This window comes from Sarcophilus harrisii, chromosome 6 (assembly GCF_902635505.1).
Source record: "Sarcophilus harrisii chromosome 6, mSarHar1.11, whole genome shotgun sequence".
NCBI classification, from domain to species: Eukaryota; Metazoa; Chordata; class Mammalia; order Dasyuromorphia; family Dasyuridae; genus Sarcophilus; species Sarcophilus harrisii.
Genome location: NC_045431.1, coordinates 15,744,823 through 15,889,001, shown reverse-complemented (window position 1 = coordinate 15,889,001; position 144,179 = coordinate 15,744,823). Strand labels below are relative to the sequence as shown.

Genomic DNA, 144,179 nt, shown 5'->3' with positions numbered 1-144,179 from the left:
TCATAAGCTTTGGTATTTTTGACACTTTTGATAGCACCATGCTATAATTATATATTTTCCCTTGTTCCCTGTCCTTGATTCTGTCTTTTGTATACAACTTTTGAATTCCAAAGTAGTCTAGGGGTTCCTTTTGCATTTACATTAGTAGATTTAAAGAACTCCCAATTTTCCTCCTTTTTTGGAATTGTTTTTCTTTCAGTCTTCGAAATATTCTTAATAGCTTCCCATCCCTCTTGGGTGGGCTGCCCTTTTTAGTTTCCCCACTAGTTATTGACAATTAATTATACATTGCTTTCTTTGACCATGCTATTTATCCCTTATATCTAAATGTTTAATTTGCTTTATACTTTCAGTAAGTCCTTCTGTTAAGAGAACATTAAATAGCCTGTAGGTAGGTAAAAAGTGATATATTGTATATATCCCCAAATTGAATTTTAATGGTGTTGATTAAATATCTTTTTAGTGCTATGTACAGAATACATATCCAACTCCGTCCTGTCTTCTATAAATATAAACTACACACATTTTGATGCACATCATCCACATAACGATGCAATCATAAAAACCTATTGTACCACAACCTATGAGGTATTGATGTCCTTCTTTCTGTCAGCAGCATCCCCAGACACCCACGTTCCCATTCATGACACCTTTGACAACAAAATCATCTGTTAAAGCCTGTCCATTCTAGCACTGGAATATATCTTGAAACTGTTCCCTCCTATCGATCCCTACTGTCACTGCTCAAGCCTTCATTAACATTCACCTGTGGCTGCTTTAATCACCTCATGCTTGCTCCTGCCCCCGGTTTCATGCCCCTTCTAACTCATTCTTTCTATCACTTCCAGCACAGTTTCTCCTGTACATGCATCCATTTGCACATGTCACTCCTAGACACAAAACCCTTCAGTGGCTCCCAGTTGCCTTAGTAGAGTTCAAACTCACTCTCACACTGAAGAGCTTGCCGTGGGGAAGAGTGACTAAGTGCCATCAAGAATTGCCTTGAAAGACACTCACTGATTCAAGACCCCAGATTCTCTCTCCTGATAGGTATGAAATGATAAGCACTCTTAGGAATCATTTATATTACTTAGAAGTACCATTATCTTATGGATCTGTTATCATTTGAAATATTTAATAGAATGAACCCTGGATTTGGAGTCAGAAATTCCAACTCTAATATGCAACTCTGCCCAAATGGGCGATAAAATTCTGATCTAACAGGGTCTCCACTGGGTCTGTGTCCCAAAGAGATCCTTAAAAAGGGAAAAGGACCCACATGTGCAAAAATGCCTGTGGCAGCCCTTTTTGTAGTGGCCAGAAAATGGAAATGAGCGGATGCCCATCAGAGAATGGCTGAATGAGTTATGGTATCTGAAGGTTATGGAATATTATTATTGGGTAAGAAGTAGAATGATTTCTGGGAGGCCTGGAAAGACTCACATGAACTGATCCTGAGAGAAATGAACAGAATCAGGAGATTATTGTACAAGGCAACAGCAAGATTATGTGATGATCATTTATGATGGACAGGGCTCTTTTCAACAATGAGGTGATTCAGGCCAGTTCCAATGGTTTTGGGATGGAGAGAGCCATCTACACCCAGAGAGAGAACTGTGGGAACTGAATGTGGATCAAAACATAGTATTTTCACCTTTTTGTTGTTGTTTGCTTGTATATTGTTTTCCTTCCTCATTTTTCCCCATTTTGATCTGATTTCTCTTGTGCATCCTGATAATTGTGGAGATGTGTATAGAAGAATTGTACATGTTTAACATATATTGGATTACTTATCAAGTAGGAGAGGGAGTGAGGGGAAGGGAAGGAAAAAAATTGGGACATAAGGTTTTGCAAGGGTGAATGTTGAAAACTATGCATCCGTTTGGAAAATAAAAGGCTTCATATTAAAACAAAGAAAAAAGAAAGAAATTCCAGCTCTTACTGTCCTTATGACAGAATAAGTCACTTAATTAACCTGTGGAGACTTTGCTCTCCTTATTTGCAAAACGAGGGGAGTGCACGAAATGATGCTGTAGAACCCAATAAGTCTGGGGGCCAAGCAGGGGCAAGATGAAATCGGAGCCCAATTCTAAATGTTTAGGCTCTCTTACCTTTCTCCTGTAAAAGACCTTTCCAGCTTGCCAGTCATTGTAAATCAGCAGGGAGCAAGACTGCAGGCAAAAATGGCCTGATCATTTTCTAAGCACAGTCAAGGATAACCCAGCCTGTATCAGAAAGCTGGAAAGCAAGCAGAAGGAGGCTCTGCTCCCCTCTCTCTAAAGCAGTCTGTTGTAATTCTCTCGGAGACAAAGGGGAAATTTAAATCTCCTCGCTGCAACTGTGTTAGATTTTCTGGAGAGGGGTGTTAAATAAGGCCACAATACCACAGGACATTACTAGTTGTTTGATTAAGACTAAGAAGTCTAAGAGAAGCAGAAATCCACCAACTGTAAAAAACCAAACAAAAACAGTACAACTCAGCCATCTGAATTAATCAAAGAAAAGAGAATATGATTGAAGTGATACTGATGTCTCTGACAGTCGAGGTGAAAATGTGAGCATACTCCTATTTGAAAAATAAATGAGGCTCCACAATTTCCATCGACAGACCTCCAGGTGATTTGGGAACATTTGTAGCTAAATTTTCATTTTGCTGAACTGCACCAAAAAAAAAAAAAAAAATCCTCCTGACTTCACAAAGAACTCCAAGAGGCACAGAGCAAGGTGAGAACGTGGTTCTAAGTAATTAAGCCTTATGGCCCCCTTGTTAGCTAAGAAATCCCAGTGCACATCTTTGAAATGCAACTGTGTCTGCTTCATAGCCCAGAATCGCACCCAAGACATTTTCCTGGAATGCCAAGACAAATAAGGTCCACATTTCCTGAGAGAAACTAACTCAAATGATCTTTAATTTTGTGATCTTTTTCTCTGGCAATTTTAATGTTAGATTACTGTGATAGGAGGGATAATCAGAGTAATTACACTTAGTCAGTGTCCATGTCACTAGAATCTATTATCCATGCTCACCTCCTAGGACCCATTAGGGGAAGAGACCTATTTCTTCTTTTTTTCTTTCTAGTCTGCATTGGTGATTTCAATGGTGTAGGGGATTCCTGGTGTGGAAACTCCTTTTAGTGATGCAAATCAGCTGCTAATCTGGACCTTACAGTATTAGAGCTGGGGCTTCTGAGAGTTGAAGTCATTGGCTCAGGGTCATATAACTTATTTGTCTTTCCTTCTCAAAGAGGACCATGACATCAGAGAGGGGATGCCATGACTTGCAAATGAATTGAGTTCCGTGAGGGAGGTTTGGTGCAAAGTCACCTGTTCTGGATCTCTCCTCCCCAGCTGAGTCCAGTGGAAAGATATAGATCAGTATCCAAGGGTAAGATATAGATCAGTATCCAGTGGTAAGGTTAGGTCAGCATCCAGTAGTAAAATATAGATCAGCATCCAGTGGTAAAATATGGATCAGCGTCCACTGGTAAGATTAGGTCAGCGTCCAGTGGTAAGATAAAGATCAGGGTGACTGGAGATGGCCCAGAATGCTCTGGGAGACCTTGACCTTTTTAAATGAAGTTCTTTCCCAAGTTTCAGCTTAACTGAGATAATACTCATTCAGTGATTAAGGGTGAGTTAGAAAAGAGGTAAAGAAAGACCTCTTTTATCTAGTAAAAAAAAATCTGTAAGGGAAGACCCTCAAGGTTTCTGGCCAAAACAGAAGCAATTGCTAGTTCCAGGCTCTCTGAGTCATCAGGGTCCAAATGATGACCAAGTGAGTCTTGGATTGGAGTTTTGGTCAATCTGTGAGGACCAGAGGCCTTAGGAAAGAAATCTAGCCCTAAAGACAAAGATATTTTGTACAGTTTCAAAATGTATGTTCCTTTGGGCAGAGCACCCACAGGTAAGGGGAGGATACCCTAGATGAACAGAGGGAGGAAGAGAGGAAGGAGAAAGAAAGGAGAGACAAGAGAAAGGAAGGAGCTATGGGTTGCCCCCTTGGAACTGGCCACTTGGGCTCCCAGTGGGGTAGCTACTATTACTTAGAGGTTGTAGTTTGTCCTTTGTTCTCCAAGAGGACCATGACATCAGGAAGACGTTGCTCTGACTCACAAGGGGTTGGATGTAAGTGAGGGAGGGTTGTGCAAGGTCACCTGCTTCCCCCACTATATGTTAGAGGTAATACTTGAATCCAGGTCTTCCTGAATATGTACTATTATGTCCCCTTTTCTCCTTTGGTTATTCTTTGTTGTTGTTTAGTCGTTTTCAATCTTGCCTGATTCTTTGTGATCCCATTGGGGGTTTTCTGGGCAAAGACACTGGAGTGGTTTGTCATTGCCTCCTCCGGTTAATTTTACAGATGAGGAAACTAAGGCAAACTGGGCTAAGTGATTTTCTCAAGGTCACAAAGCTAGGAAGTGTCTGAGGACAGATTTATTTTGTTGTTATTTTTGTGAAGCAGTTGGGGTTAAGTGACTTATTTAGGGTCACCCAGCTAATATGTTAAATTTCTGAGGCTAGATTTGAATTCAGGCCCTCCTGACTTCAGGACTGACTTTCTATCCACTGCACCATCTACTCCCCTCTCCCCCCACCAAGTCTATCTTTGAACTCAAATTGAACCATCTAGCCAGTTATTCTTACAATGGCTTAAATTCTCTTCTAATCTTGAGTTGTTTAAAACCTCTCTCAAGAGTTTCTTCTGCTTTTCCTGTTTCAGTCTGTGTTTCGTTCTTTTTTCTTCTTTTTCTCCTTCAAAGCCCAAAGTGGCATATGTTCCACGTGCCCTTACAATTCCTTTTTGCCCCTCTCTCCTTGCCTGAGTAGTAGGATTTGGAGCTTTCTAGAATCTTTTTTTTTTTAATTAAAGCTTTTTAGTTTTCAAAACATATGTGTAGACAATTCTTCAACATTAGCCCTGGCAAAATCCTGTGATCTAATTTCCCCCTTTCCCCACACCCTTCCCTAGATGGCAAGTAGTCCAATACATGTTAAACATGGTAGAAAGATATGTTAAATCCAACACACACACACACACACACACACACACACACACATACACATATATAATTATCTTTCTACACAAGAAAAATCAAATCAAACCCTCCAAAAAAGAGAAGCAAAATAAAATGCAAGCAAACAACAATAAAAAGAGTGAGAATGCTAGGTTATGATCCACACTCAGTCCCCACAGTCGCTCTCTTTGGGTGTCGATGGTTCTCTTCATCACTGAACAATTGGAACTGGTTTGAAACATCTCATTGTTGAAGAGCCACGTCCATCAGGATTGATTGTTGTACAGTCTTATTGTTGCCGTGTACAATGATCTCCTGGTTCTGCTCATTTCACTTCACATCAGTTCATGTCAGTCTCTCCAAGCCTCTCTGAAATCATCCTGTTTCTTATAGAACTTCTGACTCTAATGTTATTCCATAACATTCATATGCCACAATTTATTCAGCCATTCTCCTTCCTGGAATCTTAATGTCCATCCAATTCATAAGAAATCAATTAACAATTTTGTTTTGCACCCCTACTTTGTGCAAGGCACTATGGGGAATACATAAAAATTCAAGACATAGTCCCTACTCCCAAGGAGCTTAAATATAGTCAAGAAAAAAAGATTTTCTATACATATATATATATATATTCATACATATGTATATATGCATGTATGTATTTCTATGTGTATAGACATTTCCTCCTCCCTTCTCTCCCCCTCTCTTTCCTCCTCCATCCTCCCTCTTTCCCTCCCTCTCTGGCTCTCTGGCTCTCTCTCTTCCCCCCTCTCCCAGTGTATCAATGCCAGAGAAGTACCCCAGACAATAACTGCCCTAAAAGTTGCAAGAAGTGAGAGAGAGAGATCACTTTGGGTGGGGGAGCTAGACATGGTTTCAGCTGCTTCTTCCATCTGTGAGTAGGTGATCTAACTGCCAACATCCCCGGGTAGCTCCACTTGCAGAGGTAACATCCATCTACCCCACAGTAAGAAGGAGTTGAGTTTCTTCTCTTTTGCTGCTCAGGAAGGTACGTTAGAATTTCCTTATAAGCAGCAGGGGAAGAATCAGTCTGACTATTTTGGTAAAGGCGGAAGGTACGTTACATAATAGCAACTCCCTCTGAAAACAATAGAGAGAGAGAGATATAGGTATATCTAAACCTTTTCCCATAAATTTTCACTGTAGGATGCTAAAGGTTCTTAAGAATACAATAAACCAATTCAAATATATGTGTAGGAACTTCTGGCTTGGGAAGTTAATCATTTTTAAGAGCATAAAACGTTTCCAAATAAGAGCAAAAGAAGGAATAGTGGATGTCGTTAAAACTAGAAGCAAATATTCAAAACCATAGGATAGAGAGCAGCCTGTGATCACAGGCTGTGATCTCTATCTGGACCAATTAAAAACTCAGACTAAAGTACCTACTATATACCCAGCATCCTTAGCAAACCTCGAAGCAAACTTGTTTGCCCACTTTTCCCTTCTCTTTCCTTTTTGTTTAATTTCTCTAAGCATCTTCCTTTGGGGAGGAACTCCGGCTCCATATATTTCAGATAGATGCTTGGGCTAATGATATGGGATCAGGAGATGGGGGATCAAGAAGGCACAGATGCAGGAAGGGCAGGATCAATTCAGATTCTGCTACCTAAAAAGAATTTTTGTGGGCCTAATGAGTTCTGAAATAGGGTTCTTTGGAGGGCAAGGAAATGAAATAGAATCATGAGTGACTCAGAAGTTTGAGGAGGAAACATAGTGTTATTACCATACGTAGCCAGTCTCTGGAGTTTCGCTTGGGCTGCTTTATGCACTGAATTGCGCGGAAAGACAATAGCCCCAAAAGTAAGATGCTACAGGAAAGCAATCTAACGAATTTGAATTTGAACAAGGCAGGACCATGGATATCTCTGACTGAGTGCAGCTATTTGGGTACCAATTTGACTTTCTCCTTGGATAAGCAGTATGGGACTAGGTCAGGGAAAGCTGGCTACTTAATGAGCCATATTTTCTCTGTGTTTTAGCCACTTCATGAGAAGGGTTGCTGCTTTTGATACTAAAGAAACTCCTTTAGGTTCCTAGATTTCCATGTAACAAATTGTCCTATTTATTTTTAACATTCCATATGGAGGCTAGACCAAATGAACTCTATTAAAAAATAGTGCAACTTATTAACATGCTTGATATTGAAATAAAAAGTATATATAAAGGGCAGCTAGGTGATGCAGTGGATAGAACATCATTCCTGAAGTTCAAATCTGACCTCAGATATTTAACATTTCCTAGTTGTATGACCCTGGGTAAGTCACTTAATCCCAATTGCCTCAGTTAAAAAAAAGTATATATATACTTTCTAAGAGAAGTACTGAAAAAGAAAAGAAAATACATTTGTACAAATGTAAAACAGATGCATATCCCAAGGAAATTAGCTTTCCTGATGTGGACAGCATATGTTATATATAGAAAAGAAATGTGTATATTGATCTCTAAGCTAAATTTGATTTTAATATGATTGTGTCCTTTTAAATACAGTTCCCAAGTGACTTGTCAGAGTCACATATTTAAACCATTAATAAAATCACATAAAATCAGAGATGTGATTTAAACTACAGACCCCTAAAGGGGACACATAGAACCAATACTCAATAAATATCATCATTTTGGTAACTAACTCTGTAATGGCCTGAAGCTCGAGTTGATACACTGAGGTCCCAAGCATGTGAGGCTAAATAGTAATTGGACCATACTCTATTAATCTATATTAAATCCAAATCTAATTTGGAGAAAGAATGGCCCCCGCCCACTCTCTGTGCAAGTCCTGATGTGTTGTATAGGAAATGACGATTTTGGTGGGTGGAGGCAGAGGGGCAGGAAGAGAGGCGAGGAGAGACTACTGGCTGGCTTCCTGTTGCAGCTGCACACATTGTGATCGTGATCCCCCTTCACGTTCCGATCCTTCTTCACCTCTACTGAGAATAAAGATTGAAGATTTTCCCTTAACCTGAATTCCTGACTCCTGCTGATTTTAAAATACGCGGTCATCACATAACTCAATCATAAGCTTTTATTGAATGCTTCCCACAGCAATGTGCTGGGGATTCAAAGACAAAAGGAAGACAGTCCCTGTTCTTAAGGAGCTGATATTTTACCCAGAGAGAAAACATGAATATTTGTAGTCATTTACAAAGTAGACACAAGGTTACTTGCAAAAGGAGAGAAAGCATTAGCAGAGAAGGAACCAGGAAAAGACTCATGTAGCACTTGAACTGAGTCTTGAAAGAGGTTCTTAAGGGCTCCAAGAGCTGGAGGTGAGGAACGAGTCCATTCTGGATGTGAGACACAGAACAGGGATTGTGGGAGGCTGCAGAACGGGTCCAGTTAAAATGCAATATCATAAACCTGAGGTGGATATATTCAGCCAGTAGTTCAGACAGCATCATTCATCCCCATTTGGTAGCTATCGAATAGTAAAGGAGGTAGATGGTCAGAGTAAACTAACTGAATGAGGTCCATGTGGATTATTTACAAAACCAAAACCAAATAGTACTTTGCTGAGTCCAAGAGTTGTTTATATACAGGAAAACTTCTAAATCTTTACCATTATAATAAGTAGTGATAATAATAATCTCACAGAGCAGTTAATAACTCACTTATTCAACAAACATTTATTAAGCATTTACTGCCTATGTCCATTGTGGTAAATGCTGAGAAAAACACAAGTTTTAGATAGCTTAAAAGAAGGAGTTTTTAACCTGGGGTCTTATAAACTTTAAAAAAAATTTGAGGGGGGGGAATTCCCATCAATTGAGGAATGGCTCAATAAAATGTGGGATGTGATGGAATATTATTGTTCTATGGGAAATGATGAGCAGGATGTTCTCAGGGGGAAAAAAGCCTGGAAAATCCTCCATGAACAAAGTGAAATGTACCATCTGCAAAATAATAGCAATGTTCTGGGATGGCCAGCTGTAAATGACTCTGCTATTCTCATTAGTACAATCATCCATGACTACTCTGAAGGACTTACGATGAAAAATCCAATCCATACCCAGAGAAGGAACTGATTCTATTGAAGTACAGATTAGAGAATTCTCCCTTTCTCTCTCTATTTTTTAAACTTAATTTTTCTTGAGGGTTTTTATTTTCATTAGAGTGGGAAGTCTATGTTTTCTTTTACAATTTAACTTTTATGGAAATGTTTTGCCTAACTTCACATGTGGTTTCTTAATTGTAGGTGGGGATAAAGGAAATAAGAGAGAACCTAGAACTCAAAAATTTTAAAAACAAACCTTAATTTTTGTTGTTGTTTTGAAAGTAACTGGGGTGGTGCAGTGGATTGAGCACCAACCCTGAAGTCAGGAGGATCTGAGTTCAAATCTGACCTCAGATATTTAACACTTCCTAGCTGTGTGATCCTGGACAAGTCACTTAACCCCAATTGCCTCAGCAGGAAGGAAAGAAGGAAGAAAGGAAGAAAGAAACTGGGGGGAAATATTTTATTTTATAAAATTCATTTATAAACTAAATTTAAAAATTAATAACTATTTCAATATATTTGGGTTTTTTTATAATCCTATTTATTTTATGCATTTTCCCTTCACATTAACCTGCTCTTTTTGCCACTCAATCATTTTCTTCTAGTGGTGGCTGACCTAGCTATTCACCATGCTAACAGCCAGGGTCACTCCAGGCAATGCTACCTTGTCAGTGGGAGAAGTTTCAATGCCTTCCCCAGGTTTACAGGCCTTTCAAGTTCCCACGAGGCCTTATATGAAAGAAAAGAAACCACGTAAGGAAGGCAGTCCCATCCCATGCACTGACTCACCTCTGCAGAGCCATTACAGCTTCCAATGTCATTGTAATTTTGATTTGAAGCATGAACGCCCTCTACAACCTTCTCCACAGTTATCATTGAGATGCTACTTGAAAATCTCCAATGGGGAAGTCACTATCTTCCCAAGTGACCTGTCCTATTCTAGTGACTGGCAGTTCTCTTAGAAAGTCTTTCTTTATATTGCAAAATCTCCTGCCAATCAGTCATGGTTGTACCTGCCCTCAGGGGGCAAGCAGACAAAATCCAAATCCTTTTCCATGTATTTCAAGACAAAAATCCTATCTTCCTCCTCCACTTCCCCTCCACTACAATCATCCTAGACAGAATATTTCTATATTCTTCAATTGAGCCTGTATCACATGATTTCAAGTCCTTTTATCATATTATTCACCGTTCTCTGGCTACACACCAGTCTATCGATACCCAAATTAAATATATTCAGAACAGAGCTGGAAATGGTCTTTCGGATACGGGGTAAGTGAAGCAGACATTGTCAGCACGATTACCTCTTTCATTATGGACCTTATGTGTCTTTTACCACAATCTAAGAGCGTGTTAGCTTTTTTGAATACTATGTCACATAGATAACTCATACTAACTTTGTATATCACTATAATCCTTAGACCTTCACTATAACAACAACAGCATCAAAAATGAAATAAAATGACAATATTAATAGCATTTCCATAGGACTTTAAGACCAGTGAAGTTGTTTACAAATATAATGTTATTTTATCTTCATAACAACCTTGAAAGGTAGGTGATATTATTATGTCACTTTCACAATTGAGGGAAAATTGAGATACAGAACTTAAGTGACTTATCTAGGGTCACATTTAAAAAGAATTTGAATTCTCATCCAATACTCTACCCACTCTATTATCTGGCTGCCCTATTAAGGGCTGGCTAGTCATGCCTTCTCCATCTTATACCTGTACAATTATAGTATTTAAACTTAAAATCACGATTTTGCATTTATCTACATTAAATTTTTCTTGTTAGTTTCAGCCCACCATTTTCATCAATCGAGATATTTGGGAGATTTTATATTAGCTCTTTTACATATATTTCAGTCATCTAATATGATATTATGAACCTCATGGAGAGTGATAAATATTTGCTAAATGACTGACTGAATCAATGTAGTTTAAATTGCATCTTTATTTTTACGTGATAATTTAAATGATTTAATGAGTGGCTGTCAGTGATGAGGCACTTGGGGGCTATACATAAAATGACACAGTAATATAAAAATCAAGCCTGGTTCAGAGATTAATTTAAAAAATCTTCTCTCCATTTATATATCATCCATCAGATCAGAGAAAACTTCTTCCTTTAGTGAGACTTATTTTAAATTTACAAAAAATGAATTTCTGCATGCCTATAGATTGCCTTCTTTAAATCATTTTTGATGCAAATTGTGTACAACACTTATTTCAGCAAAAGATATTCAAGAAATATTATATTTTTTATATAGGAGATGCTAAACTTTGATGTCAGTTTCATCTGTAGATAAGCAGACTTTTCTATTGAAGGGAGGCTCATCTCCCAAAGTCACATTTAAATATTCAAAATGCTAGGATTGGTCTCTTGTGCATTGCATAGCATACTACTATAAAAACAAGGTTAACTTCCAAAAGAGGGGCAAAAACATTTAAAGATATGCGGCAAAATGCAGACATTGCCCATTTGGGAAAGAGTGAACAGAGGAAGAAGGTTAGAACAACCTTAGAGAACAAAGTTTGCTGTGAGATTTTTTTTTTTTGGTGCTGACTAATTTTAGTGAAACAGAAAATGATGGATTTTTTTTTTCTCTTGGCTAATGAGTTAGAAAGACAATTGGAATCAGGAGAAACTTGAATATTTGAATTTGGCAGTTCTTGGTTCTGGGTATGACCCTATCCAAGTAACTACTTCTTAAAGTCTTAATTTCCCAATGAAAAATGTATAAAATGATTCTTATCCTGCTATTTCACAAGATTGTTGTGAGAGAAATTGTTTGTAAATATATCAATATTATATGAAAGCGCATTTTCCTCCAATCATTCTGGAGAACAATTTGGAACGATGCCCAAAGGGCTATCCAATTGTGTATACCCTGTGATCTAATAGTGTCTCTACTAGGCCTGTATCTCAAAGAGACCATAAAGGAGCCAAAAGGACTCACATGTGCAAAAATGTTTGTAGCAGCTCTTTTTGTAGTGTCAAAGAATTGAAAAATAGCCTACCAACTAGAGAATGGTTGATATGCGAAAGTAACGGAATATTAGTGTTCTGTAAAAAATGATGAACAAGCTGATTTTAGAAAGATCTGAGAAGATTTACATGAACTGATGCGGAGAAAAAACAAGCAGAACCAGGAATACATTGTATACAATAACAGCAAGAATGTGCAATGCTCAAATATGAAAGATTTGGTTCTTCTCAGCAGTTCAGTGATCCAAGACAATCCCAATAAACTTTGGGTGGAAAATACCATCTGTATCCAGAGAGACTGAATGTAAATCAGCACATGCTATGTTCACTTTTTTCTTTTTCTTTTTTTTTTTTTTACCCTTATTGTTCTGATTTTCTTCTCTCAACATGATTCATAAGGAAATGATTTTTTTAAAAAAGATAATGTACATGTGTAACCAAAAAAAGTTGTTTTTACATGCAACTGGGGAAAACAAACAAATAAACAAGCAAAAAAATAAAAGTGTGATTTCCTATTTAACTGATTTCAAAAAAATAAAAAAACATTTCTTCACCCATTTTATTATTTGACCAAAGTTTCTAATCTATTATTTTTTCAGCTATGTGCACTGCCTGTAATATGTAGAGATTCACTCAGAATTTTTTAGCCATAATATAACATCCAAATAGGTCCACAGTGTAGTAAACGTTCTGGGCTTATTTTCTCTACTCCAACTTGTTTTGGCAGGTTGGATCTCAATAGACCAGCTACTACTTTTCTCCTCAGGGTGCTGCAAAGTGTTTTTCTGGTATTATTGCTAATAAGCCCCCACTGGAATGCTTCTCTCCATGTTACTTAGTCAGATTTCATTAGCTTTAGAAAGAGCAAGTTACAAAGATTCATAGTAAGAACAGTTGGTACAAAGTATCCTCCCCAAAGCACTCCCCCATCAATATATACAGAGTTCAGGAAGAAATGGGCTTAACCTAGATGACAAGTGACCAAAGTAGTAACCAAAGAGTTCCCTGAATTTCCTTTCCAAATCTTTAAGATGATCCCTTTAAAGACGATGTAGCTTTCTGCTGAAGACTCCTAAAGGTTTTCTTCAGTGTGATTAGCTTGATACAGGCATTTGTACCAGTCACAGATGGGGAGAGAAGAGAGAAAAGCTCTACTCTTTCCCAAAAAGCAATTCCTATTTTGGGGTTTGGCTGGAATCATTCTTTTTGCTAAGTTGCCAGACACTCAAATGCTGTGATCTGAACTTCCTTGCTATTTTATAATAGACCCACAGAGTATGACTGAATCTTCCCAGGCAATATCAACACACTCCCTGTGGCAGCTCATTGAAGTTCCTTTGATTGATTCATTGATCGTTATAGATATCTCAGCCTTATTCACACCTAATTCAGAACTCTGAGTGATTTAACGCCTGACCCTGTAATACATTCATAGCCACCAATCTTGTCCAGATGACGTGACCTTAGCTCTTGAAAAAAATTTCCTTTTGAGTATTTGTCTTATCTCTCTAGCTTAGGTTAGAAACTTTTTGAAGGAAGGTATTGGTCACATTAATCTTTACAACTTGTTCATTCTTTGTATAGTGTGTTACACACAGTAGATGTTTAATATGGAAGGAAGGAAAGGATATAAGGGAAGAAGGAAGGAAGAAAGGATTTAAGAGAAGAAGGAAGGGAAAAGGAAGGAAGGAAGGAGGGAGGGAAGGAAGAAAGGAAAGAAGGACACAAAGGAAGAAGAAAAGGAGGAAGGAAGGAAGGGAAGGAGGGAGGGAAGGAGGAAGGAAGAAAGAAGAGAAGGAAGGAAGGAAGGAAGGAAGGAAGGAAGGAAGGAAGGAAGGAAGGAAGGAAGGAAGAAAGGAAGGAAGGAAAGAGGAGATCCAAGAAAAGTTTTATTCAATAAGTACTCCTGTAGAATTCTTTGATGTCTGAGTTTTTAAACCTCATGCTAAGTCGTTCATGTCTCTAAGCTGTCTTTGGTCTGTAGCTTTACTCAACTACATGTGTCCCATTGATAGCTGGCAGCTGTCGGATAAGCATATCTCACAAACCTGGCTGGATAATGAGGAAGCCTGTATATAGGTAGGAACAAGACACGCTCTAGCAACCGATTTCTGTGGTCTCTATTACATACCAATGAACCATTTTGGCCAGAATCCTCTGCTCACTATAGCCTGTTCAGATAGTGCATTTAACTGTAACGGTTTGACAGGGTTTCTGATTTCAGAATTAATAGAAAACTACACCCCTTCCTGAATAAAACGGCCTATTCATCCAAAAAAAGGAGTGTTAGCCTTGTGTAGTTTTGGCTCAGTTCACATTTTGAATTAGTTATGGACAAGCTTACACAGAGTAGCCCTTGAACGGATACGTAGTATACGCAACAAAATGTTATGGAAAAGTTTTAAAATATTATTAACAAAAGAAACTTTGATGAAGACTTGATCTCAGTCGGTTTTACTAATCAATTGAGATCACTGTGGAGTAGCATATAGAGAACCCATCTCAGAGATTTAGGTTCTTAGCCTACTACCGGTTGTATGACACTGGCCAGTCCCAGTTCCCTAATCTCTCAGTAGGCCCAGACAACTCAGACCACAAGTGGCAAAGCAGCTGCCAATCTGGATTGTCTCCTCATCGAGAGTTCCCTAGAATAATGAAATCATAGTTCTGGTTCCCCACTGGAAACCTCCCCTTCCCTAATGCCAAAAGACACCAGTTGAAGAGGTCAGTGATACAATGAAAAATGATGGAGCACCAGGAAATTCTAGTTCTTACCCAAGCTTTGCCATAACTTAAGTATAAATGAATAAGTAACGGAAGCTGTCAGGCCCTCTATTTCTTCCTCTAAAAAATAAGGGGGTTTGATAAAATGATCTCCAAAGTCCTTTTCAACTCTAAAATCCTATTTTGTGACTGAATCGACTATTTTCTTTGGATTGCTTGATTTCTGATCCATTAGAGGATATGACTTGTTCTGTTTGTATCGACTCAACCCTGGCTGGCAACAAAACTAGCTTCCTTTATTGAAATGGTTTTTCAGCGAGCACATTGTCATACTGATGAAAAACTCCAGGTAGCTCCTATTCTGTGTTTCTGAGGTGCTCTTTTCCTGGGGTGCTCCTATGCCCCCACATTTCTCGCAAATGAGGAACACACAGTTGGCAGTCCTGCTGTTACCTATGTGAATGTAATGAAGTCACAAGCCCAGAGAAGAAGGAAAAATGATTCCTCGGTGTTCATCTTCAGATCTTTACTCATTAGGTCCGCAAAACTGAAACATCACAGAATGATAGAAATACAGAAAAAGGAGATGAGACGGCTTTGAGAAAAGAGAACTGAATTCCATGGATTGAGTCTCTATCAGGAGCACCTGTGAACTAATCAGAGAGCCTGGGACGGAAAATCCAGGTGAGCCAGAGCCATGGTTTTAACGGGTCAGCAGTCAGGTCATCCTCACGTTGGCCAACTGCCACTTGCACAAGGGAAGGCCGACACTAAAAAGTCAGTTGGTGTGGTCATTAAGACAATTCCCTGCGTATCAACAATTCTTTCTCTTGCCTTTCTTCCAAAAACTTACTTGAAACATTAGTTAGAGCTGAAATCACAATGAGCATGTTTACCTGTGTATAGGTAGGGGTGTGAAATATTAAGAGCAAGAAATGATTTGAGTTTTTAAAAATCTTAAATATTTTATAATATTCAAACTATCTCGGCGCATCACACGTATGTAAATGATTTTATAGCTTTGCTATTTATACCACTACACTGCTGATTACAGGGCAGATAGCTCTTCCCCAGAGTTTTGTATTCAACGAGTAGAATTGAAGCTCAGGTTTCAGAGAATTTCCTTATCTAAATTTGAAATGCAAAACTGATTTTGCCATTTAAAATTTAGAAATGATAAGGAAGAAAGGAAATAGTCTTTTTCTGACTTGTGGGTAGAGGACTTAAAATATTTATTCCCATCATAGATAATTTTTATATGTAACTCAACTTAGGGGCTATGGTTTTTAAACGAGAAAATTGTTATTTTGATGTTTGGCAATGTTCAAAAGGAAATGAAAAAAAGTCATAAAATTTTATATGAAATTGAAGCAGCTCTTCAAAATCGTCTATTATCTTCTTCAGAGTACAGGAAGAGCTGGCTAGCTGGAGTATTAGATCTCAAATGCCTGAATTGAAGAGATGCTAAGGTTCCGGTTACTTTAGCAGGCTGCACATATACGACCTCAACAAAGTCACCACGTACTTCCCGATACTTTTTCTAAAATAAGACTGATGGCCAGTTGCCTTACCACAGTGTTAGAAGATTTAATGAGACAGCAAGAGCTGAATTGAGTGCTCTTCCTTTGAGGGAAATGATTTCTTCGCTTTGATGTTGCCAATTCTTTTATACTATTCACCTGATTAATTTTTGAAATTTGTGTACAGATAGGTAGCCAGATGTTCCTCCTATATAACTGGAAGCAAAAATGTGGGCCAGAATTTGGAAATGCTATTGAAGTACAAATTAACCAGTCTGTTTTTCTATCCCTTCGTTTGAAGGTTAGATTGTCATAAGATCCCTGGAGAGAAAATCATCGGGGGAAAATGTACAGATTGATCCTGGAGTGGATTTTTCTACATCCACTAGAAAAGAGTAGAAAGAGGGTTGCCCCCTCTGTTCTGCTCTGCATTATCTGGAAAGGGAGACCATAGTATATGCATATCCTAACGTTGAGAAGCAAATCTTTACCAGTCATGGACTTAATTTGAGAAGTAAAACTAAGGCAAGCTTCTAAATGAAGAATTACTTTTTACAAATTGTATTTTAAACTGAAATACAAGATAGGAAAAGGAATGGTCATGTGCACAGCCTCAGCAGAACAGGAGAGATGATTCTAAATATAAAGCAATAAATTTCCATTTCCAGAAAGCTTAAATAATCAATACTCAGAACATTGTGTTCTGAGCTGTCCAGCTTTCATTTGCTTCCTTGTAGATTTTCTTTTGTTCTCTGATGTGCCCTTTTTATTTTATTATTTATTTCTCCCTTTCTCTCTCTCTCTGCTCCAGGAAGAAGGCTACAATTAAGTGCAGATCACACACACACACACACACACACACACACACACACATGAGTAGATATCTATAATCATACAAATATTTAAATATATATTCATACGCTTATATATAAAACATTACTAAGCAGAGGTCTTCTGTTCTCCAAAGGTGGACAGCCTCTTCCTTCAAAGTCCAAGTCTTTCTATATTTTTCTAAATACACAAGAATTATTTTTTGAAAACCTGACGACTTGAATGTAACTTTGAGGTATCCATGTCACCTAAGCATCAGCTGAAGGGCATAATTGAACTTTTCAGATCCTTGTCTCACTAACTGTAGAACAAATGAGTAAATGTGTCCTCTGGACTACCCAGTCCTAAGCCCAGGCTAAGAAAGAATTTAGGGAAGAAATTTTCTTTCCTGTTCCTTTTTCTTTTTTTAAAAGCAAAACCAAATAGATCAGAGGCTTCTGGGTTTTCAGCTTGAACAGGGAACCAAAGAGCTTTTTTGCCTTTTAAAACGACAACAACAAAACCCCCAGAATTTTTTCCCTTTCTAACTCTTCCCCCTTCTCTAGTCTCATTATAGTGTATTCTTAGGAAAATACTATAATTTTTAATTTTCAAAAGGGAAAACTTTTTTGCGTGTGTTCCCTTCCTTAATTAGCCCCAAAGCCCCTCTGTCATCTAGCTAATCTCCACAGCAGATCAAGATGTTCCCTTATTGCCTGGAACATGTAAATATGCTACTTATTTACATGTATGTATACACACACACACACAAGTGTTATAGATAGATTTTTATTAATGTGATCCAATTACCAAGTGTATCTTCTTTAAAAAGTTCACTGGGTTCCGACTTACCAGGGGAAAAACAATTTGAAACACAAAAGTTTTGTAAATGTCTAAATAGCTGTTTTTAACATGTAATTGGGAAAAATAAAATATTTTAAAAAGAAGTAAAAGGGGACAGCTAGGTGGCGCAGTGGATAGAGCACCAGAAACAAAAGTCAGGAGGACCTGGATTCAAATCTAGTCTCAGACACTTAACATTTCCTGACTGTGTGACCCTGGGCAAGTCACTTAACCCTAATTGCCTCAGTCAAAAAAAGATTAAGGAGGAAAAAAAAAGTAATAAATAACTGTGTCTGTCATTGACAAAATGCTTCCTCCATTATTCAAGCAGTGGTCCTTCTGAGTTCAAATCCAGCCTCAGATACTTACTAGCAAGTCACTTAAACTATCTGCTCCATTTTTCTCAGCTGCAAATAAGATCATAATAATATTTACTCCCAGAATTATTTCAAGGATCAAATGAAAGAATATTTGTAAAGAGATTAGCACCATACCTGGCACATCACAGACATATAAATGCTTATTCCCTCCCTTTCCTTCCTCCTTCCTTCTGAATCAGACTATTTGACCAATTCCTAATACTCCCCTAATTTTCTCAGTAATCACAGTTACCTTATATTAAGCAGCTGTCACTTTCAGTTCTATTTTTCCACTTGAAAATTTTCTTTGTTTTCTGGCCTTTTACTGACCTGGAAAGTCTCTTTTCTATGTCTTTTCTGGAGCAGCCTTTAAAACTATTTGATTCAAGGTTATTTTTTTTTTAAAGAATGTTGGGTCCTTGAGGAATTGAGAGCATATAATTTTAAAGCCAAAAATGTGTTCAGATCAAAACTCTTAAGTTGACATTTCCTATTAATAAACATTTAGTCTTTATAAATCAAAAGCTTAGTTCATTTGCTACCATAATCAACGTCCTTGAATTGGGAGTCTGCTTAAACTTCTTTCTCTCTCTCTTTTTGAAAATTCTTTCTACTATGATTTTATTTCCATTGTCCTTTAAACCAATCCCATTTTTTTGTCTCACTCCTCTTTTCTTCTATAGTCATTCTTTTATATTTTATATGTGTATTTTAATTGGGAGAAAGAGATTTTTACCTTAAAAAAAAAAAAGAAATTAAGTTGACAAATTTGACCTATTTGGTAAAAGAGAGAGTAAATTATTTTCTGTGAGGTCTTCATACAAGTTCCTAAAATTCAGTCCCTTCTCCCCCTCATCCCACTCCAACACTTTGCAAAAGGTCATCTACTAATGGGTTCCAGTGATCTAGAAAGGCTCCTGCATCTCATTGCAATGATGCATTGGCTAATGTGTCGCCGTGGGTTGTAGAGTAGACAGAATACAGTCATTTTTCTTCTTTGTGACATACAGATTTGAGAAAGTTAATTATTTAATATGTTTACGAAGCACATTGGTTCCTTAGAGGAAGAATGTCATCTGAATGTATATACGTGAATAATTAATTAAAGTTTAAGCAGATTACTTGGTGAGGCCTTCCCTTAACTGCCCCATTTTACTAATGAGGTGTTTTGAGTCTTATTTTCTTTCTTTCTTTTTTTTTTTCCTTTAGGGACCCTTCTCTTTCTTCTTTTTTAATTTCCTCCTGCTTGATTCTTTTCCCTTTCTGCCAATTCAATCAGTCCCTAGCACATGGTGGATGCTCAATAAATATTCAATCAAGATGATTTAGGGCCCACATCCATATGTAAAATTTTCCTTCCAATATTAGTGGAAGCTTTAAACTCATAAAGCCATAGAATGAGATTAATAATTAGAGTGTTCTAAGAAGCTGAGGAAATGAAAGGCTGACCACATAAAACACTAAGCAGAGGATTGTTTTCAAGAGTCAATGGGATTTTTGTTTACTTAGCTCTCCCTCTCTGCCACTTCTGCTTCCCTTTCTTGACAAGAAAAAGAATATATGAAAATGTATAAAAATTAAATTACGCTGTTCGTTGAGACTACAGCCTCTTTTCTTCTCATATCAAGTAAAGCAGATTGACAAGGGGACCCTTCAAGTTGAGAAAGCCATTACAGAAATTCGGTTGATTTTGTCTGTGGGAACAATGGACTAATTTAGACTGGATATTAAGAAGTGACATATTCTCTTTGGTTGTTGAGCAATGATGTCAAAATCTTAGGGCTTTTTTTTTTTAACCAGAGATTAAGGAGAATTATAGAATATTTTTACATCTATCTTGCTAAACCATGACCTAATTTATTTATATTATAATCTGGTGTTATAGCCTGAGAAGTAAAATGAGCTGTTCTTATCAATTAATAACTGAATAGAAATTCAGATTCTTATTATACTTGAAGAGCTATTTATTCAGAGTACACTACAAAAATGGAGAGGTGCTCCCTGGTATGACAAAAAAAAATGCTGATAAGCATTTTTCTTTTTCTCTCAGAGGTTTGAGTAACTGTGCTGTCTCACATTTTCTGGTGACCTGTGCTAAAACCCTGGGGCTAAACTAGACCTATAATGGATCTATTTCTGAATTGTTCAGCAGTATTGAAGTTTAAAACAGCAGTCATAGTGCATGCATATAATGAAACCAGTTCTTCCCTTCACATCCAGTGGAGCACAAGAAACTGGTAGAAACCCTTCCAGCCCTGTCCCCATTTCCCATTTTCTGAGGCAGCAAAGCACTAGTTGGGGAGAAGTCACCTGACATGATCTGAAGTTCCCTAGGAAGCCCCTGCTCCCCAATATGGCTCTAGCAAGTAGACCAAAAATGCTTTTCATTCAACCATTAGTGATGGATTTCTTTGGGTTTAGATATTATTTCATATTGAAAAACAAACATCCCTGAGAGGACTAATATGTTTTCTTTATCACTTCTTAATACTTTAGCATGAATTAATTAATGAAATTCTTTCTAATGTGAGAACTTGGACAATTGGACATAAAATTGATGACCGTCCAGACAACTATTTAAATTAGAGATCCCTAATTAGTTGATTGGGATCTATTGGTAGACCTTGGCACTTTGACTAGAATAGAAGAACTTTAGAGACAGAAAATCTCTCTCTCTCTTTCTCCCTTCCTCCCCACCTTAGTCCTTCCCTCCTTCCTTCCCTCCCTCCTCTTCTTTGTCTCTCTCTCTCTCTCTCTCTCTCTCTGTGTATCTGTCTCTCTGTCTCTCTCTGTCTCTCTCTGTCTCTGAAACTGAGACATTACATGGTCTTGGCTAAGATCACAAAATAAGTTGTGACAGAGCCCAGACTAGCACCCAAATCCAAGCAAATTTGTTCATTCCTTCCCTTTGCTCATATACACACATTATATGCATGTAATATCCATTCTACCTTTTTTTTTTTCGCTATTTTTATTTTCACACCACATTTTTACTGAATATGGCCTTCTTTCATCCCCTATCCATCAAACCAACTATCTTGATAAAGAAGAAAAGCAAGTCAAAAAAACTAACCAATATGCCAACCAGGTTTGACTATAACCACAATATTCCACACCCATGGTTTCCCCACTTCTGTAATGAAAAGAACAAGTTGCATTTTCTAGGACTAAGCTTGGCCATTGTAATTATACAGTGTGCAGCTGCTTTTCTTTTTCTATTCACATTGCTTCAGTAATTGCCTCTCTTACTTTCCCGTTTTAATGAATTCACTGCATCTGTTCATATATCTTCCCATGCTTCTCTGTGTTCATCAGTTCTTGCACAGTCGTATTCTCCCACATTCATGAAGCACAATCTGTTCTGCTGTTCTCCCATCAGACACTTTGTCTCTAGTTCTTTGCTTCCAAGGGTTGGTTTGCTGTTATTGTTTTCTTGTTTACAACAAGCAATCTCTTTGATAGGACTGAATAGTCCGGTGGTAGGGAACACTATCAGGGAAGAGGAAGATGTAGAAAATGCTTTGAGAGGGACTGACTGACGGATGGAACAGTGGATAGACCTAAGTTCAAATCTAGTCTAAGACATTTGACATTTGCTAGCTGTGTGATCCTGGGCAAGTCAACCCCAATTGCCTTGCCCAAAACAAACAAACAAAAATAAAATGGATAGAGAGATGGGGAGATAAAAACATATTGCACCATTTAGCAGTTCCCAGGTACAAAATGGACAAACACAAAGCTTGTCTTTCTCTCAGCCCAGAGAGGAAGATGAAGGGAGGGTAGGAACAAGAATTTGCTTGTGCTTACTATATGCCCAGCATTATGCTGAGCACTTTACAAATATCTTCTATTTGATCCTCACAGCAGCTCTGTGGCTTAGGTACTGTTGTTACCTCTATTTACAGTTGAGGAAATTAAGGGGAAAAAGAAATTAGATGACTTACTAGTCCCTCTCTGGTTAGATTTGAATCCAGGTCTTTTCCTTCACTGCTCTGTTGAAGTACCTTGCTGCCTCTAGGCAATGATCATGATAATAACATTTATAATAACTTATATTAACACAGCACTTTGCAGCATATATAAGTTAATGTATACAAATGAGGGAAACGTTTCTCTAGTTAGCCAAGCTCTAGCCATGCTCCCCGGGATGCAGCAGGACAACAGGCCCGTTCACCAGGGGCTCGTGGGCGAGAACTGGCTTCACTCAGTTGCATTAATTTTTATGCCTTTTATTATCATGGAATCAAAGATCTGGAAGGGACCTCTAGAGGTCAGCTAATGGGAAAATACTTAATAAGCATCAATAATGTGCTAAGCAGTGCACTGTTCAGAATCTGCAGAAGACACTTAGACACGGTTTGTGACCTTCTGGAGCTAACATTCTAAGAGACAAGGACAAATGTGCATAATGTTCTCCTCCCCTCTTTCCCTTTCGGGGATAGGACAAGAGAAAAGGTAGATCTGGTTGATTGGGAGCTTCTGCACTCAAATTCAATTTTGTCCTGAATAATAATTTTCCTTGAGAATTTGAATTAATTACCTGATATGCTTTGATTTCAACTCAATGTTTACAGGAAGAAAGGCCCTTAATCCCCTTAACAAATGAGAGCGAAAGACCATCGAAGTGAAGGGGTATCCAGTCAATCAACTCACCATGAGCAGATTGATATGTTCTTTCCATGTACTAAGTGATGGGATAAGTACCAGGGAACACAAAGAAAGGCAAAAGTAATGGGTCCGCCTTGAAGGAGCTTCCATTCTAATGAGGAAGAAACAGGGACATAACCATGTTCTCGCAGGATACATAGAGGTTCCCTCAGAGGGAAGGCACCAGCAACAGGAGCACCTTCTGAAGAAGATAGGATTTGAACCTAGTCGGGAAAAAAGCCAGGGAATCTAAAAGGTGGAGGTGAGAAGAGAGGCCATTCAGGTTTAGGGGGCAGCCACTAGAAGGGCAAAGAGTTCAGAGAGGGAATGATACGGGCAAGATTTAGCTTGAGTTCACAGAAGGAAGTGGTAGATCTTCTAGATAATAGATATAGATAAGCCCCTCACTCCATGAGGGGCTTTCAAAGATAAATGGAGCATTTTTATATTAAATCTTGGGAGTTATTAGTAGGGAACCAAGGAAGCTTAATGAGGAAGGAATGCTATGGCAGACTGCTGCTTCGGAAGCCTGCCTGGGGCAGGTGAATGGAAGATGAACTGCAGTGGGGGGAGACTTGAAGCAGGGATACCCTCTGAAAGGCTACTTCAGTAGAACAGTTGGGAGGTGGACCACTAGCGGGCCCAGTTAGTCTCATGCAATATGGATGAAGATCAAGCAAAAGAGAGAGAGAGAGAAAGAGTGGTCAGGAGGAGAAGCAGGGGAGAACAGAGTCAGCAAACAGGAGAGATAATCCAGCTGGAGAGACTGGTCAGAGGTATCCAAGATATAAACCCTAAAGGACTGAGAATGACCAAAGACCATACTGTTTGGTGATTTGGAGGTAATTTTTAACTCTGGAGAGGGCATATCCATGTGAGTGATGAGGTCAGAAAGCAGATGGCAAAGATTTGGTAGCAAGTGAGATGATGAGAAGGCTGAAGGTTGGTCTGTGGAGACGAGAATAAGAGCAGCCTCCCGGAGAAGCTGAGAGGGAATGAGATCAGAGATGTATGGAGAGGAGTTGGCCCTGGCTCGAAGAACCACCTCCTCATCTGAGCCTGGAGTAAAAGAGGAGACAGTGAGGGAAGGTGTGTGGGTGTGTGGGAGCAGGAAGGAGGAGAGAGAAAGCACTCGGGCAATGGCTTCATTTTTTTTTGGTGAAACACGAGTGAGTTCTCAGCAAAGGGATGAGGGAGGAAATGAGGTGGGATGTTTGAGGAGACGAAAAGGTCTGAAATAGCTTCAGGTGATGAGCCAGAGAGCAAATTGATTAGGGAGATGTAAAGGATTCCTTTGCTGCAGTGAGCATCTATTTGAGATTTCATAATTTCCCTTCGCTTTGTTCAGAAGCACAGAAGGAGCACAGGAGTAATTCCAGCATTGGGGTTGGGAGGAATGGAGCAAAACTGGTAAGAGACTCAAGTAGAATATAGGGTGAACTTAAGTTGGTTCTCCAAGATGGGGAATAAAGAAAATGATGACCTGGAAGATGGTGGTCATAGTGAGATGAAAGGTCATATGAAGGGCAGAATGAGGATGTAAAACAAGGTGGTGGACATAAGACTGGAGGAAATATGGAATAAGAAAAGATTATGATCAGACCAGGGCGTTGTAGAGTTTGTGATCATAGAAAGTTGTGGGGAATGGCAAGGTCTCCATGTGCAGAGATAGAGTGGAGAAACACGTCCTTCACCGTCTCTCCGGTTTGTGGAAACTTTAAAGTACTACGTAAATATTATCGTCATCATTATAATTTTTAGTGACTATGGCATAATTAAGAAGCCGATCTCCTGGTTTCCGATTCCATTTATTTTCAGCATTTCTGCCGTGACCGTTAATCCTGGATGTTTGGGAGACCAAGCTTGCCCCCCCAATCTTTTGCTGATGCCAGAAATCTTCGTGACTATCTGCTTTGTGACTGCGCCCCAAGAACCCGGGACCCCTGAGTCTGACTCGGAGCCAAAACCTGCCAATAAGGCTATCTCCTCATTGGACCGGAAGCTCCTTGAGAACAGGCCCCTTTACAAACTCTGCTCGCATCCTTCGGGCTTAGCCCACTGCCTCAAACATAGTGAGAGACTAAGATATATTTGTGTCATTCATCCATTTAATCAATCAATTAACAAGCAATTCAGACATGCGAAGAGAAAACTGGCCCAGTCCCTTCCCTTAAGGGACTTACGTTCTACTGGGGGAGATAACCTGCACATAAATAATAAATATGAAGTGTTTCCCGAGTCAGTGAAGGCCAGTGGTAGCTGGGGAAATCAGCAAAAGCCTTCTGAAATTAAAGGATTGTAAAAAACAGAAGTGATTTGGGAATGCCTTCTAGACACAAGGAATCCTGGAGACAGAGACACAGACAGAAGATGGATTGTTCTGTTTAAGAGACCTCAAGAAGGCCAGGTGGGCTGAACCATGGTGGGTGGAAAAGGAAACCCATTTACCAAGGCCTTTGGGGGCCTTCATCTGATGTCAGAATGAGACAGAAGGAGGCAGAGGGCTATGCTGAAGACAAAGCAAAAGGAAATGGACGTGACATGCATTGTGATAATAGGTACATGTTAGATAAATGCAGAAGAACTTTTTGAATATGATCGTTGATTGGGTTTTGATTGGGCAGGAAACTAAAGGAAACTAAAATTTCTATAGAGCTTTTAAATTAAAAAACTCTTTTATGTGGTAAATGACAGGAGATAAACAAGGGGCCCTATTCAATGAGATGTTCCTCTCTGCTCATCTTTGAGTTGTGTGTGTGTGTGTGTGTGTGTGTGTGTGTTTTGCTGAGACAATTGGAGTTAAGATATTCCTCTCTGTGCTTACCTTGAGGTTTTGTTTTGTTTTTATGTTTTGTTGTTGTTGTTGTGGAGGCAATTGGGGTTAAGTGACTTGTCAGGGTCACACAGCTAGGAAGTTTTAAGTGGTCTGAGGCTGGATTTGAACTGAGGTCCTCCTGACTTGAGGGCCAGCACTCTATCTGCTGCACCATCTAGCTGCTCCTTGCTTTGATTTTTTAGCAGCAAATATTTCTGTGCTCATTTCCCATGCTCCTCCCTGTTCTTGGACTCACTGAGGGGCTTCTGATACCACGGATATTTTACATTGATTAGCATCACATAGCTCCAGTTCACTTTCCCTATTTTTAATTTTAAATCCACTTTTGCATTCACAATTTCAGACAAAGTTACATTGAAAATGTTGTCAGGATTGGGGAGGTAGAATTCATGAATCCCTTTCTCCCTTGGCTCACACACAAGTTCTTTCTTTTCAATTATTTACACTTTTTTCTCTCCCTTAACGCCCAATTGCTCTCTCCTCTCACTCTATCCCAGAGTAAATCCACACATCTCCACTTTTTTCCAACCCTTATGTTACATTTAACACTTTTCTATTATCCACATATGCTTTTCTCAAAATGCCTATACATATACTTGCTTACACATATGGACGTACACTCCTATCCTTCTGGCTCAAAACACATTTTTTCTCATTTCCTCAATATACGGATAATTCTATAGTTCCTGAACCCGGCTTCATTTTGCCTGAAAGAAAGAAACAGGTGCAATCATGGCCTGGCAGAAACAATCCCTCTTTGAGAGTGAGCAGAAGGGTGTGGGCACTCCCCCGGGTACACATTCTGCAACCTGACATGGCACAGGTTGGCTGCTGTTGGGGTCCAGAGTCTACAGGGAATCAGGAAATGGGGTTCCCTAATATCCTCCGGGTCTTGGCCCTACCTGTGCAAAGGACCCAGCTGGGCACACCCTTCTCCTTCTCTCTTACTAGACAAACAAAATGTGTGTGCAGTTAGTGCTTCTAGTTGGCGGCTGCCCAAAGGCGGCCCAACTCTAGGAGGCAAACGGCTGCTAAGCCCTGGGGAAGCATAGGGGAAGGAAAGCTGCCTAGTTTCTCTCAGCGTGGAGGGGAGAATTGAGCTGAATGTGCACCTATTCGGGAAGGGCAAAGATCCAAAAATAACCCAAAGCAGGAGCATTTCTTTTGACATGCCCAGAAATCGAGTTCATTTCAAAACAGGCGGGGGCTTCTTCCTATCAAATGAATCAAAGTTCTTCCTAGTTCCCATAAAAATATGAGGAGACCCCTTTTAAAAGGCTCCTCCACTGCCAAATCTATCCACTCTTTTACGAAAATGTTTCCCAAAGCCAGACCCATCTGGCGCTCATGGGAGTCTTTTAGGACTCCCTAGACAGACTTAGGGGAGAGACTGAGGTCTGGAAAAGTAGGAACTGGAGTCTAGAATTTGATGGAATATGCTAAGGGAGGGAAAGAAGGTTGATTTCTGGTGATTGAGCCAAGTGAAAAGTAAAGGAAGCAGGTCTGCGGAAAGATATCTGGGAGGTAAAGATCATATGAGAAATGGAAATTAGAAAAATGGAAACAGGTCTGCGAGATTTAGTCAGAGGCCAAAGGTGATCTTTGGCAGAAACCAGAGCAATGGTTTTCCTGTCTGGATGTGGTTTGCTGCTTAATAGTAATCTTCTCTTCTATTTTGATATCGAAGGCAAGTGTCAGGGTTCATACATCTTCATTGTGAATACCTGAGAATATAGGATGGAGGAGGGGAGAGAAGTCCATAGAATTCTGCATAGGGGGAATACTGGGTTCTAAAGAAAGGGAGAGAAATGGGGAAATGGCTCTGGGCGAGACAAAATAAAGAGGAAAGAGGGAAAAGGTCTCCCTCATTCTTAGAAAATTTTTCTCATTATGGACCAATCCTATCTCATATAATCTCAGGATGCGCTGACTTTATATTGCAGGAATATTCTATTTTCTCAGGAATTGATTCTCACCTTTAAAAGATTCTTAGACCCACAAGTAGTGCCAGCCAAGGTATATACACGCACTCACCCCAGAATTGTGACTAGCCGGCCATTTGTCCTTATGAAGGAATTGGAACTATTGCTGGAGAGCATCTTGATCTCTAATGTAACCTTAGAGGTCATCCTATTGGATCTTCTCCCATCTTCCCTTTTTAGCACTCATCTCTCTTGATACTGTCTCACAGTCACATGCTGCCATGCTGGTCCCTGAGTGCCCAAGGGCTCTCTTCCTTGAAAACTGAGCCTGTCTTTCCTGTGATCCAGACCTCTGGGTTCAACTTTGCCTCCCAGATTCTGCTGCCATTGGAAGGCGTCTCTGTTCTGTTTTCATCTAGCTGCCCTGGTAAAAAGGACCTGATAAACAAATTCATGCCAAAGTATTTGTGACAGTTCTCTCTCCTGTCCTAGAAATGTTAACATTAAGCCTTGTTTTTTTTTTTTTTTCTTACTTATTTATTCAGCCATTCTCCAACTAATGGGCAGCCACTCAGTTTCCAGTTTCTTGCCACTACAAAAAGGGCCACCACAAACACATGTGGGTCCCTTTCCTTCTTTTTAGGATCTCTTTGGGATATAAGCCCAAAATATTTTTTTTTAAATGACATAGCCTAAGGAAACTTCTTCGTAATGATGAATTGTGGACATCTTTAGGGGCTAGTCAGGTGGGTATTTATGGGCAGACCATTTCCCCTCCAATAAAATGTGCAAGAGGTTTTATAAAATTTATTGGAATGGAAGTTCCTTGAGGGCTGGGTCTATTTCATTTTTGTCTTTGTATTCCTAGAGCTTAACACAGTTCCCAGCATTCAGTGAGTCAATCATAAATGCTTGTTGAACTGAATTGAATTTTGGGTCAAACTGGGGGAAACAACTTAAAAGGATAAAGGCTACGGGGTTGAGTTGAAAGCAAAGAAAAGTTATGAGATTTTGGAAACTTCATCTTCCAATAGTGGTCAGCCTTTCCTTTCCAAACTCATTTAGCCCAAGGAGACTTAAAATCACCAAATCATTGGTACCCTAGAAGATAGAAGGAAATGATTTCTGAGGACAACATATGGATTCACAAAGACAAAGCCAAAGACCAGACATATTCATCTTCTTAGAAAACTTGCATCAGCTATAGGAGAAGGGAACAAAAGCAGTAATGTCACACAAAGAACTTCCAAACACGTTTTAATGGTATGGAAGCATGGTGTAGACTATGTTATTGCATGGATTCGCTTTCTCCTGACAGGGTCTACAGTCCGAAGGGACCATAAACATCATCTTTACTTTATAGGGGAGGGAACTGAGGGCCAGGAGGGGAATCCGGTTAGCCAAAGAGTGAATGGCAGGGCCTGGAATTTAGAGCAGACATCTTCCTGTTCTAACTCCGACGCTCATTTCTGAAGACCACATGGAATAATGGACTCTCAGCAGTCGGCTTTTGTAATGAAATCGATCAAGAGCAGCGTTGCCCTTGTCCCGAGTCCCCCATTTGGACCACAAGTGCCCTCGAATTACCGAGTGGTCACTCCCCTCACCTGAGTGATGGAGAATATGAGGGGCCTTCCTAGGTGCGGGCAGTGCCTGGCGGGGAGGGGGTATATGTTTAAGAGTAATGCTGGGAATCGCCTTTTTCCCTTTCGCAGGGGTCGGGGCTTGACCCGCAGTGTTTTTGAACCCCCGGGGCTAAAGAGCTGTTTTATATCAGAGGGGCCGGATTAACTTTGTGAGTTGCAGTGGCAGCAGCGAAGCAGCTCGCTGGCTTGAGCCCCAGGTCGAGTGCCGAACGCCCGGATCCGGAGCTGCAGCGTCCGCCCGGGGAGCGGACGGGGCTTCGCCGGGCACTCCCAGCATCGCCGCCCGATCCCGAGCCGCCTTCCTGCCGCTCTCTTAACTCCAGAAACGCGATCACATTCGCTTTCAAACGGTGGGAGTGTTTCCGGGGGCAAGACGCCCTTAATTGGGGGGGGGGGGGAGTAAAATCGAGGCGGACTGATGAACTTCTTTTATTTTATGTCCAAAGCGGGACGGAGGGGCTCGGGAACTTCCCCCGCGACGCAAACCAAGCCCCGAGCAGCCTCCCGAGCCCCCGGCCGGGCGCTTCCGAGCCGGCCCCACGGGCTCCAACCTTGCAAGCGGAGAGTCCCGCGGCCCTGCTCTCGTCCGCAGGGAGGGTGGGACCCGATCCCAGAGACAAAAGATGACTTACAATGGCTGGGAGGGCGTGAAAGTCGCCGGGGATCCCCGTCCCTGCAGGTGGACGAGGTGGGAGGGGGAGATGGGCAGGAAGGAGATGCCCAGCCCCCCGCCCCCTCCCCCGCAGGTGTTTCGCTAACGGGAGACGGAAGCAAAGAGGCGGGGGCGGCTCGTGCGGGCGCCCTCGGGAGCAGCCCCTGGCCCATCGCCCCCGGGCTGGCGGAGGGCGGGAGGGAGGAGCCGCCGCCGCTGCCGCCCGGGCTGCTGCTGCTGCGGGGGCGGAGGTGGCGGCGGCGGCCGCGGCGCCGCGGCGGCAGGTGGCCCAGCGCGGGGCAGGAGGCGGGGAGGGCGGGGAGCGAGAAGGTGGCGCCTCCGGCGGGGGCCGGTCCCGGGGCCGGGCTCTGCACCAGGTGACCCTGTTCCGGGCTCGGATCCGGCCGGCCCTCGAGGTCCCCTCCCCCGACTCCCCCCGGAGCCCGGCTGCGCGGGGCAGGAGCAGCAGCCGCCGCCGCCGCCGCCGCCCGCCACGGAGCAGGACCGCCCCGGCCCCGGAGCGAGAGCCATGGCCCCCCGGCCCGCGGCGGACAACGGGGAGGAAGAGGAGGAGGAGGAGGAGGAGAGCCCCCGGGGCCCGACGAGCGGGGGCCCCCCGGGCCTGGGCGGCCGCCCCTGCGCGATTCTGCTGCTCTGCTGCCTGGTGAGCCGCCCCGGACCCTGCCCTGCCCTGCCCCCCCCCATCCCTCCGGCGCCCATCTCCCCCGGGTGTGGCGTGGGCAGCCCGGCTCCCGCGGGGGGCACCTGGCCGGGGCAGCGGGGACAGGAGCCGGACTTTTCTTTCTCTCCTCGCCTGCTGCGCACCAGGTGCTCCCGGCCCCGGGAAGGCAGCCCAGGTACCGGAGTGTGCCGGGCTGGACGCGGACTTTGTTTCTCTCTCTTCTGCCTTCCTTCCTGCCGCCGAACTCCCTCACGTCCTCCCGCGGCATGTCTCCCCCGCGCCCCTGCCCACCTCCCGCAATGCCCCTTCACCCGCTACTGCGTTTCCCGCCCGCTCCGGACCGCCCAGCCCGCTCCCGGCTCCCTTCGGCTGCCCTGTCTCCTCCGGCCCGGACCAGAAACCCCGGACGCCTTTTCCTCCCCTGCCCGACTCCTTTACATTCTGAGCTCACACGCTCCTTCCAGATCCCCGAAGTGTCTCCCCACACATCCCTCTGCCAGCCTGGAATGATCCCCGCTCTCGAACTCCTTCCCACTTTCTCCAAAGTTTCCGATGTCAGCCAGAGGCACGATTCTCCAGAGCACATTTAACTGGATTTTCTTTTCACTCAGCTCTGCCCTTTGCCTTGTAATTGCAATTTGTCTCCATACATTTGCATGTGTTTGTTATCTCCAATCAGAGTCAATAACCTGGGCTTTAGAGCCATTTATTTAAAATAGGAGTGGGATTCAGCTCTCCCAACCCGGAGGAGAAAACGATGCCTAAATTCCCCTCCTTTTTCCTGAGTGAAACGGGAAGGGATCTGCAGGTTGGCACCCTTTGTGCACAACACACCTTAGCCTTTCCGGATCCCTCTCAAACCTGGTGCCGTCTCCCCTTATGTTACTGTAAATCATCAAAATGGCAAGTGCTGAATCATGAACCTGATGTAATGGGAAAGTTACAGGACCACTATGTGTCCAGATCTCTTAGAATTTGTCAGGTATTGTCATGATCGAGGCGAGGGGGAAGAAATTAATTTCCAAGATTGCTTAGAAAGCTTAGAAAGAGTGAGATCTGGTACCTGAAGGAGAAACCTTTCCTTACCTCTATGCGCCTTGCTACCGTGGATGATTCAGACACAAGATGTTTCCCTTGTGTAAATGAGAAACTACTGTGATATTTTAATTCTACCTTGAAATCTACCTGTTGAGTGTACACTGCTTTTCATCCTACTTTGGAATTACCATGTGCTGTGCCAGAGAAATAGGTATGAATTTGCAGCCTAAGTTGTCATTTTAAATGAAGAAAAAAAAATTTATTAGTCCAAGAACTGTCATTATTTAATAGTTGTGCCACAGGGCTGTATAGCACAGTGTAATTAATAAAACTGTGCTCTAGCAAATGACAGAGTTCTTCCCTAAATAAATGGTTCCTTTCACGAGGTACTTGTACATCAAGAGAAATGAAATAATGGGAGAAGATTAGAAGTAGCGAAGACCCTCTTCCCTCCCTCCTCACTCCCAGACTGGAAAGAACAGAAGCCCAGGTTTTTATAGCTTCTGATATAGAGGGTAGGTATAAAAAAGATTTGGAGGCCAAAGGTAATATCTGGAGAAATGGAAATGATCCGGGAAGAGTATGAAGTTTTCTGTGAGCAAAAGGGAAAAATCAAGAACAAAGCAGGACACAAAAAGACAAATGATGCTTAGGGATAGACTAGAGGCTCTGAGGTGCTGAGAAAGAGCTCCAAAACAGAAAGAGATTCCAGAAGACACTGGAACGTGGAAAATAACTAGAGCATGGATGAAGGGCTTGGCAAACAGAGAAGGAAGGGAACTTTTTTTTTTTTTAATAGAAAGAGGGAAATGTCGATGATCCTTGTCCATTTGTGTGTCTATCAGATATACCTCTGGATAGCCATCCTATGATAGAATTGAGAACTCCATTTCCCAATATAATGCAAAGAATTTACCAATAAAGCAGGAGAAAGACTAAAAATCTTTTAAAGATTGAGACTTTGCTTTGAAAGCTAGTTCGTTAGCTAGCTGGGCTTTTGGGAAAAGAGGATTTTTGTCATAGGTCAAGTTTCCTTGCAGACTGGTTATCATGGGTTTAAGTGATATTGAGGGAAAACTGGTGACTTGGGAGGGGAACTTCCAAAGGGGTCTGTAAAGTAATAGGGTATGGGCTAATCAGTCATCTCTTAAGAGGGTGCTGTGCGGAAAGCCTTGTCCTAGGTGCTGCCGTTGAATATAAAATAGGCCCGGTGTCTGTCCGGGAAGTTTACAAACTGCTTGGGAAAATCTAACATAATCAAATGATCAAAGGACACTGAGAATGGAGATATCATATCAAGTACATCTCACAAAATGAGTTCATAAACTTGTTACAGAGCCAACAGGACATAGTGGAAAGAGCATTGATTGGATTTAGAAATGGGCAGGGTTCTAGTTCCGTCTCTGCCATAATCTTTAACAAATCAATTCTCTCTTTGCCTTGGTTTCCTCAGCTGTAAAATAAACTTGGTGATGTCTAGGGTACCTCTACTCATCCATGACTGTAAACACTGAGTGGACTTAAGTAATGGAATCATTAGCTGGGCTCAGAGAAAACATTTTATTTTTCAAGCAGGATTTGGGAGACACAGGGTTCTTGAATTAGTACAAAATGGAGACCATTATAGCTAATAAAGACTCTCACTTGATTGAAGTTCAGATATATCTACTTATCCATTCATTCATTCATTCATGCGTTCAACAAATTTTTTTGACTTGGGAGATAGAAAGATAAATAAGACTGGACCTTTGGTCTCAAGGAACTTATAGTCTAATTGGGGGAAAATAAGGTCTATACAGAGAAAAGTCCACATTAGAATATAAATATTATGTGATAGGAGTGGGAGGGATCAGGAATGGAGATGTGGAGGAAGTGACATTTGAGCTGAGCCTTGAAGAGTAGATGGGATTTCAGTAGAGGTTCTAGGGATAGGGAATGGTAATATGAATCAAGTATAGCGGAAGGGTGTCATGGATTCAGGGAGTAGAGCAATGGGTTTCCTGGAATTGTAATATGTGACAAAAATGAGCTTGAGAAAAAGTTAGCGAGGCAGGTCAGAACCAGACAATGGCGGGTCTTGAGTTTTAGGTCAAGAGTTGGTCCGTTTCCTAACTTTTTTTGGTAGTCTGGTAAAACCTATGGATCCCATCTCAGAAAACGGTTTTAAAATAATTGAAGGAAATACCAAATTTGGGAGGTTTGCCATTCAAGTTCAGACCCTCTGAAACCTACCCAAAGACCTCCAAGGGACCTTTGGACCCCAAATTAAGAACTCCTGATTTATATCCTAGATAAAAGGAACATTCAATACGTTTGAAATCTTTTCTCTCCATACTTAAAAGCATAGTACTTAAGCTTTCATCAGCTGCTCTGAAGCTTCTCGGGAAGAGATACTGTAACATCTAAAGTAACCTAAAATCAATTAATAGGGAGGGAACCAGTTGCGGAAGCTACAGAGGAGCAACCCCATGGTAATAAAAGCAAACGTCCGAGGAGTCTTTGGAGTTTCCCCTTTTTTCCTCCTATTGCCAAGGGCCTGACGGCACGACTTGCTGAGCTCCCATGTGCTTTTTGAGCACATCTCTGAATAGATCAAGCCAGGTCAAAGGCATTTTTGTGGCGTGCCGGGCCCTGTGCTGAGCTTTGGGGAGATGAAGAAAAGGCAAAAACTATAATCGGTGTTGATGGTTTCTTTGGACACCTGTCCAGATTTAAGTTCAGGTGATTGGGTGACTTTTATATGTTTGCTTTTATCTTGCCAGCCCTCTTCTTTATCACCTTTGTGAGCTGGCTAGACGGTAAGCTTCCATTAACCACGCGTCCTTCCACATGAGCATCCGTGGCCAGGGCCCAGAGAAGGATGAGATGTTTTGTTCTATATTAGCTGGACTTCCCAACCATCAGTGTTAGCCCAAGAAGGGAACTGTGACTGTAGCTAGGATACTGCCAAAGCATGAATAATTGTGACGAGGCCCGAACGATAAGTCACAGAAACCGTGCCAAACAATTTTTTAAGAAGAGACAAACCACGGTCACGGCGGCTTTCTGAGAAGCCCAGACCAGTGAGTGTCAGGGAGCAGGGAAGGCTTCTGGGTGGTGACCTCTGCAGAGAGGGGAGGACGCCGTCCACTGAACCACAGTGGTTCAGTGGTCTTCGCGTGGTCCTTTCAACACATGAACCCTGGTCTTATCTGATTAAACATTCACCCGTTAAATCTTACTGCTGTCTCCCTTGGCTGGGACTGAGAGTCCACCACAGTACCATCTGTGAGAGATGGCTTTGCTAGAATGCAGCTCTGCCCATTCCCATCAGTGGCCTTGAATGTCTAAAGATTTTTTTTTTTAATTGAAAAATAAGTGTCATGATCACCAGTATCAAAGGCAGCTGTAGAGCTGAAATAATCAGTGTGGATATTTGTACTTGTTAGACAGCAAGAGGACAAAGAAATAAAAGGGTTTTAATAGAGCAGATGGATGTGGGGGACAGCACATCAGAGCTATGATGGATGTTGGGGAGTTTTCAGTCAGTGGCAATAGACTGCGTTCTTTTTTCTTTTCTTTTTTTTTTTTTTTAAGATTTTTATCGATATCATTTATTTTTTACACCATCTGTGTTTTGATCCCTTTGTATTCTCCCTCATATCCCTCCCCAAAAAGCCATCCCTTGTTGACAAAAAAAAAAAAAAAATTAATGAGAAAAGAAGGAATAAAGAAAAAATCCAGCAAGACAGATCAATACATTGAAAAAAATCTGACATGTCCAATATTCACACCAGTATCACCCGACCTCTGCTAGGGAATGGGAGGAGAAATCTTCTCATAGATCTTCTTTGGGACACAGGCTGAATCTAGCTATCATGAATTTATGGATCACTTACTAAGCATCAAGCACCGTATCGAATAAAGGAAAGGAAAACATAAGCAATTATATGTAATCCCTGGGGACCATGGATCATTGAAGTCCAAAGATAATAAATCTGACTTTTACATAGCACTTTTTTGGCAAAGTGCAATATGATATTATTTGATCCTCACAACAACCCTGTGAATTACTACAAGTACTATCACCATTTTACAGATTAGGTAAATTGAGGTTCAGAGAAATTAAATGACTTGCCCTCCAGTATATTAAATATTAGATATCAGAGGCAGGATCCAACCTTGATGTCCCTTGACCTCCAAATCCAGCAATCTTTCCACCATACCAAACTGCTTACAAACACGTAAACGGCAACAACCAAAAACCCTTTTATTTTTGCTAAAAGTTTCAGCCTCCCCATCCTATACCAACAGTTTTGCTGCCTTTCCTTCATATTTATCCTATTCATGGAGTACTTCAATGGTATTCCCAGAGAATAGCAAGAAGAAGAAAGGGGGAAAAGGAAGTTGGATATTAACCAGCCACAGTATAATTTATAAATCACCTTGCTGGCCCTTACTCTGTAGAGGGATTTCTTTCTCTGTAGAAGGAGTCAAGGGGATATTGGGGCCAGGTAGAAATGCTGAAATGCCGCAGTTTCCATAGATTTGCTTTCTTCCTTCCTTCACTGACAAAGGACTTAGTGTCATTCTAGTGATAAAAATGATGGTGATGGTGTGGCAGCAGGAGTGGGAAGGAGATGCTGGTTCTGGGAAGGAGCAAGTCCTTCTAGACCAAAGTGGAACTGCTAGGGAGGGTGGAGTTAGTTGAAACTTCCCAAAGAAGGAAGAAGTGGTTCTTAAAGAGTTATTCAGCCACCTGAACTTTGGACTCGAGTGACGGAGGTGAACGGAGAAGTTCAGGCCATAGGGAGAGCTACGTGTTCACTTTGTGTTGCAGGGTTTCTTGGGATATGGCCAGACAGTGTGGCTGCTTCCGCGTAAGCTACAGTCCTCATGCAGCGGTTCTCAAAGTTTTTGATCTCAGAACCCATACTGAGGACTCTAAAAAGCTTTTGTTTATATGGATTATATCTATTGATATTTAACATTAGAAATTAAAGCATGTAGTTTAAAATATTTTTGTTGTGGTAAGACCTAATTTGGGGTTTTCTTGACAAAGATAATGGAGTGGTTTGCCATTTCCTTCTCCAGTTTGTTTTACAGGTGAGGAAACTGAGGCAAATAGGGTTAAGTGACTTACCCAGAGTCACAGTTAATAAGTATCTGAAGACAGATTTAAATTCACAAAGATGAGTTTTCCCAACTTTAGGCCTGGCACTCTACCCTCTTTTGCTGTGCCACCTAGCTGCCTCTAAATAGAATTCATTTTTTAAAATGATAAATTCATTACAAATGAACATAAATAACATTTTTATGCAAAAATAACCTTATTTTCCAAAACAAAACAAAAATAGTGAGAAGAATGGTGTTGCTTTACACATTTTTGTAAATCTTTTAAAAGTCTGGCTTGATAGAAAATAGTTGTATTCTCATCTCTGCTTCTGCATTAAATCTCTTGGAATCCGTTGTTTTGATTGAGATACATGAAGAAAATCTGGTCATATACATATGTAGTTGGGCTACTACAGTTTATTAATAGGCAATTAATTCCTTGGTATTATTGTGAAAATGGTTTTGACCTTGCAGACCCTATAAATGTGTCTTGGGGATTCCCAGAGATCCTCAGACCGCCCTTTGAGAAACACTAGTCTAATACATTTTGGGGGGTTTAAGCACTAGCACAAATGATCAGTTCTGTTCTAAAAGTATCATTCTTTAATGTGTAGTTATATTTCTGGAAGGAAACATGGTGTTTAATAAATGCTTGTTGAATAGAATGAATTCTCTGGTATCAGACAGCTTGTTATCCATGGGTAGCTTATTCACAACCAATCTTGCTTCCTGACAGCATCACCTACTCTACTCGATGTTGTATTCTGTGGATAGAAACAGGATTTTTCTTTCTCTCTAGTCCTGCAAACACTGTCAAAGGAGGGCTTTTAAGCCAAAACTCTTCCCTCCATGACTTGGAGAAAGCTTGAATAAGCAAACATGTAGAACAGTTAAGCCTGATTTTAATCTAAGTCTTTGACTGAGCCCACTGGAGACTTAAGACTCTCAGGATACGGTTTCATTGTTGAGTTTGAATTTTATTTGCACTTCAGACAGGTCTGTGTAAATATAATAACATGCTTAGAAATAAAAAAAAAAAAAATGAATGAATTTTGGATTGTCCATATGTCTCCCCACCTCCTGCCATTGTCATCTGGTGGGCATTTATATGTTTATAGTAAACATCAAAAAGGTTTTTCCATAATCTTCTCAATATCAGTAACAGCCTTGGTATCTAGGGATGATTGTTTGAGGAGAGTTTCTTCTCATTGATTTTTTTTTTTTTAAAGCATATAGAACTCAGTCATCCCAAAGGAAGAACTAGACACTATTGACTAATCCTTTTCCCATCAAGAAGAAACATAAATCCTTCAGACTCTTGACTTCTATGTTGAATCTTACTCAGAAAAATAGTACATTTATGCCTCCCTGGCCTGGGTTATCTGTCATGGAAGCATGTGTACAATTGATTTTTTTTAAGTCTATAAAATAATCAGGATTGCTGAATGCATTCCCCTCCCAAGAAAAAACAAACAAACTTCATTTAGTATTTCATAGATGAAATGCCATCGAACTAACTTTTATAGACACAGATATAATGGTTGATGTCTTCTAAGTGCTTTCATGTTCTTTGTTCTTTAAACTCAAAAAGCGAAGAGACAACATAGGACTCTTGGGTATAATTTGTAGGATTTAAGAAAGGCCCATCTGCCCAAAATTGTCTTTCTCCTGAATTGTCATTCTGCTTTTAGGTAAAAGCTTTTTTAAAATGAAAGTTAAAAATATTTTAATTTTTTTCCCATTATATGTAATAATTTTAACATTTTTTTTTAAATTCCAAATTCTCTTCCTTTCACTCTCTATCTTTCCCCTTCTTGAGAAGGCATGTAATTTGATATGTTATACATGTGCAGATATTTAAAACAATTTCAGTTGCAAAGAAAACACAGACAAAAGAAACAACCAAGAAAAAAGGGTTGTGGTTTTTTTTTTTTTTTTAAGTCTGCTTTGATCTTCAATTAGACTCCATCAGTTCTTTCTCTGGAGGTGGATAGTATTTTTCAACATAAGTTCTACAGAACTGTCTTGGATCACTGTGTTACTGAGAATAGCTCAGTCCTTCACAGTTGGTGATTATAATTTGCTGTTACTATATACAGTGTTCTCTTGGTTCTGCTCACTTCACTTTGTATCAGTTCATATAAATCTTCACAAGTTTTCCTGCAACCACTCTGCTTGTCATTTCTCATGGCACAGTAGTATTCCATCACAATTATATGCTACAACTTATTCAGTCATTCCTGAACTGATGAGCATCTCCTCAATTTCCAATTCTTTGTTAACATGAAAAGAGCTGCTAGGAAGATTCTTGTACAAATAATCCTTTTCCCTCCCCTTTTTTAAATCTTTTTGAGATACAGACCTAGTATTGGTGTTTTGGGGTCAAAGGATATTCACAGTTTTATCACCCTTTGGCCATAGTTCCAAATTACTCTCCAGAATGGTTGGATCGGTTCACAACTCCACCAATAATGCATTTGTATCCCAATTTTTCCAGTCGTTTTCCTTTTCGGTCATGTTAGCTAGTCTGATGGTGGTGAGATGGTTAGGTAAAAAACCTGTCACCAGAAAGTCTGTGGAAATGGGTCCATGTTACTAGGAAACTGTAGCATGGCAACCTCAGACCGCTATCAACAACAGCATAAAATAATTATTCAGGGCAACCTGAGGAGATGTGACACAGAACTGATTTTTGTTTGTTGTGGGGAGGTGGGATAGAGAATGAGAATCGAAGAAAAGTGGGAAAGTTCTGGAGCAAAAAGCAGTGGCAGCAGAAGGATGAGGAGCCCTGCACAGTCAGAGAAACTATGAGAAGATTAGCTCTCTGGGAGGAAGGAAAGAACAAAGGTTAAGTGGAAAGTGTTTAAACCAAGCTTCTTTTACTTTCCAACCCTCACCATCAAAGTCTTAATATTGAAGGAGAAGAAACACAGGCACACTAATATATGGTGAATTGGTCCAAACATTCTGGAAAAGAGTTTGGGATTGATGCTATTTTTAGAAGTACCCAAAATGTCCATCCCCTTAAGATCCCATATATATGCTTATGCCCAAGGACATCAAATTCAGAAAGCTAGAGTCCATCTACTCCCCCAGATTTCTAGTAGTACTTTTCTGTGATAGCAAAGAACTAGAAATAAAAGTAAGAGAAACTCATTGATTGATTGGGGAATGGCTTATGTAATATACATGACAGTGTTCTAAAAAATGAGGAATATGAAGAATACAGTCTCGGGAACTCATAGAAGAAATAAGCAGAACAGGAAAACAATATTTACAATGAACATAGCAATATAATTGGAAAGAATAAATTTTAAAAACCTAATGTAATTATCATAATCAGACTTTTAATAAAGGATGAGTTGAGAAAATATACTCCCCCATTCTTTTCAAAAAATATGAGGAAATACTGCACATAGTATCATGGAAAGGAGAGAAGAACTGAGTGGGGAATGATACATGGTGAGTTGGTTCTTGCTGGCTTGTTTTTTTCTCTTTTCTTTTTATTCTTTCTTAAATTTCTTTTTTTCTCTTTAAAACTTTTTTTATTCTTTTGCTGAGGCAATTGGGGTTAAGTGACTTGCCTAGGTCACACATCTAGGAAATGTTAAGTGTCTTAGACCAGATTTGAACTTAGATCCTCCTGATTTCAGGGCTGGTGCTCTTTCTACTGCACTACCTAACTGCCTCAAGTTTTTTATTTTTTAAAATTTATTTAATATTTTATTTTTCCCCAATGACATGCCAAAAACAAAATTTAACATTCATTTAAAAAACTTTGAGTTCCAAATTCTCTTCCCCCCCCCCCTTCCCATCCTCCCTCACTGAGGAGGCAAGCAATATCAAATTTATCTTTTAAAAATTTAGTGCCTTGTACAAACTAGGCACTCAATAAATGGCTATTCAATTGAATTGAAATGAATTAAAAAATAAGGAAGCTGGATTGAACCGAAGCAGTGGGCAGGAGATGAAAGGTGAAGGAACAAGCCAGTGATTGGAAAGTTATTGGTACGACGTTTGTTGCTTGGGATCCAGCAGCAGCAATGTGTGATGTGCCTTTGCTGGAGCTAGCATTGAATATTGAGGACCTCTATTTAACTAGAAAAATTAATTGTTTTTCTTTTCTGTTAATACAATCTGGCATGTGAACAAGTCCAGGAAGTTTAAATACAACGTTTACCCTGAAACTCCATTCTTCAGTTAATTGATTCTTTTTTTTTTTTTCGGCCTAACAGGAAATGTTTAATAGCCTCCCATAACATATGCCAGGAAACCAGCTTAGCATAATCAATATTTAGAGTGTGATGTGTCACTGATAGGTGCTGGTTATGTACATCCTGCAGGCAGCGGCTATTAGCACGTCGGTCCTGTTCCAACCCACAGTGTCCCTGGCTTCCACGCTCTATATGTTCTAAAAGACAGGAAAGTGATCCAACCCACTCTCTGGACAAGCTCTGCTCTGTTTCTTCAAGGCTGATGGGGCCTTTGCTCTACCCACTGAACTAGAGAACCTCGCTGGTCTCTGAGTCTCGGCCTGTGCACTACTTCCTGCCCGTTCTTTTAGTAATCTCCTTAGCATAATCCACTAACCCACTGTTTCATAACTGCCAATCTGCTGAGAAATTATAGACAGAAAATTTGGACTGACCTGTAAAACCTTTACTCCCCAAAGGCTTTGTTTCTTAAAAGTGACCCCTACTTCTTGCAATCAGCCACCAACTCTGCTTCCTTTCTTGTTTTGGAAAATACCGTCTCGAATGGAACTGTTCTGTTCCCTGTAACTCCATGGCACTTTTTATACAGATGCTTCTGCACAGAACAGGAGGGAGATGGGGACATCCTCCTCGAATGTGTTTCTCATAATTTAGGATTTCCCAGGCTCTGAGCTTACATAGACAAAGTCCAGATCAGTGGTTGAGCCAGTGGGATAATTTTTTCTTTGAGCCGATTATATCCTGACTCGGTTTGACTCTGGGAAATTTCCAAATATGTTCATGTCTAGAGTTCTACAGATGTGTATAATGCACTTTCTAGTTGCCATCCGTCCATAGGAAAGTTACATATCCCCTTTCCTCACCCCACAGAACAACAAAGGAAGCCCCCAAACAGAAAGCAAGCTTTTTGGTCACTCATGAGAGAGAACACGTAAAGCTCTCACAGTCCTTCCTTGCAGAAAGACTTGAACTTGAAGCTGCCAGTGGGGTGACATCCCAACATCCTAGCTCTCCCCCCAGCTCTCTTTCTGAAATGAATAATTTCTCCTGTGGTTTGCACTCCCCCTAGAAGGTGAGCCTATTTTGGGGCTGCTAGACAGGGACCCCCACTTCCTATAAGCCTGCATGATTTGAATAAGTTCCTGCAACAGGAAGGTATACTCTGCTCTTCCCCCCCTTCCTTCATCATGCCTTAAAGTCTTCTTGTTGCTTCGTTAGCTGCAAAGCCTTGTGGGTAATTCTTTTTTTTCTCCGGGAAGGCACTGCCTGCCTGGTGAGTTATAACTTTAACGGTCATGGTATCCTGATCGTGCAAAGGTAGCATAATCACTTGTCTCTTAAATAGGGACTAGGATGAACAGCATAACGAGGGTTTAACTGTCTCTTATATTGCTCAGGAACTTTCACACCTGGGCTTCTTTGCATGGCAAGCTGGTACTGCTCAAGACATTTCCCTTCCTTCTCTGGCAAGAGTGAGATCTGTAGTGTAGTGAATCAAAATCCCATCTACTCCTCAAAGGAGATCGTGGCCCAGAAACAGGAATGAGGGGCTGAGTGGGCAAGTAGAGAATATTTGTAGCTATAAGAACTCCACCATTGCCATTGGCTACCGCCGCCCGTTGAGATGGGAAGGTCCACCATCCAATCTCTTGCATCTGTTCAGAGTATCAAGAACTCTTGTCTTAGATCACTTGAATAAGCTCGTGGAGTTTACCTTGTGCTTCTTCAGTGAGTCATCATTTCCTGTTGGGGGAGAAGGGATGGGAGAAATCCCCTCCTTTTTTGCCCCCAAACCCCATATACTTTCCAGAAAAGAAAAAGGCAATTCAATACAAGCGAGCAGCTTTCTTGGCTCACTTTTACTGGTGAGTACAGAGGAGAGGCTCCTCTCTTAACAATTGTTCCTCACCTGAGTCCAAGTCCAAGAAATTATCCCAGCACCAGTCACAGAAAACTAATCAGGAGTTTGTTTCTGTCCTCCAAGCAATAGTTTGCTTAGCCATACTCTGTATAGGAGAGATGAGGATGGCAAATTTTACCTCTTGGAGAGTAGAGAAATCCTCTAACCAAGTCCCTTTATATATGTAAACCTCAAACTCCTAAATTATTCTTATATATGTATATATAAATACATTCACATATATATTTAAAGATAATCTCATTTCTTCTAGATTCTTAGTATTCTTCTAGTATTTTAGAATACTGTTTCCTCAGTGTTCTTTAAATCTAAATACTGAACAATCTTGAATCACCAGTACCAAAATAATCAGAACTCTAAACTAACTAGACCTATTTTTGTACATTCAACTTTCAAAAGTAGCAAATTTAAGGAAAAGAAACTCACACCAGGGATTTCTTAAGGAAACCATTTCTAGGCTCCAGCCTGGGATCAGTACAAGTTCAGTCTAATCTTTATATCATCCCCATTTATGTCTATGGGACTGACCAAGGATCACGGATCTGGACAGTGATGATCCCCAGCTATTCAGATACACACTCTGGGGTCATCATTAATGAAAGTTCAGAATAAGTCAACACACTTACAGAAACAGAAAACCAGAGCGGTACATTTTTAGAAAGATTTTTTAGTAAAAACAAATTGAAACAACAAAAAGGATTTTCTGTTTGATGGAAATGATTAATAAAGCAGAACACTTTCCTTCAACATTTCGGTTAATTGAGCTTTTGCTATATTGTCTAGTTGGTTGCCAAGTGCTGAAGGATGAAAGCTATTTGATGCTGTCGCAGGGTGGCACACAGAAGAGCAAGACCGTTTTTTAAAAAATGAAGAGGAGGTTTAAAAATGATTCTGAAACAGGATGCTATTTTACATACTATTTGCATGTGCTAGAACGGTTATGAATTGTTATTTTGCTAAAGCAATCGTGTGAGCTCATTGACGAGTATTTTTGGAAGAAGCATTTGGAGATATCACACCTATGGAAATAGTGAGCTACAAATCAAGTCATCATCTAAATCAGCTTCCAACATCATTAATTTTGCATTGCTTTGAGTCACTTAAGTAGTCATTCTGAACAGTTTGGTTCTCATTTTCTTTTATTTTTGTTCTATTTATTTATGTAGGTTCTCATTTTAAGGACTCCATTGCATATCTTGAAAGATGAGTCAACTCGTTGGTTGAACTCGTTATTATTATATCATTGCTGGTTTTATTACCATTCCTTGGAGAACAGCATTCAATCCCAGATTTAAAAATCAAAACTGAAACAGTCTTTCTTTAAAGCTTCCTACTTACTAATTATGAGATCATTTTATATCTGCTTTAAACCTATAATTTATATATATGTATGTATATGTGAAATGGTAACTTAATTAATTCTTTCACCATAGGAGTAAAAATTAAAGGGCATACCGAGTTGCCTTTTTTTTCTCAGAATTTATATATCCATACACCTTCCCACCCATATCTCATGATTTGACCCACCCCAAAAAGTGTTTAGTTTGGTTTCCTTTAGTTTCCCTCTCACCAGTTAACCACGTTGTACCAGTTGTATCTTGTAGAGAAGCAAGTGAGTCAGATTTTGTTCCTCCTCATCCAGATCAACTGCAATATATAGAGCAGTTCTCAAATTTTATTTAGCTTATGATTCTGGGGGGAATTTTGGTGTGTGTATTGGCCAGATGACAAGACTACAGATATTTCTTCTTGAAAGAAACAGCCAGACCTGAAGACCTAACAAACTTTGGTCAAAGGGACTCTAGGCTAACGGGTAGTTTTTCTTCCTAAATAAAGATTCAGCTAAAATATTTAATATTTCTGGTGCTGAGTAGGACAATTCTCAGTCCGGACTTGCCTGTGTTTTTTTTTTTTTAGAACAATACAAGTCTCCTGCTGATCCACAACTTTGAAATTATAAGGAGAAGGCAGGACCTTTATTTTGCAGTCCTATTGACGTTACCCTTGGGGTGCACTTTGATCCCTTCTCCCTGATGAATCCTGGCAGGTTCTGACCACCTCTCTTTGAAGTCTTGACAATGGTTTTTACAGCATCTGAAACTGGGGTGTCTCTTTTTAAACCCTAGCAGCCGCTTCAATCGCTGCCAGCCCTGTTATGTCATAGCTCTGCTTTTGGAAAGCAGCTCTGTGGACTCTTGCCACATTGTTCAGAGAGCAGCATTTTGATTAGCAGCTGCTACTGGGCCAGGGAATGGACCCACAAAGACTTTAATGTAGCCAATTCTTAGTTTGTATGATTTTTTTTTTTAATCCGGTGAGCGACATTTTCCCCTTGGAAATCCACATGCCCTTGTAGAGCAAATCAACCAGCGAGCATTTATTAAATACTTACTGTATACCAGGTGCTGTGCTAGAATTTGCCAAATAGACTCTGAAGGAATCAGTGGGATGTAGGGGGATCTGACCTTAAAGACTTAATTTTTTTTTTCTTTCAGAACTTTGTGCCAACCTGGGGTAGACAAACTCTCCTGACTACGTCACTGGTCCCAGAAGCCAATCCCGGTGCGACTTACAAAGATTTTATTCACGTCGTCGTCATTGAAGGAAACGTTCGCAATGTCTCCGAAGTTTCTGTTCAGTATTTATGTTCCCAGCCTTGTGTGGTCAATTTTGAAGCCATCGTGTCGTCCGAATTCAAGAGCAGCATCCCGGTGTATAAGAAGAGGTGGATGAACGAGAAACATCTTCACACTAGGAGAATTAAGATGGTGCATGTGAAATTCCCCAGCATCATGGTCTATAGAGACGATTATTTCATCCGACACTCCATCGCAGTCTCTGCTGTGATTCTCCACGCCTGGATCACGCACAAGCACAGTGGAGATCTGAGTGCGAGGTGGGGGGAGAACTTATTACATGCTATAACCAAGAACTTCACTTTGCTGCAATCAGTCCCGCCGTTTGAACGCCCTTTCAAAGATCATCAAGTTTGTCTTGAGTGGAACATGGACTACATATGGCACCTGCAAGCAAACAGGATACCCCAGTGCCCTCTTGAAAATGGTAAGTATCATGGCCGTCTTCCTGGGTACCGGACCATTGTTTTAGTCAAATAGCTAGCATCGGGACACAAGAGCATTTTATGGCATTGGTACAGTTTGAGGAGAAGAAATTTAAAAAAGAAGAAAGAAAAGGTAAATTCTTCTCCCTGACCATTCCCCAATTCAACCCCTCTGCTTCTGCCATCTGTAAGCCCCTTATTGGGAGGTAGGTCTGAAGGAAAAGAAAAAAAAAAAAAGGAAAAGGAGTAATAAGAAAAAAAAAGTGACGAAGAGTGTTCTGGGTTTTAATGGCACAGAAATGCTACAGCAAAATTCAAACCAGCAAAAGAAAGGAATTAGCCTATTGTTCCCTTCCACTCAAGCACTGATTAAAGGGAAAAGTGTTCTGTCTGGCTGTTCCCGATGGTTTGCTGGTAAACTTTCAATAATCGGCTCTTCCAAAAAAAAAAAAAGTCTGCATAAGACATATTTTTTTGTTTAATCTGCATTATTAACATTTTCTCCATCATTTTTAAGCCCAGAAATCAACAAAACTATAAATCAAGCCCTGATTTGTAGTTTGCCAATTTAATTTAATTGAAAATTTAAATATTGGCCGAAAAGCTGGTTCAAGCTGGCTCCAGCATACACGGGACTGCATTACCTCATCGTGATGCTCTAGACACAGCGTGTGTGGGTGTGAGACGGTGATAGAAAGCTAAGCCTGAGAGTGGGAGTACTCTGCTCTCAGACAGTAAATGGTCTTTCCCTTGATTGTCTCCGTGTTGGCACTGAGATCAAACAGGAATACCTTAAAATTGCCCATTCGGAATAGCTTTCTTCCCTAACCTTTTAGAAATATAAATTCAAAATATATCCTAATTTTTAGAAGATCATGGAGGCCTTGGGGTCAAAGGACACTTGGATAAGAGGTAAACTCCTCGAGGACAGGGACTATTTCACTTTTGTCTCAGTATCTCCAGAGATTCGTACAGCACTTGGAACACAGTATGTGCTTAATAAATGTTTGTTGATTGGTTGCCCAGATGTGACTAGAAAGGCGTCAAGGTTCATCCAAGTCTTACCCTTCTCCTGTAACATATACCTGGAATCAGAAAATCTGGGCTTAAATTCCAGTCCTGTTATTAATTGCAGTTGGCAAGAATTGAACCTCAGTTTGCTCATCTGTAGATTGAGGGAGTTGAAATATAGGCCCTGTGATGTCTGATCTAGTTCTAAGTCCAGAGATCCTGTCAGTTCTGGGGGTTCCCACAGTCACTCTGGTGATTTAGCCACAGACCATCGTCTCCTTCCTCTTCTTACCTATGCTCCTGTCACTGGTTGGAAAATAATTCCTTCCTCAGGTCCCCTGGGAGACAGGGAGGAGGTTGGAGAGGGAAGCTAGGGTACTTAACTGACATCCCCAAAATATTGCTATTTACATTATGAAAAATTAACCAGTCCATGTGATCTTATTAAATAGCTGGTTAGAGTAAAGTTGTCCTAGTGAAATAGTACATTGTGTAAGATTTATATTTTGTTTTAATTGCCTCTCTACGTGGGTGAGAAGTAGCCTCTTGTTCCTTAATAGATAGCCAGGACTTTGTACTTTTCCTGGACTGTAAATCTATTGATACCAATGAGAGGAAATCTAATTTCCTTCTTGGGTATGTAATTAAATGTCTGGAATAAATGGGTCACATTTATTTCGATGATCAATATGTCTACCTCCTCGCATCAGAACCTCATCCTTGCATCTGCCTGGAATGCCATACCCAGTGGGCACCCCATTTGTTAAGGAGAATGAAGCACTGGGCATAGGCAATGCACAGCTTTCACTTACCTCCTACTTTGTTATGGCTTAATGATTCCATTTCGTGTTTGGCAAATCATATATTTCTCATTGAAGAATGAATGAATTGAGAGCTGGAAGTTTAAAAATGAAGTCATTTAGGAGCTTACTGAGTTCCCAGAGCTTCTGAACATAACCTGAAAATGTGAAATTCTTGTTCTTTATTCCATATTCACAATCCTCAGAAATAGCTCAGTGGGATCTCCCCCCCCTTCCACCCCAGCTTTTCTTTAGCGTATTACCTTTGGGACGCAAGCCAGTATAAACAACCTTAACGCAGAGGAAAACCTTTACAAATGCAGAAAGCGGACCAAAATAGGGGACTTCTTAACCTGCCCCATTAGCAGCATTATAATGGACTCCCTTTTCCAAAAGGAAACATGTCCCTTGTACTCTTCCTAAAAGGAAATTGAAGGACAAGATAAAACAAGCTTCAAAAAGAAAGCATTAGGACTTTTGTTCTCCCTTATGGCTGGGGAATGGACGAGGTCCAGCCCTGATGTTGTTCACAGTAGGGCAGCCTTGTTTGGCTGGGAAGCGAACAGGAGTCAGCTCCAAACAATAAGAAGGGATAAAGAAGGCAGAGAACTGAGAAATTCTTCTCAGTCAGAGGGACTCCTTTCAGACTCAGTCCCTTTCACCGTCTTATTCCAGCAGCAACATGGTGCGCCCGAGATACATACTTTGTCAAGCGTCTGATGCATTGTGATTGCTCTGCCTGTGGGCTACCGTACCCTCGTATTTATTTTACTTTCCTTTGCTCTATAGAAATATTCAGGGTGAGTCAAAGTCTCTCTGTACCTGGGGCAGCCGAGTTTTATTAGAGTTCTCCCACCTAAATATAAGCATTATGTTAATTTGGAAGATGGCTGGGTCCAAGTCCATGTGCTTCTAGACTATCTTTCTCGACATCTTCTTCAAGGAAAAGCTTCCCCCCTTATAATTGTATCCTCAGCGATGCAGCACTGGAGATTTTGCTCAGCCCTTGTGATTCCATGCTTGTCTGAAAGCCTGGAAGAATAATCTCAGAGGCTGAGTGAGACTCTAAGCCAGCTCCCACAACAAATCCCAGTTTTTGCCGTATCACTCTGCTGGAAGCGTTGATGTTAGAAGAGGGCCCTGACTCATCTCTCTAGGTGCATTGAATAGTACAATTAGTTGCACAAGATTCCCAAAGTAACCCTTGTCTTTCCTCGTGTGGAGGGGTGTCTAGCCAAAAAAAATTAAAAACATTCCTTAGTTGTGTGGCTGGTGAGAGCTGAACATGGAGCATGAATTTGGGGTCCCAGCTCTGCCACTGATTATTATCTAGATGACCTTGGACAAGGCATTGAATTTGGGATTCCAGAACTTGAGCTGAAGTCCCAGCTCTGCCACTTATTACTGCCTTGGTGACCTTGGACAAGGCATTGAATTTGGAGTTCCACGACTTGAGCTGAAGTCCCAGCTCTGCCACTTATTACTGCCTTGGTGAACTTGGACAAGACATTGAATTTGGGGTTCTAGAACTTGAGCTGAAATCTCAACTCTGCCACTGATCATCATCTAGATGACCTTGGACAAGACATTGAATTTATGGTCCCAGAACTTGAGCTGAAGTCCTAGCTCTGCCACTGATCATCTCCTAGATGACCTTGGACAAGGCATTGAATCAAGTTCCAGAACTTGAGCTCTGCCGCTTACTACCACCCAGATGACCTTGGACCTTGGACCTCATTTGTCATCATTTGTAAATTAAAGGGTTGTCACTAACCTCTGAAATTCCTTCTATCATTAGTTCTTGATCATGTTCCATCCCTGAGTTGGTCAGCTAGTATGGCCTACCCACATGACCCCAGGAAAGTTGATTTTTGTGAGTTAATTCCATTGCTATTTCCATAGATCGTTGCCATGTTAGCTTGGGCCCGCCATGTTTAGCACATTCAGAAAGAGTGAGAAGGAGAGTATTATTTTGCAGCCATGCTTAGTGGCTTGTAATTGAGTCAAGTATTGAGAATCCAAGAAACACACACCAGAGTTGTTTGCTATAACCCCCCAAAGGTTTGCCTGTTTTTCCATGAGATGTGAATAACAAGCCTTGGTCCTGAATCCATATTGATTTTGCAGAATCACTACAGGGGAAGAACTCCTCAATTGTATTAGACACTAGTGACTCATATATTTATAGAATCAGAATTTGAAAAGACCATCGGAATCATTTCATACGAGCCAGATATTATTTATCTTATTTTTATCGCTATCCTTTGGTTTGATATCACTTTCATTTCCAAATATATACCATCCCCTCCTTTTCCCAGCAAATCATCCCTATAACAAATAGCAAAAGAAAAAAAAAAAAAAGGATATAAAAGCGTGTCAGTAAAACTAAGCAACCTTTACTAGCCATGTCTGATAGCCTATGTGACATTCCATGCCCATAGTCACCAAGGAAGGAGGTGCAATTTCTGAGTCAAGCTTGGTCATTATAATTACATAGTGTACACTTTGACTTGTATTTTCTTTTTCAATTTATGTTGTTACAATCATTGCGTGTATTATTTGTATAAGTTTGATTTCTTCAATCTTCATTTATTCATATAACTGATGATTTTTTATTTTTTATTTTTTTTTTTTTGCTGAGACAATTGGGGTTAAGTGACTTGCCCAGGGCCACACAGTCAGGACGTGTTAAATGTCTGAGACCAGATTTGAACTTGGGTTCTCCTGACTTTAGGACTGGTGCTCTGTCCTCTGCACCACCTGGCTGCCCCTTCATATGAATCATTTTTAAAGCACAATAATATTCCATTACATTCACATAATTTCTTTAGGTAATTTCTAATCTACTTTGCTATCACAAAAAGCCTTGCTATGAATATTTTGATGTCTGTGGACCATATCTTTCTATCTTTTCCCTCCATGGGGTGAATGCCATGTCAGTGAGACCGCTACGTCTCACAGCATAGGCCTTTCTACTCATTTTTTAGGAGCACATTTCATGTGTCCTTCACAGCTTCACTATAATATGAGTGTTCGTGTCTTTTTACAGCTCCTTGACACCAGCTTTTTTCATTTTTCTCATCTTAGCAATTTCCCCGTTAGCTGGTGACACATTGGAGTTGTTTGAATTCACATTTCTATTATTATTATTAGTGATTTGGACACATTTTTCATATGGTTTATAATACCATCATAACAGTAGTTTCCAATTCTTTTGAGAGCTGTCTGTTAATATTTTATGACTGCTTATCTTTTGGGGAATGGCACTTAGTCTTATATTTGTGTCAGTTCCCTGTGGATCCTGGATATTAAACTATTTCAGAAATAGTTAATGCAAACACTTTTGCACGGGCAGTGATTTTCCATCTTATCCCAGTCGTATTCATTTTGTTTGTACAAAAGTTTTTCAATTCAATGTAGTTATAACTATTGATTTTATCTCCTATGATTGCCTCTGTCCCTTATCTGGTTAAGCATATTCTCCCAGGCAGAGCTTTAAAAAGTACTTGCTCTTGCAAGTTTTTTTATGATGTGACCTTTTTTAAAGTTATATTTTCATTTTAAGGTTTTTATCACATGTGGTATAAGATCCAGATTGCTCATTTTGTGGCTGAGGAAAATGAGACTCTAAGTGACTTTCCCAAAGTCATAGAACTTGTACGTCGCAAAATTAAAAACAAAACCCAGGCTTTTTGACCAAAAGGTCCACACAAGAGCATGGTAGTGCATTCAAAGCTCCCCATTTTTAATCATAATCCTCAAAACTCAGCAGTAACCATTTGTAACCCAGATTGCCAAATACTGGAAGGTGCCTTGAACATAGTAGGTGTGTAAAATGATTCATTTGAATTGCTTATCTATGCTTTGTCACCCTTAATGGAAAACCTCAAGGGACGGCAGGAGCTGGTAAAGATCCCTTGAACCCATTTTTGGAAGATGGGGCACTAAGTCTTGTCACATTTCTAATTTCTTACCGGAGCATTCTATGCTTAATAACAACCCCTCCTGTTGAGTTCCTTATGAGGTGATGTGTCAAGATTGCCTTTATTGTCTCCATCCAGACTTAAATGAAGATTTATAAGACAAAAAACCCGTGCTTGATGAGACTATGTCAGCACATCCTCTTCATTCATTTTTATCATAGGAGCTAATTTTTTCTAGCAAATCTGTAGCCGAATGAAGTGCCTTCCTGCCATTATAATTAAGGTCTTTGGGTCTGGATAACAAAGCCAACTGGCTGCTGTGACATCACTGTGTTGATCACTTGTATAAGTGTGCTTCCCAAGGTGACTTGAAAATAGCAGAACCATTAATAGCAAACCCTCCAGAGCCATCTGGCCTTGACTTTTAAGCCAAACTCCCGAGAACCACAAAACGAAATAAGTAAGTCTTTTTCTCCTCCCTCTACAACTCCTGAAGTAGACTGAGTACCTTGTTATTTCTTTATCTACCAGTGTAAAACAGAGATAGACTTTCAATCTCCTTCTTGTTCATTAAATCAACGTTAATTAAATGGAGGAGAAATATTATTTATGCTTTGGGGAATAGGAAGGTGGTGATGGTTCAGAGTTTATCATCTTTATTCCTTACTTGTTCTTACAAAAGTTTTTGCTACTTTGTGCAGTGCTTTCTAGGAGAGAGTTTTGCCCTGAGTGTTTTTACATGGAGCGCTTGTTCCTTGTTTGTCGCAGGTGCCAGCAGAATATAAATACTCGTAAATTTGCATTATAACCAATATAATTAGTAGAAGTCATTTATCAGTGACTTAGACGAATGCTTAGCAAATTTCCAGATGGCTCAAAGCTGAGCAACGTAGCTAATAGGTTAGAAGATGGTAGAATTGTTTTTTTAATCTCAACAGGCTAAAACGCTGAGCCAACTCTAGTGAGGAATATATCAAAAGTACTACACTTAGAGTCTAAAAATGAGCTGCGTGAGTATAGCATAGGGAGATGTGTCTAGACACCTCACAAGAGGAGAACTAGAAGTCTCAATGAACTACAAGCTTCTGGGAAGCAACTACAGGATGCGGAGGCCAAAAATTGAATGTACTCTTAGGCTATATTGACAGATGAGTAATCTGCCAGAGGAAGGAGTTTTCATTGTATTCTCTTTAGATTAACACTTCCAATCAGATCTGGGCAGGGCATTTTAGAAGGAACATTCATTCAGTCCACAAGCATTGCTTACTCTCTGTTCAGCATTCTGCTGGGACTGGTGATAATGAAGAGAATCTCTTCAAGAGACTCCCATTACACTTCGATGGAACAACATGTTCATAGGCGAGTAAATATGTGATATATTAAAAATAAATCCAAGACTTAGAACTTGAAAACTGGTCCCGCTTCTTCCTGGCAAATTAGAAGCAGAAGAAATGGAAGCAATGTCAGATTTTCAATTCTTGGGCTCAGAGATTACTACAGAAAGTGACTGCACACATGAAGTTAATAGCTTAATACTTGGAAGGAAATGGACGACATACTAAAAAGCAGAGACATCACCTTGTCGTCAAAGGTTCATATAGTCAAAGCTATGTGATAGCTTCTAACTTCTAGTAGTAGTAAATAGCTGTGAAAGTCAGACTACAAGGAAAACTGAACATTGCAGATCAATACATTCAAATGGTGATGCTGGAGACTTTGAGAGTCCTCTGCACAGCAAGTAGATTAAATCAGTCTATACTTAATGAAATTAATTCATACCATTCATTGGGAGGATAAATACTGAAGCTGAAGCTTAAATACTTTGACCACATAACAGGAATACTGGACTTAGGAAGAAAAAAAAAAGCCCTGATGTTGGGAAAAATTGAAAGCAAAAGAAGGGGACTATAAAGGATTAAATGAATAGTGTCATTGAAGCAATGGTTGTAACTTCATAGACTTCAGAAGATGGTGTATAATAGAAGAAACCAGTGGGCTATGGTTCATGGGGCCATGAAGAGTTGGACAGGATAGGAAGTCTCAACAACAAGAACAATCAAGAGTTTAAGTATTTGAACAAGAAAGATAGTGTGTGTGTGTGTGTGTGTGTGTGTGTGTGTGTGTAATCCAGACAATGAGAAACATATAGATAACTTTCCTAATAATTAAAACTATTTTTAAAAAATTAAAAAAATAAATCCAAGGTGATTCAGAGCAGGGAATCAGGAAGGAGTCTGAAGACGGTGGATTTTAATCCTTCAAGCTGGGCTAGAAATTGTAAAAGGAAAAGGTACATTTCAGACATGAGAGCTAAAAACTTAAGAGCCAGGAAATGGAAGACTGTGCAGGGAACTACAAGTAAGCCAAATTTTCAGGAGCAGAGAGGATGTGAGCATGAACAGTGTAGGAGTAATCAATTTAAGAAAGATGGGCAAAAAATTGGCGAGGGGCTTTAAGTCCCAAACAGAAGAGTATATATTCTAAGGGCAATGGAGAACCAACAAAGTTTCTTGCATAGAAAAGTGACATAAACAGAGCGAGTTTATAGAGTTAAGATCAGAGGGCTTAAGAATATGTGATGGTTCTCCAAAGGAAACCTAAAAGGGACTGGTCATATAGATAGGAAAAGAAATGTGGTGGAGAAGTGTCTAGGAAGGAGAGATCATCTAGGAGGAGGAGTCTGTTCTCAAGGAAGACAATGTGAGTGAAAGGGGCAGAACAGCAGAAGAAAGTCCTGAATTTGGCAGGCTAAGAAACTCAAGCTCAGATCCTCAATCTCATGCAGTTAGTAATTTCAGCTCTCTGTGTCTTCACCTGTTACACAGGGATGGTAATCTCTATAGCGCTGACTTCACGGAGTTTTGGTGAGGACCAAATGAAATCATGAGTGTTAAGTGCTTTTAAAATATGCTATAGTGGAGCAGCTGGATGATGCAGTGGATAGAGCAACAGCCCTGAAATCATGAGAACCTGAATTTAAATCTGGTCTCAGACACTTAACACTTCTTAGCTGTGTGACCCTGGGCAAATCACTTAACCCCAATTGTCTCAGGAAAAAAAAATACTGTCTGTCTGTCTGTCTGTCTGTCTCTCTCTCTCTCTCTCTCTCTCTCTATATATATATATATATATGTATATATATATACATATATATATATATATATTTTAAATCAGGTATGATTGTTGTTATTGTTATAGAAGGACTTGAAATGATGTTATATGAATTAAAGAAACTTTGGCATTGTTTATCTTATCAAGGAAAAGATGGTAGATATTTTTTTCAAATATTTGAAGACTGTCATCTGGAAGAGGGGTTAAGATTATTTTGCCTAATTTCCACTCTCTCTGTTGTTCTTTGCTTGCATTTTTGTTTTCCTTCTCATTTTTTTTCTTTCTAAATCAAATTTTTCTTGTGCAACAAGATAACTATATAAATATGTATACATATATTGGATTTAACACATAATTTAACATATTTAACATGTATTAAACTGCCTGCCATCTAGAGGGCAGGGAGAAGAAGGGGAAGAGTTGGCAGAAAGTTTTGCAAGAGTCAATGCTGAAAAAATTACCCATGCATATGTTTTGTAAATAAAAAGATATAACAAATTTTTTTTTAAAAAGATTATTTTGCCTAGCCCCAGAACTTGGAAAGTCATGCAGATTTCAGTTCAGATTAAGGAAAAGTTTTCTAACAATTAGAGCTGTCTAAATATGGAATACACTGACTTTTGAGGTAGTGAGCATTCTGTTGCTAGAAGTATTTGAGCAGAAGCTGAATGACTATTTGTGAGGGATTTTGTAGAGTGGTTTCACCTTTCAGGTAGAGATCGGACTAGAAGATTTCTAAGGTCCACAGGAAGGATTCAACATAATTCTGTATTAAAAGCTTTTCCATTTTCCGTCAGATGGACCGTAGAAATAATTCTAATAATTGGGTTCAAAGAAATACTCCACGATGAATAATTTGACGTAGCATTTGATCTGAATTCTATCTTTTCTCTAAAACCGTATTTATGCATTGTAAGCCCGGAAATGAAAGTTAAATAATTGAACTCTTCAGTTCTCCTGACCTGTCAAGTGGCAATTACTGATTAGTTCCCTCTGCTATTTTTTTTTTTAAACTCTACCTCACATATAACATTAGCAACAGAAAAACCTAGAGAAACTCTCAAAATATTCAACAGCAGTGGATTAGGTGCCTTGGTGGCGTTTTTGGCATTTGGACAAAAGTAGAGAATCTCAGAACCAGAAAATATCCCCCAGATCCATCTAGTCCAACCCATACCTACATAAGGATCCTGAATCCAGTGCCACTTTACAAACAGTCAGTTAATTTTTGCTGCAAAGCCTCTAAGTGTATTAGAACTTCCTACCTCTTAAAGGCATTTTTCCTTTTTAATGCTTAGTAGCTCTCAATATCACCAAGTTTTTTCTAGAGAGCCTTTCTGCAACTTCCACCGCTGTCCCTGGTCCTGTTCTCTGAGGTCCAGCAGCACAGCCCCATGCTCTTTTCTACGCAACATCCAACAGATCGTTGGAGAGAGTATCATGGTCCCTCCCTCATTTGTCTCTTCCAAGCTGCCCATCCTCAGTTCTTTCGGTCACTTCTCGTGTAGATTGGCCAAAGGTCTTTCATCAATTTTTTACCTTCCTTTGGATACTTTCAAAATGATCAACGTGCTAATAGCAATATGGTGACCAGAACTGAAAAAAACAATAACTAACATTTATGTAACACCTACTATGTGCCACTGTGCTAAATACTTTACAATTATCATCCCGTTTGGTTCTTCCAACTACCGTGGGAAGCAGATACTATTATCACCCCCATTTCATAAATGAGGAAACTGGCAAACAGAGGCAAGTTCAGGGTCACGCAGCTACTTAAGTATCTGAGGCAGGATTTGCATTGAGGTCATCCTGATTCCAGACCTGGAGCTCCATGCTCTTTGGGACCACCACTCTACTCTATACAAAGCCTAAGACAGGATTGTACAATTGCACTTCCTCTTTCTGGTTCCTGTTAACAAAGCCCAAGACCCCGTTAGCTTTCTTGTGTGTACCATGCTTTGACTTATTTTGAGTTTCCAGTTCACTAAAAACCCAGGTCTTTTTCAGATGAATTACTTTTTAATCATGATTCCCCAGGTGTACTTGGGAGGTTATTTTTTAAGCTTGTAGTGAAGACATTATATTTATTTGCATTAAATTCAATCTGACCTGCTGTCCTAGCATTTTGAGACTTTACCAAAAAAACATTCAGTTCTGTAATCCAGCATATTAGCCATGCTTCCCAGCATTGAGCCATTTTCAAATTTGAGTTCCTCCCATCTCACACTGAGCTTCAGCCTGTCCCTATTCTTTTTGTGCACTGATGCAGTCCAGAGCTCTGAGGTGTCTGCTCTGTTTCAGTTCTAGACTTAGAATGTGATTTCTGGGAAAGTATTAATTTTTAACAAAGCTCCATTGCAGTAAAAATAATTAGGGGGCCTGCAGATTTTGTGGTAATGGGATTTTAACTGTCCCTGTAAAATGTCAATTTACGCTGTGGCTTTCTGCAGGTAAATGACACGCTATTATAGCAGTTTTGTGATGGTTGGCTTCCAAAAAACCCAAACATTTGCTATATAACTTTTTTTCTTAAATCTCAAGTGCTTTAATTTTTCTATAATCCGGCCTCATTTTATTCCAGAATTACAAACTTAACTCTAACCATGTAGGAGAAAAGGGAGGAGCTCTGAAGCCCTATGATTCTATATATTATAAAAAGCATAAATTCACAGAGCTAAGAGGGATTTCAGAAGATCGTCTAGATCTTTTCCCCAAGGAGGTTGGGGCTACATGGTATTTTTAAAGATTTTTAGTAAAAAAAAAAAAAAAAAAGAAAATGGTTCTACTTTTTCTAACCCACTTAAGAGTTGAGATCTTTTAATATCTAACCTACCTTCCTGTCCAGCTATAAATTTCAAATCTTGATGGGCCAATAAACATAGGATCCTTTGACCATCTTTTAAAGAGCTTGCAATAGTATACTTAGGAGACATTATTTGGTTATCTCATCAATTTTCTCTTCTTCACGAGCTTTACTTAGTAGGGTTTTTGTTTCCTTTCCCATCTCCTCCCCAGACTATTTCCGGTTTCTCCATATTCCTCTTAAAATGTGGCCATGATAACAAGGTTTCTTTGTGCTGTGCTGCATTATAAGAAATATATCTGGTTATATGAAAATCCGACTTTTCGTAAGATAGATCAGGTTCCGGAAGGCTTTTGTGTTAATGCTGTTCTTATGGAGGAGCAGCAGCGTACTCTGTAACTAATGGTTCCTTTTAGTGGACTTGTGATCTGAATGAGTAGTAGAGTGGCTCGGATCCTGTTCTTCCATGTACTGGTTTATTCTTAGAATCACAGAATGGCAGAGTTGGAAGAGCTCTCAATGGCCATCAGTCTGGCCCATCCATCCATCCATACCCAGAAAAAACAATCCCCTCTACAACCCACGCAACAATTGGTCATTCAGCATTTGCTTGAAGATGTCCAGTAAAAGGGGACTCACCATTTTCTAATCACATTTGTTGTGTTACCCTAGGTATGCCACTTAATTTTTCTTTCCTTCCTTCCTTCCTTCCTTCCTTCCTTCCTTCCTTCCTTCCTTCCTTCCTTCCTTCCTTCTTTCCTTCCTTCCTTCTTTTCCTTCCTTCCTTCCTTCTTTTCCTTCCTTCCTTCTTCCTTCCTTCCTTCCTTCCTTCCTTCCTTCCTTCCTTCCTTCCTTCTTCCCTCCCTTCCTTCCTCCCTCCTTTTTCCTTCATTCCTTCTCTTCTTTCCTCATGCCCGGTGTACCTATTAAAACAAAGTCCTTCCAGAGGAAACGGATTTGGGGGAGGAATTGGAAAGAAGAGAGCACGGTCTAGTGGGAGGAATACTGCAAAAGACAACCAGGGGATCTGAGTTCTAACCCAGCCTTGGCCATTTGCAAGCCAGGGGACCTAACAGTTCGAATCCCCAGTTTCCTCATCTATAAAATAAAAATGTTAGCGTCGAGTAGCTAAATAGTCCCTTCAAGCGGTAAAATTCCATGGATGAGAAAGTTGACTGATTACTTCTCAGTCCCATTAGAAGTAAACAGTGGAAGGGATGCCATGATATTGTCTGTCATAACCCCGAATTTCCAAATGATGGGGTTGTTGAAGCTTCAGGCACAAGGTCTGGAAATCGCCATGAATTTGGATTTGTTGGATGGAGTAGGTCTGTGGAGTGCTTTAAAATTAGTTTTGACCCTCACATCTCATTTATTTTCCTACATAACCTTTTATTGCAGGACTCCCTTTCCCAGTCACTGTCTTTTTAATCCCAGGGCCCAGGAGACACGCATCAACACTCACTTATGTTACCTTTTTTTCCTTCTTTTTTCCAGGTTGGAAACCTTTGTTGAGCCCCTATTCCTAGGTTGGAAAGCAGTAAAAACCTGTTCCCATTTGATAAATGTTCCTTCTGCACATTAGATAACTCAACAGCTATAGCTAACAGAAGGTTTCCTAGGGGTCCAATTTAGCCATCTGGCTGTCTTCTGCACCATACAAGCCCATAGATGCCAAACCTAAGGTTCAACTGACTTGAACCTGATGGGTGAAAGGGGTCCAGTCTCTCCGGAAATCCCTCGTGACGTTCCCAACCCTTTGGCCAAATTCCCTTCAGTGGATCGGGCTGAGAGCACCCATTCCCACCGCAGTGTCTGAATGGGAACGGCGAGACCGTGGGTGTCCCGTCAGCACCGATCACCACGCAGCCCTCCCCTCCCCTCCCCAGCAGGCTGACCTGTTTAACAAAGCAGGTGGATTTTCCAGAAGTTGATTGCAAAAATTTGGCTCATTTAACAATATTAAATATGTCTATGATGTTGCACCGAGCCCTGGTGACTTCCCAGTTAGGACAGACCAGAGATTCTGTGACTGAAAATGTTCTGCTTTGATGAGCCAGACTTTGGATGCCTGGGGTCTCATCAGGAGGAGCTGTAGCACTAACATTTGCATCTGGCCCGTCAGACAGAGGATCCATCTTCCGCTTCCCTAAATGGAGTCCTGCTAAATAGGATGCTTTGACTGTTTTAGTCGAAACATTTTGTGTTCCCGATAGGGTTTATCAAACTAAGCCCAAAGGGTATTTTAAGAAAACAAAAGAGAGGTAGCAAGAAAATGAAATTTGAAGTCAGAAGATATGAATTTGAATCCAGACCCTACTAGCTGGAGGACCTTTTGGGGCCACAGCTTTCTCATCTTTAAGATGGGAGGGTTGGATTAGATAAACACCAAGTTATCTCCCGCTGTAGATCTAACCAGGAGTGTGATTCCAGGAGTTAATTCAGAGATAGGAAGTGACTATTTCCCACAGGAAAATGACTGGTCATATCTAAGTGTCGGTTGGGGTAAACCGAGGTCTTGCAGATCTCCCTTGAAACCTCTGCCTGGGTACAGCACCGTGCCCTTCAGAGACAGATTACACATTCTCTCTCCTCTGCAAAGTCATGGTAGGCCTAGCTTAAGGGATTTATGTGTTAGAGGATGAAGATCTTAAATTCATGGGAGATCTCTGAACAGCCAGCCAGCTACCCAGAGTCAAGTTGGAATCGTGCAAATCTCAGGGGTTTTTCATCTCAATTCGATTCATGATCGAGTTAAATTTGGTAGAGTTTGGGCTTTTTTTTCCCCTGACCATCTTCAAAAATGTTTCCTCTAAATATTTTGTTTGATGAGTAATGTGTGTTTTTATGTGATCACTAAGTTGGACATTTTTTGCTTTGTTCAGATGTGGTCAATATGCTCAGCTTTCCCTATGCCTCCAGTGGAGAAAACACAGGAATTGTGAAAAAGTTCCAGAGGTTTCAGAACAGAGAGCTTGAGGCAACCAGACGCCAGCGTATTGATTACCCCATGTAAGTCAAGAAAATATAAACCTGAGGCCACTGGTGTTCGCTGATTCACCCTGGGGTCATACTCAGACTAAAGCAATCTTTCTAAAGACATGCATTTTTTAATACACTCTTTAAAAGGTCAATATCTCTGTAACCTAAATTATTCTACAAGGCCTAAAACCAGATCCAGAAACCCGCAAGGCCCAATTTGCCTAAATTATTGTCAACTCTCTGCTATCCTTTGGTTTAGTTGGATTGAGGGGGAAAGATTTTTATTTTATTTTCACTTGGTTTTATCAGTACTTTGTGATTTTAATCAGCAGTCTTTTTCAGATCTAGATCCCTCCATCCCTATTCCCATCCAAGTATTTATTTCCATTATAACAGAAAAAAAAAATCTGTTCAGTTGTTGTGTCCAATTCTTTGTGACCTCATTTGAAGTTTTCTTGGCAAAGATATCATGGTACTTTACCATTTCCTTCTTTAGCTCATTTTAAATATGAGGAAACTTTGTCAAATGGGACTAAATGACTTGCCTAGAGTCACACAACTGAGAGGTAGGTGCCTGAGGTCAGATTTGAATTTAAAATGATGAGTGCTTTTAACTTCAGACCTAGCACTCTATTCACTGGGCCACCTAGATGCCCAAAGAAAAAAAATAGTTAAATAAAAGCACCCATTTAATGATTGCATCTGACCAGTGTTTATAATTCCTTGCAAGTAGTCTCCTAGCTTTTTTGTCAAGAGAAATGTTTTATGATCTATTCTCTGGGACCGAAGATTGGTCATTAGAATTACTCAAAGTCCAGATTTATTTTGGTGTTATTTTCGTCTGCATTATTGCTTTTTTTTTTTTTTTTTTTTTTTTTTGGTTTTATACATCTGACAAGATTACTAACAATAGGAAAACAGGCCCAAGGCCAAGGGCTGATACCACGCAAAGATTTCAAATCTAGCTATCTCATCAGCACCTTTTCTGCCCTCCACTCTGCCCTTCCTAGGTCAGAGACTTGGAAAGTTGGACAACTTTTGATTTTCTTCATCAATTCCAGTAAAACCTGCATTTTCTTTTAGCTCGACTGAGGGATGCCTCCTTGGACTGGATGGATTTAGCAGAGTGGTTTAATCCTTCCCATGCTGCTGGGATATAGATAGATCTTAAGTCAGTTTAGTGAGCGTATGTTATTGCTAAGCTTCCTTGTAATAACTTATCTTCATGAGCTTTCTCAGCTGGGCGGTCAGGAGGGAGCTGGGTGCTTCCATCTGTTTGAATATCTTACCACTGATTTTTGAGACCACACTGTCAAGCCCTAAACATCCCAAAGCACTGCAGTCCAGGCGTGCCTTGGGGTTATTCCAGACCCACCCAATAAAGTGAATATCACAAGAAAGCAAGTCACATGAACTTTCTGTTTCCCACTGCATGTAAAAGTGTTGACGCTATTCTGTTAAAATAATGCTAGCTCGCCATCATCTGAGAATTTAGCAAGTTGTAGTCTTTTGTTGGTGGAGGATCTTGCCTCAGTGTTAAAGGCTGCACACTGATGGGAGGGTTGGTGAAGGTTGGGGTGGCTAGGGTAATTTCTTAAAATGAGACAACACTGAAGTTTGCCACATCAATAGACTCTTCTTTTCACTTGGATAAATACTTCAAGGCCATTGAAAAATTATTAATGGGCCTAATTTCAATCCCATTAAATAGGGAGACTCACGGTAAGGGAGAGAGACAGCTGATCAGTTGATGGAGCAGTGGGAACATACAAAACATTCATCCATTACCTTCACCGTCTTCCGTGTTGTAATTTGCGGTGCCTCAAAACAATTACAATCATGACATCAAAGATCAACAGTCACAGATCACCAGAATAAATATAATAACGAACAAGTTTGAAATATTGTGAGAATTACCAAAAGGTGACACAGAGACATGATGTGAGCATGTGATGTTGGAAAGATGGTTCCAATAGGCTTATTTACTATAGAACTTCAATTTGTAAAAAACACAATATCTACGAAGTGTAATAAAGCAAAGCACAATAAAATGAGATCTGCTTGTATATCCTCGAATAAGCCGAGGCTCCCTGAACCCTAACTTTAATTGGGAATTATATTGTGATGAATTTAAAGAACTCAGCCACTGAACCGTTCCTCGCCCATATTTTTTCAATCCAGATACATGAGATAATTAAAAGTATTTGTATATATATATATATATATATATATATATATATATATATATATTTGCATGTTTGTAAAGAAATACATATATCTTTACACACACATATGTAAAACACACATACAGTCTTTCTAGTACTTCACCTTTCTGATTAAATTTACATTAGATGTTTTTCTCTCACAAAATGTAAAATATTACTTTTCCAAACAAGATGGCCAAAGTCCAAGACAAAAAATAACCATTCAAATACAACAAACAAGCAACTAATACTTGCTAGGCTCTGGAACAGCAATAAAAAGTCATCAATAACCTTCATGGAATTCATATTCTACTAGAAAAACTTAGATTTGGAATATTTGTTCCATATTGGTAAGCAAAAAAGAAATGTGAAATGAAATAACCAAAAATGCATGGGAATACATGAAAACATTATATCTGACAATATAAACACCATTAATTATCATATGATGAACACATTATTACATTACTGCAATCATTATTACCATCTAATACTTTTTCTTTAAGACATTTACCTTTATAGGAAAGAAAATGAATTTTAAAAACCCCTAATAGTGATGTCATATTATTGATTAGAATCACTTTTTACTAAATTATCTCTTACTAGCACCTACATTTTTAATTTCCTCTTTAGTTTTGTAACCTTAATCAAGGACAGAAATGGCAGCTACCCAAGATTCTCAGAAAGACACAACAATAGAATTTTGAAAAAATGTCAGCTCCTATGTTGGATTTGTACAATGAAGCCTTCCTCCTTTGTGATATATTTCAATGTGGCTTTCTCATCTTGAGAAACCCGACTTTGCTGCTCATCGCTCAAGATATATTTGAAGGCAAAATCATTCCTTTATTAGGAAGAAAATAATTTGTTTGATAACTGTTAGCTATAATAATCTGTTTTGAGGTGAGATAAAGAAATCAATTTTCTTTTTTTCCCCTTTGCTCTTCCAGGTTTACCATTTCAGTATGGCTTTATTTACTCCATTATTGCAAAGCACATCTCTGTGGGATTCTGTACTTTGTTGATTCAAATGAGATGTATGGCACACCATCCCTATTTCTAACTCAAGAGGGTAAGTATAAGACAATGACCTCCTAGCACCACTGGAATTTTATGAAGATTTCTCATAAGAGAAGACTTTCTCAAACACGCCAACGTATTGGCTAATCCTAGGCCAAAGAAGTTAATATTCATAGATGGTGATATTGCCCAGAGTGCTCAAATTACTCAATTTTCTGTTCAATAGGAAATGAGGTCATCCTTTTGAGGCGCTTTTTGAAAAATATCGGAAAGTCCCTTTTTTATACTTAGCTTTCTGTCATTTTAAACTCAATTTCTTTTTTCTTTATTAGGTCACCTGCATATTCAAATGCATCTTGTCAAAGGGGAAGACCTTGCTGTGAAAACCAACTTTATCCTTCCGTTGCAGAAGTGGTTTCGACTGGATATCTCTTTTAACGGGGGACAGGTAGGGTGACGGGAGATTGTCCATATTTCATTCTCGGCATCTGTTCCAATAAGGCGGAGGACGCCGTTTTAGAGAGCAGAAAAATCCTCAGAAATGGGTTTGTTAGAGAAGATCGTGAGCTGTGTGCTTTCTAAATCAGACTGTCAGACATTCAGACCAATACGCTTAAAAGCATCCCTTTTAAATTATATGAATGGGGAAGTAATCGTACCAATAATACACTCAAAATTATCTAGACATAGTCCCTTCCCCTTGAGGATCCAGCCTTTCAGTTCAGCAGCCACAGTTATATTATATAGGACCAGCAAAATACCTAAATTCAACCACCGGATTGGATTGACTAATATATCATTGTCCAGTTAATTTTCTGTTTTGACAACACGTAGACACAGCCACAAAGTATAATGAAAAGACCATTCAGGCATTTAGTGTCCTGAATCATTACAAATAGTGCGATGTTCTCGTGGCCCATATTTTTGTGTTATGGCAAACCTGTGACTTTGCAGCTAGTTCCAGCTTGTCACTGTATACAATATGTTCCATTTTCCATTTAGTCTTTTATTAACCATCCTTAATGATTTGTAGTTTTCCTGAAACAAAACTAGGAAGAGACCTGTTTTTATCGTGCATTGAATGATACCTGGTTTCACTTTTGGTTGTACGTTATAATTTTTTTTCCCTTTGAGAAAAGGAAAATAATATTAAATAATATTCTTTAATTAATTTATTGAAATTAAATAATATTAAAGCTTGGTTTCTTTCTGGAAGACTTCTTGGGAATTTTGTTTCGTTAAATCAGATGCCTCTGATCAGCCCAGTCTCTGACATAAAAATTGTGGTGCCATTTTGTTTCTACGTAAGACTATATTCTTTGTTATTGTTTTTTAATTATTATCTCTCTTGTCTCCTAAGAGAAAGGTCAGGACTTTTGCTTTTGCTATTTAAATAATTAAAAATCGATCTTATTGAGCTCCTTTTTTTTTCTTCCCTGAGGCAATTGGGGTTAAGTGACTTGCCTAGGCTCACACAGTTAGGAAGTGTTAAATATCTGAGGCCGAATTTGAATTCAGGTCTTTCTGACTTGAAGGCTGATTGGGCTCCTATTATTTGTAAAGCAACATGTTTGTTGTCCTTTGTGCTGTAGAAACTTGTGGGCTCGTAGGTGACAATCAAGGTACCTGCAGTCAGAAAGACACTTAGGTGTCCCAGTGGATACAGTGCTGGACCTGAAGTCAGGAAGATTCATCTTCCCAAGTTCAAATTCGGCCTCACTTTCTAAGTGTGCGACTTGGACAAGTCACTCACCCCTGTTTGCTTCAGGTCTTTGTCTGGAAAATGAGCCGGAAAAGGAAATGGCAAATCACTCCTTTATCTTTTCCAAGAAAAGCCCAAATGGGGTCAAAAAGAGTTGGGCATGATTGAAACAACTGAACCACCATAAAAATTAAAAATCAAAGGTGACCAAAACTAGCTTCCGGTGATCAAAACAGGGATGTCACAAAGGCACATCAACTGAACGCTACAGACGGTAATTGCCAGAGGAGTTTAGAGAAGAGAGAGATCAGTTTGACTGGAGTGTGTCAGAGAAGGCTTTATGGAAGGGATGACATTTCTGTCGAGTTTTGCTAGGAGGAGAGAAGAGAGAATGGATGAATGTGATTTGCATAGATGGAGACAGTCATTCAAGACAGATGAAAAGCTGTGAACATAAATGGGAGCAGGGAAGAGTGCCATATTCAAGAGATACTGAGTAAATCAGTTTGACTTGAAGGGAGGATTCACAGGAGAAGTAGCGGGAAATGAAATCTAAGGGTCAAAATCTAAGGAAACTCAATTCCTGATTGGGCAATTCAGGTTTTATTTAACAGGCAGTGGGGAGTCATTGAAAGTCTTTGAGCAGGGGAGTAATGTGATGGAAACGGTATTTTAGGATGATTAATATGATTGCATTACACGGGGTCAATTGGAGCAGAGAAGATTGGAATTGGGATGAGTTAAGACATTTAATTGAAGGTATTTTATGTTGAATTTCCAAATGAATACAGGTCTAAGAAATGGAGATGAAAGAAAATAAGGGTCGCTTTTTTAAAAGGTGAAAAAAACACACAGATCAAAGAGCTCTTTTTTATGTGAGCATAATTGTAAAGTTTGTTTTTTCCCAGTTGCACAGATGGGGATCCTTAGGCTTTTTCTATTCAATTATTTTGACAAATCCTTTGACCAGTAGATTTAGTGAAATAATTTGTGGATTTAGTTGACTAATAGATTCTTTTATAATTATTGATCTGACCAATTACTTACTGGATAAATTGACCAGATTTATGAGTGGTTTTCTGTTCTATAGACAATGAACCATTTAATGCTTATCACCTGTATCATCACACTTGAGTATCATCAACAAGCACTTAGTCATCACACAGTATGTGCTTCCATCATTCAGCTAGCTACTGTGGGGAATACAATCATATGAAAAGAGAAACTCCCATTCCTTTGGGAAGACTTGTTATTCCATCACATAGGACTCCTTGTGATTTGGAGTTTTGCTGGCAAAGATACTGGAGTGACTTGCCATTTCCTTTCCGGCTTGTTTTACAGATAAGGAAGCTGAGGCAAACATCTAGTTTAATGCCTTATCTAGTCAGGAAGCTAGTAAGTGTCTGAGACCAGATTTGAACTCCGGAAGATGAACCTTTCTGACTGCAGCCCAGAGTTCTGTGCACTGCCCCACCCAGATGGATGGGAAGCTTACGTTCTCATTAATGAGAACAGATGAGCCCTCATGAAGCAGCCAGAGAATAATATGACAGCATAAATCAAGGCTTGTATGAAATAAACTTAAAAGAACTTTGAAAATTCAAAAATTCAGAGAAGTGATAAAGGGTAATGGCATATGAAGGGTCTACAGAACAAAAAAAATTTTCTGAGGACTCTGGCAGCAGACTAAATTTTAACAAGCTCTCTTTGAGATCTAAAGTTCCGATTTCCTTCCAGAACCTGAGGCTTCACATAGGAAATAAAAAGCTCTTCTTGCATTTGTGAGAGACCATGATTTTGAAGGATTTGAAATCCAAGAGGAAGCAGTTCTTGCTTAATATAAACATTTATGTCTGTGATTACATATGGATCCACGTGTGTATATCTGCCTGCATGTACATCACCCATATACAGATTTGTCTGTACACACACATTTATATACCTACTTATATCTGGGTGTGTATATATATATACATATATATATATATATGTGGATTAATATGTATATTTATATTCCATAAATATATATCCACATATATACAGTGCTCATGTATGGGATTGTATGGTGGTCATACACAAATATGTGTTTATGTTTTGTGTATACATGTACACACATACATACACACAAATGTGTTTTTATTTTGGATGGGTTTGTATATGTGTGTATTTATGTGTTTATATCTGAGTATGTATGTATGTACATACACACATACATATATATGTACCTATCACATTACATTGTCTGGTTACATTTTTGGATTGTATGTATTAAATATTTATAATGATAGTATAGTGTTAACAAGTATTCAGAAAATATAGAATTAAATGATGAATCCCAAACATTAATATTAATTTTATATATATTGTATTTAGCATAATATGACTAATTCTATTTAATTCAATTACTACTAATACTTATCTCTTTTTCTCTCTTTAGATCACAGTAACAGCCAGTGTTGGAAAGGATTTGAAAAGTTATCACAATCAGTCAATTATGTAAGTGCAGCATTTTCTTTTATCCAAAGTGATGCAGTGTAAGGTTCAAAGAGTATCTGTACTGTACTTGTTTTGTCACAGAAATGGAGCAGTTTTGCCTTCCTCCTCATTTAGTTTCTCTAGTTCATGGCCTTTTTCTCCCTGACCAGTAACAAAACTTTATGCTTGCTTGCTTCCTTCCTTCCTTCCTTCCTTCCTTCCTTCCTTCCTTCCTTCCAGCTTTTCTTGCTTGCTTGCTTTCGTTCTCTTTCTTTCTTTTTCCTTCTTTCCTTTCTTTTCCTTCACTTCCTCCCTCCCTCTTTTCTTCCTTTTTTCTTCCTCTTCTTCCCTTCCTCCCTTCCTTCCTTCCTTCCTCCTTCCCTCCTTCCCTCCCTCCTTCCCTCCCTCTCTTTCTTTCTTTCTTTCTTTTTCTTTCTTCCTTTTTTCTTCCTATCTTCCTTCCTTTCTTTTCCTTACTTCCTCTCTCCCTCCTTTTCTTTCTTCCTTCCTTTTTTCTTTCCTTTTCCTTCTCTTCCTTCCTTCCTCCCTTCCTTCCTTCTCTTTCTCTCCCTCTCCCTTTCTTCTTCCTTCTTTCCTTCCGCCCTTCTTCCCTCCTTCCCTTTTTCTTTCTTCCTTCTTGCCTTCCTTCCTGCTTTCCTTCATTTTTTATTTTCCTTCTTTTCTTTCCACCCTCCCTTCTTTCCTTCTTTCCACCCTCCCTTCTTTCCTTCTTTCCTTCCTTCTCTCCCTCCCTTCCTTCCCTTTCCCTTTCTCCTTCCTCTCTCCCTCCCTTCCTTCCTTCCTTCTTTCTTTCCTTCCTTCCTTCCTTCCAGCTTTTCTTGCTTGCTTCCGTTCTCTTTCTTTCTTTCTTTTTCCTTCTTTCCTTTCTTTTCCTTCACTTCCTCCCTTCCTCTTTTCTTCCTTTTTTCCTCCTCTTCTTTCCTTCCTCCCTTCCTCCCTCCCTCCCTCTCTTTCTTTCTTTCTTTTTCTTTCCTCTTCCTATCTTCCTTCCTTTCTTTTCCTTCACTTCCTCCCTCCCTCCTTCTTTTCTTCCTTCCTTCCTTCTTTCTTTCCTTTTCCTTCTCTTCCTTCCTTCCTCCCTCCCTTCCTTCTTCTCTCTTTCTCTCCCTCTCCCTCTCTTCTTCCTTCTTTCTTTCCTCCCGTCTTCCCTCCTTCCCTTTTTTCTTGCCTTCCTTCCTGCTTTCCTTCATTTTTTAATTTTCCTTCTTTTCTTTCCTCCCTCCCTTCTTTCCTTCTTTCCTTCCTTCTCTCCCTCCCTTCCTTCCCTTTCTCCTTCCTCCCTTCCTTCCTTCCTTCCTTCCTTCCTTCCTTCCTTCCTTCCTTCCTTTCTTTCTCTTCTTTCTTTCTTTTCTTTCCTTTCCTTCTTCTCTCCCTCCCTTCCTCTCTCTCTCTCTCCTCTCCTTTCCCCCCCTCTCTCCTCCTTCCTTCTTTCTTTTTTGAAGTCCACAGAATTTCCTTTCCCTTCTTTCAAGCCCCAGAGCCATATTCCTTTTCTGCATGTGCATGTAAATTAGGCTTCTCTTTTATAGTACTTTAAAATTATTTGTTTTCTTTGAAAAACATGGTGTAAAATACATCATCTTCCTAATATTGTTTATTGAAAACAGTTGATATGCTAGCCACTGTATAAATGGGAGGCATTCTTCATATTTATGTTTCTAATCTGAATTAGAAATTTATACAGTTATAAATATTGGTATAGTTTGTCATCCTTATGTAATCCTTTCCCCAAAGAATTATAGAAAAAGAATCTGGCCTCTTGCCTTGTTTTTGTGTAGAATCCTGGGACTTGGAGCCAAGAGTCTCAGATGCTGAAATCATGGGGGTAAGCTTCTGGTATAATTCACAACTGGGAAGGCACTAATTAAGTATCCTGATTACTTGAGACTTAAGAAGTTTGTGGGGATTGTGGAGAAGGTCTAATGAAGAGAAAAAACAACCAGAATGCATCCTTGGAAAGGATGTTCAGAACTCATTAGGACTGCTGACATTTTACTGCTCCGTGGCCTTTGCTAGCCGCGTTCACACTCACCACTGCTATCTTTGCTTGTTCTAAGCATCCCTGCTGCCTTTCCCGACACATTTCCTTGAGAATCCAAGGAAGTATATATAATCTGCAACAGATGTTTGAACAACTTAGAATGCAACACAAACCCTTATTCCCTTGAAAACCAAGCAAAAAAAGAAACGTGGAAGGAGATGAGCTGTGTGTATCAAGTTTATATGTTTATTACCCCATATCCTGGTCCCCATTAGGCCCACCCGGATTTCTTTCAGGTTCTGGCACACAGAACAGTGCTATTTTCATGGCTGGATTAAAGGATTAGTGTTATATAGAAAGCCTAAGGAACTGGTATTATTCAGCATGGGAAGAGAAGGCTGAGGCAACTCCTTATTAACTACATGGAAGTAGATGAAGGCTGTTAACAAACCAGTTAGTCTTGCTCAAGAATGGAGCCAAAAAAAAAAAAAAAAAAGAATTAAATTGCAACAAGTGTCATTTAGACTCAATCCAGAGAAAAACTCAGTGACCCCAAGAGCTCTGAATTTTAATATTTTGATATAACTCAGAGGATTTCAAGAACAGGATAGGTAACCCTTTGGAGAAAGGGAACGAGCCGGATAAGTGTCTTTAGGCCTCTGCAGCCCTGATTGTGTGGGAAATGTTATGAAAATTAAGTGTTGAAGCTTTTATTATACTTCCTGATTCTCATTAGACTACTCTGATTTCTTTTTGTTAATTAAATGTTTTATTAGAAGCATAATATTAGACATCAATTACAGTTACTGAATAATTATTTATGTTTTAATTAATTTCAGTTCTTTAAATATCATACACTTACTTCTTCAGTTTCTCTAAATCCCCTTCAGGATTTTCTTTTCTTTCTATATCCCAGTTACACATCATTGATTTCTTGTATGAAAGGCCTAATCCTGAATTTGGAATCCAGTTGGGTTTGAATCATGGCAGTGCCCCTTAAATGTTTACAAGCCAATTCCAAATGTCTCTTCCCCTTTTTCCTTTTCTTGCCCCTCCTCATCCTCCCCCAGATATTTTCAATATCTGGTTGAGCTTCATGTATCAGATTGCTTCCTGTCTCAGGGAGTGGGGAGGAAAGGGAAGGAAAGATAGAATTGGAATTCAAAACTTAAAAACAAGCCAACAATGAATGTTAAAAATTGTTTTTACATTTAATGGGGGAATATAATATTAAAAATATATCTGGTTAAACTTCCTAGTTACCTATTCTGTTTTTTCTGCAGAAAATAGTATTTTTTTTTCTTTTCTTTTCAAGCTAAACAAATATAGAGATCAATCTTAGATAGCGATGCATCCCCAAGATCCTCTCTCTCTCTCTGGTGTTTTCAGGGACTCCATTTTCAGAAAGCGATGGTCAAGAAACTAACAATCACAAATTGCAGGTTTGCTTGCTCTCCTGTGATCTTAAAAGAGCCTCTTAAATACTCTTTGGGCTCCATTTTCTAACGGTAAAAACATTCCTATTGTCTCTTCCACAAAAGTGAGATAGGGCAAGTTCTCCAAGGAACGTTGGGATGGTACTTGAGAATGAAGAACTCAGAAAAATTTAAATCTGAGATTCAGAAGCTTCCGATGGTAGCTGACAGTCTGGAGAAGTCAGTAATTAAAGCCTTCATAGAGCAACAGCCCCTCAGTGGGGAGGTTAATACGAGCTCAGAGTTAGTCCAGGTTAAAAACTTGACCAAGTCTTTAGATTCACATGTATTTGTGTCCTTCGGAGCTTGGCTCTTCTTAGTTTTCAGTAATTCTTTCAGATTCTTTGATTTGATTATCCTGACAGCAGGTAAAGGGCAACTAATGGACCTGCCTCATCTAAGAGAGTAGCTTAGGCACTCGGGGAAGGTTTAGATTGGCCACAAAGGGCTAATTTTTTTTCCGTTGTGGCAGAAAAGTTGATGGCTACATTGGGGAAGAGGATGGCCATCCTGATGAAAGTGCAACTCCCCACGAGTTAGCCAGATTCATGGCCATCAGAAGAAGAGGCCAAATTCAGTTCAGTTCAACAGGTAGCTGTTAAGTAGCTTCCGCCTGCGAGGCGCAAGGCCATCTGGGGGGTTCCAGTCCTCCTGCACCCAGGTGTCCTTCAGTATTGTCAGGGTGAAGCTAATGAGCATTTCCTGGAGAGAAAACTGCACAGGGCCAGAAAGGAGAAAGGCGAGGACACGGATAGGAAACAAGTGACGGAAAAAGTCACCCATGGAGGCTGCTCCGTGTTCTCTGAGCGGAGTGGGAAAGTCTCAACAATGGACCCGGTTCTCATCACTGATATGTGTTCCTGATGGAAAGTAGGGAGACAATCAGCCTTATCCCAAGAATAATAATAATAAAAAAAAAAAAGATTCATTTGTATCCAGCCATTTCCAGGCAGCTGCTCTCATCACCCCCTGGGCTTTATGGCTGCATGTGTCAGACACGGCCCTTGTTTTCCTCCTTTGCCTTCTAGTTCTACTCAGAGGGTCTTGCCCACCACCACTCCTAAAGTCCCACTCAGGGTTTCCCACTGCGAAAGGAGCAATGTGCTGGGTTCTGGGCTGAAGCAGCCCAGGGTCACCCCAGGGACCCACCACTATTTCTGTCACCATAAATCCATTCTGCTTCCTTCGCCCTGGTCCTCGGTTCCCATGGAGCTCTTGGCTTCTGCCTGTATAATGATAATAATATCGCATGTTGACTGTTGATAGAAACCTGGACCTGAAGTAAGGAAGTGCTCAGTTCAAATCTGGCCTCAGACACGTTCTAGCTGTAGGGCCAGGTCGGTCACTTAATTTCTGCTTGCCTCAGTTTCCTCTTTTGTACAATGGGGACAATAATAGCATCTACCTTCCAGGGCCGTTGTGAGGATCAAATGAGATGATTGTAAAGTGCTCAGCATTTAGTCTGGCATTTAGTAAGTGCTGTACAATATTAGCTGCGATTATTATCATTACCCTTATTACTTATAAACCATTGTGCTAACCTTGAAGCCCTGTATAAACGCTAGCTCTCACCCAATAGCAGTCTGTTAGTTTAAGCCAGTAGTTCTCAAACTTTTGTTTTAGGTATCTTTATCCTATTAAAAATTATTGAGGATCTTTCCAAAGCATTTTTGTTTATCTGGGTTATATTTATAGACTTTACCATATTGGAAATAAAGACTGTTTTTGAATTTGTAGACCCTCTAAAAGGGTTTCAGAGAGCCCCAGGATTCTCTAGACCATACTTTGAGAACCACTGGTTTAAGCAAACTTCTTTTCCCCACAACAGCTCCACAAGACAGACAGTCTGTTTTACTGATGATGAAACTGAGGGATTAAATGATTTTCCCATAGTTATACAGCTGTCACCAGGGCCAGGATTTGAACTAGAGCTCCTGATTCCTCCAACTTTTTGTTTGCTTGGTTTCCAAGCAGCCCTGACTCAGATTTAATTTGCATCTACCTTGGACTTCATCTTACCTTCCTAGATTCAGACTCTGCTTTTTGCTTGATTTTTGGTCCTTGCCTGTTGATGGAGACAGTGGACTCTGCTCTCTCTGACCTCTAATACCTTCTCTTCAGCTTTTGTTTCATCTTTCCCGGCCCCAGCTCTTCACCCAGAGTAGGACCCACCATTCCATACGAAGGTTTTATTGCTGTGGATGTTGTCGTTATTAACATTATCGCTGTTGTTGACCTTCGTGCTATAAAACAGGGCAATTTCACTTTTACTGGTAATGAAAACAGAACCGAGAAAGGATGTGTCTAGAGTCACCCATCGTGATTTTTAGAACAAATGATTTCTTAACTAGTGCTCCATCTGCTGGTTCCCATTGCCCTTGGAGAGAGCGAGAGGAGACGTGGGGTGTTAGGGACACGTGGGAATGAACCTCAAGGAGTCACAAAGTGACTTAGACTCCTTGTTTTAAGTCCTGTAACAACACAGACCTCTCTCTTCTTTTTCCAGTTTTCGAGAGGATTTCTATTATAACGACACAGACGGCTACTTCATTCTCGGAGGCAGCAGGTATGCCCCTGGAACGGAAGGATTCTTTGGTCCCATGAAATACTATCGTCTCAGCGTGATGGAGACTGAACAGGTAGGCCTGGGGCCCGGTGACAGATTAATGGTCATTCACCACTAATGTAACACGGGAACATGCGACGCAATGTAAACAGGAGATTTACTGGAGACAAATTGAGTACTAATTCTGTAACCAAGCATGATTAATTTTGAGGGTTTCAGCAAGTGTGATAATGGATTTCTGTTAAGATTTGGTTCATTTAATACTCATAAAATGGAAATAATTTACTTTCTGTGTTTTAATAACTACTAGCTTAATGATGGAGCAGCCTTTTAGCAGGATGCTGCATACCCACTGATTAAACTAATGAAAGGAACCTAAGCTTTTGTGAGGTATCCTTTAAGGTATCAGGAAGAGATGCTTTAGCAGGGGAAGCTCCTTAAAAAAATTGCAGACAGCCCCTGACTTAAGAATGGATTGTTTTAAAAGTACATTTTCAAGGCAGTTGTTGAGAGTTTGAAACATATTTCCACAGAGAAAAAATTATATGTGTAGGGTTGTGTGTATAAAAATGTACATTAATATACACATGTAGATAGATAGACATACACACCTGTATTTATATATAATATATATTGTATGCATACATCCACAAAAATAATCAAATAAATGTAAAGAGTAAGGAATGGAATTATAGGAAACATATAAAAATTATGCTGTAAATTTAAAAAAAAAGTCAAGCAAATTAAATCAAACCTATACATATATATATATATATATATATATATATATATATATGTACACAGAAATACATATAGTGACTAGGTTCCCAAACCAAATCAGGAAATACTAATTTATAATATGCTCGAAATATAATATTAATAGTACTATAGGAACTGGCTGCCATATCTAACAATATTTGCATGGGAAATTAGGTTCGGAGTTACAATTCCAGATGCTAGGAATACCTTATCCCCTATTGTAACTTGGGAATGGAATCATGTGCGATTCTTTTCCACTTTGACAGTGAAAACAAACTCTTAGCTCTTCTCTTCTCTGAGGAATGGGAGCTTAAGCTGATTAGGTATTGAGAGGGATGGATGAGGAAGGGTAGAAGATGGGATGCTGGGAAAACCTTGGGTCAGAGCTTCTGTAGTTTTCCTTAGGATGCTTCTTGTTTTGTCCATTGTCTTTTTTCCTTTTTATTAATGTTTTTTAAAAATTATAAACCTAGAAAAGAGGAACATCATGCATGGTGAGAAAGGTGGCTCAATGGAAAGTAACTTCAAGTTGGAAGACTGAGGTTCAACTTCTAGGAAACTTAGGCAGGTCATTAAAGCTTTGAGTGCCCTAGGAAACAATAAAGATATATCGCTGACCTGTGCCCAGAGAGGGAAATGCCGTGCTAGAATTTGATTTTCCACCAGTGAAATCTCCAGTTTGGGCCATCAACAAAAATAAAGACTCAAATAAATGTAAAGAATAAGGAACGAATTCATAGGAAAATCATAAAAATTATACTGTTCATTTTAATAAAATAGTCAAGCAAATTAAAACAAACCAAATGTGTTTAATTTGTGTCCCCTTTCCAATTCATCCAATTTCCATTATCTTTGGTTTCTTTTGCTCATTTTTATGTAACTGTTGCCTGTGTGTGCTGTTTTGGTTCTATTACTCTCGCTTTGCCATTCTCCTTGTGAGCCTTTCCATACTCCCTGATAGGCTCCATATTTATCTTTTTTTTTATGATGCTATAATATTCTATTGCATTAATATACCATCATTTATTTATCCATTTTTCAATCCAAATATAGAGTTGTTTTTAGAGTTTGTTTTTTTGAGGATTTTTCTGGCTGTTAGAAATAAAGCAGATATTTTCATACAGGGGGAGCTTTTTTGTTCTTTTCTCAAAACCTTCGGATAGGGCCATAGCAATAAAATGATGGGATCAAAGGGGATAATGGGTTTTGTTAGCCAACATGTGACATGCTGTCCTGTCCGGTTTTTTCTCCACTCGTTTCTTTCTTTTCCATGGGCCCCAGAGATGGATCATACTTTCTTTTTCAGTGTCACCATCTATTGCTTCCAACCACAGTTTCTAGTCATCTCTGATCCATTGTAGAACAGAACAAAATCTCACAGCTTCTTCCTTACACCAATGAGCAACTGTCCCCTTTGAGGTTTTCCTCAGGGATTTTCCTGTTTCTGTCAATGGCCTGGCCACTCACCTAGTCATCCATACTCTAAATCCCTCTGTTAACTTTTGCCTTTTTCTCACCTTGAAAATCTAATCCAATATGAAATATAATTGATTTTACATATATCATCTCCCTTGAATCTAAATCTTCATTTCTGCTGCCACCCTAGTATGTGCCTTTATTATTACCCGCTTGGATATTTTGATAAATCTCTGTTCCCCTCTTGGATTATTTTGATAGATTTCTCTTCATATCCCTGCTTCCATTTTCTTCTTCCCTTCAGTCCATTTTGTATCACTACCAGATTAGTCTTTCTTCTGCGTGTGTCTAGTCACTCATCTGCCCCAGACGGGTCAGCACCTCTCTTTTGCTTTGCCAAACAAAGTCCAGACTCTTTACCTTGGCGTGAGTGGCTTTCCACAGTATTCCACCAACCAATCTTTCCAACTTTACAAATCGATCCGTCAACAAGCATTTATTAAAAATTTAGTATTTGCCGAGCACTGTGTTCACACTATTCTCTGCCACTGATTCTAAGCTTTAGTCAGGCCAGGTTCCTTATCATTCCCTGTACACATCGATGTTTTCGTACTTCATGCTTTGTTTAGACTCTTCCCTGTGTCCATATGCCCTTCTCTCTCTCCCCCTCCCAGTCTACACCTGCTGAAATTTTACTATTATAGCTCAAATGCCCTTTCACGAGAACTTCCTTGATGTTCCCCAGTCGGAAATTAATTTCTCCTTCCCTGGATCTCATGGAGAACTTTTGCATTTATCATGTTTTATTTTATATTCTTTGTCTGTGTATCTGCTTTATTTCCCTTTGTATTTTCCCCAGCACCTGGGCTGGGATTTCTGTGGGTGATCATGTGTGACTTTTTGCATTTAGAAGATATTTAATAAATGTTTGATGAATCAGATTGAACTGCTAGGAAGGAAAGGGGGGGAAGATGGTGGTTTTTCAAAAAGGCTCCTTCCTATCCTTCCCTTTCCCCTTTTCCTTTTTCACTAAATTCCTGTACAGAAAGACAAAGGTGCACTTAGCTGATGGTTAATGGCAGTTTTTTGAATGTGCATAGGACCAAAGTAATATCTATTTACATTTCAGCAGACCACAGCAACCCAATGGGCCTCCTGAGCATTACATCATAGAAGCTGGCTCGGTCTCATGCTAGCTCTGAGACTTGGGAAGCAACATCTGGAGAAGGAGGAGGCAGGGAGCAAAGAACCCCCATTTCTTACCTTCTCATAGGTCCTGCACTAGACTCCATGCTTGTCTGGAGTAGCTACCTAAATGAGAATCAGAAACTCATGCTAGAGCCTGGGGGGAAAGGGAGGAAGCCCAAATGGGGGTCTGAACCATTGAGGGTGGAGAAAGGGAAGGATAGGAGATCCCAAATAGGGAAAAATTAGGTCTTCCTATGTCCACCCAGATGATCATTTGTCCATGAAATATGTATCTGGCCTACCAAATAAAGCCAGACTTTTAACCTTGGCATTCTAGGTTCTCTGTAAGATATATCAGAAATTAGGTGGATGTAATTTGGAGAGTTTCTGCAAACTGGCACCTAGATGGATTTGAGAGTAACCTACAGACTACTAAAGACCTTATCTAGAAGCCATCTCAACAGCTGATGAGTTTCTAAATTTTGGGACTGCAGAAATTAACCGTCATGTGTATCATGGCCAGTGTAACATTATGCTCATGTGGAACATAATCTCCCATAAAGAAATGCCATTTAATTGGCCAACTATCTGGACTGTGGTTTAATAGCTCCGACTCCAGCCTACAGCTGGGTGGGATAGGAGGAACATATACTATAGCAGATGAAATGCTGGAGCGTAGAATTCCCGAGTTCAAATTCTAACTCTGGTATTTACTCATTTATGATCCTGTGCAAGTTTCTTAATCTCTGAGCCCCCATTGTCTTATGTGTAATAACAATAATAATAATAGCTGACATTTGTTTCACATTTTAAGGTCTGCACAGAGTTTATGTTCATCTCATTTAATTTTTACAACTGCCCTGGGAGATAGGGCCGATGATTATCATCCCCATTTTATATATGAGCAAACAGAGGCTAAAGGGGGCTGAAGGAAGCTGAGTAGTTCACCCAGAGTCAACGCAGCATTATAATGAAGTGTCTGAGACTAGCTTTGTCTCCTGTGCTCTACCCACCTATGGCTGCTGTAAGGATCAGATGGCATAGAGTACATCTGCAAACTTAAAGGAATTCCTTGTCATCTTGGTCATTCTATGGGGGAGTCCTAGCTCTGTAGCCTTCCATCATTGTGACTTTCTTTAGTTTCAGGAAGGAAGACAAGAAGTCTTTTTAAATTCTTGAAATTGAATTCTATTTGAAGAAGTTTGTGATTTTTAATACAAAGAACAAATTACAATTAAATTGTACAGATGTCTTGACAGTCCCTTGATTGATATGGGAAAAAATCTCCTTTTTTCCAGTGCTTCTTTTACAGTTAATTTTGCAGGAGGGTGACTGGCAACCTGAAATTTAGGCCTCAAATAACAGAAAAATAAAGCCCCTAATGGTGGGAGAGAGCTTAGGCTGAGAGAGGAGAAGGGAAAGGGCAGTGACTGATTTTGCAAATTGCCTAAAACTGAAAACCTCCCATAAAAGGTTCATTTTCAGAAGAGGTGCTCAACATGTTTAATCTATATTGAATTATTTGCTGTCTAGGGTAGGGGGCTAGGAGGAAGGGAGGAAGAAAAAATTGGGAACACAAGGTTTTGCAAGGGAATGTTAAAAATTATTCTTGTATGTATTTTGAAAGTAAAAAGTGATTATCAAATTAAAAAAATAAAAAAAAAAAGAAGAACTGGAAAAACAAACAAACAAGAAGAGATGCTCGAGAGAGTGAACTGGGCTCTTTGGGATCTCCAAGGCCTTAAGGCATTGGCGCTCAATCTTTGGGTTTGCTTTTTTTTTAGATCTTCAATCCACTCTTTGAAAAACAACTTGCTGATCAGATTGAGTTATACTATGAAAGATGTGCTGAGATTAAAGAGATCGTGTCTCTATATGCAAACATCATACAGCAAGGGGAGGACAGTCCGAGAATGTGTAAGTATTCAGCTTTGGGACGTTACTTTTAAGCACTATGCTCTTATGCTTTCTTCCATATTGAACTACAAAGTGGACTGAAACTCGATCCCAATTGAGAATTCCAACCATGACTTGATATAAGTTAAAAAAAAAAAAATGGTTTCCAAAATTTGGAGATGGATACTTAGCAAAATTTAGCAAAGAAATATAAAAAAGTAAAAGCAAAAAGGAATAGAAAACTGTTCCATGATTTTGACCGTATGAAATTTGAGACAGTTTTGGACCACTATATTGTTTTATTCCCAACTAGATGAGCTAGTTTAGAAAATAAGGATTAATTGGAGAAAAAGAATAATTACTAGATATTTTTCCTTCATTGATGCATTTTGACCTAAGACCATTAAGAACTGTATTATTTGCCTTTACCAATGATATGAGTTTGTTTTTATGAGCTTTTGCTTTTGTTCTGTTTTTTTTTAATCCTTGAAATTGAATTCTATTTGAAGAAGTTTGTGATTCTTAATAGAAAGAACAAATTACAATTAAAGATCTCTCGACAACTATTCAGCAAGAAATTTATTTCATTATATTCCTAGGCCATAGTCATCATGTTCCCCTCCTGCAAACTTCTGTTTCTTTTTGAGAGCATCATTCTTTTATTCAACCAGCTTTGCCCTCTGAAAGTCATATTCAGATCTTTCCTTTCCCTTGAATGACCATATCTCGTCAGTTGTTGTCTTATCCCTTCTGCATGCAAGTGAGTTGGGTTTGAGGGAGGGCCTGTGCAAGGTCGCCTGTCCCACTTTTTCCTCCAGAGCCATCTGGTTCCAGTGGCAAGACATAGATCAGGATGACATGGCTTCAGCTCCCTGATGTTATGTTCCTTTTTGAGAACAAAGCACAAAAACCCAACATCTTATCCATTCTATTTACATGTCTCCTACATCCATCTTCTCTCCCCTCATGAAGTCATCAGTCCGTCATTGTCTCTTGTGTAGACTGTCATACAAATTCCAAACTGAGCTTCTAGCTTCCAGCTCTGTGATTTGCAATCCTCCCCACAGCGCCCATGATTATGTTCTTTGTTCCCCTCATAATAATGTTCTTAAAGCACAATCTGACCATGTCACCCAGGCTAAAGAACCTCCAAAGGCTTTTGATGGACTTGAGGATAAAGTAAAAACGTTTTAGTTTGGTAGATAAAGCCCAAGTCCAGCCAGTTCTCTCAGGCCCACTGAATACCACCAACTCCCTTCTTGGTTCCAAATGAACTGGCCCGCTTGCTGGTTCCCAACTCAGCACTATTTATTTCCTGATGTTTTGCCTTTGCACAGTCAGTGCCCCTTGGGTAGAATGTACTCCCTCAGTACCTCAATGAGAAGTCCTTGCTTTCTTTAAGACTCAGTTCATCCTATTGCCAATGAGAAGCCATCCCTGAATTGCTTGAACTGCTCATATCCTCCCTCTTTTATTATCCTGTATCTACTTTTCTGAATATTGGATATTCTCATTGCCACTATCTCCCATGGCTCCCATGTTCTTTAGGACAGCTATGTTCATTTTGTCTTTGTATTCCGATGTCTTGTATTTTTGCCTCCTAGTTTATAAGAGCTTAATAAATGCTCTGGGGATTGATTGGATTGGATTAGATTAGACTGGATTGAATTGGATTGGATTGGATTGAATTGGATAATCAATCGTCCCTCTAGTGTTCTAGTTGGAAGTCCAGAGCTCACTAACTACTTTCCGTGCCTTATGCAGTGATGCTGGGATTAGTCACAAGCATTTCTTCTGGAACAGGAAATTCTTAGGGGATATTTGCTCTTAGCTGCAGTAGATTACATATTCATCCCTGCCCACACAGCTCCCTACATACCCTGCAGCTGAACTATTCAATCGCCGTCAGATTGAGGGGCAAATTTTGCACATGTGCCAATCAGATGAGTTTTGTTCCAAGTTGGAGATCAGAGATGGGTTATAGGAGGGTGAAAAGGCAATACTTTGGGAAATTCAGCTCAGGAGGACGTTATATGGATCCCAGACTGCCCCTCTCACAACAAAACAAGCCAAAAATACGATACTGTCAGAAGAGGATATAGTGAAGATCGGGGAGCTAAGATATCCTGAAGCAGAAAGAAATGTGTGGGGGGTCGTGAAATATAATCTCAGGGAATGGATTCTGTCGGCCAGGGCCTTCCTTTGTCATCTGGTCTGCTCTGTGCAGAGACTTTTCAGCGTGGAGTAGCGACACATCAGATTTCTCTGACTGCCTCCCTCTGAGGAGTCTGTCTACCTCAGGCTCCTCTTGCTCCGCTCCTCAGACAGAGCAGGTAGTTCCCCCGTCGGTCCTAGAGGGGACCAGCTGTTCATTTTGCAAAACCACTTAACAGTCATCACTAGCTCTGGCTTTCTTCTGCTCGGCTTGCCTCCAGAGATGTGACCCAGGGACAAGGGGCACCCTTTCCAATTCCTTTCTCCTCAAACAGTCCATCACCAGCAGTTTACACGAACTCAGCCCCCTTTCTCCCTCTTCCTTCCAGCTCCCAGGTTTTATTTCAAGTTTGTCTTGGCAGGGAAAGGGCTCAGAGAGGGGAGAATATCCTATTTCAACACACACATATGAAACAGGAAGGCAGATTAGGGTGATGAAAAGAGCACTTGCTTTGGATTCGGAAGGCCTCCTTCAGATCCTGGCTCCGTAACACCGGCCAAATCACTCACCTCTCTGAGCTACACTTGCCTCTCTTATAAACTGGGGAAATTCAATTAGGAAAAGGTTACAAAAATCATCTCTGAATAGACGAAGCAGTTTGTTCCTGCTCCCTCTCTGTTACGAAGTTGTCGTGGGGATCAGTGAGACAATGTCTGTCACCACAAATAGTTTCCCCACAAATAATCTTTTGAAGTCAGCTATTATTATAACTTCTTATGTTTCTCTTTTTTTTTTTTCTAGGTAACCACAAAAACTACTATTTAGACCTTAATGGTAGATATGGAAAATTGTCAACTTGCCGGGCCCTTCCTTGGGGAAAAGAGCTGAAGGACAGATACCTAAATTTGTTCCAGATTTTGCAGGAAAAGGATTTCTCCTCTGGTAATTGAGTCTTTGTCTTGGCTTTTTGAAACTGCTTTGGAAAGCTCCCATTTAGGGGTATTTCAGTGTGTTCTCTTTGCTGGCTTAAGTTTCTAAGTGTTTCCTTGAACTAGATATCCTTGGGTATTTCAGAATTAAATTCTGTCCACGTATACAAGTAGCTCTCAGTAAATCTGAAAGTGATACTACACATATCTATCTATTTGTATGGATATATCTATGTCTATCTGTATATATGTGTAAAGTATATATGTATATATATATATATATATGTATATATATATATATATATATATATATATATATCTCCATTACTCAAAGCTGGACCCTATATTTGGAAATCATAAATTGTAATTTAAGTCCTTCCCAACCCTGAAATCTTTAAAGCTGCTTTCCATAGACTGTCATCATCTCCTTAAATATCTGCTGACTTGATTTTAAGGATTAAGTAGATAGTAAAAATTAGAACTAGAAAGGGAAGAGGTTTGGTAGTCATCAAGTATCCAGAGGGATGAAAGAATAGGCAAAGATTAGTCTGAAGAAAAGAAGGCAAAGAAAAAATGTGAAAGTTATTATCAAATCAAGAAGCAGCATAGTTCAATGGGAAAGAGTGCTGGATTTGGAGTCAGAGACTCAGCTCAGCCATTTATAATTCCCATCACCTTAGGCAAGCCACTGAATTTCTCTGACCTCAGTTTACCAGTCTGTAAAATAAGACGGATTGGACTAGCTGATGAGGTAGAAGGAGGGGTCATGTTGTTCTGGGTCGTTTCCAAAGCCAAAGTTAGGTAGATGTTATTGGGAGACTTTTCAGACATAAGAAAGGCTGTCCTAACAACCAAAAGTGTCCAAAAGCATGATGGGATGCAGAGCTCCCCACCGCTGGAAGATGGGGCTTTCATTAGGAGGGATGGGTACCATCTGTTGGAGATCTCAAAGAAGGAGGTCAGTCCTGCATTGGATGGGCCATCGGGCTAGATGGACTAAGGTTTCTCTCAGGTGCTGTAATTAGCTTTCTGACATGTTTAAATAAGACTGTATTTCTTACAAAAGATTCATAAAGAAAGCAGTATTATTTTCTACTCTTTCAAAAACCTTAAAATCATTTTTTAAAAAAAAGCTAAGCAAGTGATACTAATTGGCATCCTTTCATGTTTCATTTTCCAGTTCAGAAAGACTTCTTTTAATCTAAATTTAAATTTTTGTCCAAGTGTCAGGAGCTCTGACATCATTATTTTGTCAGTGCCTGAGGTCTGACAACTAAAGAGGAATGTAAACTGGGATTGTTGGCTCTTTTAAGAGACTCCTATGTATGTGAACGTCAAAAATAGATAGCATTTGCTCCCAACTCACCGGTCCCAGCGCATCGGGAGCCCTTTAACATCCCAGGCTTGCATCCTTCAGGATGAGAGGTGTGGAGAAAGTGGGACTTGTCATTGTGCTTCTCCTTCAGGCCTCTTCTGGCATTAGCTCTGCTTAGGTCCTGCTCAGAAGCAGCCCACTAGGTCTGCTTTTCCTCCGGCAAGCCTCGCTTCCCCCGGCACGTACAGACCTATATTCCTTCCTAGCCGTTCTCCTGGGGCAGAAGAGTGGGCCAGAGGAGAAGCACGGGGGCCTGTCCTGCCAGCAGCCCCTCTCCTTTCCAAAAAAGAAAATGGAACCTTTTCCAGAGACGGGTTATACCTGACCCGGGGCATTCTGTTGGCTCGAGCCAGAGCCTTCCCATTAGCACAGAGAGAGAGGCTGGAAGGAGATATACGCCGAGTTATGTAACCAGCAGGAATAAATGGCATGTAAATCTCATTTTATAGTTTCTAATAAATAAATTTAGGTTTTAAAGTATTTTTACCCCGGTTTCCTGCGGAAAGAACAGAAATCAAATTGGTGAGACGGGTGCCAGTTCCCTCCCTCCTCCTGACCTCAATCTGTCCTAAGTACCTCGCACAGCCTCCCAATTTCACTAGGTAAAATTGATCATTGGCTGACCGGAGCCGATGAGAGGCTCTGTTTGGGTTGCTCTTGTAATCCTTGCCTTGTTTGGAATTCATCTCCTCCGTGTCAGCAGCTTCCATTAGCACCTTTCAGCTTACAGAGAGCCTTTGTTTAGTCAGTCAACGGGCATTTATTATTTACTCTGTGCCAGGTTCCGTGCCAAACACTGGGAAGGCGGAGAGGGGAAAAAGCAGTCCCTTTTCTAGGAGCTCACGTCCTAATGAGGGAGGGAGACAGATTGTGGGTCCCTACAATCCCTGGGCAGCTTCCACTCAGTTCCCACCACTGGACATGAGGAAAGCATGTGAGAATTCGGGCATCTCTGTCCCATAGTCATCGAAGGGGGAAGGAGGAATCTTAGAAAGAATCCAGCCCAAGCAGTTCCTGCTTTATCAGCAACAGTAGTTGGGAGCCTACTGTGTGCCAGGCACTCCATTAACCACTAGAGATACAGGGGGAAAAGATACTCCCCGACCTCAAGGAGCCTACAATCCCATCAGGAAGGACTGCAGAGAAGGGGAAGCCAGAAAGGTGGGGTGGGGGGAGAGGAAGAACCTCAGAGGGGACCAAGCCAGGACATCTCGTTCTGCGATGATCAGATCTAGCAAGTGAAACGTGAGGTGGAGAGTCCAAACCCTGCAAAGGAGAACTTGGGGGAGAATTTGACGTTCCAGCCTCCAGCCCACCAATCTTTGATAGAGAGAATAAAGCAAAAGCTTAAATTGAGCGATGAGGGATTTGGGCCAGACATAAAGAAAACCTCCCCGGAGGTAAAGCTGGAATTGCTGAATGGATCGCCACAGGAATTGGTGAAGTCATTGCCAAGGGCAGAGCTAGGAGCAAAGAGAGGTAGAAGCCACCAGGAGCAAACTTAGATTTGAATGAGGGTTCTTTCATGACGGCTGCTCAGAGAGGATGAGCTGGCGGCTGTCACATCAGGGCTCCCCGGAACGGGAAGGATTCAAAGAAAACCTTGAAAGCCACTTGTTAGCCACTTTGTGGGGCAGATTCTTGTTGAGGTTTGGGCTGGGCTGTAGGAGCTCTCGAGTCTCTTCCAACAAAGAAACTCTGGGGTTCTCTGAAGTCTTATGAACCAGGAGAAGCTCGTTGGGCACAGCCCCGCTTTTAGGCCATAGCCTATGATTTCCTGGCTATGTATGCATATAGATATACTCTCTCTCTCTCTCCAATCTCTCTCTCTCTCTCTCCTCTCTCTCTCTTTCTCTGTATGTCTGTATGTATATATATATATATATATATATATATATATATATATATATGCCTGTGGGTGTGTATATAGATTTAATAATGTGTGTATTTAAGTGTGTATATAGGTTTTAATAATCAATACTTATTATGCGCTTACTGTGCTTAAGGCTTTGTGCTGAGCCCTGGGGATACAAAAACACACAAAAAATAGACTTTCCCCCTTAAGAAGCTTGCAGCCTAATCAGGGAGACAAGGTGCAAACAAATACATATGGAGCAAGCTATATGTGGAATGAATAGGAAATAATTAAAAGAGAGTGTACTAGAATTAAGAGGGGTTAGGGAAGCTTTTGTATATTTATATTCACATATACAGTTACAAAATCATAGGCTCTGTTATCTAAAAGCAGAGTTTTTGTATCCATGTGTGTGTGAGCGGCTATAGTTTTAGTATCATGGCATAAGAGTTAGAATTCTGGGTTCGAGTCCTGCCTTTATGCCTGATACATAACAAATATGGACTTGGTATCCTGGGCAAATACTTAACCTTTCAGTTCCCTACTCAATTTATAATAGATTTATAAGTTGTAGAGAAGGTCCTACTCTACACTGGCCGAGAGTCTCATCTTCCCAGAGTTCTGTATACCGATGAAATCCCGGGTCCGGTCGTTATGCTGTTTCTTTACTACCCAGACAATATTTCTGCCGTCACATCTCCTATTGTATCTCCCTCAGCACTGTCTAAGACTCTGGAGGGAAAGTCTTTGACTTAATTTTAAATAAATTAACCTCACCCTTGAAGTGGATGGGTAGGAAAAATCAAGGAGGCTTCCAATTTTTTGTTGTTATTCAGTCCTGTGTGATTCTGGGACTAGGCTGTCCATGGAGTTTCCTTGGCAAGGATACTGGGGTTTGCTGTTTCCTTCTCCAGGGCATTAAGGCAAACAGATTAGGTAACTTGCCCAAAAGCCCACAGCTAGTATCTGTGGGTTTGGATTTGAGGCTGAATTTGAACTCAGCTCCTTCTGACTTCAAGAGCCTGGCTCTCTAGCTGCTCCTAGGCAAACAGTGACTTGGCCAGGATTACATAGCTGGTTAGTGCCCGAGACTGGATTTGAACTCTGACTCTAGACCTAAAATCTACTTCTTTAACAGCCTGCTAATTGTAGCTCAGGGAGCTTCCTGTCCCTCTCTTCAGGGTTAGGCCATTATGATTGGTCAGCCTGGAGGTCCAGTTCCTCATCAGGTTCCCTTCAAAACTAGCTCCTCGGTATTTAGCAGATTGAACCTTCTTCTAATGAGCTTTTAATTTAAATGCTCATAAATGGGAGTCCCATAATTATAGTCAAAATGGCACAGAACTCTCTACTTTCCTTCTCTCTCTTGCCTGTATTTAAGATTTGCACGTATTTAAAATGTAGGCGTTCAGTTTGGGAGCACCACAAGACTTTGCATGGGCTGCTGTGCCAGGAAATTGGCCGAAGGCTCAGGCTGGCCGGGGTGGATCAGAGCGAGGAGGCCCCTGAGTCAGAGAAGTCCAGCCCAGAGCAGAGATTTGGTCAAGGAAAGGGTCCGGGTTGAAGCAAACAAAATCCTGGGTCCGGGGTGGCAGAGTCCAGCGCGTGGTGGGTCGGGAAAGGCAACTCGATGGCATTCAGGGTGTGAGCTTTCTCTCTGCTCCCTTATATCTCTCCAGGGCCCTAAAGGGCTTTCTGGGGTATCTGGGGCCCCTCTGGCAGGTGTGCTTGCCAAACCCCCACCACTTTTGGTGTCCGCAGACTCCCCACTTTCACCTGTGGCTCCCCAAGGCTGTGTTGTGCGCAGAAGGCACAAAAGCCGGCAGACTTTCCTGGCAGGTGCCCAAAACCGGGCTGGGGGTAACCAGTGGACCACAAAGCTGTTGGGGAGATAGGGGGTGTCTCCCCCAAGCACGGGACGGGTGGATAGAACAGTTTGCTTTGGACATTAAAGATGCCAAGGTCACCTGCTGGGTCCTGGGCCAGCACCGGCCACCTCGATTTTTGTCTCGCCGCCGGACTTGGATAACTCAGAAGAGGGGCCGATGACTTTGTGCAGTTGCACCTTGCTTAGATCTAAATCAGAGGCCTCTAAGTCAGGATGTCTCCCCATGATGTCATTGGTCCTTTTGGGAAGTGAAGGATCCACAACCACTTGCTGTTGTCGGAACGGCATCCAAGGCCTTCGGGGAGATCCTGTCCTGGGTCGAGCCGGGGACAAGGGTCAACCTCCCTTACCGGGGCCTCTTTCTCCCATACAAGGGCCTTCTTTCTTTGGAAGCTTTTCAACTATTTGGATGCTTCCTCTTGGAGAATATGCATAATCCACAACAGTCTTGGAAACTGCCAGTTCTGGACTGATTCACAGGGTGATAATAAAACCCTTGGCTGGGGCTTCACAGCCCAGTGCCCATTACCCACCCCAGAGTACAGATGACAAATCGTCCTCCACGACTTTGATTTTCTAGGGTTTGATTTTGTCCAGCAGCCCCATATGTGCACAATCCATCCCTTTGATGCTTGAATGACACTTGCATTTGCACTTTCTTAAAATAAAAGAACCAAGCCATCTGCGATACTCGCGGTGCCCTTTTGGAAGCTTGAACTAAAAACAATTCTCCTCTTTCTGTTCCTGACACACAATGAGCTTGGTTTCCCGTTCCCGAGTTCTGACTCTGGCTCGGTCTGCAGTTCTGTGATCCGGAGGCAAGGAGCTAATTGTTTTCCCGCTCAGCTTTCTCCTCTTCAAAGGGAGAAAGTGTCCGTGATCCCCCTGGTGGGATTGCTGGGAGAGGGAGCCAACCCGGGACCACTCCGCAGCCGTCCGGGGTTAAGTCACAACGACGGGTTGTTGTGTTTTCTGGGCTCTTGGTTTTGGAGGAGAAAGAACACAGTTCCCTTTTAGTTCCATCCCCAGCCCATTAATCTCCAGAAACGAGGCGTGTTTTTTAGTTACAGCCCAGCTAGAGAAAGTGCATATGTTAAAGCAGATGGACGAAATTAACAGTTTCATTAAATTGATTTTAAAATTGTCAGTTTCACGATGACACCAAAGCAATCATGGCGTTGGTTTTGTGCCATGATTGGAAATTCAGACTTCAAAGAATGTGTGAAACTAGCAGTTTTGTCTTGGAATTAAAATTTTTAAATTGCCTTCCCTCTCGCTGCTGAATGCTTAGTTCTCTCACAGCAAAGACTGATTCATGCATTCATTTAAGTTCGGAATTTTAATTATTTAAAAGAAATCCAAAAAAAATCTTTTATAAAGCAGATGATTTCCAAGTGTGTGAGATTTTGAGACCTAGAAGCTCAAGTCTCAGGAGTAATTCCCTTCCCCCCCCCCCCGGCCCTTATTGTCCATCCCTTGCTAACGACTGCACCGGGGCACCAACGTGACAATTTTTGGAGTTAGGGGACAGGGGCCGTGGGAGTCACGTTCTAATGAATTATTTTCCCTTCACGGAATCATAGAATCCGTGAACCGTAAGGGGCTATAGTCTAAGCCAACGTGAAGCCATCCCCACTCTAACCATCTCACCAGGGGCTGTTCAGCTTCCCCTTTACAGACTCACCGTCTCCTCAACCAGCCAAGGCTTTGATTGTTAGGAAGCTTTTCTTGATGTCAGACTAAGCTGGAGCATCTACCTCCCGCTCCTGCTCCTGTCCTTCCCTCTGAGCCCACAGAACACACAGAAGTCACCCGCCAGCCCTTCAATCCCCCCTGCTTTTCTTCAGGCTTAACAGGCCCCTAAACCGCAGTCTTTGGGGCTTTAAGCCAAACGGATGGTCTTATTCAGGTTTTTGGCCGCACAGGTGAGGTCCGGGCGAATGACATCTTAATGTTTAAAAATCCTTTGCTGTGAATACCCATCGGGAAGCCCGTGAGAAAAACTTATATATTTAAAAGTAAATCTATGAATAAGTTGGGATGGGATTTATTTTTAAAACTTCACTTGGATAGTATAACTTCTATTGAATAGAGATAGGAGATTAGATTTGTTGGGTAAAATAAGATTCTTAATTGCAGTGGGTTCCATGGATCCTTGTTTCCCTGAGGTCCATGTTCCTGTAGTGATGGAGATTGCAGCCTATCCCTGCCATCTCTTTCCAAGATGATTTTTACCCATGACTTCCTACAGTGTCAACACAAGCAATTTGCCCAGTGTAGATGTTTGAGGGTCTTCCTCCCTTTCTTCTGAAGTAATGAGAACACCAGTAAATCACTGGGCTTTCTACTTGCCATTTCATTCTACAAGATTAATTCATCTTTTCTATTGTAGATTTTCCTAAAAGGGTCTTCCTCCCTTTCTCCTTAAGTAATAAGAACACCAGTAAGTCACTGGGCTTTCTACTCGCCATCCCTTGTTCACTCTGCAAGATTAATTCATCTTTTCTATTGTAGATTTTCTTAAAGAGGGTCTTCCTCCCTTTCTCCTGAAGTAATGAGAACACCAGTAAGTCACTGGGCTTTCTACTTGCCATTTCATTCTACAAGATTAATTCATCTTTTCTATTGTAGATTTTCCTAAAGAGGGTCTTCTTCCCTTTCTCCTGAAGTAATAAGAACACCAGTAAGTCACTGGGCTTTCTACTCGCCATCCCTTGTTCACTCTACAAGGTTAATTCATCTTTTCTCTTGTAGATTTTCCTAGACATTTTTCACTCTTGTTGTTCTTCATTGTCCCTTCCTCCATGTTGCAGGATACTCACACCCAACATATGATGCTCCCTGGCAACTTGTGATAATCCATGAATTGAATTGTGCTAGGCAAAAATCGAGATCTGCCTCCCAAACCTTGGAGTCACTCTCTCATTGCCTGAAAACTCTTGATTCATGGTGGTGACTGACCCCTTCTCATAGAATAGGACCATCATATTTTCCTCCCCACTTCAGCCGGCAAAGTGGTGAGAGCCAAACATTCTCACTCTTCACGGCTCAGTGGCTTGAATGATTGAGGAAAAGGACATGTTGGTAGTTTCAAGGCCATAGCCCACCTCCAGTTTGTTTATATTTTCAACCACATCTTTTCTGTTCATCTTCCCAAATGACTTTTGCTATTTTCTGTTTTGATTCCTCAGTGGTTGGGTGGAAAATCTAAAATAAAATCATGAAAAAATATTTTGGACTTCATAGGAAAATTCCTGTTGAGTATCACGGTTTCCAAGAAGATAAGAAAGAGCTTAAACTAGTTGAAAATAGCTCTTTAAAAGTGAATCATGTGTGGGGTTGAACACTCAGAAGAAGTTTTTATAATACAAGGCCTGGCACAGGGCCTGCCTTGCACACAGTAGGTTCTCGATAAATACACGAATGAATGAATAATAAATAATAGACTAGAGAATTAGGAGCTGGCGGTAACTGGAATGGCAGAAGCATAAAGCCCTCAAGTTTTGCCCAAGTGCTAATAAATTTATAGGTTCCCAGGAAGGCTTTGGAAGGTGATATGTAGCTTCAGAAATCTGAATAATCAGTTCCTGGCTCACAGCGGTGTTTTTAAAGAAAACTGGCTACTTAGGTCTTATATATGGCTGTGCCCGGGAAGGAATTGGAAGCAAAGGGGACAAGAAAGCATCAGTTCAAAGGGATGGGGCAGGAGAACCTGGGGACTCATACAACTTTTTCAGAAAAACCGAGGAAATGTTAGAAGGAAAAAAATACCTTTCTGAGGAAAATCTAATAGAAGTAACCTCTCTTAAGAGTTTCAGTGGTCCTGATTTGCCAGTGAGTCACACCGAATAAATTGCTCTCTGGGGGGGATCTTTTCAGCTATATATGGCAAATCAGTTTTCCCAGGGCACCAGACAGTCGTTCAGAGCCTAGGAAGAAGTCATTTGCAAAATGACGTCTTAGCATCCCAGAAGAGTTTAATTTACCTCCCCTGAGGGTGGTTTACCTTGACTCACTGTAGGATCAGTCATAACAATAACTCAGATAATTTAATTGGCTTTCTCCCCCTCTTTCCAGAATCCTGGCCACCTCATGGTAATTAATTTTGTGTACCCTGAATTATGTTATTTCCAGTGCCAGGAAGCCAAAATGATTCAGTGCTAGAAGTTGGTGGGAGGATATTTGAGAAGGCTGTAAAGAGACTCTCCGGCATTGACGGTCTACATCAAATTAGCTCCATTATTCCCTCCCTGATGGATTCCAGCTGCTGTGGATACCATAAAGCATCCTACTTCCTTGCAGTCTTTTATGAAACGGGACTAAATGTGCCTATAGATCACCTACAGGTAGAGTATTTCATGGATTTTGCTGGGATCACTAACCCTCTTTACATTTTTTCCTTTTAGCAGTAATTTTAAAAAATTGTCGAAGAGGTTGGGGAGGTGGAATAGTCGATGTCCGTCTTGGCTGGTAGAACCGGCCATTTCTAACTCCCCTGGGGGCTCTGAAACTCCTGAGGTAGAAGGGAAAAAGCCGATGGATGAGGTAACGCCATTATGCTGGAGCCAGGGCCTGAATGTTTGACTAAAAGAGGAAGTGATATCTCTTCTGGAAATGCAGCCTTAGACAAAGAGCTGCTTTTCATCATCCAGAGAAGCGCTCCTACCACAACTTGAGCATTTGGGAGCAGATTATTTCTTTGTTATTATTATTGTAGCTTTTTATTTACAAGATATATGCACGGGTAATTTTTCAGCATTGACCCTTGCCAAGCCTTGTGTTCCAACTTTTCCCCTCTTTCCCCCAGATGGCAGGCAGTTCCATACTTGTTGAACATGTGAAAGTATATGTTAAATACAATATCTGTATACATATTTATACAGTTGTCTTGCTACACAAGAAAAATCAGATCTAGAAAGAAACAAAAACCTGAGAAGGAAAACAAAAATGCAAGCAAACAACGTTGTGGTCCACATTCATTTCCCATAGTTCTCTCTTGAGTAGATTATTTCTTGAAAGAAAATCTCAACCCCCTCCCTCCCAGGCCAGATTTTGATAAATGCCTGATTTTGGTTACTTCAGTCTCATTTATCCTCCTGGTCTTCTAGGTAAGGAGAAAAATGTGGGCCTCTGGTCATCTCCACAGCTGCCCTCCCCTGGGGAAGGGATGACCGTGCCCGAGAGTTTAAAAGGAAAGTGAACAAACTGACTATGCAGCTCAAGCTGACGTTTTGTATTCAGTTTTCATAAATGCTCTGAAATGTTGCCTGGTCTGCATATTGTTTTCTGATTTCCATCATTTGTTGATTATCCTTGATCCCTGGGCCAGGAGCTGCCTCCCTGCTTGGGCAAAGGCACTGCCCCTTTTTTCCATGCCTTGTCGGTGGCCCTTGTGAGTTTTGTTTGGGGTTGTCTGTTTTGTTTTACCCAGGGCATGCTGTATAGCTTGGTTGGGGCCCAGGGGAGCGAGAGATTGTCCGCCATGAATCTTGGGTACAAACACTACCAGGGATTTGACGAGTACCCGCTGGACTGGGAATTGTCCTACGCCTACTACAGCAACATCGCCACCAAGACCCCCCTGGACCAGCACACTCTGCAAGGAGATCAGGTACGGAGTTAACGAGCAGGGACAATTTACTGCGGTGTCCACACAGGCTGGGAGAGGAACCACCTCAAGTGCCGGCATCTGTTGCTGATTTATTCCCAAATTCCTAGAGAATGCATCTCACTAAATGAAAGGAGAGCTTGTTAAAGGCATTCATCAGGTCCCAATTCTCTGTTATCAAGAATGAAAGTAAGAACAGTCTCCTTTCTGTCTGTGAGACAGGGCTAGAAGAAGGAAGGACGGATAGTTGAAGAAAGGGACTCAGCCCTTAAATAGTTATAAAGATGAGAGACCCCCCACCCTCTGTCCCTGAACAATCCCTAATGCAAAAAGGAAACAGCTATAATTCCAGATACCATAATGAAACAAAGCTAAGGACCAGAATGGACCCCAGATGGCGGGTGTGGATGGCATAGAGAGCGGTGGCAAAAATAAAATATAAATAAGAGGGATGGCAATAGTAGGCTAAGTGAGGAACAAGACCAACAACTCCAGACCCAATTCTGGGTACATCGTTATTTCTGGTCCAATATAGTGGGAACACTGGATTTTGAGGTAGTAGATCCAGTTTGGATGCCTAACTAACAGCAGAAGTATGTAAGATCTGGTTTCCTCATCTGATAAACACAATGAAGGATCATTGAATTATCTACTTGACAGGTTTTTTGTGAGAAAAGTACTTTGTAAACTATAAACTATTATGGAAAGATGAAAGGTTATTAATTATTATTATTATTATTATTACTATCTATCCATGTTTCTCCTACTTGACAGGTTTTTGTGAGAAAAGTACTTTGTAGATTAGAAAATATTGTGGAAAGGTGAGAGGTTATTATTGATTACTTTTGTATTATTATCATTATTATCCATATCCATGTTTCTCCAGAAGTTGCAAAATTTATAGCAGGGAATCCCATACCTCTAACAAGAATTGATTGAGAAGGACTGACCTAGGCCACACTTCCCAAATAGAGAAAAAATGTATATTATATAAGTGGAAATGGTGGTTCACATTGAGGTACCATGGATGTCTCCTGGATGGAAGGCAGACTTCAAGCCCCACTTCCCAGCCCTCCTGGTTATGACCCTCAGGCAGTGCTCTTAATATCTCTGGCTTCCCATCTTCTCCCCCCAAATCCACACTCCAGCTAAGATTATCAGTTGTTGATCTAGGTGAATCTGTTTTGATAGAGGCGTTTTCTCCTATGAAATCACAGTTCTGTGGGGAAAAAAAAATCAATACTAGCCCAAGTTATCGGGACTTTACCTGAAAGAAAGATGGGAACTGATGAAGGAATCAGTGGGGGACTGGAGTCAGCCGTGAAGAATTTTGATTACTATTTTTTTTCAGGTAGTTGATAGTGACCCTGGATGTAAATGGAAAATTAATCGTCCTGATGAAATCCACAATCTCTGAGCCATCTCCCCAGCGGAGGAGAACATTCAGAAACTAGTCACGGCCGATCCACCCAAGGCACTTTATGGTCACTGCGGGAACTGGGCCACTTTGTACCCTCTTAGCTAGGTGCAGGTGCCTGCTGAGCATCTGGCTCATTCCCCTGACCTTGCTAGACAGTGCAGCCTGGCTCCTTGAGGACACGGAGCAAGGCTGGCGTCCCCGATGGCCGTGGTCTAGGAAATAGGACTCGGCCATCCTCATGGCTGTGAAATACATGATCCCACACGATTGTGATGCTTATTGAAACTGTCCCTTTAGCCTAAGGGCGTCCAGTGATTATTTCATCCTTTGGATTTATATCTCCAGCACTTAACATGTTTGGCACTTAGTAGGTGTTTAATAAATGGTTGTTAGCAGATAAAGTCAGAGATTGAGTTTCCTCCTCAAAAATGAATTGTGGTACTTGGTCCTTCTGAGAGGAAGCCTATTTATTTAGTTGTGTCTCCCTTCCTCCTCTCCCCATGTGGTCAGAGCCAGGAAAGATGAAATGAGATATATTCTATCCTTATAGATAGAAAATAACACACTTGTACTTGCAAATTAAAGAGTCAGGAAGACCGATAAGAACTCAAGTTCCTTCAGAATATCTAATGAATGGCTTCTTGAGAAGTTAAGTAGAAGTAATACATTAATTTAAATGTCCCTTTGTTGAACATCTATTAATTCATCACGGGCACCCAGAAAATGAACCCACTGGATGTCAGAAGCTAGACTTTGGTTAACAAAGGAAGTGTCAGTTAAAAAAAAATAAAAAAGGAAATCAGGAAGAGGTAGCGTTTTTCACTCTTTTCCTTAATTTATGAGTTATCTGCTTAATTTTATAGTAATCTCTAACTTAACTTTACCATAAATGCTCACTTCGGATCTCTTTTTTATGACTGAGTAGGACGCCATTCTAGCTTTAAGAGAAACACAAACAGCAACATTTATGTGGCTTGATTTTTTTCCCCCAGGGCCATTATGATATTTTTTAAAATTCCCATCATCCCGCCATTAGCGGTCAGCAACATGATTTCCTGTCTAAATTGGGCCAAATCACATGCGTCCCTAATAGACAAAGTGATAGGATATGAGAGGGTGCTTGGGAGTGAGAAAGGTAAGTTTATTCAGAGGCTATTGTTCTTCTAGAAAGTAATTATCATGCTTGTGTGATGGCTTGAGTTAAAACCTTGATGTTTTACTGTGCAGCAACTGGCATTTAATATTCAGCAGTAAATACCCAAAGCATCCGACCCACTTTATGCACCGGCTAAATTACACCCAATGTTTCATTTTATAATGATGTCCAGTGCTTTCTGAAACCCGAGTATTTTCCACTCTGCTCTTGTCATTAAAGAGACTATTTCCCCATCCCTTTAAAATATCTCCAATGTTAAATTGCAAGAAATAAGTTGGGGATGTGAAGGGGGCAGGGTGGGATCTCACGTCACTCCCTAATGGGAGCCAAAGACCTCAGCTGATTTATTCGCTGCATTAGAGCCGCGGCTGGGCGGAGGAGGTCGGCGCTAGTAGGTGTTTAAAGGCCGGGTTATGAAATTGCTCTTCCCTCTCACTGCGAGCGGTTCTTAGTTCCCGGGCCTGCCGGCCGACCCATTAAGTTTTATAACTCGAGAGAAGGCAGATGCGTCTACAACCTGTGCGAGCCCCCCCTGGAAGCCGTGACTTCCCAGCTGCACAGAATCTCCCTCCATCCTGGCTTTTCTTCTCCCCTTGGCACTGCCCATTTCTTTCCCGAAACACACGGGATGGCAAAGCTATTTGTTCTGAGTGATCCCACTGAGCTGGTGGCCAGAACCTAGTGGGAACTGGCCGGGCTCCGCTGGAGGAGGTTAAAGGCACAGCCGCTGGGCTGGCCTGCTGTGGGCACCAACTCTGAGCTGGCGCCCAGGGCCAGCTGACTCCTTATCCAGCCGTGGATCTTTTGCCCTGTAGGTTCAGGGCCTGGCTTCCCTCCAAGGCCCCTTTCTTGGCCAGAGCTGAACAGGATTCTTTGTAAACGCTTTCCCTTCCTCACTTAACATCAGTGTTAATTAGCACTAATTGCTGTCCCCTGGGCACGCAGCCCTGATTTGGGGGAGTTCCACTCGCGTTAGTGAGCAAAGAAGATGGCCACCTGCAGGTAGGTTTTCAAGGACACTGAGAAGGGGCTCATGTCCTTGAGTCTTCCCTTGGTTATCACTTACACCCGGCAGCTCCCCAACAGTTGCAGGTTTAGATTAAGGTTTTGATCCCTGAAAAATTGAAAAGATCTGTGGGAGAGAGGGTGTTCAAAGTTGCTCCTCATCACCAAGGACGGATCTGGGAGCCTCGTGAAAGGGGGAGCCTGGGGGGTGCTGGACACCAATGGCAGGCCCGAGCCCCCAAGGCAGAGTTCATGGTTTTGCTGATTTGTTCCACCTCTGAGGGCCTCATTTTACTCGTCTATATGAGGAGCTCAGAACATGATCTCTGAGATCCCTTCTTTCTCTCAGTCTCTCCGGTACACGGGTCTCCTAGCTCAGGACCCTCCAATTTTGCTTTAGCCTTAGTCCTTAAAAGTGCCCAGATGGGGAATCTGAGATCATAAAGCCCCAGAGGGCACAGCCAGGGTCTCGGGGGGCAACGTTCAGTGGTCCCCCTCTAGCGGCAGGATCCCTGCGACAGGCTTCCACTTCCCAGCCTCGCTTGGTGAAACAGGACAGATTCTAACGGGACAAAGAACTTGGGCCATCCCCTGAAGCTTGGCCCGTGGTCACATGTTCGGTGGGAGCCCCAGGCAAACACTGACCAGTGAGCTTCATGGGGAATCGGCTTGGACGGCCGTCTCCACAGAAGCTCACGCCCTAAGGTGGCTGGCAGGGACCGATAGTGGCCGTTTGTCCCAGCTCACCCCATGCAGCTTCAGGGTCTGCCATGGTCCTGATGCTCTATTACAGTCCTTCCTCTGGCCCCTAATGTCCTAGGATTACAGGATCCTCCCTCCGCATGTCAACATCTGGAAAACAGAGATGGCCGCGGCGTACAGAGAACTCCAGAGTAGGCTCACCGATGCCAGGTGTTTTTATTAACCCTCATTAAGAGAGTGTCAAAAGGGAAATCAAAGCCATTCTCAATGCTGTCTGGGGCCTCCTTCCCAAATTAGGGCTGGATCCAATATCTCTGGTTTTCCACCACCTGCTCGTGAAACAAACGGGTCTGGGCAGCCACCAGAATGGGAGTCGCTCTCGGAAAGCAGTCCCTGCATCATTCTTAGGTGTCATTATGTGGATGGGTCCCCTCCCCCCAACTTATCAGAACTCTGTATCTTGTTTTGTTCAGTTATTAAAAAAAGCTAAATCATCCCTCCAAAAAGCGCTAACATTTGCCCCCACTGAAGGTATTTGAGACATATTCTAAAATAAGGGTGTCAGACTAGAATTAGTGCTTCTTAAACTTTTTCCACTCATGACCCCTTTTTTCCAAGAAATTTTTACATAACCCTGAGTTTATAAATAGATATGCAAATCAAACAGCTACTGATAATAAATCATAATTTCGCAGCCCCCATATTCAGTTATGTGAATAAAGTGGCAACCATCAGTTTAAGAAGCTTTGGACTAGTGATCTCCAAGGCCCCCAGATCCCCCCTGATACTATGGTTTGGATCATGTTTTAGGCTTACGTAGAAACAATAAGGCTGAAGGACGACGAGATGCTAAAGGTTCAAACTAAGGAAGATGGCGACGTCTTTATGTGGCTGAAACATGAAGCAACAAGAGGCAATGCAGCTGCTCAGGTAAAGATGGGGCCACCATCTGTCCTGCAGTGGTTTTAAATGTTCCACAGCTTGCATGTAATGTGGGAAAAGTGAGGAAGGACCAGAGGAGGAGGATGGGGAATCCTCCTGCAAGAAGGTAGCAGTGAGCAAGTGTAGGATCGGAAACTTGGAAGAGGATGGCTGTCCTGCCCCTTCACTTTATCCATGAAGAAACTGATCTAGATATGTTAAGGGATTGGCCCAAAGTCCACCGGCTACGTTTTGGCAGAGCTGGGATCACAAATGTAGAAACAGGGAGGGAAGGGTAATATGGGAGGACTTAAGGAAAGATCTCACTGGCTTCCTAGGGCACTTTTATATATTTGTGTGTACTTATATTTCTATATGCACATATCTATATATGTACACCAATCTCTCTCTGTTTCCCTCCCTCTCTCCCCCCCCCACCTCTCTGTCTCTTTCTCTCATCTCTTTCTCTCTGTCTCTATCTCTCTGTCTGTCTTTCTCTCATCTCTTTCTCTGTCTCTCTGTCTTTCTGTCTCTCTCTCTCTCTCTCTCATCTCTGTCTCTCTCTCTCTCTCATCTCTGTCTGTCTCTCGTGTCTCTCTCTGTCTCTCTCTCTCTCTCTTTCTCTGTCTGTCTCTCTCTGTCTCTCTCTCTCTGTCTCTCTCTGTCTCTCTCTCTGATCTCTCTGTCTCTCTCTGTCTCTCTCTCTGATCTCTGTCTGTCTCTCGTCTCTCTCTCTCTCTCTCTCTCTCTCTCTCTCTCTCTCTCTCTCTCTCTGTCTCTCTCTCTCTCTCTCTCTGTCTCTCTCTGTCTCTCTCTCTCTCTCTCTCTCCTGGCATTTTGGAAATTCTCTCAGACACATCCCTTGGGAAACCTGGTGGTTTTATTGACAAAATAACAGAAAAGAAGTTCTCATGTCTCATGAGGAGAAAGGTTTTAAGTAATGAGCAAATTTATTTTCACAGGATCATTTGACAAGAGAACAGACTGTCTAGGAAGAGAAGACGAGTATTAAATAGATGTTATTGATAAAGGAGATCTCGAGTAGAGCACTCTGGGGAATCTGATTCAGTGCTGCCTAATTTTGTCAGGGACTTGGATAATTGTAATTACATGGCAGCCTCATCCAGTATGCAGGTGACAAGTTGGGGGGGTGAGGTTGATACCACTACCGGATGATATGGGGACCCAAAAGGATCCCAATAAGCTAGAACATTGAACGGATGGTAAGATGAAATTTAGGAGGGGTAAGAGTAAAATGTGACATGGATTTAAAAAAAAAAAAAAAGCTTTGCAAGTATAAGATGAGTTAGTTTGGGTAGACAGCAGCTGATTAAGAGTAGGTAAGAAGAAATGAGGCAGAGAATAATCACTTTTACTTAATAAAAAAAAAAAAAAAGAAATTCAGGAAGGGAAGGCCCTCAGGGCTTCTGGCCAAAACAGGAACAGTTGCTATTTACATTCCCTCTGAGCCAATCTTGGCCAAAATGATGGGTTCCTTTCTGGACCATATGATCACATAGGGCTAAGAAAGCCGCCAAATGTGGGCCGTGGTTGGGTGGTCCTTTGTCCTGGCCAGACCATTTCTGAATTTCTGTATTCCAGTGTTCTGGGTCACTTTTAAACTTGAGAGGATCCAGAGGGAGATGGGCAAGAAGATGCATGATCTCAAGTCCATTCTGTCTGAGCCTTAGTTGAAGGAATTCTGGGAGTTCAGCCTCTCAGGAAGGTCATGAGATCAATCGTCCTGAATTTTATGGGATGTTGAATGGAATATTAGATTGACTCCAGAGACAAAATTAGGTTTGAGGTTGGGGAAAACTCCATCACAATTTAAGCTGTCCAGAGGGAAGGCTGGATCCTCCTTCTTGGAGGTTTTCAGGTAAAGCCCTAATTGGGAGATTGCAGAGCTGGACTGGATGCTGCTGACCTTCCTGCTGCCTCCGAAACTCTGTGCTTCTGTGATACTTCAGTTTTTGTTTATCTTTCTCTCCCTCCACCAACTCTCACAAAGATAGACTTGCTCCCTAGCTTCTATTAGGATATTTCTAATTATGGAGTGATTAAAGGCTACGGTTATCAGGTGGAAAACATAGGATGTCAATCACCTTGCTGGCTGCGGATAACAAAATCCATTGGCCTGAATGCATTTAATGTTTTAGAAAAAGCCTGAAATCAACCGTGGCTTGTGAAGGTCATTTTAAAGAATCATCATCCTAATTATTATTATTTGTCATTTAAGCAACGGTTGGCGCAGATGCTATTCTGGGGACAACAAGGCGTGGCTAAAAACCCTGAAGCTGCAATAGAGTGGTACGCCAAGGGTGCTTTGGAGACGGAAGACCCGGCATTAATATATGATTATGCCATTGTATTATTCAAGGTAAGAATAACTTAATTTGTGCCTAAATTTTGCAACTCCCATCAGAATTGCAGAACAGTTTCCTGGAGGCATATGTGCAAACAGGGAGTAGATAATTAAATAGCTTAGGATTTGCTTCCGTCACTCACTCTGGGGAGAAAGAGATAGCTGATAAAAGGTGGAATGAGAATTGCTCCTATCTCCTACTCACTCCCCCCATTTTTTTTAATAACTGTTTCTATGTTTGGCTCTTTGACTCTCAATGCTTTTCCAAACACCGCTGCATCCTCTAGGAGATGTCCCCGATTCTCAGTTTGGGGCCCTTCACCTGGGCTTGTTGGACAGCCATTTATTCATGTCATCCTCCCCCCCAATCTATACAGAAATCACACCTGTGTCTGATTTGCTGATATTCAGCCCCCAATCCCAAGTCTAAAGCCTTTTAATTAACCCCTCCTGATTTGAGCAGTGAGGAGTTGGAAGAGAAAACCTTTTGTTGGTGAGAGTTTGTCTCAGCGTGGCTATTCCATGCCACTGGGTTTCGAGTTGGAAGGGATTTTGAGATCCCTAGCTCAACCTGCTCATTTTCCAGATGCAGAAATTGAGGTTCAGTAGAGTTCAAAGACTTGCCCTGGATTTAGGGGTACAGGTCCCTTACACATGCAAGTGGTGCTCTTTCCATTAAATCTCTCACTGCTTGGGTAATCATAAAAACCAAGAGTCAAAGCGTAGCAGCCCTGCATCTCTGTGCTCTTCCACAGAGCCAGGCAGCCAGGCTCCATGGCTACTGCTGCCCATCAAAACACTGGCCTTACCTCCCTTCCCCGGCCTACGGCCAAAAATATCCACCATCGTCACTCGCAGAGACATATTCATTTAGATTCCCTGCCTTCTTTGTCCAGTTATAATCATCCCGACTCCCTTAACATTCTCTCGTGGGTCCAAGTTTAATCATCTTTTTATCTTTGTAATGAATCTTAGCTTGACCCAGTGAAAACAGACTAGTTAAGTCTTTCGCTTCCAATCAAATTACAGACTGTTTGATCATCTGGTAGACAGAAGCCCTGCACTGAGCTACTTCTGATGGGAAGATTAATTGGGATGGGGCTCGTGATCTCCTGGGTAGGGGTCTCCTAGATGGGAAACGCTCTTTATCAGTGCAAGTCGTCATCTTCAGTGCATTTTACAGTCTTGGAGACCCTCCATGCCCAGGACACTGAGCAGCAAAGTAATTTGCCTGGGTGAGGGCCCAAAGCCAATATATGTTGGAAGAAGAGCTTGAACTAACTACAGTCATTGTCTCCAACGCCAGCTCTTTCCACTCCCTTATGGAGCAATATACACGTGTGTTCTGTGTTTCCATGGTCTCTTTCCAACTACAAAGAACACATCAGTGATGATGAAGATCTCTTTGAGCCCCAGGCTGGTCTTTTCCTCCTAATGCTTACATCTGTGGTGTCTGCCTACACTTATTTGTTAGGATGTTGTTCAGATTCACAGTCAGCCTTGAGCCTTAATAAGGAAATAGGCTCTAATCACATCCCCCTAGCACCGAACCACATTGTGCTAAGTGTTGCCTCGGTCATCCTTAAGGAACCTTCTTCTGTTCTCCCTCCTTACGAACTTCCATTCTCCATCTTTATTCTATCTTTCACCATTTTGTTTCTCTATCTGGCACAGCTTTAAACCCAACCAGGGGATGTTCAGAGGATATTTTGGGGGCTCACTTTGGTCCTGCTCAATAGCACTACAAAAGAAGGAGATTCGAATCTGAATTGGATCGATGCATGGAGCATTTTGTTCTTTTTTGAAAACTCATCTTTGAGTGAGCAGTTTGGTAGAAAGTGATGATCTGAGATTGTTTCTTAATCATATTCATTGTGGCTTTTAGTTCGCAGTTCATTATTTCAAATCCCACATATTCTCCTATAAAAAAAGTAAATATTTCCAAATTTCCCTATATTATTCAATATTGCCCATATTGTTGTTTAATATGAAACAGCATATTCATGGACACACCTTATATGTATTTCACACATTATGTCTTTAGAAGCATCTTTACAATATGGTCCCAATTCTTCAGCATCTGGGAAACTCCCCCTTCTCACACAAGAATATTTACCCAGAATAACAGCCTAGTTACCCAGTTCACAGTGTTCTGGAGAATTACATTTACTCAAAATCCACAGCTCATGAGCCCCATTAGATATGTTTACTTTTTCTTCTAGTTATCTAGAGCCCAACTTCTTAACTGTGAGTTGTGGCCCCATATGGGGTCTCATAACTGAAGGTGGGGGCCACAGATTTATGATTTATTATCAGTAAATGTTGATTTTTATATCTATTTTATATACCCATGTGAACATTTCTTGGGCAAAAAGGGGTCACAAATGGAAAAAGTTGAAGAAGCCCTGATCAAGACATAATCAGTTCAAAGCAAAGGTATTTCACAAAATAGCATAGCAAGAAAATTTTGGAAAATAGAACAAGCCTTCCATTGTATAGACTGTATAGACAACTCTGTATAGATTCTGTAGACAGCATATACATTGTATAGGCTCCACTGTAGAGGCTGCTCTGCTGATCTCTTAGTGACTCTGGGTCTGTCATTTTTGCTGTGCTTGGGCTTATCTGACCTTAGCTCATAAAATCTGCTGCCTTAACTCATGTGTGTAGTTTTTGGACTAAGACTGAGTCCTTTTTTTTCCCTACTCTCCACCTTCCTGGAAGGAGATCAAAGCCTTCTGTCTCAGATAACTATTTAACTTAAGAGTTAGATATTCTTAGGATCCTCTGGGGCTTGGCACACAAAGGCTGTGCCGTGAGGTAGATCAAAGGGTAAAACTAAGGAGGTGAGGTCATTTTTTCCTGCCCTCCTAGCCATTCTTGTGTTTATTAAGTATGTCTGTCGAGCAAAGGTTGATTGCTTTGGTTCTTTATATTAGCCAGCAAAGAACTCAGTTCTCATGACAATTCTATTTTTAATTCGAGATAATTGGAAGCAATTTGTTGTGACCCCCGTAGGTCATGAGATAGATATCATGATATGGACAAATAATCAAGTTATATAGAGCATTTCATTCACCAGGTTACTCTAATCCAGCGTCTTCAGGGTCTGACAGGGTGTCTGCAGAAATGCCCTTTAATCTATTTCTACCCCACAAGTGGATGACCACTGGTTAATCCACGAGTTTATATTTTATACAATCATTCTGTGCCTTTCCCTTTTAACTTGTATCATCAAATCTAATTACCTTCTCCTCTGCCCTCTCAGTCCCTCCCCTTTTTTATAAACAACCCATTTCTAAGTGTTTTCTACTCTTTTCTACCAGAGAATATAACAATTTTAACTGTGAAGCATTTGTTTCATTCTTGTGGCAACAAAGATCTTTTTTAAGACTTTGAGTTAATATCATCCTCTGCTTCTGAAGAATTCTGATTATATACTAGTACTAATTCTTTGGTGTTTTCACTCCATCGGAGTAGGCTCTAATGAACTAAGACAGAGAATGGTTTTAAGCTTTTATTATCACTCCCCCTTAGTCCCCTACCCCACTAAAGTCTTTTTATCAAGTTTACCAATTACCAGTTTCATTTTTGTGACAAAAAAAATCTTTTCTTTCTTAAGACTTTGAATTAATATCATCCTCTGATTCTGAAGAATTCTGATTATATACTAGTACTACTTCTTTAGTGTTTTCACTCCAGTGTAGTAGACTCTAATGAACTAAGAGAATGGTTTTAATCTTTTATTATCACTCCCCTCAGTTCCCTACTCCACTAAAGTCTTATCAAGTTTACCAGTTAGATAATCTCAGAAGAAAAACATCGAAGACTGTTAACCTCATTGAATCTTAGCCAGTGCTTCTGATAGCATCAGTTCAGCATTGGTAGAAATAGACCGTATACAGTGATGAATGGCAATGTCATGTCAGCAAGGTCACCCCAGAAAATAATAACAGGATAACAATACTGTAGCCAACATTCTTTTGGAATTGGCTTTAAATTTAGAAAATGTAAAGTTTACATTTGTTTTAAATGCACGTCCTGCCAAAAGCTGCCAAGCCCGTTTGCCTTGTGTTGCAGAGGATTAACCGTGTATATTTTCTTCATCATTTTTATTGTTGTTGTTTGTTATTGTTTAGGGTCAAGGAGTACGGAAGAATAGAAGGCTTGCTTTAGAACTGATGAAAAAAGCTGCTGCCAAGGTAACACCTAAGCCTCTTATTTACAGTGAAACATTTCCACACTGAGCACCTACACACTCACGAGTTTGCAGAAGTAAATGGCTTCACTACACACAAAGATCCTGAAGGTGGAAAAGGGAAGGGGGGAGGGGGGGAACCCAGTGCAGTGGCTAGGTGTGATTTAGTTCCAGCACACACAGAAACCTGCCACAAGACAGACGGAACAATCGGAAACGGAATTTTTCTTCCTATTAACATAATTCAAGACAAATTATTTGAGAGATGAAAATGTGATCATTGTTCCATTGATAAGGAATAGCTTATCTCCTTAAAATGGAATGGGTACAAAGACACTATTGAATTTGAAAAACCAACATTTTAATTCTTTCTAATTCAACCTTTTAACATGAAAGGACTTTTTTGGATAATAAGGCTTTAACTGTGACCATATTATTGATTTTAATGCAGTAAATAGCATTGGGGAAAACCGCCAATCTTCAGGTCAGAACAGCTGGACTTAGGTGGGATCTTGGGCTAATCATCTGGTTTCTTTCATCCTCTGGACTGGTCTTTGTCAGCTCGAAATCCTAGGATCTTATGAATCTGTTCTGATGGTGCCGTTAGTTCCAATGGAAATGTTCAAAGTAGCAGTTTTAAAAGAAGCTCCGTAGAAAGGAATCTGTGCTCCTTTTGGAGATATTGTCTGCATTTCATTTTTCTGCCACATAATTGAAAGTCAGGACCAAGCTGTGCTATCACACATCCCGTCTTTATGTATTGTTGTCTATTGAAAGTGTTTCCCTTACAATAGTGATCTGTGTAAAGAGTGCTTAGAACTTTTCTAGAAGTACAATGAAAGCTGGAATAATAAGGTTAATTCTTGTCTCCTATCCCTTTCCTAAGTGAACACCAAATGGCCAGTGTGGATTTAGGGAGGTTCTGTTCCATAAGCATTATTAAGGTTTATTGTGTTCCAGACACTGGGATGGGCATTTGGGAGACAAAGACAAAACAAGGAGTTTCTGGGCTCCTGTAGTTTGGTTTTACCGGAGTGTGAAGGAAGGAAGTTGAGAAGCAGAGAGGCTATCCGACTCCATAAGGAGCTGCGATCCCCGGTGAGCCAGGGTGAGGAGGAACGTGACCACACTTGGAAATCACGCTCACAAAACCAAGAAAGGTATCGACTTAGGCCCTCCGGAGATGAGGGAGAGGGGGTCGCTTCTCTGATGCAGCCAGGTCCTCATTAGTGCAAATAACGAATCCTGTAAAGTTGTTGTATCTATTCACATTCATGCTATTCAGAGGTATAATTATGGGAAATAAGGGGATTGGTTCCAGTCCAATGGAAATATTCAGTGAGAATTTAAATAATCTAACTTCTTCACTGGATTCGTGATTTGTACTAACCAGGACGTGGCTATGTAAAACAATGCAAATGTAGATTTTCTGTGTCTAGAGGGATCTAGCTATATCTCTGAGTGGAAAATTAATCATAATGTGTTCTGTTTTAAATGCACATTAAATAGATCTAAAATAATAAGAAACTCCTCAGAGCCAAAATCATCAACCATGCTGTCAAGCAGGGGGATTCAGTTAAGATGATGCACAATGGGTAGGTACCTCTGTTAAATGAGTTAACATATATAAGATGCTGGGCAAGTCTTAAAGGATTTGTTGCTCTTGTTGCTCTGCGGCTGCCGTTTCGGTTGTTGTCGTGTGCCTTCAGAATGCTAAAGTGATCGGAAAGTGGTCGGAACCCCAAAACCCCAGTTATTTGGTCTCTAGGGTTATCACTGCTGTTAGTTCCTCAGTCAATATGGTCTTCACTATCTCCAAGAGTGCAAGAAATAAATGGAGTATCATGGTGGTGAAGGTTGCTCATGATGATTAATTAACATGTGGTATAACTAGTTTAGAGACATCTAAATAAATCGGGAAAATCAGTGTCCCATTTACTTCAAATCTACCTTACACTTCATAACCATGTGTCGTGACCATATAACCATGTCTATCTCAGTTTCCCCAACTAACCAAAAAATGGGGATGATAATAGCAATTATCTCACAGGATTGTTGTGAGGATCAAATTAGATTCATTTATAGGATGAATAATAGCATGTCTGGTATACAGTAGGTGCTTAATAAATATTCATCCTTTCCATTATTTTTACTGTGAAACATGGGAGATATATGGAAGTTCCCTACTATAAAGAGGCATACTTTGGAAATGATCCAGTTAAACGTCTCTTTCCTACATTGTGAATGATCTAATCATTCTGGAGAGTAATTTAGAACTATGTCCAAAGGGCCATCAAACTGTCCATATTCTTTGATCCAACAAAACCACATGTATTGTTGGTCTGTATCCCAATGAGATTTTAAATATTTAAATAAAAATTTAAATAAATAATAAAAAATTTAAAATTAAAATAATTTTAAAAATAAAATTTTATTTTAAAAATACATGCAAAGTTTTCAACATTCACCCTTTTAAAACCTTGTGTTCCAAATTTTCCCCTCCCTTCCCCCATCCCTCTCCTTAGACTGGTAATAGAGTAGTAGTAATTACTTAGTGTGTAATTCAGGTCAGAACAGCTGGACTTAGGTGGGATCTTGGACTAATCATCTGGTTTCTTTTGTCCTCTGGACTGGTCTTTGTCAGCTCGAAATCCTGGGATCTTATGAATCTGTTCTGATGGTGCCGTTAGTTCCAATGGAAATGTTCAAAGTAGCAGTTTATGTACTGTTTTTCTATATATAATGTATATTATACATTATATATATATATATATATATAATATACTGTTACTGTAATGTACTGTTTTTCTATATATATATATATGTTTCCATATTTATCATGCTGCACAAGAAAAATCAGATCAAAAAGGAAAAAATGAGAAAGAAAAAAAGCAAGCAGATAATAATAATAATAATAATAATAATAAGGTGATAATACTATGCTGTGAACCACATTCAGTCTCCATATTCTCTGTCTGGATGCAAAAGGCTCTCCCCATCACAAATCTATTGGAACTGCCCTGAATCATCTCATTGTTGATCATTACATAGTCTTTTTGTTGCTGTGTACAATGTACTTTTGGTTCTACTCACTTCATTTACCATCAGTTTATGTAAGTCTCTCCAGGCCCTTCTGAAATCATCCTGCTGACTCCAATGAGATTTTTTTAAAAAGGCCTTTTTTGTATAAAAATATTCATTACAGCTTTCTGTAGAGGCAAAAAAATGGAAATCGAGATGTCCATCAATTGGGGAATAGTTGTGGTATATTATTGTAATGAAATACTATTGTGTTATAAAAAAATGATGAGCAGGATAATTTCAGAAAAACCTGGAAAGACTTATTTGAACTAGTGCAAAGTGAACAGTATCAGGAGAACAGGATGCACAGTACCAGCAATACTGTATGATGAAAAACTATGAATGACCTTGATGTTCTTAGTAATCGAAACAGTTCTGAAAGATTTATGAGGGAAAATGCTATCTACCTCCAAAGAAAAAACTGATAGAATCTGAATGCATATAGCTTGAAGCATACTTTCACATTTTATTTTATTTTTAATAGATTTTTTTCTAGTTACATGTAAAGACAATTTTTAACATTCATTTCTTTATCAAATTTTAATTTCAAATTTTTTCCCTGCTTCCTTCCCCTTCTTCCTCTCTAAGATAGAAAGCAATTTAATATAGGTTATATATATATATGTGTGTATATATATATATATATACAATCATGTAAAACATATTTCTATATTAGTTATATAGTGAAAGAAAAAACAGATCAAAAGGGAAAAAATCCATATACACAAAAAGTGACTAATATACTGGGATCTGCATTCAGACTCCATTAGTTCTTTCTCTGGATGTAGAGAGCATTTTCCATCACGAGTCTGAAACATACTTTTAACATTTTTCTTTTTATTTTTTTTTTGTCTGTATTTTCTTTCATGACATGGATAATAGGGAACATGTTCTTTATGTCTGCACATGCATAGTGTTGTTGTTATTCAGTTGTTTGAGTCATGCTTAGTTCTTTGTGACTCCATTTGGGGTTTTCTTGGCAAAGATACTGGAATGGTTGGTCATTTCTTTCCCCAGCTCATTCTACAGATGAGGAAACTGAGGCAAATAGGATTAAGTGACTTGCCCAGGGTCATATGGCTGGTAAATATCTGAGGCCATATTTGAACTCGGGTCTTCCTGACTCTTGACCTAGTGCTCCATCCACTGCACCACCAAGCTACACATGTATAATCTATATCAAATTGTTTGCCTTTCAAGGAAGAGGGAGGGGAGAAAGGAAGAGAGAGGATTTGAAACTCAAAATTTAATAAAAACAAATGTTAAAAATTTGTTTTTATGTATAATTAAGAAACATAAAATAGAGTTTTAAAAAGAAAAAGATGAGAACAAGATGAACAACAACCACAAAGTAAGTAATTGGGGAAAAATGTAGATAAATTGCTTAGGCTAGACATGTCCCTAACGTACCACTACTACCAATAACATAATAATAATAAAACACTAATCGATCTTTAAAACTTGTCACACTGCTAAAGTTCGACAAATCTATTTATAATTTGAGTATGACTTCTGTTTAAGTTTTTTTTTTATAATTTGTTGTATTATGTGATTAGATAATACCCCATGATAATAGCTCTATAGAGTTACACTTATAATCACCTACATTTGCATAGTAGTTAATTTGACAAGTCAATGTCCATATAATATGAAACATGACTATTCAGTTATAGGATTAAGTTTATTTATACAAATTTACCAAAATTTTATAGTCAAATGAGTATTGTTTCTTTCAAAAATAGCCACATTGGAAGACTTTACAGTTGTATTCCTGATGCTGCCATTAGTCACAGCAGGGCTGAAACTCTTCCTTTGGAAATTCCTTCAGTATCAATAACATGTTCTTTGGGGCATCCTTAGGAGGAGTTCATCTTAATCTTTTGAGTCGAGATATGATTTTTGGAAATAGCTAAATGTCAGCCAGAACTAGGTCTGGTGATTAAGGTGTTCAGTGCAGCTTGTGGTACAAAATGAAGCGTGAGTATAATGTAATTTGACTTGATTTTGTATCGCCGTGAGCTTATAAACTGGCTCTTAAGGCATTTCCAAGGCTAAGTTCCAAATAGTGACAGAAGCTTTGAACTAAATGTAAAATGCTTTTCGATTATTAAGCATTTTTTCTCTCAAAAAAACCCAAACCTCACAAATCCTTGAAACAAATATGCAGAATCGAACAAAACAGATTCCAATACAGATGGTCACCAATGAGTCTCATTTTCATGTTTGGTCCATCACTTCACCTTGGTCCTCCAGAACCAAGACTGGGCAATCAGAAGCCAACAAAGAGACCTCCGCAGGGTTACAAGAAGGCCCGTTTGTCAGTCTCTAAAAGGCTCCAAGGAAAGAGCAAGCGGAGTTAGAGAGATGCGGGACTCTTGGCTGGGGGAGAAGGTAGATGAGATTCAGTTTCCTACTATAACAACACTCTAGGCGCTTCTGGGATACCCCGAAGACTATTTATGAGCCAGAGACCTACGGAGAGTCTACACTACTCAGGGCTGAGGGAGCCCAGCCTCACCAGAGATAAGCGCTTGGTCCCAGAGAGATGGGCTGAACACTTCCATGGTGTTCCCAACCGTTAACCAGTGCTGAAACGCTGACCATGGACCTCCGCCTGAGCTCGATCCCTTCCTAGCCAGACTTCCACCTGGAGAAGAGGTTTTGAGTTCCTCTCCTGTGGCAAAGCATCTCATGCTGATTCCATTCCAGCAGAGATCTACAAGATTGGGGTTCCATTGCTCACACAGAACTAACTGAAATCTTCTGAGTTCTACAGCAAGAGGAAGTCATCCCCCAGGACTTCAAGGACGCCGCCGCTGCCCATCCCTACAAAAGAACGGGAAATAATTTGTCATCTGACAATCATGGAGATAAGAGGGAGAGATCTTCTCTTAGTCATTGCTAGCAAGATTCTTGCCAGAGTCCTCTTTAATAAGCTGACCTTTCACCTGGGAAGATGGTCATCCTTGCATGGACTGATGCTGGATGAGATGGTCAGAGCCAGGAGAACATTGTACATAACAACAAACGATTGTGATGGACCTGACTCTTTTCACCCATGAGATGATTCAAGACAATTCCAATAGATTTGTGAAGGAGAGAGCCATCTGCATTCAGAGACCGAATGTAGATCAAAGCATGATATTTTCACCTTTTTTGTTATTGTTTGCTTGTTTTTTTTTCTTTTTCATGTTTTTCCCCTTTTGATCTGATTTTTCTTGTGCAGCTTGATGAATATGGAAATGTGTTTAGAAGAATTGCATGTGTTTGATATCAGACTGCTTGCTATCTAGGGGAAAGGGGAGAGGGAGAGAAAGGGAGAAAAAATTGGAACACCAGATTTTGCAAAGATGAATATTGAAAACTTTCTTTGTATGTATTTGGAAAAAGAAAATGCCATTTAAAAAAAAGAAGAAGAAAAAGGTTGTCATCCACCTGAGAGGCAGTGTGACCTCAGAAAGGGCCAGGGAATGACTGACGTGATGTTTGCTCTCCAACAACTTCAGGAGAAATGCCAGGAGAACAAAAGTCTGCACACAGGGTTTATAGATCTAGCCAAGGCCTTTGATACTGTCAGTCATGAGGGGTTGTGGAAGAGCTTGGCGAAATCTGGGTTGCCTGGAAAAATTCATCAGTCTTGTACATCAGTTTCCTGATAGCGCGCTTGCTCAGGGTCTGGATAATTGTCTACGCTTTCCTTGTCACAGAGAAATGGGGCTGTATGTTGACTCCTCCCACGCTTTTTAGCTTGATGTTTTCTGATGTTATTAGATGCCTTCAATAAGGACAAAAAAAGGTCAGGGACTCCAGGGATGGTAAATGATGCAAGCCAAGAAGCAAGCGGAGGGATAGTGGGGGCTCCACTTTTTGTTCCCAGTTGATTGTGCACTCAGTGCAGCCCCTGAGACTGAGATGCAGCAGAGCATGGATCAGTTCTCTGTCCCTTGTGCTAATTTTGCTCAGACGATCAACACCAAGAAAGCAGAGCTTCTCCACTAGCCAGCATGAGTCCATCCACACATGAAGTCACCAGCAAATTCAGAAATTCTGAACGCCGTGGTAGTGAGAGCATACTTCCCAGGGATGTCCACACAGATGTTGAGGCACACATTGCCAGAGTGAGCTCAGCATTTGGGAAACTCCAAAAGAAAGTCTGGAAGAGAAGCCTTAGGAGGCTGCCCTACCAGACTGGAGATCGACAGAGCCATGGTTGCGGGCTTGTGAAACCTGGATGGCCTCAATATCTGGAGTTTAAGTTATCAGCATCCAAGACTCCAGAGATCTCGAAGCAAGCTGCTATAATAGAGAAGTTCTCAAACTAAAATGCAAATGGACAGATAGATAAATAGGGCTTGCTATCAACACCACCCTTGGGTGCTGCTTCTAAACTAAAATCTTAGGTAGGACTTGTATATAGACTTATATTCAATATAAACAGGCAAGTTGTGAGAAGCATCAAGATTACGTCAATGTCCGTGAGTCTTTGTCTTCCACCAGAACCCGAAGCTAGGAATCGTAGGGTTGCTGCTTTGTTCTGTTGGTTAATGTTGAACATTATATCTCTCCCACATAGTAGTGGAGTTTGGGAAGGGATGCAATCTATTTTTGTGTCTCAAACCAAAGGGAGAAAAAAAATGTCTCCATAATTTTCTTTTCTTTTCTATTGTGAACTTAATCATCAAAAACATTTTAATATTCAAAGAGAAAGGAAAAAAGATTGTAGAAGAAAATTAAAATTTGAGGTATAGAGTTTATTTTTAGGGATTATACACATACATATGTATGTATATATATTTATATATCATGTAGCTGTGTTTTACATATTTATATGTATTCCATATAATAGAAAAGTAATAATTATCTCAGATAATGATTTTTTTTGTTTATCCCGTTATGAAAGTCTATCTTTTCTTCTTCTCTGCACTTAAAAAGCATTTTGCTAATGCTTTTTTGTTGTTGTTGTTTTGTGTATCTATCTTTATCTTTCTGCATTCAAATATAATCCTCTTTCTGTTTTTTGGGTTTTTTTTAATGTTCAGTCATTCTGTTTTGCTTTAATAAACTCTTATATGTAAGAATATGGTCGTGGAGCTCACACCAGACACTCTAAGAGTAAAGCCTTTGGGGATATTTAGTCAGAGAGATACTTGATACCTAGAAACAGGTCTGTTCCAAGTGCTTTCTGAGGATTCACTAGTCCCTTATATATCTCTATTTACTTAAAGGATATGTAACTTTGTTAATACCATTAACTTTTTTTTTCTATCAGGTCTACAACTTAATACATGGTCTTCAAGAGTTGTTGTGGCCAAAAACCTCATCACTCTCAATAAGAGCATTTCTGAATTTAGCTAGGCTGGTCTTCAAATGACAAACGTAAAGCCTTTCATCAGGTTTCTTTTACTACCAGATCTTGGATTTCAGGGGCCAGCATTCAAGAATCAGAAAATCTCCATATTGCAATGAAGCGTCCAAATAAAACTTAAGTAGAGGAGTGTGTTTATTAAAATTTTAAAAAGTGAGGCAGCTAAATGTCACAGTGGATAGAGTACCAGCCCTGAAGTCAGGCAAATCTGACCTCAGACACTTAATATTTATCAGCTGTGTGACCCTATACAAGTCACTTAATCCTAATTGCCTCATCAGAAAAAAAGGAAACAAACAAAGAAAGAAAAAGAGAAAGAGAAGGAAGAAAGGGAAAAAAGAAACAGAGAGAAAAGATAAATAAAACAAATTTGGAAAACCAATATAATTATATCTTCATATAACATTTTAAGAAATCTAATTCATTTATATGGAACATTGCTTCTATTTAATGTAGGATAGTTGGAAAAAATTCAAACATACTCAAAGGTGGGAATCTTGTCAGGTAGATTCTCCTCTAACTCCCACATCAGAGTCCACACTAGACCTTTTGTTGGATACTGTAGCATTATAAAGGTATTAATGTAATATATATGCTGGCCTTCTGTTTCCTTTAATCTTGATACATGACTGTTTTATTTCATTTTCTAGCCATTTGTCTCATTAATAATCTTTTACAACGATTTGATGACTAAAATAGCAATTATTGCCTTTTAAAAGTCATGAGTTGCTCCTTTCTTAAACTATGCAAATTTGGGGGCTATGATCCCTAATGCATCGGCTGATAGATTTTGCTATGTCCTTGAGCATCAGTTAATGGCCTTATTTTCATTTATAAATGGGAAACCTGAAGAGACTGGATTCAGTCTTCTGCTGATAGAAATGCAGCTTATACAAAAGCTTATTCTGTTGTAAAAATGAGTGAAGCAAACCCAAGGTTGCTGTGCTATTTTTCATGATAAATTAAATTTCATGGAAAATCATCCATTCTATTTTAAAATTTTTTCCAATTTTGTTATTTATTTTAACATTTTATAAAAAAAAATTTTGAATATCAAATCCTCTCTTCCTTTAACCTTCCCCCACCTAATGAAAAGGCAAGCAATGTGATAACAATTATATATGTGAATTTATGCAAAAACATTTCTGTAGTAACCACGTCTTCTTCCTGCAAAAACAAGCAAGAAAAACAAAATGAAAAAAATTGTAGTTTGATTTGTACTTGGAATTCATCACTTGTCTCTCTGGAGGGGGGTGGTATTTTTCATCATGAGTCTTCAGAATTATCTTGGTTCATTCTATTGATCAGAGTAGCTGATCATCATTACGATATTGTTTGTTACTGCGTGAGATGATCTGATTCTGCTCACTTCCTTCTGCATCACTTCAAATAGGTCATTCCAGGTTTTTTGGAAACCATCCCCCTTTTTACTTCTTAGATCAAAAGAGTACTCTGTCACAATCATATAATGGGACTCATTCGGCTGTTTCCCAATTGATGGGCATCCCCTCAGTTTCCAATTCCTTGCCAACACAGAACAAACAACAAATATTTTTGTACATGTGAGTCCTTTTCCTTTGATTTCTTTGGGATACAGAGTGGTACTAGTATTTCTGGGTCATAAGATACGTGCAGTTTGATATCCTTTTGGACATCGTTCTAAATTGTTCTCCTGAATGATTGGAACAGTTTACAACTTTATCAACAGTGCATTAGTGTCCCTTTGGTATTTGTTATTTTCCTTTTTGTGTCAATCCTATAGTAGTACCTCAGAATTGTTTTAAATTGTATTTCTCTACTCCACAGTGATTGGGATATTTTTATGTTTAACTATAGTTTTGATTTCTTTTTCTGAAAACTACATTTTTATACCCTTTGAGCATTTATCAGTTGGAGAATGGTTCTTATTTTTATAAATTTGACTCAGTTACCTATATATTTGAGAAATGAGGCTTTTATCAGAGAAACTTACTACAATTTTTTTTCTATTATTTCATTGTTAATGGTACCTTTTTAGGAAAATGTAATTTCTCCAATTATATGTTTGATTTGTTTTTTTTTTTTGTTTGTTTGTTTGTTTTGTCTGAGATTATGATTGCTACCACTGCCTTTTTTTTAAATCACAGATGAAGCATAAGGAATTCTACTCCAGCCCTTTATTTTAATCCTAGATGTGTCTTTTTGTTTTAATTGTGTTTCTTATAATGAACATATTGTTGAATTCTAGTTTCTAATCCATTCTGAAATCTATTTCCTATTCACATTCATGGCTAAATTAGTGTGTATTTCTCTCTATTCTGTTTTTTTTCTATTTATCTTTCTCCCTCTCCATATCTCTCACATACGTCCTTCCTCAAAAATCTGCTTTCTTCTGACCACTGACTCCCTTAATCTGCCCTCCTTTTAATCACTCTCCTGTTTCTCTTATCCTCTTTTCCTTCTACAAGATGTAGAATTGTTGGATATGAAATTTTTATACTCAAATGAATTTTTGTATTGTATGTATATATTCTTTCCTCTTTGAATTAATTTAGATGAGAATGAGATCCAAGTGTTGCCTACTACCTTCCCCATTTTCCCCTCCACTGTAAAAACTCTTCCTTATGTGCTGCTTTTATGTCAGATAATGTTCCTCATTCTTTCTCTCTTTTCCCTCTTTTGCTCAGTGCTTCCCTCTTTTTCACCCTTTAATTTCTTTTTGAGATCATCCCAACATAATCACTTCATATCCATGCTTTCTGTCTCTGTAAACTCCTTCTACTTGCTCCAATAATAATTAAGTTCTTAGTAGTTACATGTTTATCTTCCCATTTAGAAATGTAAACAGTATAATAGTATTAAGTCCCTTATGATTTCTCTTTCATGTTTACTTTTTTATGTTGCTCTCGAGTCTTTTGTTTGAAAGTCTGATATTCTATTCAGCTCTGGTCTTTTCATTAGGAATCCTTGAAAGTTCTCTATTTCATTAAATATCCATTTTTCCCCACTGAAGGATTATACTTAGTTTTTCTTAATGGTTTATCCTTTGTTGCAATCCTAGCTCCTTTACCTCCTGGAATATTATATTCTAAGGTCTCTACTTCTTCAGTGTGGAAGCTGCTAAATCTTGTGTGATCTTGTTGAATTCTGTTCCCACAGTGGGACTGGAGGAGGAGCTGTCCCAAGTTTTAGTTTTTTTGTGCTGAAGTTTTCAGTGCTATTTCTGGGGATTTTAAACTCTTTGGGGCTTCCAATTTGGTCTTATTCTGGGAAATTCTGGTCACTGCTCTCCTGGTCTGTGCTTTGGTCTTTACCCAGGAAGGATCTCTGTCCATCTATAATTAGAAATGCTAGGAAAAGGTCCTTTCAATCCTGGAATTTTGATCAGATCCCATGCTCCCCTGTAATCACAAATATACTGCTCCTCGCCATCTTGTTATTAGGGCCCCTGTTACTCAAGAGCACCTAGTTTGGTGCATCTGGTGTCCACTCAGGGTCCTCTGTAATCGCTCTCTAACCAGTTGTTCACTCCTCTTGCCTGGAAGAAGCTTCAGCTTCTGCTGGCTATTGTGGCTTCCGCAAGATCCACCATTGATGTCATAGTACATACTCCAGGCTAACCCCTATCCCTGTGTCACAAACTTTTCTTGCTAACCACCTAAGTTGTCTTGGGCTGGAAAAAATTTCTCATCCCAACATTTTGTTGACTACGCTGCTCCTGAAATCAATTTGACACGCTGTTTTAAAACTCTTTGGAGGGGAATATTGGGAGAATTCAACTAGAGACGCTTTGTACAAATAGCATTGGCTTATTGTGCGGTTGGTCTTGAGCCTTCTTAGTAGTGGGTGACACTAAGAAAAAGATTTTGAGAACTGTATTTCAACATAATTGGCTTCCTTTGTATCCCTATATATTTTATCATATGCATTTAAAAAGTTTTCTGAGGAAGGGCCCATAAACTTCACCAGCCTACCACATGGATCTATGACACACACAAGAAGCCATTTGAGTAGAAATTCTGCCTGAATCCTTTTAGATCAATAGCTCTCATTTCAAACAGATGGAGTTTTTTAGAGATACCGGAGGAGGATCTGTTGAAGCGAGTGAGAGATGCGAGAAAGAACAAGAATATGAGAAATACAGATGGATTTAATCCAAGCAGAGCAAGAATACTCGTTGCAGTGTAGGCAACCCTCTCCCCAGGTGCTGGAGACAGCTACTCCAGCGCTCTTCCTAAAAGCAGCCCCTTTCAGGTTCAGTCACTTTTTTGTGAAAACCTCCTCTTGCCTCCTACATCCTTCCTTCTTCTCTTAAATGCCCAATCCCTGCTGAGACTTTAAACTGGCTGTCAAAGCCAGGCAGGCTCCGCTGTCACAGATGGCCTTTACTTGCAAGTAGGAAGTCGTGGTGATCTCCTGCTGTGGTGATTTCATTGCTTATGGCAGAGTAACCAAACAGATCGGCAGACAGATCAAGCGGAAAGCTCCCTGAGCTAGGGTAGAGTTCAGACCTCATGGTCCCAAATGCCTCCCATCCCTCCAGGGCTCTTCAAAAAGTTCTGTTCCTTCTGCTTCTCTGCTCTGGGCTGCCCTGCCTACAGTAGAATGTTGCTCTCCTAAGGAACTAAGGATCATTAGAGCACAGAAAGTGAGGGATACATTGGGCCCCAGCATCCCTGTTCAGATGATAGACAGAAACCATCACAACTGCTTCATCAAAGCTTACATGGATAGGGATGTTGGGGACGCCTCTATATATTTTAAGGTCAAATAAATGACCCCTAAAAAAGTAACAGTAGAAGCTTCTGGAGGGATTAGATTTGAACAGATTACTCCTATATTCTCTTATGACTTTAACTTTGTTTTTTAGGAAAAATAATATCTTTTTTTGTTGTTGTTGTTTCAAAATGCAGGGATTACATCAGGCAGTGAATGGCCTAGGATGGTATTACCACAAATTTAGGCGAAACTATGTCAAAGCAGCAAAATACTGGCTAAAAGCAGAAGAAATGGGGAATCCAGATGCCTCATACAATCTTGGAGTTCTTTATCTAGATGGCATTTTCCCGGGAGTCACTGGAAGGAACCAAGTGAGTAAGACTTTGGAGCCATTACTAAAACCTGCTTTTTTTTTTTTTTTAACCAACCTGCTTCCCCAGTGGACTTAGGGAAATCTATAAAATTGAAACACATATGGAAAAGGACAAATAAAAACAAAAATCATAACCAAGGAAAAGAGCCAATGGAAGTAGATATAACCATACCCAGATCTGATAGTGGAACCCTTCATTTTGTTCTGAGCTTCCTGGAAGCTCAGGCAGAAATGGAGACAATTATAGTTTTGAAAATTATCATATATGAATATATAAAAAATATTTTTATTATCTCAAGAAAATGGAAGCATACAAGTTAGTCTAGGAAAGGGGAAAAAAAAACTTTTGTCACGGCCATGAATTCTAGGCAGAAGCAAGTATTTGTTGAGTGTTTTCCAAGTGCCTCTGGAGGTACCTGAGGAGGTCTAGATGGTTAGGCGTATGGTCTTTGCTCCAAAGGCTTTACTTGGAATAGTAAGGTGAAATAGCTGGGAACAGCATGTCACGGTCGTTAATTAGGAATTATATTGGGAGGCACTGGTTCTAAGTGGTGACATAAAGAAGAAGGTTCTCAGAGAGTATTTAGATGCATACAAGGTTTACTAAGGAACAAAAACACATGCTGGCCGTCCCAAAAATCTCGGTACAGTTTGAAGCTTTAATAGATTAAATAAGTTTTAAGCTTTAATAGCTTGAAAGTGTGCAAAGACTTTTGGGATACCCTGTATGTATTTTTATTCATTATGCATGCTTAATAACCCTCCTACACATCTAAATACATGACACTTATATTGCTAATTATATTCCCGGTCTCATCTCTCTTAAAATAAATTAAAATTGTATGTATGTGTTTGGAGGGAGGGATTAGGAAAATCAACTGAGCGGCTTTTCACCTGAAGTGACTTCTAGTGTGCTCTTTGTGTGATGAACAGGCTTGTTTATGGGCTGGCCGGATCCCCGGATGAGCTGGAGTGGCTTGTCACATATCAGACAGAAGCCCTTCTTCAGAGGGCTCCTTGTGCTGTCTTTGGTTTCTTTAGGGCATTTGAAGTTATGAGTCTGTGATAAAAATCAGTCTTGAGGTGCCTCACTATCTTGGCACTTGTGAAATCAGCTCAGCAGAGAGGGAAGCAGAACATGGAAAAGGGACCTCTTTATTAGGCAGCCTGACATCTTTATCTCTTTCTTTGCAGACATTAGCTGGTGAATATTTCCATAAGGCTGCACAAGGAGGACATATCGAAGGGACCTTGTGGTGCTCCCTGTACTATATGACTGGCAATTTGGAGACTTTTCCTAGAGACCCCGAGAAAGCCGTTGTGTAAGAAACCATGAAAAGTTCTCTGTGGAAGAGACATTTATCAGAGTAACAGCAACTCAGGGAACGGGGAGGCGTGTTCTGGGAAATAGTGTCTTGGGAATTCTTAACATTTCTCCTTGGGAAATTACCATTACACCCAAGTTTACCTTATTTGGAATTCACTGATTCTTAATTATCTGGCAACTGACTATCCCATCTGTGAGTTAGCTGACCCTTTTTTTCTGGTCAGGAAAAATAAAACTTAACTAGATCCTAAAAAACAAGCTCATTTGAACAAAGAGGTGACTGGAATAGCAGGTGAAAATGAGGTTTTTAGATTATATTAAGAATTTCATTTATTAAAAAGGAAGTCAATAAGCAAGGTGAATTTAAGCACTTCTAAAAATTACTTTTGTTCAGAAATGTGAACAAAGACATCGTCAACTTTAAAGAGACATTTTCGTATGTGGGAATGGAAATGGGCAGTGATATGCATATCGTAGGTAAATGACGTTCACGAAAAGTCAAAATTTACCTTATCGATTTCTGCATCCTATATTTTCCTGTTATTCCCTTAGCATAAATAATTGAGAATTGGACATCTGGACCTGTCCTCTACCATTTTTAATTGTAAGCATTTATGAGAGAGAACAGTCACTACAAAGCTCTAAAAAATGTCTCATCATTTTTCTTCTTGACATCCGGTTGTGATTTGTTGCTATGTAAAAATTCGAACAGGAAAAATATTCCCCAAATGGGATTTGTAGAGCTCATATGCAAAAAAAAGATAATTATTTCCACCTAATTTAATTTGCGCTGGTTTTTGATATTTGTTATCCCCCTGTCTTTTATAGTTGGGCAAAACACGTCGCGGAGAAGAATGGTTATTTGGGGCACGTCATTCGGAAAGCTCTCAACGCCTACCTGGACATGTCATGGTGAGCTTGAAACAGCAGCTGCACATCGATGTTGGCACTTCCTGCATTTGTTTGTGTTTTTAATTAGTTTATCCAACTTTAAAAAGCACATTTTTTTAAAGCTAGCAGAATGTGGGAAAGTTATAGACTCCCAGGGATGGCAGCATTTCAGAGGCTAATTGGCTTTTGATTGAGAAATAGTATTTCTGATTTTAATTATACAAGAGACCTCTTTTACCGAGGGAGAACTTCACCTTCATCAAACCAAGGACCACGGCTACATTAACATTTCGGCTCACCCCACTTCCTCTCCCGCGTCCTGTTCCTGTAGATAACTGTGCGTTGTTATTGCCCTAGGAGTTCTGAATCAAGGTTACCCTGAGATACAGGGAACTTCAGTCGAGTCAGGAGGCACGGATCCTGTGCCAGGCACTGCGCTGAGAGCCAGAGGTGCAAAGAAAGACAAAACGAGCTCTCAAGGAGCTCACCGTCTAAGGGGAGAGACAATGCGCAGGCAGCTAGGTAGCAAAAGCCCAGCTACAGGAGAATGAGGATAAGGGCCTGAACAGGATAATCCCGGAGCCCTCAGTGTCCAAATGTGTCAGGAAAGGATTCTACTGGGAAGTGAAGGAAGCCAACGGGGTAGAGATGAGGAGGGGAAGCCTTCCAGAATTGGGGGTCCGAAAGGCGTCCTGCTACAGGGAACAGCTAGACGGCAGTGTCCCTGCAATGCAAAAGTCAGTCACAAAAAGATCAGAAAGATGGGAAAGGGCTAGAGTCCTCTTGGAAAAGCCATGGGATTTTGTATTTGATCCTATGGAACAATAGGAGTTTATTGAATAGGGGGAGGATATGGTCCAACTTGAGAGCTGAGCAGAAGATGAATTTGAGGGGGGAAAGTGTAACCAGCTGATTACCTCAATAATCCAGGAAGAAGGGGCTTAGGTGAGAGTTGTTAGAACATAGAGTGAATATGATGAATGATTGGCCTGACAGGGAGTGAGGAGTCCACGATGGGCCCAAGCCTACAAATCTAGATAATTGGGAGGCTGGTGATTTTCTCAATGGTAAAAGAAAAATTAGGAAGAGGGGAAGGCTGTGGGAAAGATCCTGGGTTCAGTGTTGGACGTGTTGAGTTTAAGAGGTCTACAGACCATCCAGTTCCAGATTTCCATTAGGCAGATGGAGGGGAAGGCTGGAGAAGAGGATCTGAGTATTGTCCTGTGGCCAAGGGAGAAACTGTCCCATCCCGGTGGCCAAGAAAGATACAGATGAGTAGATGGAAGACTTCCGTGAAGTTTACCCTATTGTCTCAGGTGATGAGCAGCCTGGGACAAGCAGGATGCATTTCCCAGAGCTCTCACTGAGCCTGGGAGAAGGTTTTCCTCTCTTTGTCAGCCTCATGAGCTGCTTGCGGCCAGACTCAGCAGCTGATCACTCATACATACAACCTGCTGGGTTGCCCCCTCTTGGGTTTTCCACATGAAGGGATCTCCTCTCAAATAAGATAAGATAGAATGGTTCCCATGCTTCACATCGGTTCGCTTCTTTAAGGCTTGTAAAGCCCTTCTTCCTAGCAGCCCCGAGACGTCACAGGAATATTTTTAATCTCCATCTTATAGATAATGAGGCTGAAGCTCCAAAAAATAAATGCAACTATTAAATGTTAAAAGCCAGGATTTAACCCCGGGTCCCCCATTCTAAGTTCCCTCTGTCACGTTGCCCCCAAATGTATGCTACAGCCCTTTGTCAGACTATGAAGCATTGTGTAAATATACATTATTATTGTATGAATCTCCGCCGCCTTCCCATCCATGTCCCAACTCTCTCACAGTTTTCTCCCAAGCAAAACAATTTTAAGCTGGTTTGTTGCTTAAATTTAGACATTTCAGTAAAAATGAAAATAGCTATGCAAATTAACACAGCCCTGTAGACCAGAATAGAAATAGGCCCTGAAGGAACTCAGACCAGCTCCAACCTTACTGGGCCCTAGGAAGAGGAGTAACTCAGAAATTACACGTAACTCCAATGACAGATAATTTTCCCCTTTGGACTCCTGGAGGTCACAGTCAGAGGGGGCCGGTCACCAAGATCTTTTTAAGACTATATTATCTTGTGAAGACTTGTCTGTGTGGTAGATTTTGAAGTGAACCACAAGATTGAACTGCCCCATCCGCCCCATCCCTTTGGTAGACTTGTGTGCGTAGGTTACATTTAAATATACACATTTAAATATAAAATGTACAAGGGAAAGTTGGTTGTTAAGAACTTTTAAAGACAAAACCCATTTTCCCCTGTTGACATAGCAGTAGCACCCCAATTTTACTTGCTGTCCCTATATCCTGTAGCCAGCTTGTTGGTCGACTAGTTAATGGTCTGTGAGGAAATAAACACGGCCTCTTTTTAAGTCCGAATTTTCATATTTGGGGGTCTCTTAAAGGGAATGCAGATTTGTAAAGTGGTCCCGGTTGTGGGCCTATTTTCTTTTCTTTTTTTTTTTACTTCTTAATTAATAGCACAGCATCCTTTCTTTCATTTTCTGAATTTACACGGCTTGACGTCATGCAGAATTTCACTTTTTCCAAATCTGCCGTATCGTTGACATCAAATCACAATTTGTTCGCTTTCTCGATCTTACACTAATTTGACTGCACTTGGATTTTTTCAGAGGCCCGGAAGTACTTTGCATGTTTTTTTTAGGTTGCATAGCAAAAATCACTGATGAGTCTAATGGGTTTTTAAAATATAAGCTTCAGCTTGCATTTCAAGACTTGCAGTGCCAAAAGGAAGGAAACATTATCATCTATCTCAGAAGGAAAATGCTTACCATATGAAAATATTTTGGGGATGTGTTTTTGCATCTTCCAGATTTTCAAATCCATTTCCCTTCCCCATTCAGAAAATAGAAAATCTCTTTCTTTTCCCCCATAAGACAGGATGATTTTTCCCAGTTGGCCATTTTTAATAGAATGTTTGTAGTTGCAGCAACTTTCAGTACTACCTCCTCCTGTTCTTTTTTCCTCATTGATGGGGAGATTTATTCTGGACATTATTTTTGACGTGTGTGTGTGTGTGTGTGTGTGTGTTTGTGTGTGTCATTTCGATGAGCTTGAACTTTCCTGAGTCATTCCAAAATTCATCTGGAAAAGTTTAAAAAGGGAACAAGAGGCTTTTTGATCTATCGGCATAGTATGGACGATAACTCTGGAGCACCCAAGGCCATCTTGGGACATCTTGAGAAATTGGTCAGGAAAGGGCCAGCAGGCAAGCTGTCATGTTTAATTTTACTCCTTCCTCCTTAGACATGTGTTTTATCTGGGAGCTTTATGTTCTCTTTTCTTTTGTCTGGAAAAGTCCTAAAGGACCCAACCTAAGAGGCTGCCAGATTTATGGGGGGCTTCAGGCAAGATGAATTGATCCACTGAATTCCAGGTGAAAATGATATACATAAGAGTATTTATGTAAACATATAAATATATGTATATATGTGTGTGTGTGTGTGTGTGTGTGTGTATATATATATATATATATATATATATATATATATATACACACACATGAAATTTAAAGCTTAATTCCCTAATATCCACCTGTGTCCCCCAAACTCCTTCCCTAGGCAGAGGCGGTATAGGAAATAGTTTAAATTTGTTTTTTCTTTTTTAATTAATGGGAATTTATCATATGGAGACAATGTGGGATCAGTTGCAGATGCCTCTGTAGATACACCTGGATAGAGACGTATGCACATAGATATACATTAAGGTTGGCTTAAATGACCACAAAGGCAATGTTTAACCCTGCGGTTCTGGGATTCTGTGGCAAATCAGTAACAAAGTAAGTTACTGGAAAAGCAGAGAGAGAACCCACTGTGGCCATCGTAGAGGCAATGGAGAAGGATCTCATTTCACTTCCTAACTGCCCCTTCTCAGCTGGGTGATCTTTCTGGTCCTTACTTTCCCCATATGAAAAGTTGAAAGTATGGACTCGAGTGCCCCCAAAGGTTCCTCCCGGCTCTTGTGGCTCATCTGGGCCACTGATAAAAATTGTACTCTGCTCCGGCTGTTCCTGGATGCTTCCCAGGACTTTGAGAATCCATTGGCTTTGGCTTCTGCAGCGATGCAATGTGGTAAAAGCCTCTCACCTCGGAGTCAAGAGACCTGTGTTCTCCCCCAGTTTTGCCATTTAGGAAGCGTCCCCTAAGTTGGCTGAGCTTCAGTTTCTCCAGCTACAAAAGCCAGAGACGATGCTGCTCGTTCTCCCCCCAGGGGATGTTGTGGACATCAGGTACTTTGTAAATAGAAGGGATTATTTTTAGAGCACCCGAGTGTCTCATTCCTTACGTAACAGCCCAGGATCTCCAGGATTGGGATCACTAATCCTGGCTCTCTCTCTGTCCTGCCTTGTGACTCTGGGAAAGGGACTAAGCCCAGCCCCCCTTGTCATTGTTGTTTGATTCTGAGAAAATCGAAGGTGTTGGCGTCATAGTGTGCAGCATTTGGGGAGAAATTCTACATAAATTGTGACTATGGAAAAGTCTCTGGGATTTTTCCATTTCCTCACTCGACACTCATTTTGAACAGGATGGGAAGGATATTGTTGTGATCCACTTAGTGCTGGTCAAAAGGAATTTTTGGTGCCTGAGCTATAAAACTTCATGGACTCTCAGATTGGGAAGAGAGCAGCAGGAAGAGTTGAGTTCGAATCCAATACCAGATGCTAGTTGTTTGTGTGACACTGGGCAAGTCACTTAATCTATTTGCCTCAGTTTCTTCAGTTGTAAAATGGGAATAATAATAACATCTACTTCACAGGGCTGTTATGAGGACCGGATGACATGTTAAATTATATATTATAGCACTTTACAAACATAAAAGCACCATATAAATGATAGCTAATCATTATCATTATTAGAAAGGGACCTCAGAAATTAGCTTAACTTGCACCTGAACATGAATCTGCTTTCTACTATACCAGTAAAGTCTCCAAGGATGGAGAATCCACTCCCCTCTGTAGCGACCCATTGCACTATTGAACATCTCTAATTATTTGGAATTTTCTCTTTCTACCAAGGCAGAATTGACCTTCCATCCTGGCTTCTAGTTTTGCCCTCCAGAGTCACAAAGAACAGGTCCAATCTCTTCCATGTGAAAGCAGCCCACTCCTAAATGGCAGCCTTCTAAGTGTTTAATCTCCAGGATAAATATATATACTTTCACTGTCTGATCCTTCCTTTCTTCCATAAATGATCTTAAGTAACTGCTATTTTTAGCTGGAAACTGATGAAAGAACCCAGTTATTTAGTTTATTATTATTATTTTTCTGAGGAAATCTTTTATAGCTTGAATTGAGAAGTATCTTAAGGGCTTTTGTGTAAAACCTAATTTTCCCTCTTTAAAGCTTTAAAGATCATTACCTTTTTGCTGGTGGAGTATTAGAAACATTGTTTAAATGGGTAGAGCAATAGGGTGGAGGGTTAGGAGTGTTCAGTTTCTGGATGATGATGGTTCTTGTTTGTCTTTCAATTGGATTTAATATATGTAAAGTACTTTGCAAACTTTCATGTCAGATTAGATCAACTAGCATTTATTAAGCACTTACTAGATGGTCCTCACAATATTAAGACGTACTAATACAAACGGGATAATTCCTGTCCTCCAGGAGCTTACATCCTAATGGGGAAAAGACAAGGCACAAAAGGAAGCTGAAAAGGGAATGGGGACTTAAGGGGAAGGAATGGGGGCACCTGGCTTGGTAGTCTGGTAGAGAAGGGTCACAGAGGCAGGAGCGCAAGCTGGAGAGGAATAAAGAAAAGGAGTCAAATGGAGGTTCTGGAAGGAACTGTCCAGTCAGAGGGAGAGGCCATAAAGGCAGGAGTTATTCCATTGTAAGAGATCCAAGAGTGAGCGTTTGGATTTCCGTGACAAGGTGACCATCAATCCCAGCCCAAGTCCTCCCTGGATGGTGGCGGTACAAGTTGGTGGGAGTGTGTGAGGGATCAGTGGGAGGGAGAACCAGAGCATCTCTTCAGAGGAAGTGTCTAGGGATGCTCAATAATGCTTCCCTCATAGCCTTGTACAGAAGAGAGAGCAGGTGTCCGACACTCAGAGAAGTTAAGCACTCCACTTTGTCATCTCATCAGCCTGCCACCATTTTGTAAAAGAGAGACAGAGAGGTTCCCCCAAGGGCGAAGGGCTGGCCAGTCACAGAGTGACAGGTTTTCTGGCTACAAATCCACAGTTAGTCCAGCATACCACAGAAAGAAATAGAATTTTTAAATTTCAGGAGTATTTTATTTTTCCAATTGCACATAAAGATAGTTTTCAACATCTATTTTTGTAAGATTTTGAGTTTCAAATTTTTCTTCTCCCTCCTCCCCAAGACAAGTAATATGATATAGGTTATATATATGTACAATCATATTAACCATATTTGTCATATTGTGAAAGAAAAATCAGAACAAAAGGGAAAAACCACAAAAAAACAATAAACAAAAAAGGGGAGAATATCCTACTTCGATCCACATTCAGCCTCCATGGTTCTCTCTCTGGATATGACTGGCATTAAGGAATGGATTGTAGAATGGAAACCTCCTTACGGTATTTAACTAATACCTGCCCCTCCTGAAGCTCCCACTTTTTGCCATTTCTTGACATGGATTTCTCCTGGGGTCCTACGAATACTCTGGGGAGCAGGTGACTAGAGTGATTTTGCAACAGTTTAAAAAAATATATTGGGAAACTGCCCCTGCTAGAAGCCTCCTTGTCCCTCCTCCTCTGCACCGTGGCTAATTGCTCTGCTGCCTTATGTCTAATGGAGTCTGATATAATCAGCACACTCAGCAGTCCCACTGCCAGTGACCTGCAGCATAGTTGAATTCCGATTTTGCTGTCCTCATTTGGCTTCTAAATCTCTACGGTTTTTCTTTCCTGGTTCCGCCCTGTGAGTAGTCACTTGGAATATTTTGGAAAAGTTGGGTCTAATAATAAATGAGATCTATTTATATAGAGCTTAGCAATCACGGAGCCATTTACGCGGCTCTCATTGGGCACTCACAGCGGTCCTCTGGCTGGAGTTTGCTTTCAGATCACATCATAGTTTGGCAAATCAATCCATCGGTCAAGAAGCATTTATTAAGCATCTCCTGGGGGGGCCATTTATGCTCTAAGGATGCACCCCAAAGAACGAAAGCAATCTCTCTTCGCAGGGAACTGACGTTGTAATGTCAGACTCCTAACACCTTGAATATTCAGCTTTTACTGAGACCGTTCTGAATCATGAACCCCATGGACCTTCTTCCAAAGCACAAGGTTCCAAAAATACCCCAAATCAATATATGAGCAATGAAGCCTTTGTTGGATGGGATGTTTATCCAGCAGAGGGTGCCATTGTACCAGCTAGTTCACAGAACTCTTATCTCCAAACTCAGCCTTTTAAGATGAAAAATAAAGAAATCAATTCATGCAGTATTTTTATCTACAGTATTCATTTAAAAAAAAAAAAACCTTGTGATTTCATGGGTTTTTTTTTTTCAAAACTGCTTATTCTGTGTCCTCTTATGTTTGAGCATAACATTCTCAGAATATTTGTAAGAGCCACTACATTGAATTTATTATTAATTGTCTATTTTTAGGCACGAAGCTCTGCTGTATTCTGTCTTAGCAGCAGAAACTGGGATTGAAGTGTCCCAAACAAATTTAGCCCATATCTGTGAGGAGAGGCCGGTAAGTAAACGTTTTTCCTTGTATATTCTCAATTTAAGGTTAAAGGGAAAAACAAAATCTCATTGGTTGATGGATTGACTTCCTCTTTCACCTTCTTCCTCTCTAGGATCTGGCAAGAAGATACTTGGGAATCAACTGCATTTGGAGATATTATAATCTCTCTGTTTTCCAAATCGATGCCCCTGCTTTTGGTAGGTACAGGCAAACTGTTGTCGAGCTGGGCCATTAACGAGCACTAGAATGTCAGTAACAAGGAAAAAGTGAACTGTTTTATGAGTTTCAGAAGAAATTAGCAGAGAAAAAGAACTCCAGGATGAAAATCAGGGTTAAAAGTCAGGTTCTGGAGACCTGCACAGGTCTCTCCTTATTTCACCATTTTGGTGGGGAAAAAAAAGAGAATACCAAATTTTACAAGTTATTTTGGGGAAAACTCTTCAACGTGGGTTTGCTATGGAAGAAAAAAGGCTTCTCTGAGCCTGTAAAGAATAATCCTAGTTGAATAGTCAAACATAAGTAGCAAGATTTGGGTATAAATCAACAAATTGAGTCAATAATATCTGTAAAGTACCTACTATGTGCTAGAGAAAGTTGCTAAGTTTCAGCAGCAAAAAAAAAAAATCTTTCCAGACTTGGGCTTTGAGCCTAAATTCTAAGATACCCACAGGTCCCTAATTTAATTAGAATTTGAGAAAGGACTTTGACTCCTTAACTAGACGTGCAAAGGACAAAGATTTCCCCTCTTCTAATTTAATTCACTTCACCTAATATCTGTTGCGGCGCCTCCCTAGGAAGCAGAAAGATCTTGTTAGGACCTGGCAGGTTGGAGGAACGGCAGTGAGGGGGGCTGACGTCCAAGTGAAATCTTTTCTTTCCCAAAGCTTATTTGAAGATGGGAGATCTCTATTACTATGGCCACGAGAACCAATCCAAAGACCTTGAGCTGTCCGTGCAGATGTATGCCCAGGCTGCGCTGGATGGAGACGCCCAGGTAAAGAAACCTTTGGCTGGGTCCTGTTTCTGAAAGGAGACTAGGAGGACGGCTGCTGTGTCAGGAGCAGCCCTGTTGAAGTTCCTCAGGCCTTCAGCAGGGGCAGGACAGCCTGAGGTTATTTTAAAGTGCCTTGTTATTGTTTTGAGAGAGAGAGAGTCTAGAGACAGAGAGACAGAAAGAGATATGAGAGACAGAAAGAGACAGAGGTAGAAAGAGACACACACACAGAGACAGAAAGACAGAGAGAGACAGAGACAAAGACAGACAGAGAGAGGCAGAGACAGAAAAAGACAGGGAGAGAGAAATAGAGACAGAGAAAAAGAGATAGAGACAAGAGAGAAGGGAAAGGGAGACAGAGAGATATACACACAGAGAGAGGAGAGGAGAGATAGAGGCAGAGAGAGATAGAGAGAGAAGGAGAAGAGAGACTGAGACAAAGAGAGAGACAGAGACACAGACAGAGATACACGCAGAGAGAAACAGAGAGGGAGACAGAAGGGGAGAATGACTGGGGTATGGTGACATTTTGTGGCCAAATGTCGAATGTAAGCATCCCAACTTTTCAATCACATTCATCCACTTTTCATACATTTCAAGGGCCATTTTTGTTCAGAACCATATGCAAGCCCTGGGAGAGATACAAAGTTTAGCTAAAACACGGTCTCTGCCCCTTTGGAGCTTACAGTGCAGTGGAGGGATAATAGGACACAGAGATGACCTTCATATACAATATTCCATGCGTAAGAGAATAAGTACAGAGTACTCTAGGAGGCTGTTTTGGGGGCATCTGCTCAGCAGTCACTAAAATGTTTATTTAATTTCCTTTCTAATGGAAACCGTTTTGACCTTGGGTACTTGCACTGTCTCTGTATTCGGTGCTGTCTTGAGCCTCAGCTTGTAAGAGCACATTTATATAAACACCAGGCTGGCACTGAAGCTGAATATGAGAAAAGCCTGCAGACCCCCTGTTCTGAAACTCAAAAATAAGGGGAGGGTTGTTGGCCACAGACCCCGTGCGTCCCTGTCCCAGTGGGCGTGACCGGCACTATTGGCTGTCTCCGCCAGCTCAGCCATGCTGGAGAGGGAGGGCACCTGCTCCCCTCTGGGAGGAGCAGCGCAGGATCCTCTCTCCCTCCGGCTGCCCCCAGCCCTGGCTGACAAAGGGGAAGACCATGGATTAAGACCTCTGGCTTATCTTCAGCCCTGTCATCCTCCATCCCACTTTGGTTTATAAAGCCAGCTATTCTTAGGGGCTGAAGCTTTTGATCTTGCTGATGGGCCCCAGGAAAATAGGTAGAATGTGAGAGTAATTGATGGTGATAGTTGGCCCCTTAAAGCGCTTTGTGCACATCTCATTTGATCCTCAGCAAGTGTTATCATTCCCACTTTACAAATGAGGAGACTGAATCCGAGAGAAGACAAGTGACTTGGGCCACAAGGCCAGGCAGTTTCTGAGGCAGGATTCAAACTCAGAACTTCCAGACAAACTACAGCACTCTGTCTGCCGGGCCCCCAAGCTGCCCGAGAGATAGGAATCTGTTTTTTCCCATGGATCAGCAATGGGGAAGAAAATGGCAACCACTCCGTATCTTGACCAAGAAAAATATGGTCCATAGGGACCAGGCAACAACTCCACATCCAGAGATCCGTCCCTTATCTTCCTCCTGAGCACTAGTCACACATCACTACTTGCTTGTAAAATTATTTTTTCTAATTGGATGTCCTGTAGACCTCACTCATTTGATATATTCGAGACAGAGCTCACTGTCTTTTCCCCCAAACCCATTTCTCTTCTGAATGTTTCTCTTTGGTTGAGGGTCCATAATGCAGCCATTCCCTTAGGTTGGAAACTTGGCTTTCTCCTCAACTCCTGTCTCTCTTTTGGTCCACACAGCCAATCAGTTCTCTCCTCAATGTAAGCAGAAATTACTTCATTTTGTCTTTCTCTTCCCCAGACCTAATATAGTGTCTGACACATTGTAGGTGCTTATTAATTATTTACTCATTAATTAATTAATAAGTGCTTCTTAATTATTTACTCATCATCATCCACACACAGAGGTGCCATTACAGTAGTTCTAGAGTTACAAAAATGATCTTTTTTCTTGTAGGAGTTTGCAATCTGGTTGAAACAAAGTAGGTCCTAATGTTTCTGGAAATGGCTGGACATCTACCCAAAAAGAAAACTAATAGTCAAAGGCAGGATTTACTTGTATAATAGGATGGATCTGATATCTCATATCAATACAGAGATATTATCCATTGGCGTAGCTCCAAGCTCATCCACACCTTCCCAAACTGTGCGACACTTGTCCGTGAGCACATCCTCAGGGCCAGTGAATGCTAGGTTGGAAAGGCTGGAGGAGCTCTGAGGAGCTACTCATTGCTGAGGGTTCGGCCCATTGGGAAAAGCTTCAGGGAAGAGTTAGGATTGGAGCTGGGGTTTGAAGGAAGAGTAAAACTTAGGTTAGTAAACTGGGGAGAAGAGAGAAGGAATTCTACCCGAGCAGGGAGAATGAATAAGGTTCAGGGGAAAGGATTTGGCTGGAAGGAAGGAGTTGGGTAGATAACCAAGGGAAGATAAAAGGTAGTAGGGAGAGGTCAGGTCGTTGAGGACCTCAAATACTGGGCTGCAGGATTTCAATTGGATCCTAGATATAGGTAGGAGCCAAGGATGGTTTGGTGGTGGTGGTGATGGTGTTCTGTTTGCCAGTTGGATTTTTGTTTTTATTTTTAATTGGGGGTAGTAAGTTCTGAGCAGTTTTTGAAGAAAATTCAGATATGTAGATTGGACGAGGGAATCTGAAGTCCAAAAGACATTGTCATTCATTCAATAAACATCAAGGGCCTACTTTGTGCCAGGCCCAAAGCTAAAAGCTGAGATTAAAAAGAAGGACAAAAGACTTTTCCCTGCAGTGGAGAATGTGATTTCCAAACTTGCGATATACAGGATAAATTAGAAATAATTTACATAATTATATAATCAGAAATGTAATTTATATACTTAGAAATAAATTAGAAAAAATACTAGAAAACAGAGGAATAACTTTAAAAGGGGGAGAAATTTCCAGTTCTATGGAGCTTGAGTTTCTTTAGGGAAGATTGTGGATCACAATTATCCACAATGAGGTTTGAATAGCTTGTGATGCAAAGGATTGGAGAAAATACATGTGCTGATGAAGTCATGGCTCCATTAAAATATTGAATGAATGAGCACTTGGTCCCAAGGGATGGGCAGTAGTGGGTCAAGCTCTAGATTTGGAGTCAGTGGCCCTGGCTTTAGTTCCTGCCTCTGACAGTTACTATCCATGTGAACATCTCTGGTCCTCAGTTTCCCCTTTCTAAATAAATATTCTCTAAAGGCTCTTCCAAGGTTAAGTCTATGATCCTATGAGGGAAGAGAGAGCTGTTGTCAAGATTCCTCTAGTGAGCAGCAACTTTATTTAACTTAGTCTACCTTTAACCAAGTTGATTAGCAACTTATCACCTAGGTTTTCCTTCTCATCCACATGCAGAGATCAGCACAAAAACCTGGATTCCTTCCTTCACTCTTTGGACAGACATTAAACTCTTCCAGATACGAACAACAAAAATTCTCCCAAATCCTCTCCTAGGTCTTACCTGGAGCTGATAGTTCTTGGCCAAAGGCCATTGGCAAAGCATGTGTCCTTGCATTGCCATAAAAACAACTTAAGAAAATGTTTAAGTGAGGACACAGTGGGAACGGCAGCTCGTAAAAACAACTTAAGAAAATGTTTAAGTGAGGACACAGTGGGAACGGCAGCTAGAGCTGGAAGAAAATGTGGAAGGGCATTTTTGTGCCCTTTACTTCAGGGCTTTGTGATCGAGTTTGCTAGATGCTTTAGCCCCGTGACGCTCCTGAATGAGAAAGTAGGTATTCTTCCTTGCTTTGCTCAAGCCTCCAAAGGAAATCTGTCTAAGGATTTATTGGGAGTGAGGCAGGTAAATGTTTAAGAATGAGCTCTTAGTTTAATCTGCATTAACTTTTTCCATCATATTCTTAAGTCTAGATAATCAACAAAATGCTAACTAATCACTGATTTGAGGCATTTATTTATTTTTGAAGGGTGAATGTTCACGATGAAAATTTAATGATCCATTACCAGTCCATACAAACCAACTCCAGAATATATCTGGTTAGAACCATTCCCAGACTTCCTGAAAACAGGTAGCAGAGTAGAGCCTTTTCCAGAGGAAGGACCAAAAGGAGTAATTAATGGAAAGATATAAGAAATTCTCCTATATCTTAAAAGTATGCCCAGTATTAGAAAATGATTCCTCCAAAACATGAAAACACAATCCGATTTCCAACCTGCTGATGGAATCGCAAAGAATAATCGGTAAATAATGGTCACGGCCTTTGTTCTGGTCCTTTCCCTCTTTTGCTGATATGAAGGCAACATTTCAAGCTAGTTGTGTTTTCAGAAAGTGAAGGAAAAGGACAAATCCTCCGGTTGACTAGTTTCTGAGCAGATGGAGCTCAGCATCCCTATGAAAGCCTACTGGTTCTTTTGCAAATAAATTTCTCAGATGCATATATTTACGGAAACAACTCATCAATGAAAATGACAAAACCATCTGGTACGAGGACTTAAAAAAATATGGAGGTTGTAAAAGTTTACATTCTGATGAGGGGTGTGGGGACATGATTTGTTTGTTTGGAATGGATGAATTTTGTTTGTGATTTGTTTAGTAATTTTTTTTTTAATTTTGATTTTTTTTTGAAGGGATTTTTTAACCTGGCCCTTCTCATTGAAGAGGGAGCAACCATCCCATACCACATTTTGGAATATCTAGAGATTGATCAAACACTCCAATCTAGTAACATCTCAATCCTTCGGGAACTCTATGAAAGGTAAGCTCACTTGATGACACGATGGCGTTTCGTGTGTGTGTGTGAGATAAAGGGGAAGTATTTGCTTCTGGGTAAAAGTCTGCCATCCATTTCACACTGGCCAGACCCACTGGCATATATAACCAAAACAATGAAAAAGGCTCAAGATCTATTGCTAACTAACGAATTTACAAATTTCCCTGTCCAGCCAACATCAGATGATTGATTACTCTTTGCCAGAGGCACAAAGTTTAAGGTTCTGGGTTATTGATACAAAGTCAGACAGCTTAATGAAAACCTTTCTTTTGAAAATACCCCTCGGAACATGCTGATCTATGGGAGGCTGTGAAAAAACACCCGTCAGATTAGTTTTCTAGGAGCGAAGTTTTTGTACAGCTAATTATATAAATACCAATAATAAGAAAAGTGATGGGGATTTACATAGCACTTGAAGGTTTCCAATGGGCTTTATATGTATTATCTCATTTGATCCTCACAGCAGCTCTGGAAACTGGGTATTAGTATAATTTCCATTTATAGGTGAGAAAAACTGAAGGAGAGATTAAGTGAAGTATCATACCCTATTCTGGAAATGTCAGTAATTAGGATGACCACCAAATTAAGTCAAATAATCAGTGATTTCTGGTTTCTATTGTAGATGCTGGAGCCACAGTAATGAAGATTCTCTCAGTCCTTGTTCATTAGCTTTGCTTTATTTTTATTTGCGAATCATCTGGAATGGAATTTTGCACTCCACCCTGGTGGGTATCAGCTCCCATGGCCTCTCCCCGCCCCCACCTGCCCTTTCAGGTGATCATTCTTCTAATACCCACTTCTGGATGTTTGGCAGATCTACTTTCTGGGAACCTTCCTGGTGTCCGTATCGATCGCATTGGCAGTCCAGTATTTTCAATCGGTCTCAGGTAATGATTTAGCTGAATCAAAGCCATTACAGAAAAAAAAGGAAGGGTGTGTGTATATATGGTCCTTTTTTTCTTCTTCTTCCTTGGTTAGGTCTTACTTTCCTGCCTCCATTTTCCCTTTTAGATAAACCATTGCATCAACCTAAAATACTTCCTGATTTGCACTCACTCCAATCCTTCTCTTCTTTTCCCTCAAGGCCCAGCTCAGATCCCACATCCTCTCCATTATCATAGTAAATATATTTGTTTCACTGCAGTGAATTAAGTATCTTTCCTGATCACCCACCTTAGGATTTCTCTAAGATTTACTTTGCATCTCTCATGTGACACCCGATAACTGATTGCATTGTGGATAGTCACACAGGCATCTTAAATCTCCTTCTAGATCTGGGGTTCATGAACTTTTTAAAGATATATTTTGAGGATTACATTTCTATATAATTTATTTCTTTTTTAATTTTCTGTATTTTATTTTGTGTATTTAAGAACATTCTTCTGAGACTGAGGTCCGTAGACTGTTAAAAGGGCCAAAGACACCAAAAAGTTTAAGAACCTCTATTCTAGATTATGAATTTCTTGTGAGCAGGGATAGACTTTGTATCCCTCACTGCCCCCAGGACGGTATCCCACAAACATCAAGCACTCGATAAATATGTGTTGAATGGACGGCCATCCATCCACATCACATCCACATTGATACATGTTAAGTACACGGGTGTATAAATTTGATGTCGTTCATCATCTGAAAGCTTTTATTCAGCGTGTGTCTAAGCCAGAGGATAATGCTGGGTTCTGTACAGACCAAAATAAACAGAAACACAGACTCTCTTTAGATTGTATCTAAAACAGACACCGTCAATCGGGAAAGACATAAAAATAGATAAAGACTCACCAACACCTATGTAGACTTTAGCAGAGAACAAGATAAAGAAGGGACAGGCTCTATAAAAATGAGTGCAAGGATTCCATGAAAAGTGAACAGAATAAACCCGATGGTAAGAAAGGAGTCCATGGTAAGGAGGGCAGATGGAATCCTCATTTGGCTTTCAGTCCCTAAGGAAGTTAATGAGGGCTCGTCCCCACCCTCTCCTAGGTCTGATGGCTTCTCGTCAGCTGGCCTATAAATCTAGCTCATGCAAATTCTGTTCCGTCACTAAATTTGTTACCAGGTATAGCACATTCATTTTGCATCTTGTCAGTGTTTTCCATTTCAAATTATCGTTGTCATTTTTACTCTGGAGAAATATTGTTATGATTATTACAAATGCAATTCAGTTAGAGGAGCTGGAAATTGTCTTTATGATTTTATGCCAGCTGGTACCCATGAAAATTCATGGGCTCGTAGAATTGTTTTTTATGAAAAGTTGTTTCTGCCACTTTTCTTCATACCTTCATCTCTATTCCCTGTATATCCTCATCTCACCCTTTCCTCTTTCACTTTACCATTTCTTTCCCTTTTTCTTTAGCTTTTCACATTGCACCATCCACCTATTTACACATTTTCCCCCTAATTTTTGAATTCTCCCAAATGTGTCTCCTTTTCAATCTGCAATCTTTTCTCAACCACAAACACTTTAAAGAGTTAAAGTACATGGGAGATGTCTTTAGTATTTAGTGAGATTTCAGGTGAGGTGCAAACTTAAAAAGAATCCTAGATTTGGAATCTAGATATCTATGTCTGAATCCTGCTCTGTTCCTTTATTGTGTGTGTGTGACCTTGGAAAATTAACTTCTCTCAGAACCTCAATTTCCTCATCTGTAAAATGAGAAATTTGAACTAGACAATCTCTCGACTCCCCTGATACTTTATATCTGTTTTCTTAATAACTAACCACAGCTATGGGTTACACCAATGAATTGGGGACCATTTTATATATTAAAGCATGAGAGGAAGAAGGAAGAAACTGAGCTTTGGTGACTACGTATCAAAGGCAAAAAGACTTGGCTAATGTACAGCAAGCTGATGCATGGGGTCTCTCTTTGAGAGGGGTCAAGCAGTGTGATGTAATAAAGGAAAAAGTATTAAAATATACTACGAAATATATCCTTAAGGACCGGGGGCGCAGCAGAAAGTGTGATGAGTTTTTGACACTTAGCAAGGTGTTCCCCCAAAACCAAAAACAAACAAGAAACCCTCCAAATACAATTGTATAAAAATCCAGCCACCATATAAATGGCAGGTTGTTCTAAGTTAGAGGACTTTATTATCTAATGGCTTGAATTTCAATCTGTGAAGTCATTTTTACACACACACACACACACACACACACACACACACTAATTTATTTTTGTGTTTTTAAACTGAGACATCCATCCATTTTGCTTTAGGTTCCAGTGACCCATAGAGAATTATGTTCTATTTTCTATCGGTTGAAACCTTGTATAAAATTAGCCATCATTTTATTGGCTGGTGTTTGCAAGGCTAACTCCGGAGAGGTTATTTATTTCTTCCAAGGGTACTTTGCTTGCAATTTGGCATGAGCTGCCACCGAGGGAGCAGTTACACCTGGATTCGAGCCTTCGGGTCCAAACACTCAAGCTTCTCCTAGAAGTGATTCACAAGGGGACGAGAGTCTTGTGCTTTCCCACTCGTGGCAGTTTTTCTATGGCAACAGAGATCTTTATCAAAATAGCCAAACACAGAGACTGACTAGTGTTAATGATATTAGTAATATGTCTGTCTGTCTCTCTCTCTCTCTCTCTCTCTCTCTCTCTATATATATATATATATATATATACACACACACACATATATATATACATATATATATATATATATATATATATATGTGTGTGTGTGTGTGTGTGTGTGTGTGTGTATATATATATATATATATATATATATATATATATACATATACACATATACACACAAAATTTTCAGAAATCTTGTATCCGGCACTTTACAAACTAATGCTTTAAATTAACCCATCCATTCTGAAGCACAGATAGAATCAAACACCTGAGCTCCTGACTAGATGAAACATTATTCTTGAAAAACAATTAGATTAGCTAAACATTTTTCTAATTGGATAAGGAAGATAAATAAGACAGACTTCTAAAAGACTCTCTACAAATGCACGTTGGTACCTTCTCAGCAACTAATCATTTTGGAGTCACCTAAAACACTGAAGGGCTCAATTGAAGTAGGGTCACACAGCCAGTAGGGTCGGAAGCAGGACTGACCCTTGCTGCTCTGGCTCCAAGGTCAGCTCTCCTTCCACTTACCACAATGCTGTTCACTAGCCACCCTGACCTGGCATCTAATAGTGAAGATGGGCTAGACAGAGCTAAATATAACACTAGTAAGACATAATATGGGATTGAGGAACATGAAAAGCCATGAGCTCAGGTGTGGGGAAAATCATTTCTGGTTCTGGGAATTCCGGACATCTGCGTAGTGGAGTTGACATTTGAACTTGGAACATCATCCTTTGAAGTAATTTGTCAGGATTAATGGTGATCCAGACACTGATAATCTTTCCTCCCAAGCCTATTTCCTTTCATTTCCTAGAAGATACTTAGGGGGAAATAGGTTCCTTTTATTATTGCAACATTTATTAAGCACCTACTATGTACCAATGACTATAGGAGATACTGTGAATTCAAGGACAAAAAGAAGACAGTCCCTTCCCCTCCGGGAGCCTGTGTGGTGGGGACCGGGGAGGGGGAAGGTGCATTACTTGGAGGAAGGGGAGGCAGCCATAGTTTAAGAAAAAAAAAAAAACCCTGATCTAAACGATTCTGCTTTCTGGACACTGAAGCTCCTCTCCATCTTAGCAAATAATCAAAAGGTGAAGCTGTGATTCCAAAAGCCCAACAGCATTTTTAAAAGCAGGCTCAACTTATAAAAATGATTTGGGACAAAAGTCTCTTTGAGAAGAATTACTCGGTCCCAGAAGGTAGAAGGGTCTTGGTAATCACAGCGTGAAGTGTGACAGCTTCTCTCATCAGTCCTGCTGGGGAGCTTGGGGACACAGCGTGTGTCCTAGAAAGAATCCTGGGCTCGGGCCAACAAGCAATGTGTTAGGACTTCCCAACTCGACATTTATTAGCTGTGTGACCTTGCAAAGTGATCCAGATGCCTCAAGGAGCCTCGGTTTCTTTGGCTACAAAATGGGGATAATACAAAGGTTTCTATTGCCTACTTCACAGAGGTCGTGTGAGGATGTGATTCTATATATATATAAGTGCTTTGCCATAAAAGACCGTATGAAAGTGGGTCACTAAACCATTCTCTTGAGCAGGCTTCCTTTCCCCAGAGAGCATCCTTACAAATTGGGGCCTCTGAGGCCGTTGCTTCCTGGGAAAGCCGTGACCCATGCAGTCATGTGAGGAAGAAGGCTCTCCTGGTTTTGCGCTCTGAGCAGATTTCCTTACCAGACGCTGTTAGCTCCAGCACAGCCGTGCAGTAGGTTTATGTAAGGATTTCTGCCTCTACTTCCCCTCCCCTGACTGACCAATGGCCTATACTTTCCACAGGACCTGCTTTTTACCTTCCTGACGTATTGCCCCACTAAAGTCTTAACTCCCGTACCCCTTATTAGGGTTTTGAACTTGAAGAAGGCCTTTGGATGGGAATTTTCCCATATTCTTTGGGCTAAAGAATGGCATTCCTTAGGATCATTTTCCCCCTAGTGCCAACAGGCATTCCAATCCTCTTTTTTATTATGTTTCCATAAACTTCCAGACAAGTGGAATATTCCCCTAAGGATTCAAATCTAGGTTTTTAAGACTCCAAATCCAGCACAACTTCAGGAGGAACAAGCAAGTAAGGAAGGACAAGGACAGCTCCTGATCTCTGGTGATCAACAAGGGGCCTGAGCTCCTGGTCGGAGGACTCCCCCCTGCACCGTCTTAGAGATGAAGGGCCAAAGTGTTTAATTAAAACTGGAGCCCAAGTCCTCGTGCAGAGTCCATTAGCTTTTACTCAAGCTGTGTGTTTTCTCCTATTGCTTCAGATGCTCAGCATTTTGTACATGTGTCTGTGTATCTGCATCTTTACAGGCAACGGTCCTCCAGCATCCGGTTCCCAGCTCCCTTCAGAAGCAGCCAGTTCCGTTGGGAATCCAGCCGTTGGCTCCTTGGAAGAAGAAGAGGCCGTTCCCACAAATAATTTAGAGCAGCGGGGGGTGAATCGCTGACTCTCCAGGTCTCCCTGGAGGGGAGATGGAGCCGTCGGACCATGGGTATTTGATAGTAGACATTAGGGATGCTGCAGCCGGGGAATGATGATGTGAAATCCTTGAACGTGTTTTGACTACTAGAAGTTAATATTAAACTTGAGTAAATATCTATATCTATATGGTACTTATATTTATGTAAATAAATATAAATATTATATATATATATATAAGAGACATATGGATATAGATATTTAAATTGAAAAGAAGTGTCCAGAGCAGATGCCGCTTTTTCCAAGGGCATCAGGCAAATATGGTAGAATTCTCTTCGCAGTCTACAGGTGGTGGGCCTTGGACTCACACTATGGTATTGCTTTATTTCAGGGGACATGATTTACCTTTGCTCTCTCTAAATTCACCTAAAGCAAGCTACTTGATAAAGGCTCTTCCATCAGTATTGTCCCGTCCTTTTGAAATTTTCCTTTATTGAATAAATGGGCGATTGAGGCCTCTAAGCAGGGTCGGTGATGTTTTTAGTCCATAGGATTTCTAAGAAGAGTCTTTTCCACAGCCAGGCTGCTTCTGGAAGCACAATCCAAATTCCTCTTTGTCTCGGGCGCCTTAATTAGAGTCAAGTCTGAGTCGGTGTGAAATACAGAAAAGGAAATGTCATTGTAAATCGGTTTACATTTTTCTCCTTAAATTTTTCTAGGATCATAGTGCTTAAAATGCTTTAATGATATTGCCAGATATGGTTTCTTCACAATTGTAAACCTTCAGATGCCATTTAGGAAATGATTAGTCTTTAAGAGTAGTCTTCACCACGAATTACCCATTAGAATAGAAGTAGACCAGTGGAATATGCAGAAAACAATCCTTTAGCTCCTAGTCCCCCTGTGCCTGGTTCTTGGGTTTTGAGAGGGCCGTGTGTGTCTGGGCGTGCATGTGTGTGTGTTTGTACACATGTGTGCATCTGAAAGAGAACGTGCGTGTGCCTCCGAGTGTGTGTGCTAGAATAACTAAATCAGTAATGCAATATTGTGGGTCCAGTCTACTCTCTTTGCACTACTTTATTTACAGTAGTAAATAAAATTATTTTTATACTGTTTACCACTTGCGAAGTGACTGGTTGTATTTTTCCCCCTTCTCACCTGTATAGTTTGTCTTTTAATCACTCAAAGTTCCAAAGTCCATGTATTTTGGGAAAAAGCAGAGGTAAGGAGAAACTTTATCAGAATTTTTTCTGGTGACATGAACTTTTGAGGTAGAAAAGTGGACAGGTGGATCTCCTCTTCAAATGACCTATCACCCCAAGTTTTACTCCTCAATGGTTCTGATTAAGGCCAGATGTTCCCTATTCCCATAAGCCTCTCTTATCTGGTCCCATTTAATCTCCTTTCTCTACTGCCCCGACTACAGCCAGAGACTTCTCAGTTACAGTTGTTGTCACTTTACCGGAACATCTGTGAATATCCAGGTAGGTAGTGTTCAGTCTCCAGAAGTGGTTCAGTTCCAGTTCAGTACCAGGCCAGATTCTGGCCCAAGAAGAATGGACTCCTCTGTTTTCCAGATGGTTTTTGAGGGAAGGTAGAGTGGTTTCTAGAGTCAAGCTCCAAGATCGCCCCAGAAGTGTGAATTACCCCTGAGACCTCCTCCAGTCTAGAGTCCCTGATCCCTGGGTCCAAAACTGGCCAGCCTGCCCAGATCTTTCCAACATACTCTAGGGGTTCAGGGGATCTGCGAATATGGGGGGAGGGGGGAGAGTGCATCTTTGTTTTCACTACTCAGCTTCCTTTTTTAACTCTATGTATTTTATTTTATGCATTTAAAAACTATTCCGAGAAGGGATACACAGTTTGTTGTTATCATTTATCCTTCCTTCTCGAAGAAGACCATGACATCAGGGAGGAGACGACCTGCAAGTCAATTAGATTTAAGTGGAGAAAGGCTGTGCAGGGTCGCCTGCTTCACTTTCCCCTCCAGAGCCATCGAGATCCAGTGGTAAGATAAGATCTTGTGACAAAGGACTCTAAGGTTAAGAACCCTGTTCTATTCCAGGTTCTAGGCTTGGGAACAGAAATTCCTGCATTTGATTCCTTCCTCAGATGCTAGCTAGACAAGAGTTTCCATAGCTGTAAAATAAAGATGCTAATAGCCTCTACTGCACAAGAGTGTTATGGGATAAATGTAAAGTGCTTTTCAAATTTTAAAAGTGCTATATTATTGCTAGCTATGATTATTATCACCTTCTCCCTCTTTCTTTATATGCTCATGGTTTTAGAATGCAAAGGAGTTTAGAGACCATTTAATATTTCACTTAACATATGTAAAAACAATGGCCTTTCAGGTGAAAGGACTTTTCTAAGACCACATAGCTAAATTAGAAGGGATTTGCACTTGGGTGCTTTCCAAATCCAGGATGCTTTCCACTGAACCAAACTTCCTCCTCTCTGACTAGAACTAAATTCAGGAGAGTCCAGCTTTGTGCCACAGAGGAACTGGGTCTGGGGAAAGGAGAGTGCAGGGTTTTGTAGAGGTAGCTTGGGTCAGGGATCCACAAGGTCGGCTCTCACCTGGCTGACAATGCTCTTCTAGAGTCTTTCTTCAGACTTACCTCCTCTTCTCTGAGGGTCTTGACAGAACAACCGACCCTTTGACACTTTCCCCAATTCAGAGTAAGTATTCAGATTGTTGTACATAAGGCCCAGATCACTTACAGGATAATTAGCATGAAGCCCTCTTGGATTGGGGAAAGGGAAGGACTGAAAGGGAAGTTGGTGGCTGGGCTTCTCCTCACTTTATGGAGGAAGGAATGAGGGTCAGAGAAATTCAGTGAATGATTCGAAGTTTTGAGGTAATGAAGGACTAGTATTCCACCTCAGGAATGTCCAATTATGTCCCATGGTTCCTTGAATGGATGAAAACTATATTTACTGGATGATTTCTTCAGGTCTGGGAAAGGAGCGCTGTCCCCCTTGAATGAACTCATGCCAAAGTACCCCCCATAATTTTTTTATTGCAAGTAGGAGACTTCTTTTAAAGAGAGGATCTCATTCTGAATCTATTTATGTAAAAATTAAATACAAACTAGAAAAAGAAATATACAGATACTGCCAAGTGAACAACAGAACTTGAGAGGATTCAAAACATGAAACAATAAATTTCCAGTTTTTCCTTTTTTATTTTGTATTTATGTATTTATTTAAAATACAAAATGTTTTAAAAAGCTGAATCTTCTTAAAGAATTAGCTGCTTTCTTACCTCTGAGCCTTAGACTATCGTAGTCACTTTTTTCCCTTGAATGTCAAATCTCAAAGCCCTCTCTTGATATTGCCAGTTCTTTGAATGTGCTACTGGAGGCAAGCTTACAAGGATCACTAACCCTTTTGTCTGTCTCATTCTCCTCAATTTAGGGACTAATAAGTAATGGGCAGGTGAAAAAGCAAGGTGCTGCATTGGCAGCCTTTGTGGTCCCCTGTACAATGGACTTAAGGTGTGGGTCTGACTTCCATCACTTTACTAGCTCGTTGGCCTCTATCAACTTATTCTAGCTCCCTAAACTGAGATTTCTTCATCTATATAATGAACATAATGTCTGTCAAGCCTAGCTCAAAGGTGTTGCATTGGTCAAATGAGAAAATATATGTCTAGGGGCTACAGAAGTTGGAGTTGCTCTGACTGAATAGTTTATGTCACTAAATTATATGCTTTTTCCTTGTTGACTAGTTTTTTTTAAATAACTTGTTTTCCAAAATAAAATGAAAGAATATTCTGCAATCTCTTCCATTCCTATCCAAATTCCCTGTGCAAAGATCTGAGCTGCCAGATTACAGCAAGCCTTGAATGCTATTTACAACTTCTCCCTAGGGGAGTCAGAAGAAAATGATTAAAATTGAAATCAGTTCTTTTAGTTCCTTATTTACTCTGA

At 40.5% G+C, this 144,179-nt stretch overlaps 1 protein-coding gene across 1 annotated transcript; it reads left to right on the top strand.

The window, feature by feature from the left end:
- The first annotated feature begins 30,262 nt into the window (after window positions 1-30,262).
- Window positions 30,263-141,359, top strand: SEL1L3 (SEL1L family member 3). Its single transcript, XM_031943941.1, has 24 exons — window positions 30,263-30,647; window positions 45,425-45,992; window positions 60,527-60,653; window positions 63,778-63,899; window positions 64,180-64,295; window positions 67,987-68,045; window positions 74,008-74,140; window positions 79,215-79,347; window positions 82,283-82,423; window positions 91,663-91,874; window positions 92,960-93,139; window positions 98,230-98,349; window positions 100,580-100,720; window positions 104,845-104,907; window positions 118,242-118,418; window positions 119,615-119,742; window positions 120,576-120,659; window positions 128,269-128,359; window positions 128,466-128,550; window positions 129,238-129,347; window positions 134,099-134,226; window positions 134,864-134,966; window positions 135,056-135,128; window positions 140,136-141,359. Exons 1-24 carry the CDS (start codon window positions 30,513-30,515, stop codon window positions 140,270-140,272), a joined length of 3,366 nt encoding a protein of 1,121 aa, XP_031799801.1. The 5' UTR covers window positions 30,263-30,512; the 3' UTR covers window positions 140,273-141,359.
- Window positions 141,360-144,179: the final 2,820 nt, after the last annotated feature.

Coding starts and splice junctions, on each gene's coding strand:
- SEL1L3 (XM_031943941.1), top strand. CDS start 30,513: ATGGCCCCCCGGCCCGCGGCGGACAACGGGGAGGAAGAGGAGGAGGAG. Junction 93,140..98,229: donor ACACTCTGCAAGGAGATCAG/GTACGGAGTTAA, acceptor ATCATGTTTTAG/GCTTACGTAGAAACAATAAG. Junction 134,967..135,055: donor GAATTTTGCACTCCACCCTG/GTGGGTATCAGC, acceptor GATGTTTGGCAG/ATCTACTTTCTGGGAACCTT.